This window comes from Engystomops pustulosus, chromosome 1, assembly GCF_040894005.1.
Source record: "Engystomops pustulosus chromosome 1, aEngPut4.maternal, whole genome shotgun sequence".
Taxonomy (NCBI): Eukaryota; Metazoa; Chordata; class Amphibia; order Anura; family Leptodactylidae; genus Engystomops; species Engystomops pustulosus.
The window spans coordinates 23076326-23220504 of NC_092411.1; the positions used below are offsets into that span (position 1 = coordinate 23076326).

Consider the following 144179-nt stretch of genomic DNA (forward strand, 5'->3'; position numbering starts at 1 on the left):
AACCCGTCTTGATTCCAAAGACGCTGAAACCTCTGACCAAACCCTGAGGGAACAATTAATTAATGGATTTGTTGATAGAAATCAAAGGTGTTAACTAAAGATCATCTCTTCTCAACATGCCCAGGCCTCCTTTCTTGAGTTTAAGGAAATTGCCATTGACATATTAGGGGACGACCGCCTACTGGACCGCAGAAAGAGCCTGAATCCGTGGAAATGGAGGAATCTGCTCTAGCTTGCCATTCAACGCAGTCGACATCACCTACTCCTGCAGCTACGGAAGTTTCTGGCTTAGCAGGACAGGTCTCTAATCTGGCGGACACCCTGCATAAAATTCTCGATCGGTTGACCCAGTTGGAAGTGACTGTCTCCGCTATGAGGAAGAAACCTTCAGAGAACTCTTTACGGTCAACTACCCCTCGTGACTCCCCGGCCAAACAGCGCCCAAGAGAAGCGAAGTCGTTAAGCACCTGGAGTCAGAAGAAAACCCGCCAGCGGTGCAGCTACTGCCATAAATATGGGCATGAAGAGGATGGATGTCGTCAGTAAAACGACAAACCCTTGGAGCTAAGGGACGACCTCCAAGGGAAGAACCTGTAAGTCCCCGAGATACCAACTGGATGCCCAGGTTCGTGGGGACTCGCCCCATGGTTCATGTAACCATCAACGGAGTTACCATACCGGCCTTAATTGATACCGGCTCTCAAGTGACCACCCTCCGGAGTGCTGCCTTCGAGAAATGCCGAGGAGGAGCATCCTTAGTCCAGCCTCCCAAGGCTTACTTGAACATTATTGCTACAAACGGAGAACCCGTACCCATCCGCGGCTACAGGGAGCCCACGCTAACCATTGGAGACACTGAGTTAACCAGACAGGGCGTAGTGGTGACACGAGTGCCCGAAAACGGTAACTTCTCCATGATACTGGGTACCAATGTCCTCCGCAACTGCTACCCTGAAGTGCTGAAGGCTCTCCACGACTCCCTGCCAACAGTGCCCAACGGTTCCCGGAAGGTAATTCAGGAGACTATGCAGGTTCTAGCGGCGCAACAGAAGTTTGCTGGCCCTAATGGTTAAATCTGCAGATCAAGGATCCCCAACCTGTCCGCCTTCAACCTGGGACTGAGACATTAGTATGGTGTCGAGCCTGCATGGGCGTCCAAGGTCAAGACTACCAGGCGATAGTAGACCTGCCCATTCTAGCCGCCAGGAGCCTAGTCACTGTATCCCAAGGACAAGTACCCATTCGACTACTAAATGTGGGAGACTCCCCAGTGGATCTGAGAAAGTACCAAGCCGTAGCCACTCTCTTTAGCGTCCATCCTGAAGACTTGGTGGAAACCTCTCTGTCTGCCTCCCAACAGTTGGAACTGAAGCAAAGTGCTGAAGGTGAGCCTGCCGAGCAATCCTGGTGGCTTGAGCTCAATATTGGAGACGACGATTTTACTCCTGCAGACCAAGTACAAGGTGTCCTGGATGTCGTTATGAAGCACCACCAGGCCTTCAGCAAACACCCACTGGATTTTGGGCAGACTACCCTGATCCAACATACCATCCCATCCCATTCCATCTCTCATCCCCCTATCAAGGAGCGATATCGGCCCATACCTCCAGCCCGCTACCAAGAGGTGAAGAAGCTGGTACAAGAGATGAAGACAGCCAACGTTATCCGGGAGAGTCACAGCCCATGGGCTGCCCCACTGGTACTTGTGAAAAAGAAGGATGGAACCCTTCGATTCTGTGTTGACTATAGGAAGATCAACAATATCACCCACAAGGATGCCTATCCTCTGCCTCGAATCGAGGAATCCCTCGCAGCCCTAGGGTCAGCTGCCTACTTCTCTACCCTGGACCTGACCAGTGGCTACTGGCAAGTGGCCATGGCACCAGAAGACAGAGAGAAGACGGCTTTCACCACCCCAATGGGCCTGTTTGAGTTCAACAACATGCCGTTCGGGCTATGCAACGCCCCAGGCACATTTCAACGGCTGATGGAGAGATGTTTGGGTCATCGAAACTTCGAGACCGTCCTGCTATACTTGGACGACATCATCATCTACTCCAAGACTTATGAAGACCACCTCCACCATCTGGCTGAAGTCTTCCAAATCCTGACCCAACATGGGTTGAAGGTCAAGCCATCCAAGTGCCACCTGCTACAACCTAGCGTCAAGTACCTGGGACATGTGGTGAGCGCTCATGGAATTGAACCAGATCCAGAGAAGATTGCAGCTGTCCACGACTGGCCTACCCCATCAACCATACGGGACATCAAAAGCTTCCTGGGATTTGCCAGTTATTACAGGCGTTTCATCCCGAAGTTTGCCCAGCTGGCGGCTCCCCTGCAAGAACTTCTAAGGGGCCTGCCAAAAGAGAGTCAATGTTCCCAAGTATCCATTGAGTGGACAGCCGAACGAGAAGCTGCCTTCCAGATGCTCAAGCAACGGTTGACTGAGCCTCCGGTGTTGGGATATCCAGACTACAGTCTGCCTTTCACCCTATACACTGATGCCAGCAAGCAAGGCCTATGGGCTGTACTATCCCAGCTCCAAAACGGAACTGAAAGGGTCATAGCCTACGCCAGCCGTTCCCTCCGAGAACCGGAACAAAACGACCAGAACTACAGTTCCTTCAAGTTGGAGTTTCTGGTGTTAGTCTGGGCTGTGACCGAAAATTTCAAAGACTACCTGGCTGCATCCTTCTTCACTGTCTTCACAGACAATAATCCATTGGCGCATCTGAACACCGCTCGTCTTGAAGCACTGGAACAACGATGGGCCTCCAGACTTGCCAACTTCAACTTTACCATCAAGTACCGGGCTGGTAAGACCAATGACAACGCCGACGCTCTGTCCCGTCTCCCTGACCAGTGGGAGGGACCCTCCACGGATGCTCAGTGGGAAGATGTGGAGATGCCAGCGTTCTATGCCCGGTTTGTGCGTCAAGATGCCCAGAGAGTTTACTCCTTAACGTCAGAGGCAGCGCCAGCTACTCCTTAAGAAGAGTCAGAGCCCCCTGTGGAAAATGACCTCTGGATAAGTCTTCAGGCTGATAGCCGCGCCATAGGAGAAGTAATGGACTATCTCTCTAGTGGGCGAGTGCCTGAGAGAATCCGCCGCAGAAGGGCTGATGGAGAACTGTCTCAATTGTGGCGCCAGAGAAAGACTCTGAACATGCACCAGGGTCTGCTAAAGAGAAGAACTCTGGACCCTATCACCTATGACCGGCTGTACCAGATTGTGATTCCCAGGAGGGACGCCAAGATAGTACTGGATATGTACCATGACCAGTCCGGACACTTTGGCGCTCAGAAGACTGAAGCCACCCTCCGAAGGCGCTTCTACTGGGTCAACATGAAGCCCGACATCGAAGTCTGGTGTCGGGAATGCCCAGCCTGCGCCATCGCTCGAGGAGAGCGACACAATCAAAGGGCCCCTCTACATCCCATTGTGAGCCAACGGCCCTTAGAGATCCTGGCTTTGGATCATGTGAAGTTGGAGCCCAGCAGATCCGGTCACAGTTATGCTCTCACGATCATCGACCACTATACCAAATTTGTGGTTGCAGTACCTGTCAGAGATCTATCTGCAAGGACCACCGCAGCGGCCCTGTGGAAGAGCTTCATCCTCCCCTATGGCTGTCCGGACCAGATCCTTACGGACAAAGGAACAGCATTTGAGTCCCAGGTCTTCCAGGAGCTGTGCACTCTATATGGCTGCAAAAAGCTGAGAACCACAGCCTATCATCCCCAAGGCAACAGGCTTTGTGAAAAGATGAATCAGACTCTAATCAACATGCTAAAGACTCTGACCCCTGCAAAAAGGGCTGACTGGCCAAAACTGTTGCCCGAATTAGTGTACCTGTACAACAATACCACTCATTGCTCCACAGGATACACCCCGTATTATCTGATGTTCGGGAGACACGGCCATCTCCCTGCTGATATGACCTGGGACATGGAGTCCCCTGATTCCCAGTCTTTACTCCCCCAGACTGACTGGGTTCACGAACACCAGAGGCGCCTGGCGGATGCCAGACAAGTTGTGGATCTGCGGTTGGAAGAGGCCCGAGAGAAACAAAAAAGGGACTTCGATCGTAACGCCTGTGCTGAGCCTCTTGCCCCAGGAGATCGAGTGTGGCTGCACAACAACCATCCCACCAGTAAGCTAGATGGGCGTTGGGAGCGTGAGCCATACCTAGTTAGGGACAGTCTCTCCCCTGAAGTCTACGAGATTTCAAGAGGAGACCGTCCACTACTCCGGGTACATAGGAACCGGCTGAAGAGATGTCTTCATCCTTTTGCCCCTATGTCCACACCTCTCACCTCGACCCCCAACTTACAGACCTCCTTGTGTTCACCTACCCCCAGTTTCTTAGAACTTGTGACTGTGCCTCAACTCTGTTTTGTTGTTTCCACTCCAGTAAGAGGTACCCCGGAGAGACCATCATCCCCACCGCAGTCTCCAATACTGCTACCTGTGGAGGATGATCCGGCTCCAGAGTCTGCAGCCCCTGAGCCATCAGAGGCAGCTGAAACTCCGACTCCAGCGACTGACTCAGAGGAGGACGATGAGGAGGTTGTTATCTTCTCCCAGCCGGAACTTCGGAGGTCTCAAAGGGAGACAAAAGGTAAAGCTCCTGCGTACCTGCAGGAGTATCAACTAGTGTCACACAGAAGGAGGAGGCAGGTACGCTTTTCTGACACCAAAGTACTTACCACTGAAAAAGATACTGAGTAACCCCTGATGGGCTGAAAGCCTTACCAGGTACTGTGCTTATTGTACATATGTATATTATTACTGCTATCCCATTTGGGCTGAGCGCCCGCTATTCCACAAGAGCCAGAGACTTTCCTGGGACTCTCACCCTTATTTATCTCAGTCAAGAGACTCTCCTTGAACTGCCCACTGTCATGTGCTATGATAGCACCCCCTCCTCTCCCACAGCAGAGATTCCTACATAGGACTCTGTCCCTCTACACATAGAGGAGACCCTTTGCTTCTTTCATGACACTTTTCCCCACATCAAGGGCTGTACCCAGAAGATGGACTTTGCTATTAAAGACCTTCTGTGAGACTTTTGCCAGATACTCCAAGGAAAAGTTGCTACTTTATTGACTTATTTTTATATTGCACTTAATGCCTTCCTTTTAGGTATGGACATTCTGCATGCACTTTTATGCCTTTTCTTTTCCAGGTAAAGAGACATTTTATCCTGCTACCCTGAGTAGCCTACCTATGTAACGTTTGTAACGTTTAAGATGTGTACCCATTGGGCTCCTAAACCAATGTGAGTTTACCAAATGTTTGCACACTGTCAATTTATGCCAGTAGTTTGCAATAACCTTTTATAGGCTTTTCAGATTGTAGTGTGGCTGTGTCGGACCATCCAATATGTAAACCCTGACCGCTATCTTATGCCTCAAACCGAAGTTTGTAAGTGGGGGGTAGTCCGTAAACTGCGGTTCCTTAGGGGACCGGGGGTTTTACAGAGATAGCACCTGGATGCCACTCATACAAGGGTAAGAATGTCAGTCGGCAGGTACTTATACATTTGTATAATGTTTCATTGTGTCACATATGCCAATGTAATGCATATATACACTGTATATTTGTCGCTAGGGAAGAAGTGTTTATATAACAAATATACAGGCCCTGGTGCAAGGAGTGCGACCAACTGTCATACTTCGCATTTACATGTCCTTGTCTTAGTCCGACACCAACCCAGGTGCCTGTCTCCAGGACCATGGGCGGTTTGTCCCTACAGATCATGTAGCCTGCACTTCACAGAAGTGCCCTTATCTACCTCTGCGCCCCAATCAGTCTGTAGTCGAGCCGAGGGCGGCTCTTTCAATTGCCCCGGGGGTATGCAACACCCTCGCCGATACAAGGCAGAGGAGTGGTTGAGAATACGTTCCATCATGTAGCTTGCAGCCTGTGTAGGGTCTGATTAGCCTCACAGCATGTCACTACATAACACTAGATAACACAGATGAGCACTGCAGTGGGAGATCCTGCCTGGCAAGGCAGGAGTTAACTGTTTTATGTGATGTCATATGTGTCAGCCAATCACAGGTGTTATACTTTGTCTCCGTGAGCTGAGATGTAAGCTGAGATGTAATTGGAGTAGCCACCACCTGACCAGGGGGAGTAACAAAACCCTGGTCAGGAAACTTCCAGAAAAAGTGAAGTTCTCTCTGAGAAGAGAGTGCATTGTGAGGAGAGAGTTCACTCTCTCAGATTAGAGACTCTGAAGAGTCTGTGCAGCTAGCACACCAGACCAAGAGCAGGTGAGCCCAGCCCCTGCCTGAAGAGTGGAACTAATAGCTAGTATAGTGAGTAAAGGGGTATCATCCTACCTTTGAGGGTGATACCTGAAGCAATCCAGGATAAACCTGAAGCATCCTTCCAGGACACAGCTACCTCCCAGCCTGCCCTCTGCATCCAGGCTGGTGATCTACATCCTGTGGCTCCCTCCAACTGCATCTCAGCAATCTACCATTCTGTTAAGGCACGTTGCTGCGGTTTCTGTCGGTCCCTGCTACTACGGCTGTCACCATCACGGGCACCCTGTCCACCACACAGAGACCCATACTCTAGACACCAAAGGGTTGCCCCAGGGAGATCCGCTATAGCAGCCTCTCCCTCATCATTTCTTGCCAACACCACCCTGCTGGAGACCTGCCAGGCTGTAGGACAGCCCTCCGGTCCCCATACCAAGCACCGTGACACTAGCGTGCCTAGGCCACAACCGCCAGCCACTCAGGTACTGTGGGCCCCAGCTGACTCCAGGCCCCAAGAAAAGGCTAGGCCCCGGTGGAGGATGTTGCAAATGTATACATATTTTTTTTTGACCAAAACATTTTTAATCTATGACAAGCTAGACTCAGTATATAGGTAGCCCCTGCATGTGCCCACTCAGTATATATATATATATATATATATATATACACTCACCGGCCACTTTATTAGGTACGCCATGCTAGTAACGGGTTGGACCCCCTTTTGCCTTCAGAACTGCCTCAATTCTTCATGGCATAGATTCAACAAGGTGCTGGAAGCATTCCTCAGAGATTTTGACATGATGGCATCACACAGTTGCCGCAGATTTGTCGGCTGCACATCCATGATGCGAATCTCCCATTCCACCACATCCCAAAGATGCTCTATTGGATTGAGATCTGGTGACAGAGGAGGCCATTTGAGTACAGTGACCTCATTGTCATGTTCAAGAAACCAGTCTGAGATGATTCCAGCTTTTTGACATGGCACATTACCCTGCTGAAAGTAGCCATCACATGTTACAGGGTACATTGTGGTCATAATGGGATGGACATGGTCAGCAACAATACTCAGGTAGGCTGTGGCGTTGCAACGATGCTCAATTGGTGCCAAGGGGCCCAAAGAGTGCCAAGAAAATATTCCCCACACCATGACACCACCACCACCAGCCTGAACTGTTGATACAAGGCAGGATGGATCCATGCTTTCATGTTGTTGACGCCAAATTCTGACCCTACCATCCAAATGTCGCAGCAGAAAACAAGACTCATCAGACCAGGCAACGTTTTTCCAATCTTCTACTGTCCAATTTCGATGAGCTTGTGCAAATTGCAGCCTCAGTTTCCTGTTCTTAGCTGAAAGGAGTGGCACCCGGTGTGGTCTTCTGCTGCTGTAGCAAATCTGCCTCAAAGTTCGACGTACTGTGCGTTCAGAGATGCTCTTCTGCCTACCTTGGTTGTAACGGGTGGCGATTTGAGTCACTGTTGCCTTTCTATCAGCTCGAACCAGTCTGCCCATTCTCCTCTGACCTCTGGCATCAACAAGGCATTTCCGCCCACAGAACTGCCGCTCACTGGATGTTTTTTCTTTTTCGGACCATTCTCTGTAAACCCTAGAGATGGTTGTGCGTGAAAATCCCAGTAGATCAGCAGTTTCTGAAATACTCAGACCAGCCCTTCTGGCACCAACAACCATGCCACGTTCAAAGGCATCAAATCACATTTCTTCCCCATACTGATGCTCGGTTTGAACTGCAGGAGATTGTCTTGACCATGTCTACATGCCTAAATGCACTGAGTTGCCGCCATGTGATTGGCTGATTAGAAATTAAGTGTTAACGAGCAGTTGGACAGGCGTACCTAATAAAGTGGCCGGTGAGTGTATATATTATATATATCACTGTCGCCTCATAGTGATGCCCCGGGCCAGAAGAGGAGTAAACAGATCCATGGGGCCAGGGAGAAGAAGCCGAATGGTGAGTATATATTTTTTTCAGACCGATAAGGTCTGAGTATGGGGGGGGGGGTAAGGTGGTTTTGATTGGAAAACGGGGAGGCAGTCCAACTAGATCCCCCATGATGGCGACCCTACTGATCACTGTAGTTTTGTTTTTTGTACTTGCATTTGTTTTTTTGTCTTAATGTAATGTATGTGAACCCCTTACTGATTGTACAGCAACATGGAATTGATGATGCTCTATAAATAAATACTAATAATATAACATACGGTGAGATAATATTTTTGGTATATGATAAACTGTGAGGTAATATATTGGTATATAATATACTGTGAGATAAAATTTTGCTATATGATATCCTGTGAGGTAAAGTTTTGGTATATAAAATACAGTGAGGTAATATTTTGGTATATGCTATACCAGTGGTGGCGAACCTATGGCACTGGTGCCAGAGATGGCACTCGGAGACCTCTCTGTGGGCACATGGGTTGTCTCCCAGGCACAGAGTTAGTCTGACATGGCACCTTCCTGCAGTCTCAGGCAGTCCAATAATAGTGCCCTGCGGTTTTAAAGTGACCCATCCTGTGCTGCATGGTCCTGTCCAAAGAGTAAGAAGGTGTGGACATGGCAGAAATGGAGCTCAAACATTCTGGTAGCAATAAGTTTGTTACTGCCTAAATTGCCGTGTTGGCACTTTGGAAAAAGCTAGTGTGTCTTGGGTCTCATTTTGGGCACTCGATCTCTAAAAGGTTCACCATCACTGTGCTATACTATGAGGTAATATTTGAGTATATGCGAAACTATAAGGTAATATTTTAGTATATACCGTAATATACTGTCAGGTAATATATTGGTATATATTATACTCATACAGTGAGGTAATATTTTGGTTTATGCTAAACTATGAGGTAATATATTGGTATCTAATATACTATGAGGTAATATTTTGGTATATGATATACAGTGAGGTAATATTTTGGTTTATGCTAAACTATGAGGTAATATATTGGTATATAATATACAGTGAGGCAATATTTTGGCAAATGATATACTATGAGGTAATATTTTGGTATAGGATATACTATGAGGTAATATGTTGGTATATGATATACTGTGAGGTGATAAATCGGTATCTAATATTCTGTGCGGTAATATTTTTGTAGGTAATATACTTTGAGGTGATATATCGGTGTATACACATGATATTTGGGTGTATCACGCATCTCCCCAGGCCGCCCGCTTTATGACAACATGATGTAGTCTAGGAGCGGGCTATGGCCGTGTCACTCCTCCCCCACCTGGTCCACAGCCCCAGGCCCCGCCCTCTGCTCTGAGCCGCCGGACACCTCTGGCTGGGCGCTCTATGATTGGCTCTCACTCTTCATCCGGGTACTTTGCGCAGTTGCAGCTCGTTCGCCTAGAGGTACCAATATGGCGGAGGTAAGGAGGAAAACCGGGCCGGAGCGGGGGGAGGGACGATTCAGACGGAAATCCCGGGCTCTACGGCCTTGGAAACCGGACTAATAACCCCGTAATCGCTTCCTCACAACTCCATCCGCCGCTGGAGGCAGGCAGGGGCCGGGAGCGCCGCTCTGAGCCGAGAAAATCGTCTCTAGGCCGTGGGTGGGAGCGGACTGTCCGGGGTGGGGGGAGGGACCCGGGACGGAGAGGCGGCGGCCGGAGCCAGTGGCTTCCGGTGCGAATTGGCCGATGACGGAGATCGGTGTAACGGAGTGTAATGGTTGCCTGATAGGGGCCCATAATCCCCCGGGGACCCCCCTATGTGCCCCTGCCCCCCGGGGACCCCCCTATGTGCCCCTGCCCCCCGGGGACCCCCCTATGTGCCCCTGCCCCCCGGGGACCCCCCTATGTGCCCCTGCCCCCCGGGGACCCCCCTATGTGCCCCTGCCCCCCGGGGACCCACCTATGTGCCCCTGAATTTTTTGCAGCTTAGACCCCAAAACTCTTGATATTTATACGGTATAATTGTATGTAGGAAAGTTATTCTAGTTATGTTACAGCTCCGAGTACAGAGCCACATCTGCTATACAGGTGCATAACAGGCTGCTTGATATTGGATCACTTTGGTAATAATACAGCAGGATCACACACACTTTTATATACACATAGTTATACTGTGGGAAGCGGAGGTCTAAATAGCGGCATCGCAAACCTGTATTCTGTCGTGTTCTCCTGAATAAGATAAAAATGTAATCCTTTTGAAGGAGCAGCATTACACCTGTTTAGAGGTTGTGTTTGGTATTATAGCTCAAGTTCATTACATGAAATGGGACTTAGTTGTAATACCAGGCATAACCTGTAAGCAGGTGTAGCGTTTTAAAGGAGCTCTGAAAATTAAAATAACTTAAAGGGGCTTTTCCCACAAATGGGATAGGTCCTAACTTGCTGATTAGTGGGGGTCTCAGTGGTGAGACCCCCACAGATCGCAAAAACGAGGGGTATGCGGAACCCCTCGTCGCTCCATCAGACTAATGGAGCAGACGGCAACTCGTGACCGTTCGGATCCAATAATCTCTATGGAGCTGATCTCCATCGGCTTCATAGAGATTAATGGAGCAGAACGATCATGCACATCCGTCTGCTCCTTTAGTCTGACGTAGCAACGTGGGGTCAGACTGAGGTATGTGGGACCCCTCGTTTTCACGATCTGTGGAGGTCTCAGCACTGAGACCCAAATTGGTCAGCAAGTTAGGTCCTATCCACAGGATCGGGCCTAACTTTAGTTTGTGGGAAAACCTCTTTAAAGGAAACCTACCACTTGTAGTGGCAGGTTTCCGATGGCAATACCGGGCACCAGCTCAGGGTGAGCTGGTGCCGGAGCTTATTTTAGTTAGTGTTTTAAACCGCGGTATCGCGGTTTAAAACACTCTTTAAGCTTTATAGCCGGCGCAGGCAGGTACGCGCTCGGCGCTTACCGTGCACGCGGCTACATAGGAAGTGAATGTGAGCCGCGCGCACGGTAAGCGCGAGCGCGTACCTGCCTGCGCCGGCTATAACGTTTAAAAAGTGTTTTAAACCGCGATACAGCGGTTTAAAACACTAACTAAAATAAGCTCCGGCACCAGCTCACCCTGAGCTGGTGCCCTTTATTTCCATCGGAAACCTGCCACTACAAGTGGTAGGTTTCCTTTAAATGATTGTAGCTGACATCCAGTTCACATCTCCATTAGGTCTCCAGCTATTGTGAGCCAAAACCAGGAGTGATTGAGTCCACTGAACAGGTGCAAGCAAGTCTTTCCACTATACCTCAACTTCATGTATCCGATGGAAAGACTTGCACCTGTTGTATGTGTGTTCCATCACTCCTGGTTTTGGCTCTAAGTAACTGAAGAACAAATGGAGATGTAAACTGGCGCATAGCTGTTATGTTGTGGAATGGTCATACCACCCACAACCAGTACACAGGTGCGATGCTGTGTTCTTGGAATAAAATTTGCCATGTTCTTCTAATATTGGCCAACTCCTCTAAGGAGCTTTGATTTTAATAATATAAACTAATAAACTATGACTAAAATATTGATATTCTATCCTTTTCATGGACAATCTGTATCAGATCAATGGGAGTTCTAAGCCCGGAACCACCAGTTGTTGGCTTTATAAAGCAGCAGTTGAGCTCCAGTGAGCGCTGTTTTTACTCCCCTGTGACAACTTTTCTATCGGTCACGTGACCATGTTGCAGCTCAGTCCCATTGAACGGAGCTGTATTGTAATATCAAGTATAGCAACTGCGTAAGTAAAAAGGCTGCAGCGTTGTCTTAAAGTGATTTTCCCACAAAGCAAGTTAGGCAATATACACTGGAAAGGGCCTTGCTTGCTCAGTGATGGGAACCTCAAAGATCACGAGAAAGGGGGCAGAGCAGCTCACGGAGCCTGCAAAGTACGGCTGCTCTGCTCATCTCCCCTTTCACACTGCATTCTATTCAAAAGCTACTTGATGGCAGTACCAGTGTTGATACCTAGCAATCTCCAATTGATGCCGTACCTTTTAAGACTCATTCCTGGTTAGAAAGAGGTTTGCTTTTCCTCCTAATTGGCGATTCCTCCCTGCAGATCTACATTTGTTGATTATTTCTAGACCTGCCTCTGAGGAACCAAGAAATGTGGAAGTTAATCTCAATAGAAGCTCTTCTTTGCCCTTTTGTTTATGTGTGTTATGTACGTAGACTGCAGAATTCTTCTGACTTGTCTCTTTTCTGTTTTTTTTTCTTTTAGGCTTCGTTTGGCAGTTCGAGCCCAGGTTGGTTGCGTTTTATTACCTACTGAGCATCACTTCTCCCTGGCTGGCTGAGGAGTTAGTAGCAGCCAGGACAGATGACGTGTTAGGGCCCACTGCTGTCACCGACTTTTATAATAGAAGTAATGATGTGCATGAGGAAGTGGAGGTTTTACTGATAAGTCATCAGTTTGCGTTAATTGTTCCTGTAATGGAGCACAGTATAATATGTATATGTATCTACACAGTTTTAAACTCCAACCTTGGGTATGATACATTCTCCATGGCTGCATAATATGTATTTGTCATTAGATAGAGAACACTTTTCTTTCTAGCAAAATGCCTAGTCAATCTACCATTTCACAGAACATTTACAAGCAGCACGACATAGTATGTTAGCCTTTTGCATTGTGCAGCTCCTAAAAATTTTGCTACCACAATATTAGTGAATTATATGTAATTTAAGGGGCTCTTTCTCTCCGTCTCTAGGTGACCAACGTACACATCTTTTCACTAGTTAGTTGTTATCTGGAACTGGAGGCTAGATGTCTGTTTGGTTTTGCGGCACTGCCAGCTGCCTCTGGGTCCACATGGGGATTAACTTCTGTAACATGAATAATTATTTGTAAAGGCCTGTTAATATGCAGCTAGGATAACATAATGATGACAACAAGACTTTCTCTATGTGAGAATGAAAAAAGGACTTGCAGGCTTTCTCTCCTCATAGTAGTTAAAAAGATGACTCCCCAGTTACTATTCTTCTATTTTTTGATACCTTCTGAAAGGAGACCTGGCTAAGCTGCTTTAAAGGAAACCTACCACTTGTAGTGGCAGGTTTCCGATGGCAATACCGGGCACCAGCTCAGGGTGAGCTGGTGCCGGAGCTTATTTTTGTTAGTGTTTTAAACCGCGGTATCTCGGTTTAAAACACTTTTTAAACTTTATAGCCGGCGCAGGGAGGTACGCGCTCGGCGCTTACCATGCGCGCGGCTCTCATTCACTTCCTATGTAGCCGCGCGCATGGTAAGCGCCGAGCGCGTACTTGCCTGCGCCGGCTATAAAGTTTAAAAAGTGTTTTAAACCGCGATACCGCGGTTTAAAACACTAACAAAAATAAGCTCCGGCACCAGCTCACCCTGAGCTGGTGCTCGGTATTGCCATCTGAAACCTGCCACTTCAAGTGGTAGGTTTCCTTTAATCATTTTTTAGGGAGTTGCTGATTTCCCAAAATGAAGGCACATTAAAACAGCAGACGTGTTATAAAATGAGTTATCTGATCTAATATAGGTTTTCATGTGTTCCTGCTTAATTTAATACTATGGAAGGAAATGTCTTCTTGTTACAGACTCCTAAATCTGCATAAACCTCTTCATAATCTAAACCAAAAGGAAACCTAAAGTTAAATCTTAAAAAAGTTATGAGGTTCTCAGAACTGGAGCTATGCGATATCTGGGATTTCTGCTTTGCACTGTCTAAAATACAAGAATAAGAATTCAATATGCCAATGAATGTATCTTTAAATAGTTCATGTCCCCAAAACACCAAAATATTGCAAATATAATGCAAAGTATTTTGTATCTGCTTTTTTTTTCTGTCCTTTTACCTTTCTTTTTTGCATGCGGTTTGTCCAGGCGTATTTCCCCTCTCAGGTCACTTGTGAAGAGACTAAACTGCATACATGGTGTAGATCCTAAAGCAACTATATGGAAACCTGCCAATAGAATGCAAGGGTCTAATTAATGGAACTGGTGTGCACCTGTTTCTCTCCACAATATGTCCAAGAAGGAGGATATGCCTCCTGATCTTCAATACCTCTAAATAGTTAGAAATATTACTTGTGTATTTAATGTAAGACTGGGTAAAAAATAGGTTTCTTAGTGCTGGACTAGGGGTTTTCCAGCTAAGACTATTGATGACCTATCCTAAAGATACATCTTCAATATAATATTGTTGGTGGTCCAGCACCCCCACAAGCTGTTCTTAGAAGCTGTAACACAGAGCTGGCACCATTCACTGTGTAATGGCTAAACTGAGTGGTCTGACCACTGCTCAGAAAATGGTGCATGTCTGTTTCCTGCTCAGTGCTTATGGTTCAGCTTCTGAGAACGGCTGATCTGGCAGGGAGCCTAGTGTTGGACCCCCTCATATATATGGACAATCTATAAAGCGGGTATGTAACCTACCTTTTTATCCAGTGAATCTGCTTCTCTAATCTTTACCTGGAGTGTTCCTATAATTCTCCTGACAGGAGTTGTTATCTTTGAGTTTTTATGTATTAGTGAAGGTAGATCGGAAAAGCAAAATGCATCAGCGGTTTGAGTATTGCATTAACAGCATGGTGAATACAGCACATGACCAAAACTGGTGGAACAGATGCCACTTACTCCCCTATGAACACCAAGATCCTAGAAGTAACCTGCCGCTGTCTGCTTTTCACAGTGTGGTGGTGGGGAACAAATGAGCCCCAAGGAACTTGCAGTATATGGAACATTTCAATCTAGATGTTATTTTTATTTACCTTTCAACATAATTTAGGAAATGGCACCAGTCCCACTTGGCACAGAAGTATTGCTCTTAGTATAGTCTCTTGAGCATCTTTCACACAGTTATATTTGTAAGCCAAATCCTGGCAGAAGGACAGATCTCTACAAGGTCTTTTACTTATGGTTTTGGCTCACAAATCCTGATCACTATGTGGTGAAGCCTCGAGGTATAACCCTTTTTTTATAATTTAAATTATAAGCTGCCATCCATAAAAAGTTGTCTAAACCAAACTTAACATCGAGAAAAAGGCTTCCATCCCGCAGTAATGACCAGCATGTCAGGCAGGGTGTCCCCTCCTTAGATGCTACAGTCAGGTCTTGCATGTGGGAGTCAGCAGAACTTAGAAACATATTGTGAGTCTCGAAAATACTGTTTTTATTTCAATTTTTCTCTGAAATAGATAACTGAAGCATATCACAATGAAATATTCAATCAGAATGACACAGAGAAAGTAAAGGTAATTTGTCAAACATTTTTTTTTTTTTCCTTTTTTTAAATGCTTAAGTGAGACTGGTGCAACAAGAAATGGGGATGGCCAGTGCCAAAAAAAAAAAAAAAAAAAGGGGGTGAACCGCAATATCTACATCATGCGTGAAGGGATAGCTGTGTGGTTATATTTTGACTTGCAGGCTTATTTTATTTTGTTGGTGCATCTGGTGTTTCATAAAGAAAAAAAAAAGTAATGGTGGAGCCTTACTTCAGCACATAAGACGGGTATGTATGTGGCAACAAAACCCTGACGTGAAAAAAAGCCCATTACTTTTGGGGGGAAAAACCTTTTTGGACTTGCGCGTTTGCAGACTACTGTATGGGGCTCCCGAGCACAGGCACAAACTTCTCCATTGGCTATTATGACTGCAGTCTAATATCTGTACCGGCTTCTCTTGATCAGGATGGACCTTGCAAAGGTCGGCAGAACCTGATGTCTACGGTTACACTTGTGTATATTATGGGATCCTTAGTCTCCTCATAGACATCATGGTCCTGGACTTTATTATCATGAATCTTCCTCTGATCCTTTGTGCCTCTTGGGCTTGGAAGTATCATGGATGACCCCCTCATCCTGACAACCCAGAGCACATGCTGCATGGTCAGGCAGGTGGCTAGCATACTCCTTACATACTTGTATGATAATATCTGTGTGTTGGACAACAGCTCAATTGCAGCAGCATCCCTTTGCATCTGCGACCCTTTTTAAGAAACAACTTTTTAAGCATTTTATCTTTTTTTTGTTTTTATGATAAATATATCCAATTTTGAGAACTAGATCTTGGACGCTTGGTATACTGTGCAATGATTTTATGGTGTTATGTACATTTTGGTCTTTAGCAGGTCTGCTATATTTCTGTTAGACGTTTTAATTTTCAGGCTGTTTTTCACATTTTTGTTTATTGTTGAAAGGATTTGCTTATTCCTCTTTGTTAAATGCAATATTTCCCTTCTATCTTTCAGTCGGCTCTCTGTCATCTGAAGATCATGACTTTGACCCTACGGCTGAAATGTTGGTGTATGACTATGATGATGAGAGAACACTTGAAGAGGAAGAAATGAAGGAGGACGGAAAAAATTTCAACTCCGAAATTGAAGATTTGGAAAAGGTGGGAAATTACGGTCAGAGTCGATGATGACCTCCTGTGCAGATCTTAAGAAACCAGGCTAAACAATTTGTGTGCATCATTCTGTTGTTCAACTTATATGTTGCGGGCCACAAGTGTTTTCACCGGCACACGGGTGGGCTAGTCCGACCCTGTGTACAGACAATATTTTTAATCTCATTGATTGTTAGCGATACTGCTTACTCAAACGGATAGAAAAGTTGCTGTAAAAACTTATGTAAAGCTCCCATGTGTGACTTAAAGTGTTTAATATAAAGAGCTTACTTTGTGAGGTTTAATAAATGTTACTTAATCCGATACTATTTCAACAGGAAGGAAACATGCCTTTGGAGGACTTGCTAGCAATTTACGTATATGAGCCCGCAGATCCTGTATTGGCCGCATCCAGTGCGGGGAGCTCCCCAAGTGAGCTGGCTGATGAGCTGCCAGACATGACGCTGGATAAAGTGAGTGGATTACTTTCATAAAAATTTTCAGCCATCCCAGGTTTCCTAGAAAATAAGTGTCTTATATTAATTCTTGCTCTTAAAGAGGCGCTAGGTCTTATTTTCGGGGGATGTCTTATTTTTCCATGAACAAGAATTCATATTTTTCCCCCATGTCGCAACCTCTTGCAGCATCTAAAAGATGCCAATGCTTATGTATGGTGCAGGGAAGGGGGAGCTACTGAAATAACTGCTGCTAGGTTATTTTAAGGGGAGGCCTTATATTTCTACGCTTGAACAAAATTGCACCAGGTCTTGTTTTCCCTAAAATAGGACATCCCCCGAAAATAAGGTAGTTAAATGCCATCAGGTCAATGAAGACCTACATCAGTATTTTTTACACTTAACATGTTAAATATGTCTATGAATAGTCTGACACTTTGTTTTTTTGTTTTTTCCCTTATTTTAGGAGGAAATTGCAAAGGATCTTCTTTCCGGTGATGATGAAGAAACGCAATCATCTGCTGATGACTTGACACCATCTGTGACCTCACACGAAGCAACAGACTTCTTTCCTCGCCCCTTAAGATGTAAGTGAAAACCAGTTTAAATTGTGTTCTCCAAAGAACTTTGTCATTAAAATCTGATGCACTCAGAATAGGAGGCTGCTTAATAGTTGTTAAGACTTCTTCAGATCAACCGATTTGGTCTCTAAAATAGTATGTCCAGGGCATATTTCTCAGATTAATTTCCACCTCAGGGTCATGCAGGACTTCAAACATTTATAGTTCCCCATGATACAAGAGGTCCATGCCAGATTACTGTACAGTTCTAGGTACATGGGATGGTTAACCTGCAGGGAGGCAGTGGCTTTTTGCATCATAGATAACTCCTGAGGCAGCATCAGAAATATATGACCAGACCACATACAATTCTAAATAACCCAAATATATCAGAGTACAAAGGGGTAATCCCATAAAGGCTAACAGGATAACAAAATAACACATTCTATAATTCCCTGTTGTAAACAAAAATGCAGCATTTCACAGATGGAGACAGATTGGAATTATATCAGTTGCCCTGGCATCGGACCGTGAATCTTCTATGGTCGGTTAAGGCAGATTCTTCTCATGAATAGCTTCTCCTGTCTGCACAATGCAGTGTAATCTCTGCCCTTCCCACCTCCATTAAGACACACTCATACACAGACACTTGCTGCCTGCAAGCAGTTGCTTGCACAGACTTGCTCTACAAGCTACAGGCAAGAGAAGGTCTTTATAGCAGGGCAAGGAGTTATAGCAGAGCTGACAGTGTGTGTTATAGGTGAGTTAGCAGGATGTCATTGTGTTTTCTATGTCAGATACTAGTGAATGTTCAGAAGTTAAATGAGATAAATCATGTACTCTGATATACTCACTAGGGGGTTAAAATTTGAGAACTTTTGTGGGCAAATCCTTTTAAGGTATTCCAGACATTGACATGTAAGATGAATGCCTTTTTACTATGTGCAGCAAACACTGCGTGTGATGGCGATAGGGAGTCGGAAAGCGAATATTTGGAAACGGACTTCGGGAATTCTTCAGAGGACTTAAGAAAGGTAAAATTCGAGACTTGAAAGCTTAATCGTTACTTTTGTTGTGGTTATGTGATGAATGCTGATTTCTTTACATTATAATGTAGGAAATAATGATCGGTCCACATCATCAGGCAGACATCCCACCTTATCAGGGACACTACATAGCAGATTTATCAGGTAAGTGCCACCATCGAAAGCTGCCAGCACTGTGCCATCATGTCGGGTGTGTAGTTTTTGTACTTATTGTATATTGCCTCCAATATTTGCAGCTTATGAGTATGAAGATCAGTTAGTTTGGAGTCCAGATGGCCTTCCAGAAAGGGAAGTGGAAGAATATCTTTTGGAAACCAGAGTTGCGAACAAGAGGTTCTTGGACAGGGTCTCTGATGGGATGCTCATTAAGGATGATGAACAGGTAAGTGTGTGTGATGCTACTGACAATGTAACACATCGTGTGTGTGTGTGTGTGTGTGTGTGTGTGGCGAAAGGTCTTAATAATATAATGATATTCCTTGTGGACTTGTCAAACCTGGGTCCTGATGCACACACTGACTATTCAGACTGTGCTGTGGCGCTCCATTTCTGCAAATAATATTGCTGTATTGTAATGATTATTTCTGTATTGTCCCTGGTAGATGGCAGGACTGCCTGTAGCATATATAAATGATTAACTCCCAGAAGAGTGTTCAGTAGGCGGTTTACTGACCAAATACCGTGATACGGCTAAGACCTTAGGGGATACAAAATAACGAAATTTGTAAATGGGTTTTTGACTATTGTTCTCAGTAATGCCCCAGTCTTTTTTGATGTTAACACGCTTTTTTGTTTTTTTTCCAGGCTTTGCACGAACTCTTTAAATGTCGATATAATACTCGCGAGGCAATGGGGAGGTTCTGCAGTAGAAGAATGTTAAATGGTAATATTTCCATTCTGTTTGGTTGCATGTAGAATATGAGATGACTGCTCTGAGCAGCTTTAGTTTAGTTATCTCCTAGGGTGAAATGAACATGGAAGAAATCACCTGTTCATCTGCCGTTATACTAGTAAGCGCACGTGTCCTTGTGTCCTAATGTGAGGAGGAGGATAGAAACAAGTAGAAGAAGTAGAGCCCAGCATCCTCAGCCAGGCTACTCCTTCCCGGAAGGGATAAGGTGCACGGATGGCATGTTTGCCTTTGTGAAAATGTGATTGTGAAATTGAAGCCTCTTTCCTGAGCAGTCTAAGCTGAATTTTGCAATGTGTATGTAACAGAAAGTAAAATGTGTTTTTGCTTTCATGCAGGAAGAGTCTTTAATCCTTATTTATCTGCAGGGCTTAGTGATATCTGCCATCCAGAAGACACAGAGAAAGAGATATTCATTACAAGTTCTATTAAGACATTGGAACGCCTTTTCTTGGTGTTCAGTCCATCAGTAATGATTTGGCAGTACTACCACAATGCTCTGCCGCCTATATAGACACAAATATAACAAGCATAGAAGGTAAAAGCAATACCACAAAGATCAAGTTGCTAAAATAGATTAGCAGCAAAACAATAAACAAATTGTTATAATAATGTGATCGCTCAGAAGTTCTCCCACCCGATGCTGACTTTCTGTTTGTGACCTTCAGATGATTCCAGGCCTTGGACAGAGGACGAATGTAGAAACTTTGAACACGCACTTGTAATACATGGGAAGGATTTTCATCTAATACAGAAAAACAAGGTAACCACAGATCATGGGGAACAGCAACCTTTTTATTCTATTAATTTGGCTCCCCTTCACAATGACTAAAATATGAATGCTGGGAAACTTGAAATGAAATTTTATCCCTTGGGTTAAGAGGGTTTCATTTACCCTTTGCATCACTTTCCAGGTTGCTTGCATTTTTCATAGTGTTTTTTTTTTTTTTCCATATACAATAATAGTTGCATTACAGCATTAATGTTGCAGAATGTTTTATAGCTGAATCACCTAATTTCAGGTGAGGACCCGGACAGTTGCGGAATGTGTTGCGTTCTACTACATCTGGAAGAAGTCTGAGCGATATGATACTTTTGCCCAGCAAACAAGGTTTGGAAAGAAGAGATATCACCATCACCCCGGAGTAACGTGAGTTCTGTTCACTTGAGTGCTACTTTGGGAACCTTTTCTAAATGAACTAATCTTAGGTTTTCATTCCCAGAAAGTGGAGTAGATTCTAACTAGTGAATGGGGTTATGAGAATGGCCATGTGGTCGTGTGGTAAAACTTGTCACAATATTACAGCAGCCTGTCACAGCTTTATACTGTTTAAAAATCAATCTGCTAAGGGTTGACAAGCAATTTTTCTTGCAGTACCTAACCCCAGAGGGTCCAAATTAAAGAGGAAAGGGAGGGGGGAGAGGAAAGGGGCAAAAGAAAGAAGGGAAACTTTTGCTTTGTTCCACCCCCACCCTCTTTCGTCTGGCTTTCCTGACTGGTGGGTACTTAACCCCAAGCATTAGATTGTGAGCCTCATTGGGGACCAGGACCAATTTGGAAGCTCTGTGCAGTGCTGCTTAATATGTGTGCGCTATATAAATAAAGGAGTTATTATTATTCCGTTTTTGCAATACTTCCCAGTTCTTCCCATGTACTGCAACTAGTCATAACGGGCAGGTTTGGGGAAAAAAACTTTGTGTAAACCTTTAGACACTATAGTTGGTAATGGGTTTTTTTTTCTCATCTCATGGGTGCAGCCACCTAAATACAGAAAACTTGTTGAGGTTTCAAGGACTTTAGGATTAACCCTTTGTACTTTTTTTCTTGTCCAGGGATTATATGGATCGATTAGTAGATGAAGCGGAGGTTATGGGAGGACCGGTGAATCAATCAGCCTTAACCTGCCAAAACAGATCAGATTCCATTGCTGACCCCCAACTCAACTTGCTGAACTCCATCACTGGAAATGATCTGACAGGTGAGGCCATCCTAGGAATTCATGACCCCGTCCAGCTGACCCATCCGCAGGTGGTTTACCACACTTTCCGGCCTTCTCTTTCAGCACTGACCCACAGTGTAACCTGCAATAACCCAGATGTAAACTGTTTGAATGATGGCTTCTCAGCATTGGACACGTTATCCCGGGGCCCAGTAAACCATGTGCCTGTTGGAAACGAAGACTTGCTGTCATTGCCCACAAATGGGGAGAGCGATTGTTTCAACTTATTTGAGACTGTATTTTATCCTTCCGATCTTAACACCGTGAGCTTATGCAATGAGGAAGTGGAGAGGCCAGCCAAGAGGATAAAAATGGGGATCTCTGTCCCGGAGTCCTTCATCAATGACGTTTCTGTAAATAACCTTGGTGTGGACTTTGAGAACCATACACACCATATCACCAGTGCCAAAATGGCTGTATCTGTGGCGGACTTTAGCAGTTTATCTGCGAACGAGACAAACAGTTTTATAAGTTCACACACACTACACCATACAGCCCTACAATCGGAGTGACTCCATCTGATGGACCTCCTAGCAGGGTCACTAAGTTCTGATCATAAACTTCGGGTTTGCTTAGTCTTTCACTGGAAGTTTGAACTTTTTTTTGCTATGACATCAGTGATGTCTTTGTATGTAAAGAACTATATCTTGATTTTGTCAAGAATTAACTTCATTTTGGTCCATTAATGTGGAAACGGACAATGTACGGCACAGTCGGGAACTCAGATTATGTTCTGGGGGAGCGGCTTCAGGCTTAACTTTTTTTCTTTTGTAAAAAAGTTTTGTTAAAATCTGTAGATAACTGAGTCTCCATCTCCAGGACCAGCACAGGTTCCAAGTCACAGATGATAGTGTGCAGCGGGAAGTCGATGTTTACAGGTACCGGCCCGATCCCTGCTTCATGTAGCATTGGTATTATTTTTGCAGGAGGTGGCGTAGTCTAATATGAACTGCACACAACACCGTGATGATGAGATCTGCACAGTTTATGCTTTGTCTACAGGAATCATGTTTTAAGATTATCCTAGAATATATACTGCCGGAGTGCATCTGTGTACTTTCCTATCATGGTGTGTTTTTTTTTTTTTTTTTTTTTTTTTACCTCCTGCTTTGTTTTTTGTTCCCTTTTGTGGTATTGCATTATTCATAAGGGGTTAACACTTTTTTTGGAAGATTGTAAAATAAATTACACATTAATCTGTGTATGTTAACGTTTCCTGATGAAGAGGATCTCTTCTGAGCTTGGCTTCTAATTCTAGAACATGCACCTGGATGCTCTCTCCAGTATACATGAGTCCAGTGGCTCGGCCTGTGCTGTCAGAGCAGTTAGGTGTTGCAGTACCACCACCCCTCCCCCATACACCAACTTCTCAAGGCATAGGATCTGTGACCCTCCAGTGCGTGTATACTGGCCGAGATGTCCATCCACCTAGTGGCTCTGATGTATGTGCCCGTTTTTACACTGCACATTTTCCATGTGCTTCCTCTGCCAAAGAGTCCTTCATGTCGCTGTCCAGTCCACTGACCCCCGAGAGCTTCACTTTCCATTGCTGCTCCAAGTAAACTGAGCGATCTTCACTATAAGCGCTGTGTCCATGGATTATTATCAGAGATTGGGGGTCAGGTATTTATTTTTCACTTACTGTGAACTGCATTTCAGATCTTATGTATTGAAGGATGTTATGTTTACACTGCGGGCTGTATGGGATCTTCCTATGGGGTCTGTAGTTCTGGTAGTCATAATGTGTTTTATATATCTGCATAGCAGCCATTTCTATGATTTGCTGGTCGTAGCCCCTCATCCCGCATGACTGAATGCTTCAAGCTGTTGCACTTTTTGGATTGACACAAGGCTTTCCCATAGCAGATGCAGTAATACTCAGTCTATCTATGCATTACTGGACTCTCACTAGAGATGAAGAGACAGTCTCTCCACTTTCTTGCCAGTAGTTTTGGTTGAACCGACACTTTACTCACTGAATAGATTTTTTTTTTTTTTTTTTAAATATATATTTCGTTTTTTGTTTCTGACCAAATTTTCTTTTTGACTTTGAAGAACATGTATTAGGCTATGGGGTTCTGATTTCTGTCCAGCTTTCCAGGCCTAGTGACAGTAGATGGTCCCCTGTTGTTGCTCTTTTTGTATGTGCGCTATATATATATATTTTTTTTCCTTTCCCTGATGTTGCTGATCGTGTGGGCCAGCGAGTGTTGAAAACTGTGAGCGAGCATTAAAACTTTACCTCTGATTATCATTGCGAGGCAATAACTGCAGCCTTTTTTTTTTTTTTCCTTTGTAAATACTTGTACATTTTCTTATCTTGGATATCTATTTCTGTAAAAATTTTGTTTTCAGATTTCCTGCGGTGTAAAGTAACATTTTTGTGCATGCAAAATGTGACAGAATGTGTACCACTATAATGTTACCCATGTAAAATAGCTATTTATTATTTTTGTAACTCTTTAAAGCTGGGCTTTCTGTTTTAAGATGTCAGACTAGCTGTTAACCCCCCTTGGCTGCTGCATTGTTATAAAGCGGGTGGTCTGCAACCTATAACTCTTAAGCTATCAGACCGGCCGCTGGTTGCAGACCCCTCTTGCACAGGGGGATGAGGTGCATTATGGACTGGCGGGTCTCCGCAGCAAGCTCTGGGGTTCCTAGAACTTCTCTGGATAATAGTACCTGTGGTGTATTCATGGAGGACACTGCTCTGTATCCTCTGCTGATATTCACTTTTCTCTCTCCCTGCTACACACAGCGGGGGTCCTCCTCCGACCACACTTGCAGCTTAAAGGAACACTCCAGTCACAGCTGATTCCTAGAATTATACCCTGTGCAGGGCCTGGAGGGAGGAGCAGGACTCTGAGGGATTCTGAATTCCCTTTGACAGAAGTGTTCCTTTAAAATTCTTCACATCAATGTTCTCTTTGCCTTTCTGAACTGAAATGTTAAAGCACAATTTTTTCTCTTGGAAACCGATGAATTCTTTGTTTTTTCTTTTTGCAGCAGTTTGTTTCATGCAGACAAACCAAATACTGTCCATATATATTTTTATAACAGAGCATCGGCCCTTTGTTTCACGGAGCAGAGGAACCTGGTCTGACTCTAGCAATACTGCAAACTGGTAGCGCGTTTATGTATGGGGCAGTCCAATTCGGTATCTCCCTCATATAACAGTAGTCATGGACATGTCTGATGGGTACGGTGCAATCCCTGAACTACGTGACTGGGGCTCATGGTCTTAAGTTTTTTTATTTTTATTTTAGGATGAGGGAGTGCACAAAAGTCGCTCTGGGGCTTAGACTTAAAAGGACATTCCATTAAATAATGCATGATGCAGGGCCTGAGGGGAGGAGCAGGACTCTTTCATTATATTCCTAGAACCTGGAGTCCTGCTCCTCCCTTCAGACGCTGCACAAGGTATAATTCAATGAATAAGCAGTGACTGGAGGTTCCTTTAAGAAAGCCTCATTAACAGTAACTGCATTGTTGTATTCTTGAACCATACACGTCTGTGCGTCTAGTGACTTGTCCGCTGATATAGGGGCTTCTTAGTGAATATCCTCAAGTCGGTAATGTAAAAAAAAAGCGATATCTGCCACTTAATCGATTTCCAGCCAGTTTGTTGTTACACGGTGTCCGTATTCCCTCCAGATCTCCCATTGCTGACCACAGACGCTAAGCGGCCGTGTGCTGGGGCGAGCGTTCATTGCCTTAAGGACTGCACCTTTAAGTTTAGTCACTTGTCATCCATAGCTGCTAAGCCTTTTACATTATTAGTCTTTTTTTTTTTTTTTTTTCTGAATTTACTTGAAGGGGTGTACAAAACGTCCTGTGTCCTCTTCTTCTGTCTGCAGTGATGAAATGTCTGTGTTGATTTTCCTTTATTCCATAGCTAATTGGCAAATGTCAGTCAATTCCCCAAAAGGGAGACTTAATTTTCGTACCCCATCCTGGCAGAAGGTTGGCGAGCCGCACCCCGGCCGCTCACAGCCTGCACCTCCTAAAAGCAATTAGAATATATTTTTTTCTAAAAAAAAAAAAAATAAATAATAATAAAAATTAATAAAAAATAAAATCCTAAAATCTTACACAATTAAATGGATTATTTACTGAATGGTGACTCTTCTTCTGGCCATGTATATTTTACTCTGTGGATATTCATGTTGTAGCACCAGGGTCTTGTCTGTTTTTATTTAGGTTTTTTTTTTTTTTTTTTCTTCCCCACTTTAAAACAAAAATAAAAACCTTATTGAAAAAAAAAAAATCCAGGAGGAACCATTAGGTGACAATCAGAACAACCTTTAGTCTCGAGGAGGTCACTGTTCATTGGTTTTAATATTTGTACATAAACACTGACTTTTTTTTTTAACATTATTTTGTAAATTTTTTTTTTCTTTTTGGTTGTATTTTAATATCTGGTGTACAGTTCCAGAAATAAAGGTCTGGAAATCTTATCCTGATCCTGTGTGTCCTGCATTTCTCTCTGATATGGAGATTATGGGAGGGGGAGGAGAAGCGAGGCATGGAGCCGAGACCCTACTGTACCCCTGTAATGTACGGTATTGGAGCTGCACCCTCTGAGTATATGACGGGTATACAGCAGCCAGGATCAGTGCCCTCTATCCCTATAAGGTTGTGCTGCCATGGCATCCTGTAAACTAGTATATAGACAGATAATAAGACCAGGTATGGCAGTGCTAGCGGACCTATGGCATGGGTTCTCTCATTTTAAGCGGCATATCCTTGGCTTCTTGGGACTTAAGGACGAGTGAAAACATTCGGGAAGGACTGGATTATCTTTGAAGGTCTTCTTGCTGGTCCCACGTTTCTAACTGCAGGGTCCAAATGTACCCTCATTCTCTCTACTGTATTGGTGTCCTCCAGGAGCTGATACAATTTGAAAGCTGTGGCAGAAGTTGACACTGCAATAAATAAGTGGGTTATGGTTGCAGTTTGGGCACTTGGTGGCTTAAGGGTTTGCCATCACAGACCTAGGGTTTTTACTAAAATATATACACACAAAAGTATTCAGTTATATCCATCCCATTAGATAGAAAGTAGATTCCTGATGGTAGATTCCAAATCCCTGCAGGGTCCCTAAACTTAATTTTTTTTTTTTAATCTAATTCTTTTAGGTTAATTATATCTATATGCAAATTAATTACAGGGGCTACTGGGCGTGGGGAGTAGAACATCTGAGATCCAAGTGAAAGGCAACTCCCTGCCCCCAGTAACCGCTGCAGATCCGCCTGCTTATTGTCTTCTGTTTGTTGGGCCTGGCAGAGGAATGGAATCTACTGCACAGAGCTCCCCTGCTGCCAGTGATGGTCGCGAAGAAGACAACAAGTGGCTAGGTGGATCTGCTGGGGCTACTTGGGGGCGGGGAGTAGCCTTTGCCCTGAAAGCTCACAGGGTCTACTCCCCACCCCCAGTAGACCATACAGTTAATTTGCAAATCTATATAATTACACTTATTTTAGTGAAAGCTAAATAAAAGATTTTTAAAAAATTACTGATCTACTAGTGTGTAAGCTGAGTTTTTCAGCACAAAAAAAATCTGCTGAAAAAAATATAACATGGAAGAGGAGACACATGGATCATCGGAGCAGGCATGGCCTTGCCTGTGGTGCACACTATAACGCCGACAGGTTGAAGGCAGCAGGGAGCATTGGACGGTGACTAAGTATACACATTTTTTTTTTTTTTTTTTTTTATACCACAAGGCACTATAGGCTGATCGTGAGAATCTCCGTTATGGGTCCTCAGAGATCACTAGAACGAGGGGTCAGATGTGACCCAGTTGGACCCCTTCTGCAGGACGTGCAGGTCTGAGTTGCCCCATTCATCTCTGGAGATTGCAGAGCTCAACTATCTCCAGCAGCTCGGCCATACATGGTCGTCCGCTAGTCTCGGGGAGCGATAAGGGGTCCATCATCACTGAGACCTCCCGTTCTTGTGATCTGTGGGGGTCTTATTAATGGAAAACCCCTTTAAGTGTATATACAGCACCATGTAAACAATATAACAATTTATGAATCCTTAACCCTTTGAATGGACAAAAGAAAGGTGCTGAGAGTGAGTAAAGGGGTCTGCACTTCTCCTTTATTACACATGAACAGAACAAGATATTATATGGCTAACAGCACTTAGGAGTCCAGTGTATTCAGGAGCACACTCCCTCACTCTTCTCTGTCATGGCCGCCCGGTGTGGAGATCTTAATGACACAATAGGTTTGGAGGACTCGGCATAAGGGCCTTTCCTTGCCGCTGTGTAAATCCATCATCTCTATTAAGAAGAAAATTCTAGAAGATTTCAGCAGTGAAGGAGGCAACATGACTATAGAGCGGTCCTTAAATTCATCTCTACAACAAGATGATCAGCACCGATAACAGAAAGTCCATGACCCTTCACAGCGTTACAGAGATGTGTATCACAGATCTGGACACCATCTTCAGAATATTTCCTGTCATTGAACGATGGTGAAGTAGTTTGAGAATAATTCTTCCCCGCAGTGAATGTCTCTGAGAGCCACGAGGACCACACAGCGCAGCGGCCTGGAGGGAAACACATGGAGGGGGGGGGGGGGGGGTTAGAATATCTAAAAACATTCAGAAAAAGCTGAGAATGTAATCATAATCTGATGTCTCTACAGAGAACTTACTGCCTCCATACTCACCCCTCCACATCATGGGAGTAGCGGATATTGGGGATGTACTGCCTCAGCTCCACCGGGAAGGAGTCCGGGACGTCAAACTCCTGGTAACAGACATTAGCAGCGCAGTCTGAGGAAGGAAAAGTTGCAGTAGTAGTAGACAAGGACCAATTTGTCATGCTCTGTGCAGCGCTGCGTAATCTGTAAGCGCTATATAAATAAAGAATTATTATTATTATTAGTGGCGGAGACACAGTAGTAGTAGTAGTGATAGTGATGCAGTTTTAATTGTGAAAATGCAGCAGCAATAGTAATACAGGTGCAGTAGTAATAGTGATGCAGTTGTACTAGTAGAGATAAAGTAGTAATAGTGTTACAGTTATAGTAGTGGAAATTAAGTAGTAATAGTAATACAGGGTTAGTAGTAGAGATAAAGTAGTAATAGTGTTACAGTTATAGTAGTGGAAATTAAGTAGTAATAGTAATACAGGTGCAGTAGTAATAGTAATACAGGTGCAGTAGTAAAGATGAAGTAGTAATAGTGATGCAGTTGTACTAGTAGAGATAAAGTAGTAATAGTGTTACAGTTATAGTAGTGGAGATGAAGTAGTAATAGTAATACAGGGTTAGTAGTAGAGACAAAGTAGTAATAGTGTTGCAGTGGTAGTAGTAGAGATGAAGTAGTAATAGTGATGCAGCTGTAGTAGTGGAGATGCAGTAGTAATACAGTAGTAAAGATGAAGTAGTAATAGTGATGCAGTTGTACTAGTAGAGATAAAGTAGTAATAGTGTTACAGTTATAGTAGTGGAGATGAAGTAGTAATAGTAATACAGGGTTAGTAGTAGAGACAAAGTAGTAATAGTGTTGCAGTGGTAGTAGTAGAGATGAAGTAGTAATAGTGATGCAGCTGTAGTAGTGGAGATGCAGTAGTAATACAGTAGTAAAGATGAAGTAGTAATAGTGATGCAGTTGTATTAGAAATCAAGTAGTAATAGTGTTACAGTTATAGTAGTGGAAATTAAGTAGTAATAGTAATACAGGGGTAGTAGTAGAGAAGAAATAGTAATAGTGTTGCAGTTGTAGTAGTGGAGATCCAGTAGTAATAGTAATGCAGTTGTAGTGACAGTATTAGTAGAGACACTGTAATAGTGATGCACATGTAGCGGTAGAGATGTGATAGTGACAGAGAAGTAATAGTAGTGATACAGTAGTAGTAGTTATAGTGATGGAGAAGTAGTAATAGAGATACAGTGATAGTAGGGGTGGTAATGGGGGGGAGGGGGTTATTTAGAAGCATCTTATCCTCCAGATCTATAATCTCCACCAGGGATATCACTAGCCCCAAATCACCTAGAGAAGGGGTGGAGTACTTTGGGAGGGTTGTATTTCAATTTTAAAAAAGGCTGAAGGCAGCGATTGGCCCCTTTCTTAAAGGTGTGTGTGTGTGTGTGTGTGTGTGGTTAGGTGGGACTACAGGGGCAGGTTCTTTATAAGTTATGGGGGCACGTGGAGGGGCCTCTTTCCTTCTGCCCTCGGGACCGAGCAGCGAGAAGTCTCCCATCCACCCCGTGAAAGCGTTTGCCACAGCTTTGGTGGTCTTTGCACATATCTGAAGGCAAAATAAAGCTGCCCTCGTGATGTCTGCCGGCCAGCAGCCGCCATTCAGGCGAAGGTTTTTTGTCCCAGAAGAAACGTACGGCCCGCACCGGAATGTTTTTGTTCAACTTCCGTTTTTGCACTTTTTTCATGTTATTTAATTAATTAAGAAGTTTTTCTCTTTAAATACAAGCTGTGCCCCACCCACATACCCACAACAAGTGATGGTGTAGTCTCCCTTAATGACTGGTTACGGTGGGGATTTTTTACCAAGCCCGGGGCCAAGAGCTTATTTCTGGGATATTCCCTACAGTCCAGATGTGTCAGTGCTGTAGATATACGTTCCCCATCAGATGATATCCTGGGCACCTGTAGGTTACGGTGGGATTGACATCCCATGCTAAGTTTTGTGGGAGATCCTTGGGGAGGGGGGGGAAATATATATAAGGATATGGACACTTAAGCGCAGATACCAAGTGTAAGCCCCTACCATGTGTGTCACTTACTGTGTCTTTGGGGGACAAAGACCATGGGATTTCTTAAAATTGTCCGGTAGGGAACAAAAACGTAGCACTATTGGCTGCTCAATGCCCCGGGAAAACCAAATCATTATACATGTGTGTATTCATAGGGGAATGAATGAAATGTGAATGTTATCTTCTGTACACAAGGTAGGTGCACATCAATTTACACATTGGGGTCTGACTGCTAGGACACCCCCCAATCACCAGACTAGGTCCCGTAAAGGCTAATTGACGAAGTTGCAGGTTGAGGATGCCTCCTGTCAATCCATTCAACTGTATGGGAATGTTAAATATTGCTGAGCACAGCGCTCTGGTATTACAGTGATGAAGATAACTGAGCGCTGGGCTTCCGATGCTCATATAATACTGAATGGGGAAGCAGGTCAGAGGCTCATCCTACCTCTTCATTCAATTAGTAAGAATGGAACCCCCCGTTCTCTCGAACATCTCAACACCACCAATCAGATTTCATGTGGATAGGGGATTACAATCAAACTGGGTACAACCCCTTTAAGAGAAGCTGAGGTCTCATCTGCAGGTAAATACTGAGAGCTGAATAACATGAATGAGGTGGTCACAGCACATGCGGGGGTTACCATTAGAGCAGTTATTGACGTATTGCCCCACAGCCATGGGATTGAGGGGGGCGCTGGTCAGCCAGGAGCAGTCACACATCTTCAGGGGTCCGAGCTGGTCCCTCCTGCTGCACGACCTGAAACACAAGCAGCACAACAACAGCGAGGAATCAACTAAGAAGTGAAGAGTAACAGCAAGCAGTGAGCTAACACTACTTCAGAGCTGAAATATCCCAGCATGCTCTGCTCCTCAAGTGTCTGCACACAGCCTGCTCTGCCACTACAACAATAAATGTACAATTACTGATGACTGTACAAATACTGTTTCCATAGGAATGGTGGCTGTGCATTGTGCTGTGGGAGGACACCTAGCTGCTGTGACTCACTGCCCCCTCTCCTTAGACACATACACACTTGCACAATCGCACTAGCGCCTCTACCAGGGCCATGTGTGACACTGCAGCTCATTCCCCTTACTGACCTGTACACAGACTTCGAGATCCCTTTGTCGTTTCCATCAATGAGAATTCCATCCAGACACCGAAAAATAAATGGATTTCCAATGGACTGAAAAAAGATGGGCTCATGATTCTGGTAGACGACCCCTGTGAAATATATGGAAATTAACCCATAGAGGTCAAAGCTAAAGAGATCAATACTGGAAATAACAGTCTCTCTTTTCCCCACTCATCTCATAAACTTGGGACTGGCATTTTTCTGTCTTCATGACGCCTGTCCCACGGGAGAACTTTGTTCCTCTCTAGACCCGTCTGCAGGGGCGTAACTTGAGGGGGTGCAGAGGGTGCGGTTGCAACCGGGCCCAAGAGGCTTAGGGGGCCCATAAGGCCTCACTTTCCCATATGAGAAGACTATTACTATAAACCATACATTATAGTCGGGGGCCTGACTGCACTGGGGCCTATCAGCTTCAAGTTATGCCACAGCCCTTCTGTCCTCTCTCCGGACTCCTCTGTCCCTCCTCCAGACCCTTCTGTTCTCTTCTCCTCTGTTCCCCACCAGACTCCTCTGTCCCCCGCCAGTCTCCTCTGTTCCCCGCCAGTCTCCTCTGTTCCCCGCCAGTCTCCTCTGTTCCCCGCCAGACTCCTCTGTTCCCCGCCAGACTCCTCTGTTCCCCCCAAGACTCCTCTGTTCCCCCCAAGACTCCTCTGTTCCCCGCCAGACTCCTCTGTCCCCCACCAGACTCCTCTGTCCCCCGCCAGTCTCCTCTGTCCCCCGCCAGTCTCCTCTGTTCCCCGCCAGACTCCTCTGTTCCCCGCCAGACTCCTCTGTTCCCCGCCAGACTCCTCTGTCCCCCGCCAGTCTCCTCTGTTCCCCCGCCAGTCTCCTCTGTTCCCCCGCCAGTCTCCTCTGTTCCCCCGCCAGTCTCCTCTGTTCCCCGCCAGACTCCTCTGTCCCCCGCCAGACTCCTCTGTCCCCCGCTAGACTCCTCTGTCCCCCGCTAGACTCCTCTGTCCCCCGCCAGACTCCTCTGTCCCCCGCCAGACTCCTCTGTCCCCCGCCAGAATCCTCTGTCCCCCGCCAGAATCCTCTGTCCCTCACCAGAATCCTCTGTCCCTCACCAGAATCCTCTGTCCCTCACCAGAATCCTCTGTCCCCCACCAGTCTCCTCCCATCCATTCTATTCTCTGTTTTCCTTCAGGCTCCTCTGTCCCTCTCCTGGTTCCGTTGTTCTCCTCTCATCCAACCTGTGGATGAGAACCAATATGGGGGCGACCTCAGTGCTCATTAGTGTTGTCCCGTCCCCTGGCCTCCCATTGCCTGATCATACGTTGATGTCCCCCGGCTCAGGGTTTGGGGTCGTAGACTCATGAGGGCGACATGTACCGGGATACATTGACACAACTGCTCCTCTAGGCACCGATCCTCTGCAGACAAACACTCCAGTCCCTGCCGCATCCAGAGAGCTCGGGCGCCGATCAATAGTGAATCCAAGACACCCGTACATTATGTCATCCGCAGGAGGCGTGGCCTGGTCCCCGGGGGTCGTGTACATGGAGCGGGTGCTGGCGGGGAGCAGGGACAGGAGCTCCTGCTGCTGCGTTATGTCACATGTGAACAGCGCCCGGAAGAAAGTGACGAGAGAATAGCAGACATCAGCGTCAGCTGCCATCTTATCAGTGCCACCGGAGGGGACATGGCGCAGCGTCCTGCGGGGACACAAGAGAGAGCGACTGATCACATGACAACACAGCGCAGGATCCATAAAAAGAGAGTAATAGACAGCTCTTATGAGACCAGTCACATGACAACACAGCAGAGGAATGGTCACATGACACCACAAAGGACCAATCACATGACAACACAACAGAGGAATGGTCACAAGACCCCACAAAGAACCAATCACATAACAACACAACAGAGGAATGGTCACATGACACCACAAAGGACCAATCACATGACAACACAACAGAGGAATGGTCACATGACACCACAAAGGACCAATCACATGACAACACAACAGGGGAATGGTCACATGACACCACAAAGGACCAATCACATGACAACACAACAGAGGAATGGTCACATGACACCACAAAGGACCAATCACATGACAACACAACAGAGGAATGGTCACATGACCCCACAAAGGACCAATCACATAACAACACAACAGAGGAATGGTCACATGACACCACAAAGGACCAATCACATGACAACACAACAGAGGAATGGTCACATGACACCACAAAGGACCAATCACATGACAACACAACAGAGGAATGGTCACATGACACCACAAAGGACCAATCACATGACAACACAACAGAGGAATGGTCACATGACACCACAAAGGACCAATCACATGACAACACAACAGAGGAATGGTCACATGACAACACAAAGGACCAATCACATGACAACACAACAGAGGAATGGTCACATGACACCACAAAGGACCAATCACATGACAACACAACAGAGGAATGGTCACATGACAACACAAAGGACCAATCACAAGACAACACAACATAGGAATGGTCACATCATTAACCAGCAGGGAAAGGTCAGTATAGGTGATTACTTTACTGTAGGGGCACAACTATAGGGGCAGTTGCTGGGGGGGGGGGGGCAAAATATGGAAAAGTAAAACTGTAATAATTTGGCAAAACTGTGTAAAAAAATATTTGTAGCTAAACATTAAAAATAAGGGCGACGGTAACGGGCCACAAGTAGAAGCTCTGCTGTCCACCACAGGGGGCGCCAGAGCTTTTGTATATAGTTCGGATCCAATCCCGGGGAAAGCAGCGTGACCCGATGGTGACTCGTACACACAGCGCGGCAAATCACACCTGCGGTTACGGTCCAAGTTCAGCGCCACCCAGGGGACAAAACGATATCTGTACGATTTCCAGCGGGTTAGAAGTGCCCGAAATACGGAGCCCGAGGAGGGCATGACACCCGCCGCTGGGAGGGGCAACTGAGATGACGGAAGCGGAGAGGGCGGGTGTGCGTGACATCACTCACCATATAGGGAAAAAAGAGGAGGGTCACGTGGAAGGGGCGGTGTCTAAGAGTCGGGATGTGTTTTTATAACTAGAGCACGAGCACCACCTGGTGGGCACTTTATAAAATTACATGTCACGTGATGTGCGCCTCTGTACGGAGCACGGGTGACATCTAGTGGTACAATTATGTATGACAACTGTATGACAAAAAAGTAGTGTACGCGCGCCATCTAGTGTTAATTCTAACCACCTACACACGACTTAAAACGGCTGCCATCTAGCGACAGGTTTGCCTATATGCTCTCATCTAGACAGTACAGCGCCCCCTGGTGAATGATCCAATTACATTACCCAGTTACATGTGAGCAATATTATAAAGCTAACGCTAGGTGTCGCCAGCGTACATGAGTAAATGATTTTGTAAACTGTGACGGCTGCCATCTAGTGGCGAGTTTATCTAATTACATGTGACAGCCCTAGACGCTTCATACAACCGCACCAGGGACATGATATATAGTCATACACCATCTAGTGGTCGCTTTCTCGCACTACCTGCCCTGGTCATTTTATATAACTGCATGACAAGTCTCGAATAGATGCCACCTAGTGGTAGTTTTCTCCAATAACACAAAACATGAACAGTGCCGCCATCTAGTGGTAGCATTGAATTATTACATCACATAAATAGGTAATGTATTTTAATTCAGCATTTCCAGGTTATTTAGAGGAAAATTTCTCCTTTTCCTCTGTTACATTAACCCCTTAAGGACGCAGCCATTTTACAGCTTAAGGCTCAGTCCCATTTTTTGGATTCTGACCTGCGTCGCTTTATATGGTTATAACTTTTGAACACTGTTACTTATCAGAGCGATTCTGAGATTGTTTTTTCCCCACATGTTGTACTTCATTTAGTGGTAAATTTTGGCTGATAAGTTTTGCGTTTATTTACAAAAAAAAAAGAAAATATGATGAATTTTCTGAAAAATTTGCCATTTTTGAAATTTGAAATCATTGCGTTTTCAGGCAGATCGATTTACCACCTAAATAAATTGCTGAATAACATTTCCCATTTGTCTACTTTACATTTTCATAATTTCTGAAATGTCTGGATAATTTATTTTGACGTCACGCGGCTTACAAATCGAATAGCGCTTTTCCGGATTTTCAGAATTGACTATTTTGGGGATAAATACAGTTTTGAATGAAAATTTACATATTTAGCATCAAAACCCCCTATATAATCTACCCAATTTCAAATCTGCACCCCTCAAGCTATCAGAAACAGATTTTACGAAGATTGTTAACCCCTTGAGATCTTCATAGTAATTACATCAAAATGGAGGCGAAATTTAGAATAGTCAAATTGTGCCGGTTATATGTTCATTTAGCCCTAAAATTTACACATTTCCAAAAGATAAAAATACAAAACCCACCATACAATTTGTTCTACAATTTCTCCCGAGTACAGAGACCCCCCACATGTGGCCGTTACTTGTTTTATGGGCACACAGCAAGGCGCAGAAGGGAAGGAGCACCCTGCAGCTGCCAGGATTTTACTTTCCTCATTGGCCTCTTTTGAAGGCTGTAAAATTTTCGCTTTTGCGTTATTGGGGCCATGTGACGGCATTTTTTTTGCGGGATGAGATGCTTTTTCCAATGTTACCATTTTGGGGTTGGTATCACCTATTGTTGAAAATTTAGGAACTTTTTTTGAGGGCAGGAGTAGAAAAGCATCAATTCTCTACTGGTTTTTTTACTTTTTTTTTTTTGTGGTGTTCACCGTATAGCCTAATAATCCTGTTATCTTCATTCTATGGGTCGATACGATAACGGGGATACCAGACATGAATATATTTTCTTGCGTTTTACTAAATTTGTAAAATAAAACCCTATTGTGGGGAAAAATCTATCATTTTTGTATTGCCGTCTTCCAAGTGGCATAACATTGTTACGTTTTTGGCTATGGAGCTGGTTGATGGCTTGTTTTTTGCGGGACACGTTGTACTTTGCACCAGTATCATTCTAGAGTACATATGTTTTTTTGATCACTTTTTATAGCATTTTTTGTGGGATTGAATAGGTAAAAATCATAATTTTTGGAGGGTTTATAACAGTTTTCTTTTACGGCGTTCATCGTGCGGGTTCAATAATTATTTACTTTTATTCTACGGGTTGTTACGGACGCGGTGATACTATATATGTGGGGTTTGTGTTATGATTTAGACTTTTTTTTTAGTTATATGTCTCTTTATATGTTTTGGGGCTTTTGGGCATTTTTGGTGATTTATTACTTTATTTTTTTATTGAATAATTTTTTTTTTTTACTTTTTCACTTTTTCCACCATTGGAAATGAACAAGCAATCATCTGATTGCTTGTTCATAATAATGCCCTGCAATACTGATGTATTGCAGAGTATTATCAGTGTCAGCCTATACACTTGCATAGGCTGGCACTGTGCCAGTAAGATGACGTCACAGACGCCATCTTACCGGCAGTTCCTGCAGGTAACACTGGGGTCCAGATCGGACCCCAGTGATACCGTAGCAATGATCGGTGCCCCCCGAAAATTATTCGGGGGGGCCGATCGTGGGGGAAAGACACCCGAGATGCATGTTAGATGCCGCGATGACCGCGGCATTTAACGGGTTAATCACCCGCGATCTGAGACAACTCCGATCGCGGGTGTTACACTGGGGTGCCGGCTATCAGTCACAGCCGGCACCCCGTGTTTCCCGATGCCGGTTCGGCTCAAATCTTGAGCTGAACCGGCATCGGCTCAGCGTCCGATATATCGGATGCTGAGCGCCAAGTCACTGAGCTCAGCGTCCGATATATCGGACGCTGAGCGGGAAGAGGTTAATCTATCAGGGGAAGCAACAATTTATAGTTTGGAAATTGGGGTTTTATGTCCGTAGATAACAAAATAATTATTTTTAATGGAAGATTCAGAAACTCAGATTCTTAGATGATTCAATTGGCCTTAAAGGGGTTCTCAGGAGGTGGAAAAACATGGCTGCAGTCTTCCAAAAACAGCACCACACCTGACCATGGTTACTGCCAGTACTGCAGCTCAGCTGTATAGAAATGAATGGAGCTTAGTTGCAATACCACACACTTACCCATGGTCAGGTGAGGCGCTGTTTTTGGAAGAGTTCAGCCATGTTTTTCCACCTCCAGAGATTTTTCATGGATTGGTCATCGATATCAGATCAGTTGGAGGTTCAGGTCTGGCACAAGTATGTTGCAGTATAGTGTGTATTTTTTCAGATAGTTATTATCTTGGACATCCTGGTGGTTGATTCTCACGAACCATTTGACCTCTTGGTTTTGGAGACGGCGACTGAAGCTTAAAGGGCATCTACTACCAAGATGAAGGACTGCATGCAAAGGAGCCTCAGGGGCTCTATAGGTGTTAATGGAGCCCATCAAGCTCATTTGCATACAGTCCTTCATCCTGGTGGTACATCTCCTTTAAGTGTTGGCATCAGGACTGAGGGAGGGAGAAATGAGGAAGCTGAGAGAGGTTTGTGTGTGCGCTGAAGAGGAATCATCTCTCTTTTTGCCCCCCTCCTACAGAAATTCACTTCAGCAGGTCCCAGACAGCCGTGTCCTCCAAATCCTTCATTCCAGATGAGGAAGAGGCATAATACCTGCTCCTTGTTACACGGCGAGTCTCCTAGAAAGGTGCCAGATACATATTTTTAAAAAGTGATGTTAGATCTGTGATATGGAATTTTATACAAAAAAAGTAAAAGCACGAGGGACAGTAAGAAGACTTCTATGGGAACCTGTCATTAGGTTTAATGGTGAAAACCTAATGACAAGTTCCCTTTAAGGGGTTCATGGCCAGACTATTGTGGACCGCAGAACATTCAGACCTGGTTTTGGGGTGATGTGCTGGGCTCAGGGGTTTGTGGTCGGACTTTAAACCCCCAATTTATTCCTAAAATAAAATTGACACTGAAGTATGAAGTCGCATGAAGACGCCAAGAACGAAGCTCTGGGATTCTACATTCCTAGAATATATGTATTGTTTCCATCAAGTTTTATCTGTGGATCCCTGGTCCAGACCCCCCCCCCCCCCCCCCACACACACACACACAGAAAACAATCAGCAATTTCTTCAAATCTTTTATTTACTATAAAGACAAAACCACCAGAAATCTGTGGAAATGATGCTATAAAAATCTCTTCACGGGTTAAAAACCTTTAATAATTAAAATATTCCAATATATTTCATATAACAAAAAGGAGACATCGAAGCCAAAAAAATTTATTGATTTAACCCCGAGATTTCCGCAACATTTTTCTTGCACAGTTAAGGTGCCGATAGAAGTTTTAGCCCTTGAGCCCTGGAAGTCTTAGGAATCAGTCATACAGCAAATATCGTCTCATCGTGGAAAAGGAAAAAAAAAAAAAAAAAAGTCAAAAAAACTTTGGTAGAAGAAAAAAAAAAAAAAAAATCTATAGGAACCTGAGGTAGTAAGAGACTGAAATCACGAGGAGCGGGAGCGTCTGTACAGAGGAGTACCACGTAACATCATCAGTCCAGCTTTGATCCAAAGGAAATAAGATTACACCAAAATCTGCAGCAAGCGGGGGAGGGGCGCGATCTACAGGGTAATACTGATTGTGCTGGGGAGGGGGAGGGGCAGCGCCACACAACCATCAAGCTTCCAGTACAGAGTGCAAGACCATAATATATATATATAGGAGTCAAGTACGAGACAGTCAGAGCTACAAGACTTCACATTAAGAAACAGTCATTTTAACTCTTTGGAATCTGCTTTGTCTGTCGCACGAGGAGGAGGAGGAGGAATGTCCGGTGTTATTAGATTCACATTGACGTCGCTCCGGCCGCAGCAGAACAGTAGCTTATAGAGAGCCGATCCTGAGTCTGTATCATTGTGCCACCACCGGCTTCCAAGGGGTTAAAATCATTGGATTAATGGGAAGGACGAGGCCACCGCTCCCCTCCTGTAACGTGCAGGGTCCTGGGGGTGGGTGGGGGCTAATGATCTATTGGCTGTGATCACCCGTTAACCAACGCTCCGCCATCGTCCTCGCACATTACAGGAGGAGACGGGCGGCAAATAAAATTATACGTAATAAAACTGGTTTTTCGTCGGGTCACAGATTTCCTGATTTGGTTCGAGAAGGATCCGAGCTCCACAATTCTAGAAGGAGAAGAATCGCAGGAAAGTTCCAGACAGAACAAGGAGGCGACAGGTGAAGTTAACCCCATCCTAATCAAAGGCAGATGGGAGACCTGCACTAAAATCCCCTCTCAGAGGAGCGACCTGGAAACGGAAATTAAGAGCCAATCCTGTGCCGGCCAGGACTACTACCCCCAGCTGATTCAACGGACAGGTCTGTGCAGCAGCGGCGGCAGTGTAATGTGCAGCACATGGATGTCTTTACATGTGATGCCACGTACATGAGGAGGTCCACAGGCATACAATGTGAGGATGATGAGCAGCAGGGTAAAGCATGGGGGACAGTATTATCACACCAGTACATAGAAGCCTCCACATGAAAGGATGTATGGATAGATGTGAATTGCCGCCATGTAATACTAGATTGTGCCTCTAGGGGACAGCCCTCCGCTGTAAATTTAACATCATTTCCAGGTCACTCGTCACAGGGTAAAAAAACTTGCAACATAAAAGATAATTAAAAATGTAAAAAATAAAAGATAACCCTCCCCCCACCCCCTGACAACGACACATGAAATGATATATAAAACTGCATGAGCAGAGGGAGGAGCGGGTTGTTGGGGTTGTACAGTGTAGACAATATGTACACATTGCAATCCTGTTTTGGGCAGGGGGGCCTCACATGTCAGGGCTGGGGTCTCGGATTACGCCGCCCTGGCAAGAGCTCCAGTGAAGTTTTGCAATTTTCTTATAAAAATAAATAGATAAAAAGGGAAACTGAACCTCCCAACAGGCAAAGCCTGGAACATTGGCCCGAAGCTCCCGCTGTGGCGAGACACGGGACGGCTACATAACACACAGGTATTGTTTGTGCGGGGGTGGGGCGCTGGATATCTGGAGTCCCTCCCCTGCGGTTTCAGTAGCATCAGTAGACATCAGTCTCCGCCTTCTCTACCACTTTGTTCTGAAGACCGGGTGTTTCAGGAGCTCTCGCGATGGCGGACGGTCCTGAGGCTGAAGCTCCAGACAACGGAGGGTGACGTCCCGCAGACCGGGCGACAGGTGAGCGGGGATGGTCGGCGCCGTGGTCGCACTGGCAATCTAAAACAGACAAAGCACAGAGAACTGCGACATTAGGTTACACAATGTAAGTAGTCATTGAGGTAAGTTTTCTCTCATCAGCCAGACACTGGCAGATGGAGGGTCATGTGATCGCTCTCCATCATCCTGCCAGGACCCTATGATAGAAGATCAGGGCCATTGTCTCATGACCCTCCAACAGCGGCCAATATATTGTCAGGAATGTCTGGCTGCTGATATGTACCTCAACAAAGCAATACAGAACTTCTCATAGATGTATTTTGGTAAACTACCCAATATTCTGCAACCCACAATTACAGAAAAAACATGTGTGGCCAACCCCCTTTAATAAATTTTCGCAAAAGCCTATGGCTCTACGTCACAGTGTCTCACCGGACCATTACAGATTTGGGTCACAGACGCTGGTCTGCCTATGAGGGGGGAGCACAGGCCTCCTTCTGGCCCGGTGCTCACCGGGATCCAGTCCAGGAGAGCACACGGACCATTGAGAGAGCCCTAATTCAGCAGGAACGTTCTAAAAGAAGGGCTCAATCACACGTGATGAGCACGGGTGAGCACAGGTGCAGGAGGAAGTGGGAGGGGTGAGCGCTCATCACCCTCCTCTTTCCATAGGCAGAAGAGCACCAATCACGATCACCATGTGCTCGCCACGCCGTTAACGGGAACTATTGAAATTATGGGGGCCCTGATCTGGTTGCAAATCATGCGACCAGATCACGGCCCTATTGCGGCTGTGTGAATGAGCCTAAAACTGAGGACGGCTGCACATAATCAGTGATCAGAAATATTGGAGTGCACCGGGTTTATTTTACACCTTCCAGATTGTTCTGTATGGGGAGCAGGAGTGGAGCGATGATCTTTGCCCCAGACGTGATGGAGCCAATGCAGACGTAATTCAATGTGCCGCAGGTTACGCGCATATCGGCAGGAGGTTACTGACCCAATTAATAAAGTGGATTCTGGGTGTGTGTCTGATCGTGCCATACTAGAGGCAATCATTGATTGCTCTTCATTGGATGGATTCTACACCTCCAGCATCGCCAGAATTTATATCTTGGACAAGATTGAGGGAATTTGTATTTTGATACAAAAACTATTTGAAGAAATGTTATACAAATAAAAGAAGAAATTAGGCCGAATTCACAAGACCGTATGCGGGACGCATTTATGGCCGTAAGCTTGTGGTGGTACATACGTCCCCCATAGAAGGCAATGGCTGCACGGAGCGATATGTACCACTCCGTACACAAACATCTTTCCCCGCATGCACAACCTTGCGCCATGCATCTCTATGGAGAGGAAAAGGGTCACACCTCCTCCGCTGCATCACGCCAGACATATACCACCCAGCAGGCATACGATCGTGTTCATTCATCCTTACAAAGTTATATGTACCCCATGACCTGTATAGCAGAATATGATGGCTCCATCTATATATCCATATATATACTGCATAAAGCCTTACTATTATCTAGGGGCCATGGCTAGATGGCTCCGCTGACCTTGGTAGGAGGAGTTTTCGGAGACTTGTTGCTGTAGTCTGTTGCCTGGGCTTATTGCTATAACATTATTACTGGATTGTGTTTGATTTGTTGTGCTGATCTTTTTCAAGCACTTTACCAACTCTACTCATGTGTCCTGGGGACTCTAATTGAATCCTAGAACAGTGTCCGTCACGTGCGGACTATGTGACTCGGGGTAGATTTTGGACCCCCATCAGTTACAATGTTATCCCCATTGTGTAGATAAGGGATAACATTAAAACTTGTGACTCCATCTCCACTGCATGGTGTATTGGAGTCAGTATGGAGATTATTATTACCTTGAAGATGAGTGCCAGGTGGTTGGAGTGCTTCTCTGCATTCCAGGGTGGTTTGGCGCAGGACATCTCTATGATGCTGCAGCCGACGCTCCAGACGTCGCAGCTCCTCCCATACTGCTGTCCCCGCAGCACCTGGAAGATAGAGATATGACATCCTGATGTGTCACAGAGCAGGCATTGACATCGCCATACACTGGCACTACCACTTACCTCTGGTGCCATGAACGCAATGGTCCCCAGCAGTTGACCCTGGAATTCTCCGGCACCCGTGCCCTTCGAGGCCAATCTTGCGGCTGCTCCAAAGTCAGCGATGCGCAGCCGCTGTCCAGTGCTGTCGATCAGTAGATTGGCACCTGTCAAACAGAAAAGCAAAAGTCACATCATAGCGAAGACTCATCACCCAGTGACTACTGCCCTCATCATCCATCTGCACCTCACCTTTAATGTCCCTGTGTATGATCTGGTTCTCATGCAGGTAGGCCAGTCCCCGCAGCAGCTGCTCTGTGTAGTTTATGATGACCGATTCCTTAAAGGCGCCATATTTGCTCAGGAGGTGAGCGACGGAACCGCCTGCAAAATGGACAGAATCAAGACCCGGCACCAGGACGATTCCTGGACGCTCAGTGGGGTCGGGGGGCACTACCAGTATTACCTGCCATCCACTCCACAAACAGGTTGTAGTTGTTCTTCTCACAGGTGGCCCCCAGCATCCGGATGATATTGGGGTGACTGAGGTGGCCCATCATGCGGATCTCCTCCCGCAGCGCCTCCACCACCTCCTCCTGCTCGCTGGACGTATTCCTGACATATGTGACCTGCAATAAATGGGAGAGGATTATAGTACAAGGGCAGCCGAGAACTTGTGCAAACATTGGGAGGCCCAGCCGGGTATCCCTCATATACCGCACACACCGACACACTGTACCCCAGGACGTGACCCCCTTAGCCAGTGTCTCACCTGTTTTACAGCCATTAAGGTGCCTGTTCCCACATCCTGAGCCTGGTAGCAGGAGGAGAAGGCCCCGAGCCCGATCTGCTGGCCCTTCAGCCACTCGCCTTCTTCCCGATAGTGATTCTTGGCTTTGGTGTGCCCGGGTAGGGTCTCTGGGGTCTGGAAGAAGGAGAGCACAGTGTAAGAGACTGTGCACACAGCGCAGTCACATCCGATGGAAGCGGCGATGTAAGTGATGCTGCTGCCTCCAACCAGCATTATACCCCAGGGCAGGTCAGTGGTGGCAAGGCTGGCAGCAATCACAGACAACAACTAGAATGAAGAGCCTGCGGGTGTATAAAGCAGGATACATAGCTTCATGTATGTAGACTCTGAGCTTTCCCAGAGACCCGAATATCTCCCTGGTTCTACCCTTATCCAAATCTAAATCCCAGGGAACCAGGAAAACGTGGGAGATATAGAGGTGGTCATATTAATGGTCACAGGTTTACTGTCAAGGCAAAGAGAAAACCATGATACTGCATGCAATGGACCTTGAGAGATGTATTGTCATAACCTATGTGTATATGGCCAGTAACAGCAGGACTGTGAAATAAGTGCACTGGGGTTGTGCTTCACCGCCCAAACAGAGGGGTAGTAAAGAAGCGCAGTTCACAGTGCACAATGGTGTAAAGAATGCGTCCTCAGTGCACTTTGAGAAGCTACAATTCTGGAATAAAAATATCACAGTCCTGCTGCTACTAACATCATACACAAAGGTATGATTACACCTGACACTGGCTGCATTAGGGTTGGATAATTTCATTCTGTACTTGTGAAATTTGGTTCAGTACCATGAATTCTGTTTTGCTGATCACAGGCCTCCTTGCACAGCATATACATTCACCCGACCCCAACCCTACAGACTATGGAAGCAGGTAGTAGCTTACTCCATTCTGTTCTAAGTTAAACGCAAGCATCCTCAGCCCAGTCAAGTATGCATGTGTATAACAGGAGTTAAGAGGAAAAGCTAGCTATTTGCAGGTGCATGTATGACTTACGTCCTGCTGGATGATGATAATGTCCTCCCCATTCTCCACCTGTAATTGGGGTATGATGGGCAGTGCGTCTTGAGACGCAGACATGGCCAGAGCAATGGCCAGCGCCTCCTCCTCTTCGGCCTCCATCTTCTCCTTGCACTTCTGGTTATGGCTGACATCCTCCTTGTAGGTGTTGTCGACCTCAGCGCGCTCAGGTGACAGGACTGCGACCTCTGACTTGAAGGTGACTGTGCTGTCAGCGGCAGGCAGGGACGCCTCCAATAGATCCTCCATGCTGGAGTTGAGTTCTGTGTTGGCGTCTAGGCGGCTCTTCTCTTCCACTGGCGTGAACACAGTGTCGTCACTAGGTATAACGGCATGGGTACTACTACCCCCAGCATCACAGGAGTTCAGCTCCAGAGTCAGATTGGCTTTAGGAGATTCCGCAGCTTTGCCCATGCCACCAGGCGTGGGCCGGGAGGGTTTTGGCCTGTGGATCTGTGGGGATGGCAGTGGTCTAGCTTGGGTAAAGACTGGCGAGAGTTTTTCAGGTTCCTTCCCCCCTGAATGCTGCTTCTGGATCTGAAGAGAAAATTTCCTCTGAGTCTGGGGGGAAGCGGAGGAAAGTTTAGCGGGAATAAATCCTTGAGGTTTGGGTTTGGCGACTTCGGGGGCAGGGCCAGCTGTCCCGGATGGAGCGGAGGAAGGGGAAGGCAAAGTCTGGAATAAGGATTGGGGCTGGGAGGAGGAGGGAGAGTTCAAACATTGGCTAAGGGGTCTGCGTCTAGTCTGGGGGGCCGGCTTTGGTTGTTCGGTTGGTCCCAAGGACGTGGCTTCTAGCGCCTCTGTCAGGTCCACGGGGCTGGAAGCCACTCTGGAGACGGCGAGGTCCTTCCCAACCTTCCCTGATAGCTGCATAGTATGATCGGGGGAGTTACTTTGTGAGTCTACGGGAGAGTTGGCAGGGGCAGACGGGTGCACAAAGCCCTCCCTGCGCTGCTCATAGGCAGCCGAGTCCTCCAGGCCTTGCTGGATCACCTCCACAATGTCCATCTCCTCAGCGATAGCCATCAATCGTCTCCGCATGCGGCTATAATGTGTGGAGCTGGTGGCGCTCAGCATATCCAGTAACTTGACATACACATGGGGGACACGGGCCACCATCCGCGCCGCGCTCAGGAATACTCTGCGGGACAATTTACCAACCATCGAATGGGAATTGTCAATGGACTGCAATGCAAAATTCAGCAGAGAGAGCAGGCTTCTGTACCTGGAAGAGAGGAGAAGCAGTCACTAACAGAGGTGACAAGGCACAGGGTGGGTTAAGAGGGTCTGCTCTGAATAACAGCAGTAAGAGGATCCTGGCTGAATACTACAGCAAAAGGGAGAAGCTATGGAAGAGTTTAAAGCAGAAAGCTAGAAGCGCAGCAGTGTGAGGAAATGTCACTAGTACAATCCTGGAATAGAAAGCCATATTTCACAGTCCTGCTGCTACTAATATACACAAAAGGTATGGTTACACATCTGACCAGGGACAATGCCTAACACTGGCTGCAGAAAGCACTAGTGTGAGGACAAATCCCCCAGTGCACTTGGGGAAGCTACAATCCTGGAACATAAATACACACTAACTGCAGTCTGCATGGTCACTCCTGACAACAAGTTTACTGAAAAGATATAGGTAGGTAGAGCTGTGGGTCCAATCATGTGAAAATGATACAATACTGGTTGTCCTCCCCTCTGCCCTTGTAGGGGTTCTACCACTTCTCCCCCGATAGTTATATTCCAATATGACCCTGCCACTCGCGTACCTCTCCACTGCGGCATCGGCCTGGATGATGTCTCCACTGATGATGTGGGGATAAAATTCAGCAGGAAATTCCAGCAGCAGCCGGTCGATGAGACACAGGCGGCCCAGTAGCTCTTGCCAGTTGTTAGACTCTGACTGGGTGGCCAGGATACAGTTCAGGACATATTCCACACCACCGATACCGATGGAACCTGGATCCGGATAAAAAGCGGCAGATTAGGTCGTAAATTATTGCAACCAAAATGACGTTAGCCGTCACTTTGCCCTTGTGACAGAACAAAAATCTGCTATTGGGGCAGAGGATAGGAGGCATGTAATCAAGGTAGATGGGGGTGCAGATACTGACCAGACTTGAGGATCTCCCTTCCCACCGCCAGTTCCCCGGCCTGTCCTTTGCATAGCTCCAGCAGTGTAGACACAGACAGCTGACTCGTGCGGCTGCAGAAAAAGGAACATACTGTAAATTCACGCAACCCATAACCAGTGTCTCCATCAACCACATAACCCCCCCCAGACATCACCTGTTGGCGTCCGCACACTTAATCAGGATGGTTTCCACCACGGGGTTGAGGAGTCGTTGCAGCTTCTTGCGCTCAGCCGTGGTGTGGCAGGGGGTGTACACCAACATGGCTCGTAAGGTTTTCTACAGAGAGGAAGTTCCCGGTTAGGATTTGAAGAACAAGCAGTGGGGGACACACAGGAACAATTACATCAAAAGGGGACGCACCAAAGCAGCGACGTAGACTTTGTAGACGGGGTCCCCGCACACCATGGAGAGGACGCTGCAGCACGCCTCCACCACCACGTCCCCTGAGATAGTGGACTGAGATGAGCTGCCGCCAGCATGGGGCGCCGTGCTGCCAGGGGCGCTGCCAGTGCCAGACGTTCCAGTGCTTTCACCATTAGCCAATAGCAGCGCCCCGCTGACATCATGTGACAGGCGACGCAGAGCCATTTCTCGGATATTCCAGTTCCGGGAGAACAAGCAGCCGACCAGCTCCAGTCCAAAAACCTACAAATTAAAAAGTGTTTTTAAATCAACTTTATTATATTCCCATTTTATGTTCACGTCAATGCATTTCGATGCCATCTTAGAAAAGGAGCAGCATGAATTCCTTTACATTGAGACTAATTTGTTAAAGGGTTGTCTGAGCTTTATAAAAATTATATAGCAGGTCTGAGGGGGCTATAAAAAAAAAAATAAAAAATCTTATCTTCACCTCCCCCGATGCTCCAGTAGTCCTTCGGTACTGTCCAGTACTGTTGTGCCCCAATATAGCATCACTTTCAGCATGTCAGACATGCGGAAGTTGTCAGGCCGGTTATACATTTTTGTAAAACGTGGACAACCCCTTCATAATGTTTCATGTTTACATTCCGGCTCCATCTTGTATGTGTGTATGTCCCAGCCAGTGGTACCTGAATCCATGGCTCAGCCATGTTTTTGTACGAGGGAGGAATTTGCTGGACCCCATAGTGAGTCAGGTTCAGATTGGGATCCTGGGTCCGTCTTTGGGATCCGGCTGTTGGTGACTGCAGGAGGGGTGGTTGCTGAGCAGCGCGGAGGATTGGAGGAGAATCAACAGGTGTCGGCAAGTCATGACTGCAGACAGAGGGAATAGATATTATCCAGATTTTTAAAAAAAACAAAAACAATAACACAGCCCACTCATGCGGTGGCCACTTACCTGTAGAAGTCCTGAGATCTCCATTTAGAGCGACAGAGGGGGCAAATGAGGGGCTCCCGATTCCTCCGGCATTCCTCTGCCCCTAAAAGTACACACAAGGACAGAATGTATGGGATTAGCAATGAGCGGCTGTTATCAGTGGGTCCTATCCATTTACAGCCATAAAGTGCCCCACACTGACCGCTAATGGAACTACTGATTACTCAAAATAATCAAGGAGGCAGAGTCCAATTTATTACATCTACGCTATAACTGATGATCAGGTTTCTATGGATTTGTGCATTAAACATTCCCCCTAATCATCGCCCTGTTCTCCATTTATTTCTATAGGGCTTCTGATCTACTGGTGAACTAGGTGTCCCAGGAGTGAGACCTCCTGTGATAAGATAAAACACCCCTGTCCTAAGTATAGGTAATTAAAGTATTTTTAAATTTAATGCTTAAAAGGGAAGAATCTCTAAACGTTGGTCATGCCGCACCACCTCTGGCAATTCATCAATAAAATGAATCTGGCTTTAGAAAAACATTCATGACCTACAGAATGTCAAAAAAATCTTGAAATTAATCTATGACTAAAAGACTAAATACAGAATTATGTGGATCTACACATGTCCACTAGATGGCGCCACCTGCACACACTACTTTACATAGAGGTCCTGGGGCAGGAGAGGGATTTCGGCTTGTGAGTTGTGCGGGTGAGATGCAGAAATAAATATAGCACCGGCCTATTCTGCAGCGCCGCATACAGAAGATCATGGTGCTGCAGAATAAGTAGGTAATAGATGTCAAGTAGTTGTTGGAATTTAGGGATGGGCTTTGTTCTACTGATATTGATACAGGACATGGCCCGGAGTCTGAAGCTGTGGCTTGTTAGGGTCTAGAACATACACAGGCCACAACTTGCCCATCTTCTCATGCTTCAGTTAAAGGGTGTTACCGGCACTGTGCTAGTGATCCCCTATTCTTAGTCTACGTCCTCCAAATCAGATAGGAATCAGGAAACGGTCTGACCCCCTCAGAGGTCCCCTAAAGTCATATGCAGAGAATTGCTTTAGTGTCACTATAGCGCTCACCAAGCACAGTGCTGTACAGTGGATAGTGGCTGCAGATGTTATTGCAGCTCAGCCTCATACACTTAAATAGGACTGAGCTGTCACCAGGCCATGAGACTGATGGATGTTGGTAGAGGGAGAGGTGGAGTTTCCCTTAAGTGTGTGATCGAATGACCAAGCAGGTGCTCAATCCATTAAAAAAAAACACTGTGCATCCGCAGACCCCTCCTCTTGGTGCACAGTGCAGCTGCAGGTCCTGCCTCGAGGATATAGCGGGGAGCACAGTGCAGCTGTGGGTCCTGCCTCGAGGATATGGGGTGATTGGGGGGTTTAGGTGTTCGTGGTGCAGCCTGCCTCTAGGATACGAGTGTGTACACACGGTGCAGCTGTGAGTCCTGCCTCGAAGATGTGGTGAGGAGCACAGAGTGCAGCTGCAGGCCCTGCCTCGAGGATATGGGGTGATTGGGGGGGTTTAGGTGTTTGTGGTGCAGCCTGCCTCTAGGATACGAGGGTGTACACACGGTGCAGCTGTGAGTCCTGCCTCGAAGATGTGGTGAGGAGCACACAGTGCAGCTGCGGGCCCTGCCACGAGGATCTGCCTTTAGGATATAGGGGGGTGCGCACACAGTGTCATGCACAGGATCGGGTGACGTACAGATGGACATGCAGTGGTGGTGGAGCTTGTTTCTGCAGCCTTCTTCACATACAGTCAGGCTCTCTTCATCCAGCATCCCCAGTAAGCAGATCGGACACATCTGTTCATCTTCATCTTTTATACTGCAAGGAGACAGACAAGGGATGATGAGTAAAAATAGCAGTATATGAGGAAAAACATACATTAAGTGCGCAGGTGTAAGGAAAACAGGAATATCAGGTAGGTCTTTTCAGGTAGAAAAGCTGCTGGAGGAAGGGTGTACATTATTTCACTATTTCTTGCTAAGACCGAATTTGAATTTAAGTTGACAACATGTGGGATATCTTACACTTAAGGGAGTATCTTAATAAGAGCCGCACACCCTAAAGGAACATTTAAAGGAAACCTTTTGCAGCTTTTTGGAGATGAAATGACAACAATGGCAAAATAAAGTTTCAAAACAAAAATTACATTCCTTCTAAAGAACGTTCCAAGATAAGAGGATGGTGGGGGGAGGGGCACAGTTTTGGTACAAACCTGGTGTCTGCGCTAGAGGTGGATGTGGTGGATGAGGATGATGTATGAGAGTTGGACATGCGTGATACAAACTTCTGGATGGTGTTACGAGATGGAGCTTTGATCCTTGAGCTACGTCTACTGTGATATTTCTGGAACAAACTTTCAACCTAACAAAAAAAAAAAAAAATGAAAATAAATAATAATAAAAATAAATCACCATGAAGGAATCGTGACGAGCAGTGAGGAAACCAGCGCGGAAGAGATGGGAGAAGAACGGCAGAAGCCGAGCATGGGCATGACACTGGAAGATAGACCAGAGCGAGTGCAGACATGGCTATAGAAATGTAGAAAGCAGGAAGGATCATCAATGTGGAAGTAACTGATCAGCAGAGTGCTAGTCATGTGTCCTCACACTGCTGTGCTCTCAGCTGCTTCACAGTCCCTCCTATCTGCCTGCAATAAAAGGCTCCCGATTCATACTAGAGAAATTACTGAGAGGGGATCACCTGTACAGCATCCACCAGAACAATCCTGGAATATAAATGCATATTTCACAGTTCTGCTGCTACTTACATACATATTAGTATGATTACACAGCACACCAGGCTGCAATCTACAGGGTTTATTGTGGATCTGGTGCCTTTTAAAAGGTGTTTGCACTGTAGGAAGTTGTCACTGGCATCAGCTGAGGGATCAACACTGTATCACACCGAATCTAGGACTAGACAGCCCCATATGGCGGCACAGTTGTCTTACATCATCCTCATGTTCCTGTAATCCTATGAGCTCTTGGTTAAAGTGAAGCTCATTTTACACATTTCGTGTTCCTAGCGCCTGGAAGTAATTATACACCAAGTTGTCTTTCTCCTTCCTATGCTGTGTGGGGGGAAGAGGTCGTCTACTTTACAATCATTGCCCTGAAACAATGAGCTGGGGATTTTCATACTTCAAAGTTCTTCAAGGTTTTCCTCCACAGCATCGTATCGGAGGGCTCCAGCTGAAAGACACGCAGCATGACGAAGAGGAGATGGATGCAGAATGTGCCCCGACCGCAGCTGCAGGTCTGCAAGAGAGCAAAGGGTTAATTATAGCAGATCTGAAATGACAAGAAGCAGCACCGCAAACGTCACAGCTAGAGAATTAGGATGCTACATAGTAACACGGCCCTGCCATTCTGCTCCGGATACTAGTATAATGATGCTATAGAGAAACACAGCTCTACTATTCTGCTCCAGATACTAGTATAAGGATGCTACTGAGTAACATGGCTCTGCTATTCTGCTCCAGATACTAGTATAATGATGCTATAGAGAAACACAGCTCTGCTATTCTGCTCCAGATACTAGTATAAGGATGCTACTGAGTAACATGGCTCTGCTATTCTGCTCCAGATACTAGTATGAGGATGCTATAGAGAAACACAGCTATGCTATTCTTCTCCAGATACTAGTATAAGGATGCTATAGAGCAGTGGTGGTGAACCTATGGTATGGGTGCCAGAGGTGGCACTCGGAGCCCTCTATATGGGCATCCTTGCCATCACTCCAGGGCAGGGTTTGCCAGACAGGACTCAAGGCCTCTTGCCGTCGCAGGCAGCTCAGGACCCTAGAAGGAAGCTACAAGCATAATCCAAACTTCTTCTTTCTACTGTATTGGTGTCCTCAGGTGCCTATACAATTTAAACCTGTGAAAGAGCAGGGAGTAATAAGTTACTGCTTAAACTATCGCATCGGCACGTTGCGAAAAATATGTGAGTTTTGGTTCTTGTTTGGGCACTTGGTGTCTAAAAGGTTTGCCATCACTGCTATAGAGAAACATGTCTCTGCTATTCTGCTCTAGATACTAGTATGAGGATGCTATAGAGAAACACGGCTCTCCTATTCTGCTCCAGATACCAGTATGAGGTTGCTATAGAGAAACACAGCTCTGCTATTCTGCTCCTGATACTAGTATAATGATGCTATAGAGAAACACAGCTCTGCTACTCTGCTCCAGATACTAGTATGAGGATGCTATAGAGAAACACAGCTCTGCTATTCTGCTCCAGATACTAGTATGAGGATGCTATAGAGAAACACAGAGCTCTGCTATTCTGCTCCAGATACTAGTATGAGGATGCTATAGAGAAACACAGCTCTGCTATTCTGCTCCAGATACTAGTATGAGGTTGCTATAGAGAAACACAGAGCTCTGTTACTCTGCTCCAGATACTAGTATGAGGATGCTATAGAGAAACACAGAGCTCTGCTATTCTGCTCCAGATACTAGTATGAGAATACTAGAGAAACACGGCTCTGCTATTCTGCTCTGGGACATCATACACCCCATGACGGCGCCAGAACAGAAGATCCTGGCTGTGAACACGACCTCACTTGTCCCTGGAAGATTATGGTGTGAAGAAGTTGGCAGCAGGTGAGTGATGTAGAAGGCGCCGGCACCTGTAGCCGCCCCGCGGGGACATTGCTTTCTCGCTCTTTGTTTACACACAGTTCTTTTCCCACGACTTGATGAAGCAAATAATTGTATCAGAAGATGAAGTGTGAGACACACAACATTCCCAGGGGAGAAGGAGACAGGAACCTGCACAGCGCCTTGGAGCACCCACTGTCAGGTCATCACATTGTGTATCAAAGTTCACTCCACATATTGTCAGGACATTAGCAAGACCGGGTTCACTGGACTTCAAGATGGGAGAGTTGTCCTGCAACGAGGCGGGGGCTCCTTGCACCCTTGTGCTTTGCAATCAAGGTTTGCTTAGGCCCATACATGCATAATTTGCCTTTGTGCAATCGCTCAGGTTGCTTGCACTATTTAAGCATCCAGATCACAAGTGCAGTGCCTTAGGTGACACCACCAGAGATGCCCACTGCGCCATCTATGCGGTCTACATTGGCCATTCCTATAACCAGCATCAATCTAATCATCTTTTACGTGAGGATCCTTTTACACACCTGAGGTCCAATAAACACTCGGTACTTGTTATCCGGACTGTCGCCTCCAATCAGGAAAGAGTTGGGGCCAATCTGCTGCAGCAGGTACAGCCGTGCTCTCATCACTTTGTTGACGCGACGACTGGTCTCCTCAGGACTGTAGGGCGAGAAGCCGTCAGGAGAAGGAGCCCTCCGGGGCGGCGTAACACGGCCACTCTGAAACTGGGAAAAGCACAAAAGGTTTCCACATTAATAAACTATGCTACTCCTCATGGAAATGCATCATTACCAACAGAAATTAGAGGTTCTGCAGCAGCTGAAGAATAACTTACAGGAACTGGAGAGAAGCCTCTCCTCCGTGATCCCGGAGACTCCGGCTTGGACTTTGAAGAGCTGGAAGAGCTGCTGGGCGAAGGACTGTGCCGCCCCTTTAAAGAGTGTGCAGACCCATTCACTGTCCCCTCCACAGACGAGTCCGACCTGGAAGCTTCAGAACCATCCGCCTTCACTGGAATAGGTTTAACAACCTGCAGCATAAAGAAAATAGGCTTAAAAAATGTAAATAATTTGAACAAATCAAAGGACGGATTCAGATGTGGAGGATTGGACTGATAATTCCACTCCACAACCAAATGGTTGAGAGTATCCCCTGCACACCTAGATGAAATTTTCCAAAATCTAGGGTCTTACACATGCTCACACCTGATCTGCAAGTAACTGTATTCAGTAGTGAGATCCCTGGAGATTTACAACAGAAACACCTTAAAGGGGTTGTACCAAATTTTAGCATTATCCTATTTCTACAAGATTTGTTCCCACGATTGTGAGGGGCCAGGTCGACCCCACACTGATCATCTTTAACAATAAAAACTCCACACAACCCCTTTAAGGGTAAGGCAGGGGAACTATCCGTGGATTTTGTCATTCTGCATACTCATGGGGTAAGATCTGAAGCCTCGAACAGAAGAATCCAGCAGAACTGAACATTTCTAGCCTGGACAAATTTACTTGTCCTGGATTTTTCAGCACTTTCAAAATCTACCATTATTCAGCTATAAAAAACAAAAATATAACACCTTCGCTACTCGGTAGAAGAAAGTGAAAAAGAAGCCGGATCACCCAACCTTCGGATCATCTGGGCTGTACACTGGGCTGGCCGGTCTACCACTTTTCCATTATTCAGCTATAGTTTTGGTCCTGGCCCAGCAGTGGACATAAACTAGAAGAAGTGAAGATCCTGATGGCCATGTTTGGATTTTATATGATGTGTGAAGCTCCAGCCTCTCTACAGTCCTGTACTCAGACCTCACAGCATTATAGGCCAGTAGGATAAATGGAGTTCAATGAAACACTATGCTGCCACAAGGTATGTATCACCCAATCACACATGGCGTCTGAATGAGTTCGTCCCAGGCTGCACATCTATAGTTGGGCTCATTGCACATCTACGTTGAAGGGGATGCAGAGACCTGGAGCCGATCATATGAACATTGTAAGAGGTGCACTTACCACTGGACCTCGCCTGCTCCTCCTCTCCAGCCATTCGTGCTTCCAGGCTGGCATACATGTTGCCTTGAGTTTCTCCCTGATCATGCGCTCCTCGGGGCGGTCGTCCATCTTCTGCAGCCCCCGGAGTGTTTCTTTATTCTCCATGTCACGGCTGCAGGAGAGATAATAGAGGAACCTTTAGAGAAGAGCCGATGCCCAGGACGTCCTGTGCCACACACAGCCCATCACATCACAATTACTGGCAGATTATTTCTGGGCGGCTGGAGCGCAGCACGTAGTATGCAGCATTGGGAAGATTTGCTTGTTTGCTTTTTAGAGCAGAAGTGCTGCGGGGCACGGGAGATGCTGGGAAGCAGTGGAGACTATGCTCCAACTAAATCAATAATAAACAGACACGGCTGCTGCAGCACATCCTGCGGGGAAAGTTGATGCTGGGCAAAACCTTCCTGAAATCCATTACAGAGCACTTACAACACGGCACCTAAACTCTACATCCATCCAGGCCTGTAGCCAGAGACAAGACTTTTCATACCGCGCCGACACATTGTAACGCCACAGACTATATCCAGTATTGTTACATCACTGCAGTCACACAATGTTTCAACAATTTCATTATATATCCCATAGGCACCCAGCTTTTAGGGACTACTGAACGGCAAAACTTCCCTGGCTGCAAAGATGTAGGAGACAGTTGTAGCTTATTTTAGTGTGACAAGTCCTGTTCTGTGCATTCAACTCTTACACAGACCATCCCCCTAAAACACAGCTACCTTCTCTAAACAAAATAAACTAACAGCGCCACACCTCCGCACAAGTTGTGTTTGGTTCGGATGTGAATGGGGCTCAACTGCAATACAAGACTGGACATGACGAAATGAGTGGCGCCACTATTGAAAGATGTGACCCACAAGGCCTGAACCCACCACTCAGCTTTCCCAGGTTCAGATAACACAATAATATGACAATGTATAGTGAACTGAGCAGAAACATTGCAACATAACTGCTCCGGTGTGGGACGCCCACGCTGCTATGTATTGTAGGGTGTGATATCTGCGCTGACAAACACTAAATCTATTGAGCAAACTGAGTGCGAGACCGAGACGTCCTTGAAGGATGAGGGGGGAGCATGCAAAAGAAAAAAAAAAAAAAAAAAAAAAAAGAGCATTGCACACTGTAACAGCACAGCAGAAGATTAAGCACAAGGAAAGCGCTGATAAGACCCGGCATATGGCAGCCGCCCCCTGAACACAATCCTTCCTGGAGAGAGAAAATCCCTTTCAATGGAGGAGGACGGGAAACTGGATAAGAGCGCGGCTTTGTGCGGACGCTAAATGTTGTACGTGATCTCTGCTGACTAACTGGAGACACTGGTCTGTGCACTGGGGGAAGGGGGCGCCGCGGCCTTAAAGGAACCACCTGAAAGGGGATTAACATTGCTCAGATCAGGAGTGATACAATGTAACATTCTACCTCCACCTGAAAGACAACTGATACATTGTATCAACTAAAGGAAAGGAAAGATAAATATTTTAAATAAATCTCAACAAGAGGCGGAGCTCACAGGTGCCGTTCAGTATGAGGGTCCCCGGACGTCATCTCTGAAGCAGCAGGGTCTCATTCACATCTCGTTTTCTAAGCTCATGTATAATCCAAGTCTGTATGGCACATCATATTTACACAATGGCCGCAACGTTGTATATACCCCACAAAGAGAAAACAGTGCCTCCAAGGTGGTTGCAGGGTCCCCTTCACATAAGAATAGGGATATATATTTAGACATACACTTACACTAGTCATACTGCCTCCTATTGGCTTGAAACTGCAAACTATATGTTCTGTCTGGGGGAAAAGCTGGAGCCAAGTAACAAGCGAGTCCTGAACAGGTCCAGCAGCAGATTACGGAGACTTACTGTATAATCTTTAGCGTTGGTGGATTTCTATCAATATGTAGGTGACAACTAATGTGGACTCCATTAATACACTTGTAGAGGTTGTCACCCAGTTGTATTATCCATTACTTCCATGGGGGTTCACACACATTACATAAAAACCAAGAACAAAGAATGAACAAGCTCGAACTAGACTGAACGGAGGCGGCTTCATCCTGGGACCAGTCATAACTCTTATTACATACAAATAAATCTGGGCGGCAGGTAAATTAATAAAATCTTCAACATCAGAAATCCTTGAAAGGTAATGTAGGTGCAGCCAGTGTTATGTATTGTCCCCGGGGAGACCTTTGTGTATGCTGTTAGTAGCAGCAGGACTGTGAAATTTGGATTTATTTTCCAGGATAGTACTTTGGACAAGTCCTGTTTTCTCAGCAGACAATATGAAATAGTGGCCCTAAAAGAGATGCAGAATATATTTTAGCAGCTACAACATACACAAAGGTGTGATCTCTCCAGGGACAATACCTAATACTGGATGCAAAGGGCACAGAGCACAGCAGTGTAATTATACCCCCCCCCCCCCCAGTGTACTTGCAGAAGTTACAATCCTGGAATATAAATACATGCATCACAGTCCTGCTGCTACCAACAACATAAGTCTGATTACACATCTCTCCAGGGACAATACATAACACTGGCTGCTGTCTGTATGACACACCTGCTGACAGGTTCTCCTTAGCCCTGTAGTAGCTCTGCTGCACAGAATGAATATAATGTAGATAGCATAAGGTCAGCCATTGTATCGCCCTGTATTAGTCACATCCCCGGGGAGGAGCCCCTAGTTGTGTGACATGTCAGGAGCAGCAGCACAAGGGTTAATGTTGCTAAAAGTGAAATAGAAGAGCTGCTTCCTTTTTCTTTTTTAAGGAGACTTTGTTTTCTTTCTTGTTCAGATTTCCTGCACGAGAAAACACACAGCGACAACAGCTGCGCAGTTCCTGTCAGCGAGAAACACAACCAGAGGAAGTGCTCCAGAGCTGCGCTCCTAGGGGTGGGGGCAGGGGGGACAGCAGGGGCGGCTAACGTGTGGACACGAAAGTGAAGCCTGGGGCCGCACCGTGCTGATACACTGATACAATGTGACACATAACAGCCAGGCTCAACAAAGTCACCCACAGGGAAAGCCGCAACATCAAACCCCTGTGTCTGGGGCCGAGCAAAACATGCACCCAAAACGGTGGCGATCAGGGGACACACAAAACACAGGGCTCAAACCTGCAACAAATAAGGCCCCAAACATAGGATTAAAGAAAATTCACTAGATATAATTCCTTTATAGAGCGCACACAGATTACACAGCGCTGCACAGAGCTCGTCACATCAGTCCCTGTCCCCATGGGGCTCACGATCCAATGCAACAAACAGAATATCTGATAGAGGTGCACGGGGCTCCAGCACAAGTTATACATGCGTGGTACATGCCGTGTCTATACACCTATGATAAGCAGCATTATATTTTATTATACTGTCCAAGAAGAGACAGCCTGACCTCTACTACCCCTATTATAAACCCTAAATAGCATCCCCTCCCCTCACCATGAGACTTGTGCACCAAAATAAGGGACTAGCAAAATTATTACGTACAATGAAGACTAATGATCACCTATTCATGCAAAAAGATGAAGCACAAGCTAACGTGGGGGCACCCAACAGCACATGGGGCAACAAGTGACTTTTGAGGCCAGCAGCACAGGGGTTAACATCACCCCTCAAGCTTAAATTGCCTTAAAAAAAAACCCTTAGTTTTGTTTGAAGTCTTCCTGAACCCTGACAAAGGATCCTAATTGCAGGTGGTCGGCCACAACGTTTGATCCTTTCTCCGGCGCTTTACTCATGCTCCGCTTTTTAATCACCCAGATCCACCAGGTCCTGTGCCCGAGCCCGTTCCCCACCCCCTGACCTGCCCTTAGTCTTTCATGTGTACGGCGCGGGGCTAATCTCCAGTTTCCTCTTATGCCACAGTCTTTTCAGAGATTTTCATTTGTGACCTTCGCAGCAGAAGACCCTCACAATGGAGTCGTCCCCCCCCCCTCCCGAGCAAATAAATAAAAAAAAAACGAAATTAAAACATTGTCTGGGAACGTCCAAGTGCCTCGTATCTGAGCCTGTGCCACCACCAGGTGAAGAGGGAGGGAAGGAAAGAAAACCCTCAAGGTCACGGCAGGGACAGACTAATAAAACGAGGGAAGAAAATCCAACCGAGCAGAAGACATTCAAGTGATGGCAGCGCAGCAAAATAAGAGGGGAGTCCGGAGAATGCCAAATTGTTCATGGCAGGACACGATATGTGATGTTACCTGAGCAGTGCATGCTGGGACATTCAGGGATCCCACAATGTTACATGGAAGACCTAGGCCCATACACAGGATCAATCATATACTGTAAGATCCTATACATTACCCACACATTCTTACTCCCAGGATGGCAGAGCTCCAGGCTTCTGTGTGATTAGCTAGAGCTCATATGAGGGGAATAAGATGCGGCCTCCACTACAAGCCAACCAGATAACCCATAGAACCAACATCATGGCAATATCAGGAATATAGAGGCCAGGACTGTGAAACCAACACAGAAGGGGAATATAATTCTATGCTGATGTCATGACATGGGCACAATGTCCAAATCTGAGTGGCCACAGCTACGGGCACCATTATGGTCGCTTCTGTTGTCCTGCAAAGAGGCCATATAGGAGGGCACAGAAGGAAACCCAGACGAGACACAGTTCTACTCTACCTCATGGAGAGATGTCCTTGGATCCAAGATGCCGCAAACATCTTCAGCGACTTGCTCCCACACTGCTGATCACTAAAGGGGTTCCTCTTTTAAGTGGCTACAAATGGACAGAATGTGGGCCACGTGACCTAGGACAGTATTCACATGACTAAAGAAGAGGTCAGCGCCAGGATTTCCCAAGTGCATCACTTACAGTTGTGTACACTATATGGCATGATACACTACTATTCCCACTATTACACTACTTCTCCTATGCTACACGATACACTACTACTCCCACTATTACACTACTTCTCCTATGCTACACGATACACTACTACTCCTGACACATCTTATGACTTGCAGGCATGCCCTGGGAGAAGGGAGGAAAAAAAAAAAAAAAAAAAATCTCACCTCCCTCCCTGTCGGGGGGAGAGGGGACCACAAAATCCCACAGTGCACCTCACATTCTAAAAGATAAATGGGACCGACCATTCCTAATATAGCATTTTTAGGTCGCATTCACGCGACCGTATGGAAGACGCGCGTACATCCCATAGACAGCAATGGCCACATGGAGAGATAGAGTACCACTCCATATACAGGGAAAAGATAGGACATGTCTTATCTTCCCATGTGTTATGGCACCATGCAGAATGGATCACTACGGAGAGGGTCACCCCTCCTCCTCTGCATGGTGCCAGATGTACGCCCGCCAGTATATGGCCCAGCGGACATACGTTCGTGTGAATGTAACCTTATAGTATGGAGGTACTCCACATACAGAAAATGATCGTAAATGCTACAATCTGGAATGTTAATCCATATTTCACAGTCCTGCTTCTACCAACCTCTCTCTACAAGGACAATACACAGCACTGGTTGCATGGTGTCAGCACTGCGGCGTTGTCCTCCCTGCTCTCCCCCCGTGTGCACATGTAATGTGTCTGAAAACATTCTCTAATATCACGGCTGCACGATTTCCAGGAAGAAAGGACGCTTTACAAGCTTTGGTGAAATTCCACATTGTGGATGAAGGAGGCTCAAGGGGCAACAAAGAACTTTGAGGAAATATTTGAGACAAAACTCGTCACCTAGTAAACACTATTTATGGCATTCCCTCCTGGTATACAGTGTACAGACAAGCATGACTTCACCCCAGGAACGTGGTTAATATGTAGATGGTCGCTGCCACCAGTATCTAACACAAGGTCACAACGTCCACCAATACAGATCTACCCAGGTATGACATTCCAAGCAGGAGATCATTCCACAACACACCTGGGAATAGTACAACGTAACAAATATACTCAGTATTGCAAAAAGTACAGCATAACAATGTGTCCTATAGTTTGTTACATTGTACTATTCCCAGGTGTGCAGCACATACACATTTCACCTTTATGTTCTGAGGACCTCCCAGTTTAAAGGCCCCTTTGAAACAGGAAAAGGAAACATTTGTTTACAAAACTGGAGACTCGAGAAGTCACATGCTCTGAGCTGAAGAGAAAAAAAAACAAAACTTTAAACTGATCACATGTCCCAACGTCACCAGAGTCATCCAGCTTAACCGTCGCTAAACCCTCATGGAAAGTCAATCTGTTACTTCACGTATCGTTGAGACTCAATCATGTCCTTATCCGACCGGAAAGAAAAAACACTTAGCATCTTAAGGCATGATCTGGTCTATATACGGGCCACAGGAGGGGCTGGCAGAGCGCTCCCAGTAAATCCAGAAGTAGAAGGCACTAATAATGTTACCTCCACATCAAGAATAGATACCAGGGACACATTTCACTCCAAGATTCTATCCCGATATTTATATTTCCTACACCGTGCAGCCAACAATGCCAAACAAGGTGAGGACCCTACACCACACAGATCTGCTTACACAACCATATATCAATAATGAAATTGGGGGAGAGGAGGAAATCACTCCAAGACCACTGTATAGGACAATGAAAAATCAGCCTATAAGGGGGAATTCACATGTGGTCGATATTGGGAATCAGTCTGTGTGTCCTGAACTGGACCTTAATTTTTGGAAATTGTAATATTTTTGCTCTCAGGTTTTGAATCCGGTCTACAAAATGCTCTGCAAGCAAAATAAACAGGATCTCTGACTGACAGATCTCTGAACCAAGTACATCAGTCAAATTCTCTACTGAGCAGGACCAGCCATGTACTGAGCGGTTCTCATTCACTGATGGCAAGCAGAGAGCTTGAAAAAGGGAGTCCCAGAGTTTCTTTCAAACACACTGGAGTTATAGTCTATAATTATAAAAATCTTGTAAATATTATTAATTTAGAAAAAAAAATTATTCAGGATATTCCTCCTCTCCTATGGTTAGTAGGTATCCCTTAATTTTGTGGGTGCAGAGCTTTCCCACGCCCTTATCAGGATGATAGAGCAGTTTCAGGAATTGATCGGCCTCTGGTTCTATATTTGGATGCTCCACTCTTTGCCCCCAGGCCGCCCGCGCTCACATTTTTTCCCAGCACCTGATTAGGTGCACTGCACTGACCGACTATTCAACTTTACATAACCCTGAGGTCAGTTTCGGGTCCCGGTGCCGAAACTGGGACACAAACCAAACATTCCAGGCATGTAACAATACTCCCTGCTCCACATAGAGCACTGCGGCCATGGAGCAAGCAGAAGGACCAGTAGCACAGTGGGGAAAGAGGTTCTGTGCCACAGAGTGACGGCCCCAGCAGTGCAGTGCTGAGCGTGGAGAGAGGCGAGTGACCCAGCAGTGCAGTGCTGAGCGTGGAGAGGGGCGAGTGACCCAGCAGCGCAGTGCTGAGCGTGGAGAGGGGCGAGTGACCCAGCAGCGCAGTGCTGAGCGTGGAGAGGGGCGAGTGACCCAGCAGCGCAGTGCTGAGCGTGGAGAGGGGCGAGTGACCCAGCAGCGCAGTGCTGAGCGTGGAGAGGGGCGAGTGACCCAGCAGCGCAGTGCTGAGCGTGGAGAGGGGCGAGTGACCCAGCAGCGCAGTGCTGAGCGTGGAGAGGGGCGAGTGACCCAGCAGCGCAGTGCTGAGCGTGGAGAGGGGCGAGTGACCCAGCAGCGCAGTGCTGAGCGTGGAGAGGGGCGAGTGACCCAGCAGCGCAGTGCTGAGCGTGGAGAGGGGCGAGTGACCCAGCAGCGCAGTGCTGAGCGTGGAGAGGGGCGAGTGACCCAGCAGCGCAGTGCTGAGCGTGGAGAGGGGCGAGTGACCCAGCAGCGCAGTGCTGAGCGTGGAGAGGGGCGAGTGACCCAGCAGCGCAGTGCTGAGCGTGGAGAGGGGCGAGTGACCCAGCAGCGCAGTGCTGAGCGTGGAGAGGGGCGAGTGACCCAGCAGCGCAGTGCTGAGCGTGGAGAGGGGCGAGTGACCCAGCAGCGCAGTGCTGAGCGTGGAGAGGGGCGAGTGACCCAGCAGCGCAGTGCTGAGCGTGGAGAGGGGCGAGTGACCCAGCAGCGCAGTGCTGAGCGTGGAGAGGGGCGAGTGACCCAGCAGCGCAGTGCTGAGCGTGGAGAGGGGCGAGTGACCCAGCAGCGCAGTGCTGAGCGTGGAGAGGGGCGAGTGACCCAGCAGCGCAGTGCTGAGCGTGGAGAGGGGCGAGTGACCCAGCAGCGCAGTGCTGAGCGTGGAGAGGGGCGAGTGACCCAGCAGCGCAGTGCTGAGCGTGGAGAGGGGCGAGTGACCCAGCAGCGCAGTGCTGAGCGTGGAGAGGGGCGAGTGACCCAGCAGCGCAGTGCTGAGCGTGGAGAGGGGCGAGTGACCCAGCAGCGCAGTGCTGAGCGTGGAGAGGGGCGAGTGACCCAGCAGCGCAGTGCTGAGCGTGGAGAGGGGCGAGTGACCCAGCAGCGCAGTGCTGAGCGTGGAGAGGGGCGAGTGACCCAGCAGCGCAGTGCTGAGCGTGGAGAGGGGCGAGTGACCCAGCAGCGCAGTGCTGAGCGTGGAGAGGGGCGAGTGACCCAGCAGCGCAGTGCTGAGCGTGGAGAGGGGCGAGTGACCCAGCAGCGCAGTGCTGAGCGTGGAGAGGGGCGAGTGACCCAGCAGCGCAGTGCTGAGCGTGGAGAGGGGCGAGTGACCCAGCAGCGCAGTGCTGAGCGTAGAGAGGGGCGAGTGACCCAGCAGCGCAGTGCTGAGCGTAGAGAGGGGCGAGTGACCCAGCAGCGCAGTGCTGAGCGTAGAGAGGGGCGAGTGACCCAGCAGCGCAGTGCTGAGCGTAGAGAGGGGCGAGTGACCCAGCAGCGCAGTGCTGAGCGTAGAGAGGGGCGAGTGACCCAGCAGCGCAGTGCTGAGCGTAGAGAGGGGCGAGTGACCCAGCAGCGCAGTGCTGAGCGTAGAGAGGGGCGAGTGACCCAGCAGCGCAGTGCTGAGCGTAGAGAGGGGCGAGTGACCCAGCAGCGCAGTGCTGAGCGTAGAGAGGGGCGAGTGACCCAGCAGCGCAGTGCTGAGCGTAGAGAGGGGCGAGTGACCCAGCAGCGCAGTGCTGAGCGTAGAGAGGGGCGAGTGACCCAGCAGCGCAGTGCTGAGCGTAGAGAGGGGCGAGTGACCCAGCAGCGCAGTGCTGAGCGTAGAGAGGGGCGAGTGACCCAGCAGCGCAGTGCTGAGCGTAGAGAGGGGCGAGTGACCCAGCAGCGCAGTGCTGAGCGTAGAGAGGGGCGAGTGACCCAGCAGCGCAGTGCTGAGCGTAGAGAGGGGCGAGTGACCCAGCAGCGCAGTGCTGAGCGTAGAGAGGGGCGAGTGACCCAGCAGCGCAGTGCTGAGCGTAGAGAGGGGCGAGTGACCCAGCAGCGCAGTGCTGAGCGTAGAGAGGGGCGAGTGACCCAGCAGCGCAGTGCTGAGCGTAGAGAGGGGCGAGTGACCCAGCAGCGCAGTGCTGAGCGTAGAGAGGGGCGAGTGACCCAGCAGCGCAGTGCTGAGCGTAGAGAGGGGCGAGTGACCCAGCAGCGCAGTGCTGAGCGTAGAGAGGGGCGAGTGACCCAGCAGCGCAGTGCTGAGCGTAGAGAGGGGCGAGTGACCCAGCAGCGCAGTGCTGAGCGTAGAGAGGGGCGAGTGACCCAGCAGCGCAGTGCTGAGCGTAGAGAGGGGCGAGTGACCCAGCAGCGCAGTGCTGAGCGTAGAGAGGGGCGAGTGACCCAGCAGCGCAGTGCTGAGCGTAGAGAGGGGCGAGTGACCCAGCAGCGCAGTGCTGAGCGTAGAGAGGGGCGAGTGACCCAGCAGCGCAGTGCTGAGCGTAGAGAGGGGCGAGTGACCCAGCAGCGCAGTGCTGAGCGTAGAGAGGGGCGAGTGACCCAGCAGCGCAGTGCTGAGCGTAGAGAGGGGCGAGTGACCCAGCAGCGCAGTGCTGAGCGTAGAGAGGGGCGAGTGACCCAGCAGCGCAGTGCTGAGCGTAGAGAGGGGCGAGTGACCCAGCAGCGCAGTGCTGAGCGTAGAGAGGGGCGAGTGACCCAGCAGCGCAGTGCTGAGCGTAGAGAGGGGCGAGTGACCCAGCAGCGCAGTGCTGAGCGTAGAGAGGGGCGAGTGACCCAGCAGCGCAGTGCTGAGCGTAGAGAGGGGCGAGTGACCCAGCAGCGCAGTGCTGAGCGTAGAGAGGGGCGAGTGACCCAGCAGCGCAGTGCTGAGCGTAGAGAGGGGCGAGTGACCCAGCAGCGCAGTGCTGAGCGTAGAGAGGGGCGAGTGACCCAGCAGCGCAGTGCTGAGCGTAGAGAGGGGCGAGTGACCCAGCAGCGCAGTGCTGAGCGTAGAGAGGGGCGAGTGACCCAGCAGCGCAGTGCTGAGCGTAGAGAGGGGCGAGTGACCCAGCAGCGCAGTGCTGAGCGTAGAGAGGGGCGAGTGACCCAGCAGCGCAGTGCTGAGCGTAGAGAGGGGCGAGTGACCCAGCAGCGCAGTGCTGAGCGTAGAGAGGGGCGAGTGACCCAGCAGCGCAGTGCTGAGCGTAGAGAGGGGCGAGTGACCCAGCAGCGCAGTGCTGAGCGTAGAGAGGGGCGAGTGACCCAGCAGCGCAGTGCTGAGCGTAGAGAGGGGCGAGTGACCCAGCAGCGCAGTGCTGAGCGTAGAGAGGGGCGAGTGACCCAGCAGCGCAGTGCTGAGCGTAGAGAGGGGCGAGTGACCCAGCAGCGCAGTGCTGAGCGTAGAGAGGGGCGAGTGACCCAGCAGCGCAGTGCTGAGCGTAGAGAGGGGCGAGTGACCCAGCAGCGCAGTGCTGAGCGTAGAGAGGGGCGAGTGACCCAGCAGCGCAGTGCTGAGCGTAGAGAGGGGCGAGTGACCCAGCAGCGCAGTGCTGAGCGTAGAGAGGGGCGAGTGACCCAGCAGCGCAGTGCTGAGCGTAGAGAGGGGCGAGTGACCCAGCAGCGCAGTGCTGAGCGTAGAGAGGGGCGAGTGACCCAGCAGCGCAGTGCTGAGCGTAGAGAGGGGCGAGTGACCCAGCAGCGCAGTGCTGAGCGTAGAGAGGGGCGAGGGCCCCAGCAGCGCAGTGCTGAGCGTAGAGAGGGGCGAGGGCCCCAGCAGCGCAGTGCTGAGCGTAGAGAGGGGCGAGGGCCCCAGCAGCGCAGTGCTGAGCGTAGAGAGGGGCGAGGGACCCAGCAGCGCAGTGCTGAGCGTAGAGAGGGGCGAGGGACCCAGCAGCGCAGTGCTGAGCGTAGAGAGGGGCGAGGGCCCCAGTAGCACAGTGCTGAGCGGGGAGAGAGGCGAGAGACCCAGTACTGCAGTGATGTGCAGGTAGAGTTAAGGGACTCAATAGTGCTGTCCTGTGCCGGGAGAGAAATGAAGAAAACAATAGTGCAGTGGAGCAAGGACTGGGACCATTAATGCATTGCAGGGTATATGATCCAGTGGTGGAGGATCTGGGGCCCACCATGCCTCAGTGACATTAGTAACGCTGCTCGCATAGCTCTGATCAGGGACATCTTATGACTAAAACCACACAGGAAACACAGGCAGGCACTGGAGAGAGACTACTCAAAACCCCAGAGTGACCCTGCACAACACACAGGAAATCACATGGTGGCCGAGCATGCACCTCTATCCCAGAAGAGGCCATACTAGCCAATACATCGACTTTCCTAGATTCCTGCACAGGAGCTGGTCTGGTCAGTCACCTAGCTTTCCAAGAGAGTAATAAGCAGCTTGTATAATGGGAGGGCTGCAGGCGAGGCTGGACCGCTGCCAGTCATGTATGGATTGTGCACAGAGCCCGGTTCTGCTGCGCTGCCTCCTGACAATGAGAAACATTATTTATATCAGGCAGGGAGGGGCGCAGCACAGCAGCTCCCAAATAATTGTAACCCCTTCACTGCTGCACAAGCCACAGGATGGCACCAGAGAATCACTGCTACATATCATATGTATAATCCAACACATCAGGGAAGGAGGGGGATGCCGCAGATTTGTTACAATTGTATTTCACATTCTATAAAGTCTACATTCTGCCGTTTCCTGTTACCTGGGAGCAAAGCATTGTGGGAGCCTGGTCACATGACAGTGTGGACATCACCACAAACCCAACATCACCTCTGCTTGTGAGCAGAGAAGAAATATTCACATAGGACTGGAAAGTTAGAATGTGGAATTATACAAGTTGCAGCTCTGGGGGTGAGTGCAGGAGTTTGGATCTTTTTGCTGCAGCTCTGCTTGGCGGTTTGGGTTGCAGGAGCTCATACACTCACAGTCAATCTTAATAAATGATTTGATAATGCACAATACAACAGTTGGTATTCGTAGACATAGGTCAAAGGAGGAGCCCAGAATGACCTCTGCAGCTCTGGGGGCGAGGGGCGGATCAATCCGTCATGTGGCTGCAGCTCTGGGGGCGAGGGGCGGATCAATCCGTCATGTGGCTGCAGCTCTGGGGGCGAGGGGCGGATCAATCCGTCATGTGGCTGCAGCTCTGGGGGCGAGGGGCGGATCAATCCGTCATGTGGCTGCAGCTCTGGGGGCGAGGGGCGGATCAATCCGTCATGTGGCTGCAGCTCTGGGGGCGAGGGGCGGATCAATCCGTCCTGTGGCTGCAGCTCTGGGGGCGAGGGGCGGATCAATCCGTCCTGTGGCTGCAGCTCTGGGGGCGAGGGGCGGATCAATCCGTCCTGTGGCTGCAGCTCTGGGGGCGAGGGGCGGATCAATCCGTCATGTGGCTGCAGCTCTGGGGGCGAGGGCCGGATCAATCCGTCATGTGGCTGCAGCTCTGGAGGCGAGGGCCGGACTAGTCTGTCATCTTGCTGCAGCTCTGGGGGTGAGGGACGGATCATTCGGTCATCTTGCTGCAGCTCTGGGGGTGAGGGACGGATCATTCGGTCATCTTGCTGCAGCTCTGGGGGTGAGGGACGGATCATTCGGTCATCTTGCTGCAGTTTTGGGGGTGAGGGACGGATCATTCGGTCATGTCGCTGCAGCTCCGGGGGTGAGGACTGGATGACACGTCATGTGGCTGCAGCTTTGGGGTTGAGGGCGTGATCAATCCGTCATGTCTCTGCAGCTCTTGGGGTGAGTGCAGGCTCACTCATCTCGGGCAGCGCCTGCAGGTCACCAAATCCTTTAGATCAACAAAGACGGAGGGCAAAAACAAGTCAAACCTTTAAACAGACTCCCAGGTGGAATTTTAGTTCGGAAAGTTTTTTCATGCATTTAAACTTTGTACTGATGTGGGATATGGGAGAGGCGCAGCCACTGGTCAAGGCACATAGATGCCCAGTGGACGGCCAAGGAATGGAGCACGGAACTACAATGTTATATACATGCACCTACTAGGCACCACATATCCATTATGGGCTCCTACCATTTATATATTATGGTCACTTTCAAACACTGGAGTCGCACCATTAGCTCCCTCTAGTGGAGACTGCAGGCAGCGAGAGTTAAGTCATTTATGGCTGTGTCCTCAGGTTACTGCATATACAGAAGTCTGACGGTCTCTGACACATGATGGCAAAACCCAAAGGAGCTACTGGAAAAATTTTTCAAGAAAAACACAACAACCTCCAACCGGAAACCAGTAAGCAGCTGTAGGGTCACATCTTATAGGTTGTGTACCTGCAAATACCCAGTGACCCGGCCATGTACTGTCCCATAGACACTGCATGTGTGTATTATGCATAAGTTATAGGTGACCCCACTTCATATACAATGTGCATAAGCTAAAGCCCTCCAGATAGAAGCCACGGCACCGCCATATATAGGTCCCCATCATATACTGCCTGTACATAAGGTATGCATAACCCCTACAGCTACAGACCCCAGCTATACATAGTCCCCCCATCATATACTGCCTGTATATAAGGCATGTATAACCCTACATAAGAGACCCCAGGCCGCTATATATGGTCCTCATCATATACTGTCTGTATATAATGTATACATAACCCCTAGAGCTAGAGACCCCAGCCACCCAAGTCACTTCCAGCGGGGGATGACACAAGGCTCTCTGATTTTCTTGTAAGACACAATCCAGAGCGCTATATCGGTCTTATCCTATTAATGGCTCAAATGTTATTTCTGTCGGGGTTTATTTCAGAGGATTAGGGAGAACTCCGATGTTACAGAGAGTACACATGGCACCGGGGGCTTCCTGCATCTGTATCAGTGTCTGAGACCCCCGGACGTGTGACATATGGTTAAAGGATTAACAACCCCATTGCAGGGGCTCTGCTATGCCAGGAGCACTTAAAGGCACAGGCTACCAGGTACTAGTATGGGTCCACAGCAAAACCACATTTACCAGATCCTCATAGACTGTAAGCTCTTGTGTCACCCCGTCATCCTCATAGACTGTAAGCTCTTGTGTCACCCCGTCATCCTCATAGACTGTAAGCTCTTGTGTCACCCCGTCATCCTCATAGACTGTAAGCTCTTGTGTCACCCCGTCATCCTCATAGACTGTAAGCTCTTGTGTCAGCCCCTCATCCTCAGACTGTAAGCTCTTGTGTCACCCCGTCATCCTCATAGACTGTAAGCTCTTGTGTCACCCCGTCATCCTCATAGACTGTAAGCTCTTGTGTCACCCCCTCATCCTCATAGACTGTAAGCTCTTGTGTCACCCCCTCATCCTCATAGACTGTAAGCTCTTGTGTCACCCCCCTCATCCTCATAGACTGTAAAGCTCTTGTGTCACCCCCCTCATCCTCATCGACTGTAAAGCTCTTGTGTCACCTCCTCATCCTCATAGACTGTAAGCTCTTGTGTCACCTCCTCATCCTCATAGACTGTAAGCTCTTGTGTCACCCCCCTCATCCTCATAGACTGTAAGCTCTTGTGTCACCTCCTCATCCTCATAGTCTGTAAGCTCGTGTCACCCCGACATCCTCATAGACTGTAAGCTCTTGTGTCACCCCGACATCCTCATAGACTGTAAGCTCTTGTGTCACCTCCTCATAGACTGTAAGCTCGTGTCACCTCCTCATAGACTGTAAGCTCGTGTCACCTCCTCATCGACTGTAAGCTCGGGTCACCTCCTCATCGACTGTAAGCTCGGGTCACCTCCTCATCGACTGTAAGCTCGGGTCACCTCCTCATCGACTGTAAGCTCGGGTCACCTCCTCATCGACTGTAAGCTCTTGTGTCACCCCCTCATCCTCATAGACTGTAAGCTCTTGTGTCACCCCCTCATCCTCATAGACTGTAAGCTCTTGTGTCACCTCCTCATCCTCAGACTGTAAGCTCTTGTGTCACCTCCTCATCGACTGTAAGCTCTTGTGTCCCCCCTCATCCTCATAGACTGTAAGCTCTTGTGTCACCTCCTCATCCTCATAGACTGTAAGCTCTTGTGTCACCCCCTCATCCTCATAGACTGTAAGCTCTTGTGTCACCCCCCTCATCCTCAGACTGTAAGCTCTTGTGTCACCTCCTCATCCTCATAGACTGTAAGCTCTTGTGTCACCCCCTCATCCTCATAGACTGTAAAGCTCTTGTGTCACCCCCTCATCCTCATAGACTGTAAGCTCTTGTGTCACCTCCTCATCGACTGTAAGCTCTTGTGTCCCCCCTCATCCTCATAGACTGTAAGCTCTTGTGTCACCTCCTCATCCTCATAGACTGTAAGCTCTTGTGTCACCCCCTCATCCTCATAGACTGTAAGCTCTTGTGTCACCCCCCTCATCCTCAGACTGTAAGCTCTTGTGTCACCTCCTCATCCTCATAGACTGTAAGCTCTTGTGTCACCCCCTCATCCTCATAGACTGTAAAGCTCTTGTGTCACCCCCTCATCCTCATAGACTGTAAGCTCTTGTGTCACCTCCGCATCCTCATAGACTGTAAGCTCTTGTGTCACCTCCTCATCCTCATAGACTGTAAGCTCGTGTCACCTCCTCATCCTCATAGACTGTAAGCTCTTGTGTCACCTCCTCATCCTCATAGACTGTAAGCTCTTGTGTCACCTCCTCATCGACTGTAAGCTCTTGTGTCACCTCCTCATCCTCATAGACTGTAAAGCTCTTGTGTCACCCCCTCATCCTCATAGACTGTAAGCTCTTGTGTCACCTCCGCATCCTCATAGACTGTAAGCTCTTGTGTCACCTCCTCATCCTCATAGACTGTAAGCTCGTGTCACCTCCTCATCCTCATAGACTGTAAGCTCTTGTGTCACCTCCTCATCCTCATAGACTGTAAGCTCTTGTGTCACCTCCTCATCGACTGTAAGCTCTTGTGTCACCTCCTCATCCTCATAGACTGTAAGCTCTTGTGTCACCCCTTCATCCTCAGACTGTAAGCTCTTGTGATCAGGGCCCTCACTCCTACGGTTTGTTCTGTGTAATGTAATATTATATTTGTATATGTTCCCTATGATATGTAAAGCTACGGAATATGATGGCGCTATATAAATAAAGATTATATATAAATGATGACACTGATGTTGCTAAGAAAAGACAAGAAAGAAGTGTGTATAATGGCCAAAAAACTATGTACAAAATTTTATTATTATGTTACATGATATAGTACCAAACAAAACAAGGTTAAAAACATCTAAAAAGTACAAGAGTACATATGAGAAAGACCTCTGTATCCAGCCCTGATAAGTGGATACAATACATTGCAAAACTTAATATCCAGCAAATAAATAAATATTGCCACAAGCCCCAATAGTAAACAGCAGTTTGTGCACAAGGAGTTAGTTAGATTAAGTAAAAAAGTATAGCACCATGAGGTAGATAAACAATAGATGGCACAACCTATAAGGATCCAGCACTTTGCTGTAGTATAGTTACCACATGAAGGAACCAGGTCAATGGAGGCAAAGGGCTAAAAAGATATAATGCAATGTATAGAGATGCCCCACGCGTTCCGTCGCAAGCTGCGACTTCCCCCCTGAGGAAGCCGCAGCTTGCGACGGAACGCGTGGGGCATCTCTATACATTATCAGGGCTGGATACAGAGGTCTTTCTCATATGTACTCTTGTACTTTTTAGATGTTTTTAACCTTGTTTTGTTTGGTACTATATCATGTAACATAATAATAAAATTTTGTACATAGTTTTTTGGCCATTATACACACTTCTTTCTTGTCTTTTCTTTGATTCATATTCAGTGTGTGGGCCATGTTACATTATGAACCAAATTAGCACATATTGAGCTGTGCCGGGTTTTTTCTAGCATTTGAGACACTGATGTTGCTCTGACATAGGGCAGAATGTATACACCAATCCTGACCACCTAATGTCCCCCTCCAGCAGGACTCTTAGCATGCAGGCCAGTTAATGTAACGTGAACACAGTCCAAGGCTGAGCATCATATACCAGTGAGATGGCGGTATTATGTAGATAAGTAAATCCCCCCCCCCCCTCACAAATTCCTCAAGCGGTACCGGACCCTCCTGGCAGATTCTATAGATACATGACAGTATATTCCCAGGTCTAGGTCCGGCCTTCGCCTGTCACCCACGGCTCAGCCCATGTCTCCACCTGACCAGTTTATTTTACACCAGGAATAGGAGGCACTGGTGTGGGGGAGGGGGTGGTGTTTACATCCTGTACCATATATACCCTGGGGCTCTGCAGCTGCTGCAGCACTACAACCCCCAGTGTGGCCTGACCCCTCAGCTCCTTGGGTGGTATGCTGGGGGTTGTAGTATGACACATAAGTATATACCGTATATGACAATGGAGACAGAAAACACAAAAACCAGGAGTTGTCATTAGTATATAAATGTAAGGAAAAGCGGCCGGGGGGGGGGGTGGGGGGGGGGGTGGTATGATCCGAAACAGGTCAAAGACATATATAATATGTAGGAGCCACAGTAACACAACAAATCCTGACAGCACACAGCAGCAGAGCCGTATTATACCAAGGGGCAAGACTGATCTCACATCCTGCTGTATATACAACACACTACACATTTAAACAAGAACGTATGGCACTATGTGGCGGTATTATATCAGCTGCTTATACTCTATGACTCTTCCCGCCAGGTAGAGTTCCTCTGCAGACAGAGGAGCACATCTCTACACCTCGCGTGTATACAGCACATCTCTATATGGCGGTATTATCTCACCTGCCTATACTCTACGTCTCGCCTCCAGGTAGAGTCTCCGAGCAGACAGATGAGCATTGTGTGCCGCACATCTACAGCACTATATGGCGGTATTATCTCGCCTGCCTATACTCTACGCCTCGCCTCCAAGTAGAGTCTCCGACCAGACAGAGCAGCATTGTGTGCGGCACCTCTCCTACAGCACTATATGGCGGTATTATCTCACCTGCCTATATTCTATGCCTCGCCTCCAGGTAGAGTCTCCAACCAGACAGAGCAGCATTGTGTGCGGCACATCTACAGCACTATATGACGGTATTATCTCACCTGCCTATACTCTACGCCTCGCCTCCAGGTAGAGTCTCCGACCAGACAGAGCAGCATTGTGTGCGGCACATCTACAGCACTATATGGCGGTATTATCTCACCTGCCTATACTCTACATCTCGCCTCCAGGTAGAGTCTCCATGCAGACAGAGCAGCATTGTGTGCGGCACCTCTCCTACAGCACTATATGGCGGTATTATCTCACCTGCCTATACTCTACGCCTCGCCTCCAGGTAGAGTCTCCGACCAGACAGAGCAGCATTGTGTGCCGCACATCTACAGCACTATATGGCGGTATTATCTCACCTGCCTATACTCTACGTCTTGCCTCCAGGTAGAGTCTCCATGCAGACAGAGCAGCATTGTGTGCGGCACATCTACAGCACTATATGGCGGTATTATCTCACCTGCCTATACTCTACGTCTTGCCTCCAGGTAGAGTCTCCATGCAGACAGAGCAGCATTGTGTGCGGCACATCTACAGCACTATGTGGCGGTATTATCTCACCTGCCTATACTCTACGCCTCGCCTCCAGGTAGAGTCTCCATGCAGACAGAGCAGCATTGTGTGCGGCAGAGGGCAGGCAGCTGACAGGAAGAGAAGTTCTCTGACCCAGTGTTTGCACAGTTGCAGAGTTTTATCTCCATTAACTCCTTCCCTGCCAGGACCTGGTGCACTGGCATCCCTCGCCGCTCCCCCCCCAATCGTGGGAGTTGAAACAAAGGAATTAATTCAAAGCCACAAACAGTCGGCATCTATTGAGCAGCGGCGGGTGAGATGCCAGCGTACATCTGTGCCCAGGCTGCCAGCGATGGCATCTGTCCTCATCCCCAGGACCAACAAGCATTTCAATTATCAATGAGTGCACAATACAGGAGGGCACCGGGGACAGGGTGAGGGTCCGCACAACAGGGGCACTCACCTGTACCCTCCATTCATATGCAAAAACAGAATGAAAAAACATCCCATCCCTGCGCACACACACAGCAGAGGGTTTGTTACAGTTGCACCTAAATTCAATGGGCCAGGTGCCACATAACCACCATTGTGCCAGGTGTACCCTCAAGCTCTGCAAAATCTGCCAATCCCATATTATCCTTGTCTTACCAACACAGCGGAGGGTTTGTTACAATTCCCTTTACAGCCGCAAAGAACAGGCACAACAAAAGTGCAATCTACCAGCCACAACTTACTGCGTTCAGTGCCCGGGTGTGCGCCCCCTGTGACTGAGGGCTGGAAATCTCATCCAAAGCCGAGGATCTATAGCAATCAGATCACACCGCTGTGTCGTCACAATGTAAAGGGCGCAAAGGAACCACATACAATCATATACCATGTATCATCCTCCGTCTCCAGACTGATACACTGTAACAAACAGGAACAATGAATGCTTCTGACAACAGAATGGCCTCATTCACTGACAGCAAGCTGAGATCTAAGTGGCTTCTGTAAACCCAATCTCAGCTCTGCTACATCCTACAGAATAACACGAACACCAGCAGAAGTGGCCTCTCCACATGTGGCCATCAGAAGCGAATGAAGAGCAGACACAACCATCCCTGTATAGACTTCGTACTTGACTTCCCATTCACTAACTGCAAGCAGAGATCTTGGAAACTGCTAAATAAAAAGTTACAAGCCGCACGAGAAGCGCACGTAACGTGCAGATTGCTGCGTTTAGTGCCATGCGGTGCGGTGCACATTCCAATGCTGGGACTTGTAGTTCCCCACGTACCCTGCGCTGTGGCCCCCGAGCAGCAGCTCGTCCTCGGCCTCGAGCTCCGGCTCTGCCCCGGGCTCCGGCTTCTCCACACTCCGCACTCTGCGCAGCTGCTTCCGCCTCCAGTCCCCGGCCCGGGGCTCCGCCTCTTCACCGTGCAGCCTCCCCGTGTCCGGACTGCCGGGGGCCGCTCCACCGCCCGGGGCTGTGCTCAATCCGGACACCGAGCTCCTACTCCCCGCCGCCGCCGCCATCTTCCTGGGGCCAGGTTTACATTCGTGTGGGCAAGCCCCGACACAGGGGGCGGGGCTACAGGCTAAGAGGGCGGGCTTTGAGAGTTACGAAGTCTACGTAACCTGGGCACGGCCAGGTACGCAAATGGCGTAATTGTGTCCCCGGTAAGGTTCGGCTACTTCACAACACCGGACATCTCCGGGAAGAGAGGCGGGACACCCGGCTGTCAGTTCAAGATAAATGCGAAAACTGAGCAGGTCCGGGGCGCTGTATCGGGACAGCTACGCATTCAGCACAAGAGGTGGAAGTTTCTTACGCCGACGACGTAGTCCACAGGTGGAGAGTTACGTAGAAAGCGTAAGCTCTGAGTAGGCGTAACCGTGTTTACTACGGCGCCCACATGAGGCGGATAGTGGGCGGAGCCTAGTTCAAACTGTTACCTGATCTCTCCGGATCAGCTCCAACTGCTACATGTGGTGATAGTCCTCCTCCTGATCACTGAGCCAGGTCACTCAGCTCTGCTACATGTGGAGATAGTCCTCCTCCTGATCACTGAGCCAGGTCACTCAGCTCTGCTACATGTGGAGATAGTCCTCCTCCTGATCACTGAGCCAGGTCGCTCAGCTCTGCTACATGTGGGGATAGTCCTCCTCCTCCTGATCACTGAGCCAGGTCACTCAGCTCTGCTACATGTGGGGATAGTCCTCCTCCTGATCACTGAGCCAGGTCACTCAGCTCTGCTACATGTGGAGATAGTCCTCCTCCTGATCACTGAGCCAGGTCACTCAGCCCTGCTACGTGTGGGGATAGTCCTCCTCCTGATCACTGAGCCAGGTCACTCAGCTCTGCTACATGTGGTGATAGTCCTCCTCCTGATCACTGAGCCAGGTCACTCAGCTCTGCTACATGTGGAGATAGTCCTCCTCCTGATCACTGAGCCAGGTCACTCAGCTCTGCTACATGTGGAGATAGTCCTCCTCCTGATCACTGAGCCAGGTCGCTCAGCTCTGCTACATGTGGGGATAGTCCTCCTCCTCCTGATCACTGAGCCAGGTCACTCAGCTCTGCTACATGTGGGGATAGTCCTCCTCCTGATCACTGAGCCAGGTCACTCAGCTCTGCTACATGTGGAGATAGTCCTCCTCCTGATCACTGAGCCAGGTCACTCAGCCCTGCTACGTGTGGGGATAGTCCTCCTCCTGATCACTGAGCCAGGTCACTCAGCTCTGCTACATGTGGAGATAGTCCTCCTCCTGATCACTGAGCCAGGTCACTCATCCCTGCTACGTGTGGGGATAGTCCTCCTCCTGATCACTGAGCCAGGTCACTCAGCTCTGCTACATGTGGGGATAGTCCTCCTCCTGATCACTGAGCCAGGTCACTCAGCCCTGCTACATGTGGGGATAGTCCTCCTGATCACTGAGCCAGGTCACTCAGCTCTGCTACATGTGGTGATAGTCCTCCTCCTCCTGATCACTGAGCCAGGTCACTCACCTCTGCTGCATGTGGGGATAGTCCTCCTGATCACTGAGCCAGGTCACTCAGCTCTGCTACATGTGGGGATAGTCCTCCTCCTGATCACTGTGCCAGGTCACTCACCTCTGCTACATGTGGGGATAGTCCTCCTCCTGATCACTGAGCCAGGTCACTCAGCCCTGCTACATGTGGGGATAGTCCTCCTCCTCCTGATCACTGAGCCAGGTCACTCAGCCCTACTACATGTGGGGATAGTCCTCCTCGTGATCACTGAGCCAGGTCACTCAGCTGTGCCACATGTGGAGATAGTCCTCCTCCTGATCACTGAGCCAGGTCACTCAGCTCTGCTACATGTGGTGATAGTCCTCCTCCTGATCACTGAGCCAGGTCACTCAGCTCTGCTACATGTGGGGATAGTCCTCCTGATCACTGAGCCAGGTCACTCAGCTCTGCCACATGTGGGGATAGTCCTCCTCGTGATCATTGAGCCAGGTCACTCAGCTCTGCTACATGTGGGGATAGTCCTCCTCCTGATCACTGTGCCAGGTCACTCAGCTCTGCTACATGTGGGCATAGTCCTCCTCGTGATCACTGAGCCAGGTCACTCAGCTCTGCTACATGTGGAGATAGTCCTCCTCCTGATCACTGAGCCAGGTCACTCAGCTCTGCTACATATGGGGATAGTCCTCCTCCTGATCACTGTGCCAGGTCACTCAGCTCTGCTACATGTGGGGATAGTCCTCCTTGTGATCACTGAGCCAGGTCACTCAGCTGTGCCACATGTGGAGATAGTCCTCCTCCTAATCGCTGTGCCAGGTCACTCAGCTCTGCTACATGTGGGGATAGTCCTCCTCGTGATCATTGAGCCAGGTCAGCTCTAACTGCTACATGTGGTAATAGTCCTCCTCCTGATCACTGAGCCAGGTCACTCAGCTCTGCTACATGTGGGGATAGTCCTCCTCCTGATCACTGAGCCAGGTCACTCAGCTCTGCTACATGTGGGGATAGTCCTCCTGATCACTGAGCCAGGTCACTCAGCTCTGCTACATGTGGGGATAGTCCTCCTGATCACTGAGCCAGGTCACTCAGCTCTGCTACATGTGATGATAGTCCTCCTCCTCCTGATCACTGAGCCAGGTCACTCAGCCCTGCTACATGTGGGGAAAGTCTCCTCCTGATCACTGAGCCAGGTCACTCAGCCCTGCTACATGTGGGGATAGTCCCCCTGATCACTGAGCCAGGTCACTCAGCTCTGCTACATATGATGATAGTCCTCCTCCTCCTGATCACTGAGCCAGGTCACTCACCTCTGCTACATGTGGGGATAGTCCTCCTCCTCCTGATCACTGAGCCAGGTCACTCAGCTCTGCTCCATGCAGGGATGGTCCTCCTCCTGATCACTGAGCCAGGTCACTTAGCCCTGCTACGTGTGGGGATAGTCCTCCTCCTCCTGATCACTGAGCCAGGTCACTCAGGCTGCTACATGTGGGGATAGTCGTCCTCCTCCTGATCACTGAGCCAGGTCACTCAGCTCTGCTACATATGATGATAGTCCTCCTCCTCCTGATCACTGAGCCAGGTCACTCACCTCTGCTACATGTGGGGATAGTCCTCCTCCTCCTGATTACTGAGCCAGGTCACTCAGCTCTGCTACATGTGGGGATGGTCCTCCTCCTGATCACTGAGCCAGGTCACTCAGCTCTGCTACATGTGGGGATAGTCCTCCTCCTCCTGATCACTGAGCCAGGTCACTCAGGCTGCTACATGTGGGGATAGTCGTCCTCCTCCTGATCACTGAGCCAGGTCACTCAGCTCTGCTACATGTGGGGATAGTCCTCCTGATCACTGAGCCAGGTCACTCAGCTCTGCTACATGTGGGGATAGTCCTCCTCCTGATCACTGAGCCAGGTCACTCATCTCTGTTACATGTCGGGATAGTCCTCCTCCTCCTGATCACTGAGCCAGGTCACTCAGCTCTGCTACATGTGGATGCGTATTTTTGACGGACTGCATAAAATTGGGCCAAAAACGAGTTCAAAACGCCACATGTGCCATCACCCTAAGTGGTTATAACTTTGGAACACTTCAACACATCAAAGTGATTTTGAAATTGTTTTCTCGGGACATTTTGTACTTCATATTAGTTGAAAAATTTTGGTGGTATGTTTTGCGTTTATTTATGAAAAAAAACAGATATTTGATCAGAATTTTGAAAATTCTTGATTTTTCGAAATGCAGAACTTTTTCGACAAAGAGTCATAACAGCAAAAAACTTGATAACTAACATTTACCGAATGTCTGCGTTATGTCTCCATGGTTCTGTACGCATTCTCTCATTTTTGTAGGGGCTTTGTACTTTAGGTGCGATTTTTCACATTTTCATAAAAACTGCAAAACCATGGTTTTGAGGGACCTGCTCAGATTTCAAGTCACTTTGAGAGGCTTAAATAATAGTAAAATCCCATAAATTACATAATTACCCCATTATTGAAACTACAAGCCTTAGTTAGGCCCCGTCCACACTAGCGTTTTTCACGCGCGAGTTCTGCGCATGCTTTTGACGCGCAGAACTTGCATTGCACTCTGTCCCATTGTTTGCAATGGGCCTTTCCTCATTTGATTTTTTTTTTTCACGCGCGTGCTTGTGTTTGTCTTGACGCGCGTCAAAATCGCAGCATGCTCTACTTTTGCGTTTCGTAAAAACAGTGAACACAGGATCATTTAAGTGAAAAACACAGTAAAGAACACAGTGAAGAATAGATTACAGATGTTCGGCACATCTGCTTAATTGTCGGGAGATACGCGCGGAACGGTGCGAACAAAATAGTATGTGAAGAACACTATATATGTGTGTGTGAAGAACACATTGCAGATGTATGGAAACAATGGTCGAGTCTCCCACTGACTTAAAAAACGCGCGTGAAAAACGCACCGAAAACGCAAGAAAAACGTTGACAACACGCGCGTGAAAAACGCAAAAACGCTAATGACTCCAAAGAAAAATGGAACAAAAACGCAGCCAAAAACGTCAGTTTTTCACGCATTGCACCCTGACGTGAAATGCAACGCTAGTGTGGAAGGGGCCTTAACTTATGTAAAACAACTTTCATGAAGTCTGTTAACCCTTTAATTGTTTTACAGGGGATAAAACAATATCCTGTGCAATTTTGAAATTTACATTTTTTTGGCTAAATACATTTTTCAAAAAAATGTACAAATTCTCAGTGGATAAAATACCAAAAAGCTCCACAAAATGTGATACCCAATCTCTCTCGTGTATAACAATACCCCATATGTGGTGGTAACCTGCTGTATGGGCACACGCCTGGGCATCGAAGGGGAGCTGCGCCATTCAGAGCAGATTATGCATTGTCACTTTTTATTGGCTATACAATCTTTATTTTTTCGGCAATTTGGACATATAAGGGCTTATTTTTTGCGACATTAGATTCACTTTACAAATACTTCATTTAAGTGGGTCTGTAGCTTATTGATGAGAATACTCTTGAATGTATGAAGGAAAAGAAAATTGTTTTTTTTTTCAAGATGGGGACAGACTTTTTTGGTCTTGCCAATTGGCCGCAAGGAGACAAATAATAAAAATAATTATTTTATTTATATAGCACACACAGATTATGCAGCGCTGAACAAAGCTTGCCAAATCAGTCCCTGTCCCCAATGGGACTCACAATCTAATCAACCGTATGTTTTGGAGTGTGGGAGGAAACCAAAGGACTCGGAGGAAACCCCCACGCAAACACAGAGAGAACATACAAACTCAGGTTCCCAGCACTGCAAGGCTGTAATGCTAACAACTAAGCCACTGTGCATTAAGCGAAAAATTTAAAGGGTTCTAAATACTTTCTGTATCCGCTGTATATATCCAAGACATGATCTCTACCACCATGTGTATATGCTGCCCACCTGGAGTATGCCAACAAGAGGTCCAGCATTAGGACTGAGGGGCCTTTGTGGTCATGGAGGGTACAGAGAGCATCACTGGCATAATGGACTGGACACCCGGAACATCCAACCTGCCCTGACTATGGCCTGTTTTCTTGCCACCTTTCTTATCATTGTCTGTCCTTCAGGTGTCATGCCCTGGTGCCTGGTACTAGAATGATTCTGAGGTGGTGACCAGGTGATGCCCTGCAACATGCCCTTCTGTGTAGCTCAAGGTCAGATGTGTTCAGTGTTCACTGCATTATATCTGGACACTATATGACTGTCACTTTGTGGCACTAAATGATGGTATTATTTGGCCACTACTTGACATTACAAATGGGGTGTCTGAGGGCATGGAGGGCAAACTAAAGGTATCGCTGGTGGAAAGATTGGGGAATTCCCACACTGATAAGATTGAAAGGAATGGAGGAGCGGGAAGCCATAGACTCTTTTCTCCACCATTCAGAGAGAAGCTATACAGAACATCACCTTACTTACAATATATGCAATACCATAAAACTATATTTATCCCTGAGAAAATTGTTTGGTATATTACAGCTCTGAGCATAGGTCACATAAATGTAGACATAAAAGTCATAACAAATAAAGAAGGACAAAGACATACGATTGTGCAATGTGAATGTGATCAATCACTTTCCCATGGGGATTACTTTGAGTTGTGCTACTGGTTTTGCTATTAGTTCAACAGTTTTTAGTGTACAGTTGCTGATTGTATAGTTCAATCGTTTTGGGGAAGAATGGGTTATGGAACCTCTCAGTCCGGCAGCACAGCTGGTGGCAGCGATCACAGATGACTCTCTGTTATTGGAGAATAATGGAATCCAAGGGGTTACAGTTATCAAGATAGACTCCAACTTAAAGGAAACCTACCACTTGAAGTGGCAGGTTTCATAAGAAAACACCAAGCACCAGCTCAGGCTGAGCTGGTGCCGGTGCCGGTGCTTATTTTTGTTAGTGTTTTAAACCGCTGTATCGCGGTTTAAAACACTTTTTAAACTGTATAGCCGGCGCAGGGAGGTACGCGCTCGGCGCTTACCATGCGCGTGGCTCTCCTTCACTTCCTATGTAGCCGCGCGCGTGGTAAGCGCCGAGCGCGTACCTCCCTGCGCCGGCTATACAGTTTAAAAAGTGTTTTAAACCGCGATACAGCGGTTTAAAACACTAACAAAAATAAGCACCGGCACCAGCTCACCCTGAGCTGGTGCTCGGTATTGCCATCGGAAACCTGCCACTTCAATCGGTAGGTTTCCTTAAGGAATCATCTATCACACCAAATTGTTGTTTCAAACAAACTTAAAGGGGTTTGACACTTTAATTCTTGTTTTTTTGTAATATTTGTAAGTGTGGGGGGGATATTAGGTAATTTACCAATATACAATTGCCAGCATTATTTTTTTCAATGTGGTTTGCTGGGGAAGTGTCATTAAGGGAAAGAACGAGTTGAACAAAATTATTCCAAGAGCGCAGAGCACAATCGGATATTCATTAAAGGGGTAGGCCACTTTACCTCATGTTTTTTGTGGGGGGCAGGATATTAGGTAATTTACCAATATATATCTATAAGGCTGGCAGCCGTTTTTAAGTAGTCCGTTAAAAATGCATGGGTTTTTAAAAACGCATATGTGTTTTTTGAAAACGCCTCCGTTTTTGACTGGTTTAACCAATTATCTTAATTAAAACGGGTCAAAAAGGATGCGTTTTTTAACACATGCGTTTTTAAACTGACTGCTTAAAAAAGGCCCAAAAACAGGTTCAAAACGCCAACGTGTACCTCATCAGCCGGACATTATGGTTCATAAAATGGCCGCAGATGGAGGCTCATGTGATCTCTATCCGTCCATCAGCAATCGCCATTTAAAGATCACATGACCCTCCATCTGCGGCCATTTTATGGTCGGGAATGTCTGGCTGATAAGGTAAAAGACAGGAGGCTTCATTTTACATATAAAGAAAGCAAAGCAGAACTTCCACTAGATTTATATTGGTAATTTACCTAATATCCTGCCCCCCTCACACACTATAAAAAAACATGAGGTAAAGTGGCCAACCCTTTAATGAATATCTGATTGTGCTCTGCGCTTTTGGAATAATTTTGTTCAACTTGTTCTTTCCCTTTATGACACTTCCCCAGCAAACCACATAGAAGAATAAAATGGCTATTGTAGTGTCATATAACATTTTGAGAATTTTATTACAGATGATGTATGATTTTATTTACCTGAGGAAGTACAGTTTTGACATTGCCTTTTTGCAGACAATGTTCGCCGTATACTCCAATCTATCATCTATGTAGAACCCCAGGTATTTATAGATGTTGACCTGCTCTTTGGCCCGACCTTTGATCTTTACCAGTGACTCTCTGACTGCCTTTGTTCTCCATATGTCGAGGACCATTTCCTTAGTGTTCTCAACATTAAAAACCAGGTTGTTACTCTCACTCCATACTACAAAGTCGTTGATATCCTCCCTGTAGTGGTTCTTGTTACCATCACAAATACATCGTGAAATTGTGGTCTGTTAGATAGTTAAATACCCAGTGTAACACAGTGGTGTCTGCCTTTAGGTGTCATTTGTTCCCTAGTTTAGTTTCTAACTTTTTCCCATATGATTTCTTGTACTCAGAGATTTTAGTTCGGAATGTAGATTTCATAATTTTCTTAGCTGCTCTGTCCTTTTTTCCTAAGGCTGTCTTTTTCCTGTTTAGTAAAATCTTAAGCCTTTAGCTACCTATGGCTTGTAATTCGGATAGCACCAGACTATCCCTTTCTGGGATCACTTCAAAGCAGAGGTTATGGTACCTGGTTACGCTGTCTACCCACTCATCTATGTTCTCGGCTCCAATCAGTTAGGTCAAAGCATGCCCTCAGTTCTTAAAATTGAGGCCACAAAATACCAAATCCGCCTCTGTCTAGTTGTCAGTGGTAAAAAAAAGGCATAGGGATGGCAGTGATGGATAAATTATAAGTAGAAACAGATCATTACCCCGACCTTCCTATTAGCTGGGAGCAGCCGTGTTTCTTATAATAGAACTATACCCAGTACATTTCCCAATCCCACAATGTTCCCGATGTGCAGTGACTACCTGTGTTACAGACGTTAATACATGACCAGGCAAGCAATCCTGAGTCCTTCATTCTGCATGCCTGGATATAAGCTCAGCAGGAAATACAAGGCACAGGAAAGTAGGCCACATGTCTGCGGGGCAGCAAATCTGGGGAAATGAGATCTCGCTCTGTGACTCTGGTTACTGCGCTGCTTATATAAAGTTCAGTTCTTATGCTAAGTAATGCCCCCTAGCCAGGGTCGGATCCGCTCCCTCGCAAGTGACGTATCCCTGCAGGAGCCAACGTGATTGGATCATGGTCATGAGGAGACAAAAATAGCAACGCTTGGCCGTTTCCAAGGAAGATTTCGGCACAGAGGAGGATCATCGCAGTTCTATGGTTTATTATACAGTGTTTCTATTTATAATGAGAAGTATTATTACTGTTAATGGGGTTCTGCTCAACAAACAACTTGATCCAAAATGCTCATGAGTGTAGAACAGTGTCACTTCCCTGCAGCTACCAGATCCTTCTGTCTCACAGCCAATACTTTGACCCTTTGGACAACTTGAGGCACATTCCACCACTTGAAGGTGCCTGAGCAAAAGGTTCTTGGCTCCCTGCAAATCTGTATATCTGGCAATGAGTGTCAGGATTACATGTGCTCTGTCTTCGGCCTGTTTCTCTGACTGTACCCTTTCTGACTGACCTGAGCCATTGCCTGTATGCTGGCTCTCTGTGTCTCTCAAACTCCCTGTGTCCCTGTCACTAAAGCAGGAGGTGGCAACCTGGTGGCCTCCCCTTGTATTGTCCATTGTCCTTGTCTTTGTCTGTCAATGTCTTTTGACCCACCCCGGTCATCTGTCACTAAACAATTCCAAGAGGACTCACTGAAGCAATGCCCAGACCACCAGGAGTTAAAGTTCTTCCAGTGGACCCCCTTACACTACCTTTAGGAGTACAGTATACCGGAGTTGATTTGTTCAGAGAATATAAAATTGTATCCTGCTGCTGGAACTCTCAGCAGTAATCTTTGTTGGAACCTAGCAGCAAGAGTTCAATTTCCCCGGAGCGCCACCACAGGGGATTTAAGGTATTACACTGAAATCAGTACAATTCTCAATACAATCAATGGACACGCCAGCTCCTCCAGTGTAACGGGCGCTCTTTGTAGCCACTATCTGCTCACATGATTAATGGAACATCCTGAGTATTTACTTGTTCTATCGGGAAATCTGGATCTAGTATTTCCATGTGTGTTAAACAAGCCACATTATTGTCTTTCCTCTGTGGCCGGGGGCACATACCAGTATCATGTGCACCAGCTCAGGAAACAGATGAAGGGAAACAGTGAAAATAAAATCATTTGGGAAATTGATGAAGGAATTGGAGCATTTTAGAAAAAGCGGAAACACAGAGCAGAATACATTGTTCTAGTAGTAACCCCGTCTGTAGAAAGTCGGAGCAGCACCTGGGATGGAAAGTCCAGAATGATGCGTCTCCATAAACACAGACCTGGTAACCTGTTTATTAGTATTTTGTAGCGTGCCTAGATGTTTCTGTGTAGATAAATTATAATTTGATTTAGCATTTTTATGGACATTAGTATTGGTGTGTTATTATCTGCCCCCCCCCTGCCCCCACTGATTAGAATAAAGAATAAAGAACCCCTTTGGAAAATATGTAACTGACCCCCAACTACAAGAATAATTAATTAATTGAATTCGAACAATAAACTGTGTTCCAGTTTGTTGCATTAAAGGGAATTTCAATTGAGTTGCTATTGATTGACTTATCCATACAATGGCCCAGATTAATTATTCTCTTGTACTTTGCACAGAAAATAATGGGGCTTATTTACTAAGGGTCCTGCGGCCGCATTTCCCGTCAGGTTTTCTGACGTTTTCGGGTTTTGTGTCGCTGGGACAGGGATTTAGAGGGGGATTGTGTTGCACATGACCGGATTTTGGTGCAATGGCGCTGGCTTTCATGCAACAAAAATTGGAGGATGGACCGTCAGATGATCCGACTGATTCGGACTGAGCACGGGATTTAACTTTAAAATTATGTTGCAAGCCAAGCACTTACATGCACCGGGAAGAAGATGGTGAACTCCGGCAGACCTGAGCGGGGAAGGGAGATATGCAGGATATCAGGCGCACGATGTAAGTGAATCGCGGCAGAGTTCATTCTCGTCAGACACTCCGGATTGGGGAACACACAGGACTGGGTAAGTAAATGTGCCCCAATGTCTTTGGAGCTCGCACTTATATTTAACAAGTGTTTGCGCCAGTTTTGTGTATTAGCTACGCTGTGTCATACAAGACAGAAAAAATTTGCACCTAAAAGGGCAGGTTAGTGCTTAGTCAAAGTTTGCGACACATTAAATACAGCGACTCAACACAATCGTCACGCGCTCTATGTTAAATGTGCACCAAAAAAATGCACACTTCCAGAGCAGTTCTGGGTGCGCCAGATAATTGGAGACTGTGCACCACTATTCAGTAATCTGTTCCCCCTGCACATTCGGGAGACAAGATGCACTTAGTGCAGATTGCACTTCTTTTGATAAATCTGGCCCATCATGTCATTAATAGCAGATCACTGGAGGCTCCAAACTCAACTCCTTCACCAAACACCTGCTCTCATCTGCAGAAGACTAAACCCACTGTTTTGCGGCCATATCAAGTTACAGCAGATCAAGGGAGACCTGAAACTGAACACAGCAGCTCTTCCCTCTACAGCACAGCAGGAAGTCACAGCACAATTTGAACCAGTAGATATAGGACCAGATTTGCTATCCATAATTCTGGTATAGACTGCACATAAATACATGTGCAAACTGATTGCACTTGTATTTATGAAGGGTTTGCACTATGCACGCTGCGACACAATACTTTTCACAGACAGGGACGTTCCAGTGCGTATTTGCACCAGCCGCCACATTTATGTCGGCAAGTCCAACAGAAATATGGCGCACGCCCTTGAACTCCCATCTTCATGATACGTACAGTTTGACTCACTAATAGTAAATCTGGGACATAGAGTGCATTTGTGCAAAATTAATTGTGCTCACTTTCAACTCCAGCAGTAATATACTTAGAATTAAAACTCTGCCATAATTTATAATTAATTTAATTATATTATTATAATTAATTTAATAATAATGGGTGTATTAACTATATACCAACCTCATCCATTAGCCTTGCACTCTCCAAACCTGTAGCTCTTCAGCTGTAACATATGAGCTGACAACCTACACCTATCAGGGCATGCTGGGAGTTGTGGTTTCAGAACTACAGCTAAAGAACATCATGTACCGGGGGTCGATTTTACCACAGAGTTATTGGCATTGTCTGGACGCTACTTTTAAACAGTGGGATCAATACTGTAATGAAGTATGCATTAGACCTAATTACTGATGGAGAATGTCGGTAATGTGTGCCGCACACAGAGGTCACCCTGCTGTAATGGCCCCTATTAATTCCACCACCTCCCACACCAGAAGCATTCGCTGCCTGGGGGCTCTGGGCCCTGCACATCCAGCTGCCATAGTAAATACATCTCACTGAGACCTCGGCGAGCAATGAATGTGCCTGCGCCTCGTATGACCCCATTTTATTTTTCAGCATTGCAGCCATTCCAGGGATAAAAATATATGCGGTGGTCACATGGGACGGATCTGATATAGAAATGAAGAGTCTTAGATATAAAAGGACTATTCAGTAATATGGTCAGAGATGAATGTAAATGTACATCTGCTGAGACGTGTACAGACGCGGTTTGACTGGACCCCTGGGAACCAGGCCCTGACCTTATATTGGGTCTCATCATACCCTCAGGTCTCGTGCATCTCTGTGTGTATGAGGTCTTAGTTCACAGTTTACCGTATATACTTTAGATTTCAGATGCTTTTTACTGTATGAGACTAACATTTGGACTTGTGTTTGAATGTGACTTCTGCACCCCATATTTTCCCCAGAGGATGTAGAAGATAAGAATAGGGGATCAAGGCCTTTAATAAAGACAGGTATGTAAATGTCGGACCACAATTTTATTTTTTCTACTATTACTACAAAGTGACCCCAATTTTTTTTGGACTTTAAAATACCTTAAAAAGGACCCCGGACCAGACCCCCAAAATAATAAGACCCCAGTGTAAACCCCTTAATCAATCATACCACAGAGCAGACTTTAAATTTTTCACACTCCAGACAATGACTAAAAATCATTCAGACCCCAGTCTAAATGCCAAAATATATAAGACCTTTATACATACCAGCAGCCATTATTATATCACCCACCCCCCTTATTACATACCAGCAGCCATTATTATATCCCTCCCCCTTATTACATACCACTAGACATTATTATATCCCTCCCCCTTATTACATACCAGCAGCCATCATTATATCCCTCCCCCTTATTACATACCACTAGACATTATTATATCCCTCCCCCTTATTACATACCACTAGACATTATTATATCCCTCCCCCTTATTACATACCAGTAGCCATTATTATATCCCTCCCCCTTATTACATACCAGTAGCCATTATTATATCCCTCCCCCTTATTACATACCAGCAGCCATTATTATATCCCCCACCCCCCTTATTACATACCAGTAGCCATTATTACATCCCCTACCCCCTTATTACATACCAGTGGCCATTATTATATCCCCCACCCCCCTTATTACATACCACTAGACATTATTATATCCCCCACCCCTTATTACATACCAGTAGCCATTATTATATCCCCCACCCCCCTTATTACATACCAATAGCCATTATTATATCCCTCCCCCTTATTACATACCAGTAGCCATTATTATATCCCCCACCCCCCTTATTACATACCAGTAGCCATTATTATATCCCCTACCCCCTTATTACATACCAGTAGCCATTATTATATCCCTCCCCCTTATTACATACCAGTAGCCATTATTATATCCCCTACCCCCTTATTACATACCAGTAGCCATTATTATATCCCCCACCCCCCCTTATTACATACCAGTGGCCATTATTATATCCCCTACCCCCTTATTACATACCAGTGGGCATTATTATATCCCCCACCCCCTTATTACATACCAGTAGTCAAAATTATAATACCCTTATCCCCATATAACAAACCAGTAGGCATTATAATTTCCCCCACCCCCTTTTACTATATACAGTGAGCAGAATGAAAATTATATATATATACATCGAAGGATAGTTCTGATACAGCTGAAAGCTACAATGAGATACCCGGAGGCAAATTACAGGAGGGCCCGGGACGCAGCTGTCACGTGAGAATATACTGCCAAATGCTAAGCAGATATGACAGCCGCAGCTCGGGCCCTTCTCTTTCAGGGGCCTGGTCGCAGTCACAGCCCCTGCAACCGCGATCGTTACGCCCTGGACAATCACTAGTGTTGTGGAGTAAGGCAGGGGTGATGTTACATGCAGAAGTATATAGCTGGGTGTCATCAGCATAGAGATGATACTGGAAACCAAATGTGATGATAGTTTGTCCGATGGGGCAAAAAGAAAAGAGAAGAGAAGAGGACCTAGGAGTGCGGTTAGAGAAATAGGAAGGAAACCAAGATAGTACAGTGTCTTTTTGGCCAATAGAGCGAAGCTGGTTCTCCACAGTGTCAAATGCCGATAGATTCAGAAGAATGAAGAGAGAATAGTCACATTTGGATTGTGCAGTGAGGAGATGAGTGGAGACTTTAGAAAGAGCAGTTTCAGTGGAGAACATAGAGCGGAAACCAGATTGTGGATGATCGAAGAGGCCGTTGGCTGAGAGATAGCGGGGAAGTCGGGAATAGACCAGGCGTTCCAGGAGTTTGGAGATGAAAGGGAGATAAGAGACTGGTCGGTAGTTAGTAGAATTGGATGGGTCCAGGGAATGTTTCTTTAGTAATGGGGTAACAACACCCACATGCTTGAAAGAAAAGGGGACGACACCAGAAGAGAGGGAAAGGTTGAAGATTTTAGTTAGGTGAGAAGTGACTCCTGGGGAGAGAGACTTTACGAGATGTGAGAAGATGGTGTCACTGATACGGGTAGTGGGGCGAGCAGAGGAAAGGAGCCTGGACAACTCTTCATCTGTGACTGGATCAAAGGAAGAGACCGAACAGGGTAAAGTGTCGGACGGAAAGGTATGAATGGAGTGAGGGGACTGAGAAATGATTTGCTGGCAAATAGAATCAATTTCATCTTTAAAGTAGGTGGCCAAATCTTGAGCCCCAAGGTGGCTGGTGGCTGCACCTTTGGTGTTAGTAAGGAGTGAAGAGTGTCGAAGAGCCTCCTGGGATTGTTAGAGGGAGAGGACATTAGATTAGTGAAAAAGACCTGTTCAGCAAATTTGTCCGTGTGCCAAGGTTGCCTGCGTCTGTGTTTAAAATTTCGGATAGAGAGAGGTGCCATGCCATCTCGGGCGCTTCTGACAGTATGATTATAATGATTAGTAGATGGATTTATGTTGATTTACATATTAACTAATTTCTTGTCGCTTTCCAAGATGTTTCACAGACTTGTGACATAGCAGGGCTGAGCGGTCGGGTGTCACGCATCAATACCGGGAAGAAGAGTTTACTGTTATTATTTCTAATCCAGATCAAATGACAATGGAAAAGGTGCGACAGGAAACTGAGCCGATGGGGAAACGGGATAAGATCCCCCAGGGGGCTGAAAAAACAGGAAAATGAAGGATTAAAAGATCACACATGGCAGAACAGGGATTATTCCTATCTAAATGGTGCACAAATAATACTCCAATACAGTGTCCACATAACAGAGCAATAAAGTTACAATATTATAGAGGCCACACAATGCCACAAAACAGAACAAGCATAATACTCACTTATTGTTCCACATGTTTAGTGCCAATGTGTAGTGCACAATAAGATAATACCACCCTACATCAGCCATATAACTGCACAAGGCAATAGTACAATAAACTTTGCAAATAATAGCACCGTGCACTGTCCACATATATTTATATATCACACCGTAATACAAGAACTTATATAATTCCAATATAGTACAGAGACCATACAACACTATTGTACACTGTCCACATATTGCCACAAAACCGTGTTTAGAGATAATGGGGCACATTTACATACCCTGTCCTGCGTGATAACCGCTGTGCTTTGTCCGACAAGAATGAACTTTGCCACAATTCACAAAGATTGTGCACCCGATATCCTGCATCTGTCGCTTCCCCGCTCAGGTCCGCAGGAGTTCACCTTCTTGTTCCCGGTATATGTAAGTGCATGTCTTGCGACACAATTTTAAGTTAAATCCCATCTGAAATCCCGTCTGAAAGCCGGAGCCAAAATCTGATTGCTTGCAACACAATCCCCTTCTAAATATCGGCGCAAATCCCGAAAATTTCTAAAAGCCGAAGAAAGTGCGCTCCGTGGACTATTAGTAAATAAGCCTCAATATCTCCATACTTGAGTTATATGAAATAATACCTCCATACATGTGTCATACAAAATAATACCGCCATACATTGAAAATAAATAAAGATTATTATTATACATTAACGATACAATATCACTGCATACAGCACAAGCACTCTACAGTACCACAACACATAGATTAAATAACACTTCCATATACTGTAGCTCCCAAATAATGCCACCATACTGTGTACAAATCAGAGTGCACAGACTTGTGCCATCTTTTCTGTTTTGGTCGCTGTTTACAATACATACAATTACAATACTTTCGACACCTGAAAGATGTGGTAACCGCAGGATGACACATAAGTGTGCAGTATCAGCCCAGTAGTGGTATATTCTGAGGAATTGTACTTCCTCCTGTCTAATCACCTTGTGAAATATCCCACATCCTTGTCCCACGCACATCCTCCCCCACGTTGTGTACCCGGTGATAAGTGAAATACATGTACACTATCTATATGTAGAAGTGTAATGATGCAGAAATTGAGATGTCATTGGAGGACTGTCACTGCCTGACTGATGTCACTGGATGACTGTCACTGCCTGAATGATGTCACTGGAGTACATTGCTGATGACATCATTGAAGTGGGTGCAGGGCCTGCGTCAGCAATAGGCATACCCAGGCAAGTGCCGGGGCCCTGACCTGCTGGGGCGGCCCACATAAGGCTGTACATAAGGAAACTATGAGGTTGAGGGGGGCTGTATCAAATAAATCCACAGGGTGCGAGGGGGGGGCTTTGTATAAAGTAACCATGAGGGGGCTGTTTGGAATGATAAACTAGGGAATATTTTAGGGAACAGGAGACTATTTTAACTTCTGAATTTTTATTGCCGCCCTGTGAATTCACTGCAAAGGGGCCCACTGAGGCTCTGTTACTCAGGGGCCTACTGAAACCTGGAAACGGCCCTGGCTGTGAAGTACAGTGTAGGCCACCAGTGTGCTGGTTGTGTTGTCCCTTCACATCATACTTGGTACTGTCAGTGTCCCCCGTGAAATTCTAAATTAGATGGTGATGTCACAAGTTGGGGATGACAAAAGATATCACCACATTAAGCACAAGCATCTAGAAGTGTGGTCTGTACACTTATTTGCACTCCAAACTTCCATGAAGGGGTCTTGTTCAATGAGTTTTGACAGCGTCTGTTCCCTTTAAGAATTCCAAATGTTGTAACAACGACTGATGTCACTGCAAAGGACATGCAACACCCCTGCAGATGCATAGGCGGAGGAGTAGATGCGAATAAGCCCCTTTGTCTGTGTGTCCCCTTCAAGGTCATATAGTTAGATAGAGGTAATTAGCAGCGGTAGATTCTTCCTGGACAGGCAAGGGTTAAATCTGTATTTGATATTGTTATCATCCAATGATGTTCCACCTTTGTAACTGGAGTGTGATTGGAGAGTGAAACCACCTGACCAGGGATTAACAAAACCCTTAGTCAGGGAGGGGATTAGAGGTCTTGAGTTCCAGAAACTTCTCAGAGCACAAGCTCTTCGAACCCAGCTCTCCTAGAGAGCACATCCATTAGATCACTGAGTGACCAGAGACAGCGTGTGCCTCACACCTCTAGTGCACACACACAGGACACCCAGGATTAAAGCTGCAGCTTCCAGTATTGGACACAGCTACCTCCAAGCCTGCACCTACAACCAGGCTGGTGAGGAAACTCCTGAGGTTCACTCTCCAAGATCACTCCAGTAATCCGGACTATCCAATAATCCGGCCTCTGTACAGAATCGTTTGGCGCGTTGCCTACTGTTGGTTTGAATAAAGAACTGTAAGTTATTTTTGCACCACATTGCCTCCGTCTGTTCCCTAATATGGCTGTAACATCAAGGGTGCCCCCATCCATCTACCAGGGACTCATACTACAGGCACTGGGCTGCCCCGGGGAGAACCAGTACATCAGATTCTCCCTCACCTAATTTCTTGCACATACCACCCGTTGGAGACCTGCCAGGCTGTAGGACTGCCCTCCGGTCCCCATACCAAGCACCGTGACCACAGCATGCCTAGGCCGCAACCGCCAGCCACTCCGGTATTCTGGGCCCCGGCTGCCTCCAGGCCCCAAGAAAAGGCTAGGCCCCAGTGCGGGATGTTTCAGACACATCACAGCTGATGATGACATTGTTGGTTGTTTCACAGTGGTGATGATGACATTGCCAGGGTAAATGGTGACATCACATCGTGGCGGCTCTACGACCTGAGAAACATAACTGTGCGTTGGACTTTTAAAGAGGACGTGGGAAGGGGTGAGAGGAAGTCGGACAGATCAGAGATGTGGAGATGAGGCGTCCACTGCCACGTCCTCTGATACTCCCGCTGATAACAATCTGTATTTACTCTGTGATATAGGTTGCGGCTGAATGAAAGGCTTTATATCCATATCAATGCGAGACTTTCAGGAGTCTCCAAAATCCCAGCTGCTTATAATGTGACCTTAACCCCTGCAGGTCTGGACAGTTTGGGGCCTTCTGGAACCAGAAATCTTTAGTAAAACAACCACAAATCCACAATTTACCATATAACCAAATATCTATTTTCCTTGCATTTAATCCTATTTTTGACTTTTTTGTCCTATTAGGGAAATTAAAGCTGTGATGTGACAGACAATTATTGGAACAGAGGTGGCCTCTAGCAGACATGAAAACTGCTTTGTGAAAAAAAGGGAACAAAAGAATGGAGTGAGGGGAAAAAGATACCGCAGCCGGAACTGTACAATTAGTTGCGTCCTTAAAGTGAACCTTTAAAGATGCAGAGCAATCCACAGGCAGCATGTTATAGACCAGGAGGAGCAGAGCAAATTGTACATAGTATCCTATCCGCAGGCAGCATGTGATACAGCAGGGAGAGCAAAGTAGATTGGACATACTGGTGCACATTTACTTACCCGTCCTGCGCGATCCCCAAAAGTGCATTGTCTGACCGGAATGCACATCTGCCGCGATTCTCGAAGATCGTGCGCACGATATCCTGCATCTGTCGCTTCCCTGCTCAGGTCCGCCGGAGTGCACCTTCTTCTTCCCGGTGTATGTAAATGCATTATCTTGCGACACAAATTGAAGGTTAAATCCCATGCTCAGTCTGAATCAGTCGGCCGCTCCCCATTTCTGTTGCATGAAAGCCGGCGCCGCTGTGCCAAAATCTGATCGCGTGCGAAACAATCCCCTGCTAAATACCTGTCCCAGTGGCGCAAATCCCGAAAATGTCTGGAAGCCTGACGGAAATGCAATCTGTGGACCCTTATTAAATAAGCCCCAGTGTCCTATCTGCAGGCAGCAGGTTATATTGTTTATTGCAGGCATATGTAAATTTTTTTATGCGGCTATTGGGGCGTGGAGTAGCCGGACATGAGGCTACAAGTCGCGGCTACTCCACGCCCCAGTAGCCACGTTCCTCCGCCTACCATTTAATCTTAAGCTCCTCGTAGCTGCGCGCCCTCGTCCTAGACCCCTGCGTTCTGCACATGAGCCGGGGGACTCGGACGAGGGCGCGCAGCTCCTCGTAGCCGAAGATTAAATGGTAGGCGGAGGAACGTGGCTTGGAGTAGCCGCGACTTGTAGCCTCATGTCCGGCTACTCCACGCCGCAGTAGCCGCATAAAAAAATTTACATATGCCTGCAATAAAGTTTTCTAAAAGATAGCCGGGACGTGAGGATTAGCCCAAAAAAGGGCTATCCTCACATCCCATTCATCCACCTAACACCCCTTCTACCTTTATAGGTAGAATCGGGGTGATAGGTGCCCTTTAAGTTAAATTTGTATGCAAGTCGGAACAGGTATATTTTATAATTGTAGCTCCAGACAAAATTATTTTTTGGTCTAGTGACAATTGGATTTTCAACATTGTTTGTTGTAATGGGACCAAGGATTATCCATAAAGCTTCATTACAGACACATTACAGCTGATCATTACAGCCTGGGACTAAAGTAAAGCATTCAGAGAGCTTAACCAGGGGTCACAGGGGGCATATTGGTCCCTCTGTAACTAGGGGTTGTCTGTATGTCGGGTGTCCTAAAGTAAGGGACCGCCTGTAGTGATCTAGCTGTAGGCACCATTTTTATTATTACAGCTTTGCCTGTAAGGGTGATACCACACATGGAGTTTTGAACCCATTTTTGGTCCGTTTTTAAGCAGTCCGTTAAAAAACCCATGCGTTTTTTGAAAACGCATCCGTTTTTGACAGGTTTTACCAATTATCTTAATTAAAACTGGTCAAAAACAGGTTCAAAACGCCATGTGTGGCATCACCCTAAGGGTTAATAATACAATAGAAATTGCTGGTGCCTGTAATTTTGTGATATTTTTTAACTGGAAATTCCTCATTGCTACATGTGCGTGCATTACACTTCTTCCTCTTTTTATATTTGGGGACATCTGTAGTTTGCAGAGTTGTCACTTTATAATGCAATAACTTTTCAACTTTTCAAGCCTTGTAGTCTTGCTTAGTAATTTCACTAGCGGTTGTTTGATCCTGAGTGGTCGAGGATTGTGAAAGAGTTTATTGTTTTATACCTGGTAATCAAGGCTAATGAGGAGGGGGGGGGGGGGTCAATTGTTTTATTCCTGGTGGTCTAGGGCAATGGGGGGTTCAATTGTTTAATACTAAAACTTGTTGCGATCCAGCAAACAGGACACTCTGAACCGATTTTTCAAAGATAAAATTTCATGCTTTTATTTCAGGACCATAGTCACAAATTTCCAGTTCCCACATATAACAGCTTAAAAAAAACGTGAATCAGGTTTCAAACGCACTATAAGTCCTTCCTCATGGATACTTGTTAAATACCTGTCAAAGCTGCGCATATCCTGAAAACGGCGAACAGACTGATGAAAGTGCGATCCGTAAATAAGCCCCAATGTCTGTACGCTTGGCAGTCTAGGGTAGTGATGGAGATTTTAGGGAGCTGTATCCCTGGTGGTCTAGCTTAATAAAAGGGTTAATGGTTGTATGTCTGATGGTCTCAGGGAGTAAAATGGCTTATAGTTGTATCGTTGGTGGTCTTCTCACTGTCGGGGTCTTTTATAATACATAAAAAAAAAATATTACTGAAGGTTTCCCCCCTCCTCCCCATATTGAGGTTTGTGACTTCCTGGATGAGCAACAAGATATCTGTAAATATAATCTAAGAATCTTGTCTTTGTAAAGAATAATAGAAAATAGAAGAATAAGAATTGTAACATTCAGAACTCTTCTTTATAGAGAGATTAAAGCCCCTTCTACACTCGCGAGTGTGATGCGATGAACGCGCATCACACTCGCAACGCGTTCTGCCCGGATCACACGGCCCGAATGCTGCAAACCAGAACTGAACTGACATGCTGAGGTTAGTTGCGGTCTGCAGCGTTCGGGCCGTGCCATCCGACAAGCACACATTGCGAGTGTAAAGGGGGCCTAAGTTTTGGTTAAATAAGATGAGAAAAGTTCTGGAGTGAAGTGAAGTGAATGGAGCGGTGGTTTCATTCATTTGTTACATCGAGTACTGTATCGAGTGACTATATTGTAGCAGTTTATATGAGGTGAGTGTATTACAGAGTGTCACACTGTAATCGGGGGCCTGTGGCTGTATCAATGCTATACACACTATAGGTGTCTTTGTTATGGGTACTCTGTTACTGTTTGTGAGTAGATTTACATCAGTAGTATATCAGTATTATGTTGCTTTGTGATACATTGGGGCTCATTTATTAAGGGTCCGCGGACTGCATTTTCATTGGGTTTCCCAACGATTTCCGATTATCGCCACATTTAACAGGGGTTTTTGGTGCACGCAATCGGATTTTGCCTCATTGGCACCGGCTTTCACGCAACACAAATCGGTGGGAGGGCCATCAGACGATCTGACGGATTCGGACAATGCGCGGGATTACAAGCACCGGGAAGAAGGTGAACCGACAGATGCAGGATCTCAGGCGTACGATGTTGGGACCAGGTAAATAAATGTGCCCCATTATGTCACTTTTAGCCATTTCTTGTGCGATAATGTCACTGTTAGCAGCAGTATAAATAGCTGCCAGAGTATTGTTTCCTCCTGTTGTTGATAAAAGAGAGCGATGACCCAGATCATTGAAGGAAAGTAGAGTGATCTCGGGGCAGGACGGTCATCTTGAGTCACACTTCACCTCCTTATATGGACATTCCCCTGACCAGTCACTGATTCAGGAAGTCTTAGGCGTCACAGCAGCCCTATATACTGCGGGCACTGGACAAAAATATCTACTCATCCTGACTATTTCTTTCTAATTTCTAATTTAAGTGTTGATACTTTTGTCCAATGATATAATTAAAATTGTGAAATATATGAAGAAATCTTTTTTCTGTGTCCCAGCAGATTTAACATGCCCCCTTCCCCTTCACCCGCAGTTCTACAACAGTTGCATCCCCCCCTGTGTACTGTCTGCAGTACAATACAGAGCTGGTTAAGCACCAACCGTAATGAAATTGTGAAATCAAGCTTTAGATTTTCTTATTCGATCTTAATAATTATAATAATTAATAATTCCTTTATTTATATAGTGCTCACAGGGCTTGCCAAATTGGTCCCTGTCCCCATGGGGCTCACAATATAACCTACCAGTATGTTTTGGAGTATGGGAGGAAACCAGAGGAAACCCATGCAAACACAGAGAGAAAATAAATACTCTTTGCAGATGTTGACCCTGGGACTTGAACCCAGGTCCCCAGCACTGCAAGGCTGTAATGTTAACCACTAAGCCACCGTGCTGTCCATTAAACAGAGACTGCCAAATATTAAAAAAAACTTTCATCACAGAGCGGTCAGAGCGCCCATGCTGACCCCTGACCACTGCTGGCTATGATAGAAAGGTGTCAGGACATACAGGACATGGCAGCTCGCTGTGTATGGGGGTCTCAGAGCGGTCAGAGCACCCATGCTGACCACTGCTGGCTATGATAGAAAGGTGTCAGGACACACAGGACATGGCAGCTCGCTGTGTATGGGGAGTGTAGTCGCAGAGGGGTCAGAGTGCCCATGCTGACCCCTGATCACTGCTGGCTATGATAGAAAGGTGTCAGGACACACAGGACATGGCAGCTCGCTGTGTATGGGGGGTGTAGTCACAGAGGGGTCAGAGCACCCATGCTGACCCCTGACCACTGCTGGCTATGATAGAAAGGTGTCAGGACACACAGGACATGGCAGCTCGCTGTGTATGGGGGGTGTAGTCACAGAGGGGTCAGAGCACCCATGCTGACCCCTGACCACTGCTGGCTATGATAGAAAGGTGTCAGGACACACAGGACATGGCAGCTCGCTGTGTATGGGGGGTGTAGTCACAGAGGGGTCAGAGCACCCATGCTGACCCCTGACCACTGCTGGCTATGATAGAAAGGTGTCAGGACACACAGGACATGGCAGCTCGCTGTGTATGGGGGGTGTAGTCACAGAGGGGTCAGAGCCTCCATGCTGACCCCTGATCACTGCTGGCTATGATAGAAAGGTGTCAGGACACACAGGACATGGCAGCTCGCTGTGTATGGAGGGTGTAGTCACACAGGGGTCAGAGCACCCATGCTGACCCCTGACCACTGCTGGCTATGATAGAAAGGTGTCAGGACACACAGGACATGGCAGCTCGCTGTGTATGGAGGGTGTAGTCACAGAGGGGTCAGAGCGCCCATGCTGACCCCTGACCACTGCTGGCTATGATAGAAAGGTGTCAGGACACACAGGACATGGCAGCTCCCTGTGTATGGGGGGTTTAGTAACAGAGGGGTCAGAGCGCCCATGCTGACCCCTGACCACTGCTGGCTATGATAGAAAGGTGTCAGGACACACAGGACATGGCTTACAATATTGTGGATTGGAGGTGTGTGGGGGGGGGGGGTAGAAGGGGGGCTATACAATAATAAGGTTAATGTAATATGTGATAATATCTGTATGATTTGGGTCGTTCTGATTTCTTTCCTCCAATAAAAGGACATTCTTCCTACAGAAGTGACGATAATGCCCCATAAAGCCCTCCCCAGCAACAAACACAGAATAGTGTGGGAATGGTGGGCGCCATGTGACAGGTGACGCTTTATTGACCATAGCTGGTGGGATAAGGCAGCAGCCGTTCCCCTGACACTTCCCCCTGTTACTAGGTCCCAGCCGCCGCGCCACCATCGCCGCCTTATATGGGATTTTGCATCTTATGTGAGAAACCCGATGAGAGGTGGTAAACCCTACATAAAATACCATATAAAAGTGCTGCGCTCTCTCCCCCAGTAAAGTTACCTGGCAACTAAACCCCCAGACAGAGGAATGTGAAAGACGGGATTCCTGTGTGTCACGGGCAAACATGAGTGATTCAGTAATATGTGCAGTAAAGTCACAAACCACCCAACAGCCTGCACCCAGGACCCTGCAAGAGACATTAGGGACTATGAATGGAAGTTATCAGCATTAAAGCTACAGTGGGTACGGAAAGTATTCAGACCCCTTTACACTTTTCACTTTTTGTTTTAATGCAGCCGAATGGTAAGATTCAAAAAGTAGTTTTTTTTGTTCATTATTGTACAAGCTGCCCCCATCTTGACAGAAAAAAACTGAAATGTAGATATTTTTTCTAATTTATTAAACAAGAAAAACTGAAATACCAACCCTTTTGCTCAGTGTTGAGTAGAAGAAGCTTTGGAGCTGGTGCAGCCAGGAGTCTTCTTGGGAAGATGGAACAAGTTTTTCACATCTGGATTTGGGGATCATCTGTCTCTTCCTTGCAGATCCTCTCCAGTTCCCTCAGTTTGGACGGTGAACTTTGGTGGAAGCCATCTTTTAGTCTTTCCAGTGATGCTCCATTGGGTTTAGGTCCGGGCTCTGGCTGGTCACGGAGATGTTCTGAAGCCTCTGTTTTTTTTATATTAGCTGTCAGCACATGCATTCCTTTCTTCCTCCTCACTGTCCTGTGTCTGGCTGTAATACAACTGGCTGCAGCCTCCTCCTCACTGTCCTGTGTCTGGCTGTAAGACAACTGGCTGCAGCCTCCTCCTCACTGTCCTGTGTCTGGCTGTAAGACAACTGGCTGCAGCCTCCTCCTCACTGTCCTGTGTTTGGCTGTAAGACAACTGGCTGCAGCCTCCTCCTCACTGTCCTGTGTCTGGCTGTAAGACAACTGGCTGCAGCCTCCTCCTCACTGTCCTGTGTCTGGCTGTAAGACAACTGGCTGCAGCCTCCTCCTCACTGTCCTGTGTCTGGCTGTAAGGCAACTGGCTGCAGCACATGCGTTCCTTTCTTCCTCCTCACTGTCCTGTATCTGGCTGTAAGACAACTGGCTGCAGCCTCCTCCTCACTGTCCTGTGTAAAGGGTCATTTGTTGAAAGGTGGACCTTTGGCCCAGTCTGAGGTGCAGAGCCCTCTGGAAAATGTTTTCATCCAGGATAGCTCTGTACTTGGCCACATTCATCTTCCCTTCAGTTGCATTTAGTGGTCCTGTCCCTACAGCTGAAAAACATTCCCGTACATGATGCTGCCCAATCATTGTTCCACACGCACCACTTAGAATTAACATCAAAAAGTTAAAATTTCATCTTATTTCTCATAGTCTGGCAGTCTTTCATGTGTTTCGCACACTGTATGTGGCTTTTATATATCTTGCACTGAGAAGATTCTTCAATCGGCAGACTCATTTCATTTCAGAAATTTGTGTTGCATGATGCCTAATGCAGCCGCACCACAAAACGGGTGCGGACACATCTTAAGTACATGTGCGGGTAGTTCGCATCTAAATGAATGTGCAAAGTCTGACTTAGTAAATGTGTGTCATGTTGGGCAGCTCCCTGCACTATACCTGTGGCTCTGCTTCTGCTGTGTGAGGAGAGGAGCTGCTGTGGGGAATGGGGAAAGGTGAATAAAAATAAAAGGGGGAACTGCTAGCAGGGGGCAAAACAAGATAAAAGGGGAGCACAATATAAGGTGGATCTGCTGAGGCCACAGTAAGAGGGAGGTACAGTGAAGGGGGAGATGCTGGAGCTTTAATATGGAGGGGAGCTGGGGGCACAATATCGAGGGGGCTTCAATATGACATGGAACTGGGGGACACAATATGAGGGGGAGATGAAGGGAAACTAAGAGGGGAAATTATACTGTGGGTGTGGAGTAAGTGGCAGGGCCTGGCTTAGGGCAAAAAAATGTTCACGTCCCTCTTTCTCAGCTCCGAAAGTTGGAGGGTATGCAGATGTCTCCCAGTGGATGAAAATTAGGGTGGAGTTATGAGGTGAAAATTGTCTAAAGTTTGGGAGGTCCATGTAATTACCGCTGAGATCCGTATCTTCTGCCAGTTCTTATATAACCCATGAGTTTGGCAGAGACGTCTCCGAAGATTACCATCACTTCAATAACTATCATCTGCGAGGGGAGACCAAGCTGTTCTGATGTCCAAGGAGCAGATGTTCTCTAGGACAGAAACACAGAGGGAACGTGGTAGAGAATGATCATAATGTAACAGAACAGAAGTCACAGTTCAGATGTTGTCCTCATGTGAAATGTTTTCTGCAATGTCAGGAAGATTCTGCTAGATCTGATGGTCAGAGACCACCTCGCTAATCATTGGAGAGCCCCCAGCTATCAGCCTCCAAGCCTATGGCACATCTAATATTTAAAGCTGAGTGTATGGCCGCGGTCACACGTACCGCTAGGCGTCCGTTCATAAGGGGCCGCTAGCGCACAGAGGGCGGTCCTAGGCTTATGATTGACAAGCCGATTGCATGGAACCGCCCCCTGTGCACTAGCGTCGCGTTATGAACGGACGTCTAGCGGTACGTGTGACCGCGACCTATGTGTGTGTGTACATGTGTCTACTATGGGAATCTGCACTGTCACATTTACAATCACCAAACTATAGGCAATGAGCATAGGACAACTTATGTTTGAGGTCATACAGATAGGTATACAGAGATGGGGGGAGATTTATCAGAAATTTCTGAGGTACAACTGTTCGAGTTGCCCATGGAAACCAAACAAAGATCAGTAATTTTATAAACAGCTGTGGGAAAATGAAACTTGAGCTTTGATTGGTTGCCATGGGCATTTAGAGCAATTCTGCTCTCAGACACCTCCTCTAAATCTCTCCATAGACAAAGTGATAGTAGGCAGGGGCGTAACTTAAGGGGGTGCAGAGGTTGCGGTTGCACCAGGGCCCAAGAGGTTTAGGGGGCCCTTATGGTGTCACTTTCCCATATGAGAAGACAATTACTATAAACCATACATTATAGTCGGGGCCCTGGCACAGACTTTGCACTGGGGCCCATCAGCTTCTAGTTACGCCACTGACAGTTGGAAACAGAGACAGTCAGAAACAGATACAGAGACGGTCAGACACAGTAAGAGACAGACACTGAAAGTTTAGAGACAACTACTGGGAGAGATTGTCAGAGATAGTCACTGAAAGAGATGGTAAGTGACAGTCACTCAAAGAGATTGTCAGAGACTGTCACTCAAAGAGATGGTCAGATACAGTCACTCAAAGAGAAGGTTACAGGCAGAGAAAATCAGTAACAGAGATGGTCAGTGACAGACACAACCAGAGACAGTCGGAGACAGTCAGTCAGAGACACAGAGAGTCATAGAGAGAGAGACACAGTGAGAGATAGAGATAGATACAAATAAAATATTTTTTGTTAACCCATTGTAGTTTGTTATAGTTGAGTGCAGTTATCGACTATTCCGGGTAACGCCGGGATCTACAACAAATATCTTCTATATTCCCCTATGGACTTAATACACAGGAACGTTGACATTTGCTGAATGTCTATGCTGAACTTAGTAAGTGTTGCAATCATTCACGATCATTTGCTGTATTGTCATAAATAACGTCTTATATGACTTGTATATTATTTCTAGTCCTCCATCGTCAGCACCTCCCGCCCTGTACTCTACAACGTAATACAGCCGCCAAATCATTCATCCCCTTCCTGTCTTCTCACATATAAACATTGGGATCATGGATTACACTTTTTACGTACATTGGAGACGACCATCAATCATCGCTGCTGCGGCTGGCACTAACCAAAACCCTCCTAATGTGTTTACCCTCCAGGTGATGTGAAAGCGCCCAGTATTATTAATGAGGTTTCCAGCTAATGACCATCAGATATGTGCACGGCAGAGCTGATAAGGTGTGAAAGAGTGGAAAGTGAGGACAAATAGAAGATAACCTGTAAAATCATGTTATGGGAAATCAACAGAAGCTAATGGATCCAAGCTGAGCAACATGACTGCCGGTGTCGCACTGCCTTACAAAAAGTCTGGCGCCCTACCTGGTGCCAGCTAAAGGCCGAGCAAAGCCCAATTTTTAGAACCAGCCTGACCCGGTCTCACTATAGAAGCTGTACTGTTTCAGTTTTAAAGTTCCTGCCAGTCACCCAGGGTGTCCCGCAGCTTCCCAATCCAGACAGCCCTCAGTACATTCTGACAAGACGCCGCTATAAGGTGTGCAGACGGTATGGTGGTCGCACCTGGTGTCTCGGAGTGAGTCAGCACAGCTCGCACCTTACCTGAACCATATCTATAAAGAAAGCAGCTGCTGCCTCCACAGCGAGATAATGGAGAGCTCCTGACATGTGCAGGGGCCCCGGGGCTCAGGTTGTCAAGACTTAAGATGTTTCTCAGGCCAGAAGAAAGGGAGGAGAGCGCTAAAGACTTTGTAGATAATAGCAGGAAATGCCAGCGGTGGGATCTGTGCAGGAGAAGAAAGAAAGATCAATGGAGACATGCTACCGGCAAGGCACGAAGCAAAGAGAGAGATTTACACTGAGATAGTGAGAGAGCGCAGAGAGAGATAGAGATAGAGAGTGCAGAGATTACTACAGTGATAGAGAGCACAGAGATTACTACAGTGATAGAGAGCGCAGAGATTACTACACCGAAAGAGAGTGCAGAGATTATTACAGTGATACAGAGCGTAGAGATTACTACAGTGATAGAGAGCACAGAGATTACTACAGTGGTAGAGAGCGAAGAGATTACTACGGTGATAGAGAGAGCAGAGATTACTACAGTGATAGAGAGCGCACAAACTACTACAGTGATAGAGAGCGAAGAGATTACTACGGTGATAAAGAGCGCAGAGATTACTACAGTGATAGAGAGTGCAGAGGTTATTACAGTGATAGAGAGTGCAGAGATTATTACAGTGATAGAGAGCGTAAAGATTACTACAGTGATAGAGAGCGCAGAGATTACTACAGTGATAGAGAGTGCAGAGGTTATTACAGTGATAGAGAGTGCAGAGATTACTACAGTAATTGAGAGCGCAGAGATTACTACAGTGATAGAGAGCACAGAGATTACTACAGTGATTGAGAGCGCAGAGATTACTACAGTGAAAGAGAGCACAGAGATTACTACAGTGATAGAGAGCGCAGAGATTAATACAGTGATAGAGAGCACAGAGATTACTACAGTGATAGAGAGCGCAGAGATTACTACAGTGATAGAGAGCACAGAGATTACTACAGTGATAGAGAGCGCAGAGATTACTACAGTGATAGAGAGTGCAGAGATTGTTACAGTGATAGAGAGTGCAGAGATTACTACAGTAATTGAGAGCGCAGAGATTACTACAGTGATAGAGAGCACAGAGATTACTACAGTGATAGAGAGCACAGAGATTAATACAGTGATAGAGAGCACAGAGATTTCTACAGTGATAGAGAGCGCAGAGATTACTACAGTGATAGAGAGCACAGAGATTACTACAGTGATAGAGAGCACAGAGATTACTACAGTGATAGAGAGCGCAGAGATTACTACAGTGATAGAGAGCACAGAGATTACTACAGTGATAGAGAGCGCAGAGATTACTACAGTGATAGAGAGTGCAGAGGTTATTACAGTGATAGAGAGTGCAGAGATTACTACAGTAATTGAGAGCGCAGAGATTACTACAGTGATAGAGAGCACAGAGATTACTACAGTGATTGAGAGCGCAGAGATTACTACAGTGAAAGAGAGCACAGAGATTACTACAGTGATAGAGAGCGCAGAGATTAATACAGTGATAGAGAGCACAGAGATTACTACAGTGATAGAGAGCGCAGAGATTACTACAGTGATAGAGAGCACAGAGATTACTACAGTGATAGAGAGCGCAGAGATTACTACAGTGATAGAGAGTGCAGAGATTATTACAGTGATAGAGAGTGCAGAGATTACTACAGTAATTGAGAGCGCAGAGATTACTACAGTGATAGAGAGCACAGAGATTACTACAGTGATAGAGAGCGCAGAGATTAATACAGTGATAGAGAGCACAGAGATTTCTACAGTGATAGAGAGCGCAGAGATTACTACAGTGATAGAGAGCACAGAGATTACTACAGTGATAGAGAGCACAGAGATTACTACAGTGATAGAGAGTGCAGAGATTTCTACAGTGATGGAGAGTGCAGAGATTACTACAGTGATAGAGAGCGCAGAGATTACTACAGTGATAGAGAGCGCAGCGAGTACTACACCGATAGAGAGCGCAGAGATTACTACAGTGATAGAGAGCGCAGAGATTACTACAGTGAAAGAGAGCAAAGAGATTACTACGGTGATAGAGAGAGCAGAGATTACTACGGTGATAGAGAGCGCACAGACTACTACAGTGATATAGAGCGAAGAGATTACTACGGTGATAAAGAGCGCAGAGATTACTACAGTGATAGAGAGTGCAGAGATTACTACAGTAATTGAGAGCGCAGAGATTACTACAGTGATAGAGTGCACAGAGATTACTACAGTGATTGAGAGCGCAGAGATTACTACAGTGAAAGAGAGCACAGAGATTACTACAGTGATAGAGAGCGCAGAGATTAATACAGTGATAGAGAGCACAGAGACTACTACAGTGATAGAGAGCACAGAGATTACTACAGTGATAGAGAGCACAGAGATTACTACAGTGATAGAGAGCACAGAGATTACTACAGTGATAGAGAGTGCAGAGGTTATTACAGTGATAGAGAGTGCAGAGATTACTACAGTAATTGAGAGCACAGAGATTACTACAGTGATAGAGAGCACAGAGATTACTACAGTGATAGAGAGCGCAGAGATTAATACAGTGATAGAGAGCGCAGAGATTAATACCGTGATAGAGAGCACAGAGATTACTACAGTGATAGAGAGTGCAGAGATTACTACAGTGATAGAGAGCACATAGATTACTACAGTGATAGAGAGCGCAGAGATTTCTACAGTGATAGAGAGCGCAGAGATTACTACAGTGATAGAGAGCGCAGAGATTACTACAGTGATAGAGACCGCAGAGATTACTACACCGATAGAGAGCGCAGAGATTACTACAGTGATAGAGAGCGCAGAGATTACTACAGTGATAGAGAGCACAGAGATTACTATAGTGATAGAGAGCGCAGAGATTACTACGGTGATAAAGGGCGCAGAGATTACTACAGTGATAGAGAGTGCAGAGGTTAGTGATAGAGAGTGCAGAGATTACTACAGTAATTGAGAGCGCAGAGATTACTACAGTGATAGAGAGCACAGAGATTACTACAGTGATTGAGAGCGCAGAGATTACTACAGTGAAAGAGAGCACAGAGATTACTACAGTGATAGAGAGCGCAGAGATTAATACAGTGATAGAGAGCACAGAGATTACTACAGTGATAGAGAGCGCAGAGATTACTACAGTGATAGAGAGCACAGAGATTACTACAGTGATAGAGAACGCAGAGATTACTACAGTGATAGAGAGTGCAGAGATTATTACAGTGATAGAGAACGCAGAGATTACTACAGTGATAGAGAGTGCAGAGATTATTACAGTGATAGAGAGTGCAGAGATTACTACAGTAATTGAGAGCGCAGAGATTACTACAGTGATAGAGAGCACAGAGATTACTACAGTGATAGAGAGCGCAGAGATTAATACAGTGATAGAGAGCACAGAGATTTCTACAGTGATAGAGAGCGCAGAGATTACTACAGTGATAGAGAGCACAGAGATTACTACAGTGATAGAGAGCACAGAGATTACTACAGTGATAGAGAGTGCAGAGATTTCTACAGTGATAGAGAGCGCAGAGATTACTACAGTGATAGAGAGCGCAGAGATTACTACAGTGATAGAGAGCGCAGCGATTACTACACCGATAGAGAGCGCAGAGATTACTACAGTGATAGAGAGCGCAGAGATTACTACAGTGAAAGAGAGCGAAGAGATTACTACGGTGATAGAGAGAGCAGAGATTACTACAGTGAAAGAGAGCGAAGAGATTACTACAGTGATAGAGAGCGCAGAGATTACTACAGTGAAAGAGAGCGAAGAGATTACTACAGTGATAGAGAGCGAAGAGATTACTACGGTGATAAAGAGCGCAGAGATTACTACAGTGATAGAGAGTGCAGAGGTTATTACAGTGATAGAGAGTGCAGAGATTACTACAGTAATTGAGAGCGCAGAGATTACTACAGTGATAGAGTGCACAGAGATTACTACAGTGATTGAGAGCGCAGAATTTACTACAGTGAAAGAGAGCACAGAGATTACTACAGTGATAGAGAGCGCAGAGATTAATACAGTGATAGAGAGCACAGAGATTACTACAGTGATAGAGAGCGCAGAGATTACTACAGTGATAGAGAGCACAGAGATTACTACAGTGATAGAGAGTGCAGAGATTATTACAGTGATAGAGAGTGCAGAGATTACTACAGTAATTGAGAGCACAGAGATTACTACAGTGATAGAGAGCACAGAGATTACTACAGTGATAGAGAGCGCAGAGATTAATACAGTGATAGAGAGCGCAGAGATTAATACCGTGATAGAGAGCACAGAGATTACTACAGTGATAGAGAGTGCAGAGATTACTACAGTGAGAGAGCACAGAGATTACTACAGTGATAGAGAGCGCAGAGATTTCTACAGTGATAGAGAGCGCAGAGATTACTACAGTGATAGAGAGCGCAGAGATTACTACAGTGATAGAGAGCGCAGAGATTACTACACCGATAGAGAGCGCAGAGATTACTACAGTGATAGAGAGCGCAGAGATTACTACAGTGATAGAGAGCACAGAGATTACTATAGTGATAGAGATCGCAGAGATTACTACAGTGATAGAGAGCACAGAGATTACTACAGTGATAGAGAGCGCAGAGATTACTACACCGATAGAGAGCGCAGAGATTACTACAGTGATAGAGAGCGCAGAGATTACTATAGTGATAGAGAGCGCAGAGATTACTATAGTGATAGAGAGCACAGAGATTACTACAGTGATAGAGAGCGCAGAGATTACTACAGTGATAGAGAGCGCAGAGATTACTACAGTGATAGAGAGCGCAGAGATTACTACAGTGATAGAGAGCACAGAGATTACTATAGTGATAGAGATCGCAGAGATTACTACAGTGATAGAGAGCACAGAGATTACTACAGTGATAGAGAGCGCAGAGATTACTACACCGATAGAGAGCGCAGAGATTACTACAGTGATAGAGAGCGCAGAGATTACTATAGTGATAGAGAGCGCAGAGATTACTATAGTGATAGAGAGCACAGAGATTACTACAGTGATAGAGAGCGCAGAGATTACTACAGTGATAGAGAGCGCAGAGATTACTACAGTGATAGAGAGCGCAGAGATTACTACAGTGATAGAGAGCGCAGAGATTACTACAGTGATAGAGAGCACAGAGATTACTCCAAAACTGAAATGACTAGAGGGCCTGCACTGATCTGGTCATGTGATTACAGGTCTTATAGTATCATCGTCTGCTCACGTATTAAACAATAAAATGAATGTCGGCCTAGAATGAATGGAGTTTCTAAAGTATCTGACTTTGTTTGCCACACCAAAAATCTTTATACCAGACCACAATAACACACACAAAATATCACAGATCCCCCATAATGCAACCCTAGAAAACCCAGCACTTTCATTCCTGTTGTTATTCCTAGGATAAGGTGCAGGATGACCACCAGGAGAATAGTCCCTGAGTAGGAGACAGCTGACCCTGGCAGGTCAAGAGAAGCATCAAGAGAGCAGTCAGAAGCAAGCCGAGGTCAGGGCAGGTAGAGTTCAATCATAGTCAAGAAACAGGAGGGAGGTCGAGAGGGCAGCGTGGGTTTGTAGCCAGAACTAGTCCAGGTCATCATGGAAGAACAGCAGAACAGGAACAAGATTCAGAGAAGGAGTCGTAGAACACACCAAAAAATAGAAACTGGAGAAAAGATTTCCACACCAAATGGGAGTTAAAACCGTTGTTTTTATTGGTAAACCATAGTAAAATTATAACAGCACAGATTGACCAAAAAGCAAGGAAAAAACTAAATTGGCCTACGTGTTTCAGGTGCATCACGCCCTTAGTCATGACGGGAATCAGGATACCTTCACATGGTTTTGGCCTGGGTCTTATAGCATATTACGTTGCTGATGGATCTGACTGCCCCAATGTTACAATTTACTGAATGAATTTCAGGGTTGTTGCCAGGGCATGCTGGGACTTGTAGTTCTGCAACAGCTGGTGCTGCAGAATAGAGACTTTTGAGTTATATGATAGTTTTATTACAAAATGTAAGCAGTTATGATTAGCTCTGTGCTTGTCCCAGAAGTCACCAATTTGTACGCCATTATAAATCGTGTCGCAGCTTTAGGTTTGTAGTAGGGAATGTATAGATCCATACAAACTCACCGGGTCATGCCCTTCCGTCATATTTGTACAGTTCTGCTCTATGGCCTTCCTATATTTCAGGACACCATTGACTTATATTCTTCGCTCCGGACCATACCGCAGCATGGCGCTTTGACTCTCCCGGTGATATTCGCCTTTAGCCAGTGACCTCCTCCAGATTGTGATTGTGGTCATTATAAAATCTCTGGAGACATTTCTAAATTTTGACTTTTTTTTAAATTTCTATAAATGTCTTTTAAACCCTAAGAACATCGTCATTTAGTGCATATATTGCAACGTTTTCCCCACATTGTGACGTCCTCGCTGTGCTGTGCCACCATAAAAGTGGTGGCACATGAAGCGGGTTTTGTGGGGGTGCACTTGGCACACTTTCCTGGTTGCGGCAGGTGCTGCTTTTTCTATAAATGGACAATTTATATGAGAGACGAGACAACTGGGAAAACAGGACAGAGCGGAGCGCTGGCGTCCAGACCCCGGGAGTTGATTTCCTATCAGATGTTGTGCAGCATGTGATTATTGATAGCTGCTCTTCTGAGAGGATGCCAGCTGGCGGCCAAACCCTGGGATACTGAGCCCATTCACAGAGATGCCATCTCTACAAACCCTCCACAAGAGACGCTGACAGAATGGGGAAATCATCAAGGATGGGGACACCTTAACGTTAATCTCTGGAATTGTATGCGCTGCTCACAGGTTATAAAAGTGGGGCATAAACATAACCGCAGTCATATACAGTGGGCACAAGATATAATAGGCATAAGTGCGTCAACATGTTGTGGGCACAAGATGTAATTTGGGGGCATATGTTATGAACAAAGGATATAGCAAACATATGTTGTGGGCACAGAATATATAGGGGGACAGATGTGAAGGGCACAGGATATAAAGGGTCATATGTAGTGGCCACAGAATATATATAGGAAAACACATGTGATGTGCACAGGATATAATAAACATAGAACAATTGTGATGGGCACAGAATTTAACCGGGGAACAAATGTGATGGGCACAGAATATAACTGAAGGAACAGATGGGTTGGGCACAGGATATAAAGTGGATAGGTGGTGTGCACAGAATTTAACAGGGGCATATGGGTTGGGCGCTGGATATAACAGGGGCTCATGTGATGGACAAAGGATATAACAGGGGCATATGTGATGGGCACAGGATATAGCTAGGGCATATGTGATGGGCACAGGATACAACAGGGGCATATGTGATGGGCGCTGGATATAACAGGGGCTCATGTGATGGACAAAGGATATAACAGGGGCATATGTGATGGGCACAAGATATAACAGGTAAATGTGGTGGGCACAGGATATAATGGGCATATGTGATGGGCAAAGGATATCGCTGGTGGTCCATGAGAACAAAGTTGAGATCTTTCTGATAAAAGGGATCGTTAAATCCCTTAGAGTGATAGTGACTTTATCAGATATGACTTAACTAGTGAGTGTGTGCGAAAAAGAGGAAAACTACAAATCCTGGAGGATCCATAAGTAACTTGGGGAGGGGGGAGTATAGCATTACTTCCAAGAAATTTTAGTTCGAGGAAAAACAGACTAAAAAACACTTGTCTCCCTTGATGATCATTATGGGGTCTACAGAGAACTAAACCTTACTAAACCTAATATTACAATACTCTATAATACCTTTGGGCTCCTTCCCCTTTAAATCTTCCTTTTCCACAGCGTACAGGCTGCAGTGTCACAATAGTCGCCTCCTGTTACATCTCACTGCCACAAATCACTGGCTCTGTCTTTTCTCGTCTACAATAGATGTAATTAAGATGATGAGGAGAAGATTCTATTGTTAGTAAATTGTAACTTGTCAGGAAATGAGGAGCGGCTCTGCTGCCAGGAGGAGAAGGCAATAAAAGACTCCACAAGGCTCCGGCTGAGGGGGGCTTCTGCCTTACAGATGGGCTGGTGGGACCCCCATAATATGGTAGAGGATGGTGGTATCACCTGGATCCAGCTGTTATCACCCCAAAGCACTTATTATATCCATGCAGAGGCCTCAGTTTGGGCTTATACAGAAGTCTGAATTTCAACAAAGCTGCACAAACCCAAAGCACCCTTATCAATCCCTCAGCACTGCTGTTCTGATGCTTCCCATACCCCAAAACATCACTGTGACTGTAGTAGAGACTGCACGCCGAGATCATGGTACAGAGGGAATGGTTACCTGCGACATATTTGTCAGCTCTCGAGCTGGCGCGGTGCGGCGGGAGTAAGCAGGTAACGTTTAGCGGGAGCTTTGCGAATCACCCCTCTTAGGCCTTGTCATTTCGGTTTGTTAAAATTGCCCTTTATTTCTACACGTTAATAAAGTTAATATATACTGTTTTTATATGTTTTATGTTATGTTAAATAAACAGGCTGCTTTGGCCTTAGTTAGCCATCGTCACACAGTTGTAAGTGTCAAATCTTTCTGGGTACTTGGGGAAGGGACTGGGAGATCCAGTCAGGAGGCTTCAAAGGAGGCCTATATTTATCCTATAGGTCAGGGTGTCCCCATTCAGTAATCCATGTAATAGGCAGTGTGATCCAGGTGCTCTACCTATAATTCGGCCCTGCATGTACAGTACTCACACTGCTGTGCTCTAAGATCTCTGCACTGAGCTGCTCTTCAGCCCTTCCACTCTGCTCCGAATGACTGCTGTTTTATTCAAAGGAGAAGCTACAAATCCTTGAATACAAATCTATTAATCACAGTCCTGCTTCTACTAACACCATATTTAAATTTATGATTACACCTCTCTCAGGGAACAGTACATAACACTGGATGCAGAGAGAACAGCAGTGTGAGGACATACCCCTGTGCACTAAGGAGAAGCTACTGTCCTGGAATATAAATCCATTTATCACAGTTCTGCTGCTACTGGCAAAGGTCTGAGTACACATCCCTCCGGGGATAGTAGCTAACACTGGCTGCAGTCTACTCCTGTTTATCACTTGATGGGCGGGTGGCTGTAAACTATCTGGGCAGCTATGGAGATGATGGAGGGTCTGAAGCCCCCTGTACAGCCCCACCACCTATGATCCATCTGTTTGGTTGATCCCTGACTTCCCATCTGTTATAGGTGCAGCTGTCTTCCCCATTGTGGGGTCAGCAAGGTGTGTCCCCCGGCCCCTGCCGTCAGCTGATTCTCTCTAGGGCAAGTCTTGATTTCGGACGCCAGCTGCCCCAACCTGCAGTTGTCTTGTCGTATAAAGTCTATGTTGAGCTTTCCTGGTGTCTGGGTCAATCATATTCAGGATCCGTAAAGACAACTGATCCCATCATCCGCACATAGCATTGTGACACCGAATATCTTCATTACAGGGATCAGATCCTCAAAGCAAAATCTGAACACCCACTATGTTTATGGATGTGCACAGGTGTAACGTCAGTGTCCCTGGTATAAGATGCTCCCTAGGGGGTCACAGCATTATTGAGATACCTCAGCCTATTGTCTGCCCTAGTGGCCAATGTGGAAACTGCAATATTATAAGATATTGGTTTTCATGTTTGCTATTGAGTCTCATCAATGAAGGTTATGGGGCTTAGCTTGAAAGAATAAATGGCACTTAAGGCATCCTTATTTGTGGAGAGAGGATGCATGGTGGGCTGCAAGCTACAGAGATCGCAGCAGCCTCTGTCGTTTCAGTAACTGTCTATAGTGTTAACACTCACCGCAGCAACCACCAGACCTGTGCTGGTGTATTCCAATTTTTTTTTTTAAAAGTGGACATCCCCTTTAACTCCAGTGAGCAGAGATCCCTTGTAATCCATTCCTTCAGCAGACACATTGGCAGATTTTACATATCATAAAGTCCAGTATCCATTCAATGAATTCCGCCAAATTGTATACAGTTAACAACTCCATTCAGTGCTGGATTAATGCCGCCATATTGTACACGGTCAACACATCCATTCAATGCTGAATTAATACCACCATACTATATACATTCATAGGTTGTTCAATGTCCAGAAATATTTGGATACTGAAGATGTCTCTATGTGGCTTTGAGAATGTGAAATATTCACTATATGTCCCACATACACCGCCCTGCGTTGTGGGGGACAGACCTGGGATAACGCCATTTATCTGCAGAGTGGCCGGGCTGCCGAGTGCGGGGATTGAGACTGCGAGACAGAGTCGAAAGGTCCACTTTTTCCCACCATAGCTATTTGATATGAGCTGCGGAGTGGGTGTGTGTGTGCCGGGGGGTTGTGAACTCGTATTTTTACAACTCCAGCCATGGTTTCACAATTGCGCCTGTAGCCTGCAGTGTACGGGGGGGCGGCGCGATAATCAGATGCTAGAATGTGGGACTCGGAGCAAGAAGGATTTTCATTGAAGCTTGAATGTTAAAGGGCAAAATCATCTCGCCTAACAAAACCCGTCTTGTGTAGGAATATGAAATGCTGCTCAGAAACTGCAGCCAAGTTTATAAGACGCAGCCAGAGTCATGGGAGCCGGAGGTGGCGGCTCGAGGTGCACAGCGTGACGACGTTTTACTATGAAACTTTTCAGAAAAATTGTTATTCCAGACATCTACAGTAACAGACCCCTATAAAAACCAAGCGCATGTCCCCCATAGAGGCGCATGCATTCATATAAACCCTCCAGCTCTGCAATAATATTGCAATAGGCAATGCAGACGAAGTTGATTAATTGGGGGAAATTCATGATATTGCATTCAGACTGTTTTTGGTGCATATTTTTTTAATCTCCTTTTGACTTATCACTTGTGCCGCTTTGCGATTTTACCAATTTTTTTTTTTTCTTAAAATGATGGCATGGTTTCACAGATTCAGAAATTGCACTTTTAAATGTGTCTTTTAAATTTTTTTGGGCCATTTAGGATCCCTGCTTAGACCAGGCTAAAATGCCGCCACATTAACCTGTGCAAAAATAATGAATTAAGAAAAAACTGTGGACAACAGTGCGCCAAAAATAATGAACCTGCACTATTGTGTATAGTCTGATTGTATTCATTGTGCAAATGGGTGTAATAACTGTGTACAGAATGGCAGTATTAATTCAGTATTGAGACATGTAACTGGAGGTAATCCCTTTAAATCATGTAACGTTATACGTGTAATTAGCAGATAAATACATATTAAGGCATCAGGATGACAAGGAGCTCTCCGATCTGATGGATAGTGACAGACATAAGAGGTAAATAAGAAGAGCACTGGGGGAAGTTTCCAAAATTACTGTGCAGACCAATAGAAAGAGAATATGTAACTGTCAGTTCTGTCAACCTCTCCCATGAGAATGCATTTACATACAGTACATAGAAATCTCCTTAGCTCCCCCTAGTGGTCGCTGTATACACAGTATATAGTTATCTTCTGAGCTCCTCCTAGTGGAGCTTTATATGCAATACGAAGTGATCTCCTGAGCTCCTCCTAGTGGTGGCTGTATATACAGTATGTAGTAATCTCCTGAGCTCCTCCTAGTGGTGGCTGTATATACAGTATGTAGTAATCTCCTGATCTTCTCCTAGTGGTGGCTGTATGTACAGTATGTAGTAATCTCCTGAGCTTCTCCTAGTGCTGCTGTATATACAGTATGTAGTAATCTCCTGAGCTCCACCTAGTGGTGGTGTATATACAGTATGTAGTAATCTCCTGAGCTCCTCCTAGTGGTGGCTGTATATACAGTATGTAGTAATCTCCTGAGCTCCCCCCTAGAGGTGGCTGTATATACAGTATGTAGTAATCTCCTGAGCTCCCCTAGTGGTAGCTGTATATACAGTATGTAGTATTCTCCTGAGCTTCTCCTAGTGCTGCTGTATATACAGTATGTAGTAATCTCCTGAGCTCCACCTAGTGGTGGTGTATATACAGTATGTAGTAATCTCCTGAGCTCCTCCTAGTGGTGGCTGTATATACAGTATGTAGTAATCTCCTGAGCTCCCCCCTAGTTGTGGTTGTATATACAGTATGTAGTAATATCCTGATCTCCTCCTAGTTGTGGCTGTATATACAGTATATAGTCATCTCCTGAGCTCCTCCTAGTGGTGGTGTATATACAGTATCTAGTAAGCTCCTGAGCTCCACCTAGTGGTGGTGTATATACAGTATGTAGTAATCTCCTGAGCTCCCCCTAGTGGAGGTACATATACAGTATGTAGTAATCTCCTGAGCTCCTCCTAGTGGTGGCTGTATATACAGTATGTAGTAATCTCCTGAGCTCCCCCTAGTGGCGGTGTATAGACAGTATGGAGTCATGTCCTGAGCTCCCCCTAGTGGTGGTGTATAGACAGTATGGAGTCATCTCCTGAGCTCCTCCTAGTGGTGGTGTATATACAGTATATAGTAATCACCTGAGCTCCCCCTAGTGGTGGCTGTATATACAGTATATAGTAATCTCCTCAGCTCCCCCTAGTGGTGGTGTATACACAGTATGGAGTCATCTCCTGAGCTCCTCCCAGTGGTGGTGTATATACAGTATGGAGTCATCTCCTGAGCTCCTCCTTGTGGTGGCTGTATAGACAGTATGGAATCATCTCTTGAGTCCCCCCTAGTGGTACTGTTATCTGAGCTCCCCCTAGGGATGAAGTATATAAAAATGTTATGTTTTCACTGTATTTCAAGGTAGAGGATTTTGTGCTGTGTGTTATAAAAATGGGCCAGTGAATACAAAATGTAATTAATCACACAAAATCGTTATCCTAATATTGATGTATAATTAGTATGTATATAATTAGTAACTTTCTTGAAATACTTTCTTTAGATCATGGCAATCTTTAAATTACAACTCTTGGGGCTGCAGAAATGATTAACTTTTTACTCACAGTCTGTACTATGGAGTCAATGTTGTAACTACTGTATACAGTCGGCAGGAGCCTGTGCGGACACAATGAGTTGAATATAATGCAACGATAGAGATTAGCGCATACAGTCCTGAGTGGCTCAGATGCCCCACTGCAATATAAGAATCCCCCAGTATTACATCCATATGGACATGCCATGCCCAGACACAGATTCTGCACTTAGGCCCCACAGCTTTATCTTTGTTAAAGGACATTAACCACCATGATGAAGGATTGTAAACTGAGCACACTGACATACTGGTGTGTGCCCCCTCTAGAAGGATCCACTCTTCTTTTAGCTTCTAATGTCCTGATTTTTAAGAAAAAAAAGGTTTAAAATTGTACAAATTAGCCTGAGGGGCACCAGTCTCCGTTAACACCTATGGAGCCTGGAGCCCATCAGACTAATTTGCATAATTTTAAAAAGCCTTTTTTGTAAAAACCAAGGAATAAGAAGCTAGAAGAAGAGCAGATCCTGCCAGAGGGGGCACACACCAGTATGTCAGTGTGCTCAGTTTACAATCCTTAATCCGGGTGGTAGATGTCCTTTAAGGGTTAGGAGACTAGTATCTAGTCCCGGAAAGTATCTTTGCCTGTGATAAGTATATTCTTCTCCAAATAATTACTTGGCAGATCACAATACAGGGAGTGGCCGAGCGCAGGAGCGCAACGTGTCTGGACCAGAAACTCTGCTCACATGATAAACACACACTTTGCCACCTCCAATATGCACGTTAACCCCTTGTTAAGTATTCTTCTATTTCTGATCTCTGCTTGCTGTCAGTGAAAGAGAAGTTTTCTGTCTCCATTCAATATAGACAATGCTCTGTGAGCTCAACGCAGCAGCAGCAGCTGCACGGATCTCTCTGCTGGGTTTTTACAATTTATCAGTCTGGAGTCCAGGCTGATTAACTCACTGAGCATTGTCTAGACTGGATACAATTGTTTCCAATCACAAGCACATGTTTACGGCTCAGTACTAGGTATAAGATTGCGGAGCACAATAGCCTTGGGTATTTCAGAGAGTATATTTTCTGGTGACTTCTTCCTGACACGGTATCGCAGCCGGAGGGGGAGTCACCTTATGTTTCTGCCTTCTCTTTCATGTTTTGTGGGCGCCAGTGTTTGATCTGTTTGTCCAGTCGCTTGCATTCCATTAGTATTTTGTTGAAACAATGGCAGCTTTATAATGTAACAATAAATCTTGTCACTTGTGTCTTAATCTTTCTTAGACACAGAACACAAACACAGCACCATACAGAAGAAACGTGCTGCAACACTAGTACTGACCTGCCCCGGCCTGAAGCCTGCCACCACTCTGCACTACTGCCTTATTACACATCTGTCAGCTCTGGATTATAATGGCCTACTTATCTAAGGAGGTTCCTGCCAGAAAGAAGAACTAGGTCACGATTTACAGCAGCAGCAGTTAGCGATGTGTTGTTCGCGAATGAGACGGCTCTTAGAGCCAGCTCTTGTTTGTGACGACGGGAGCCGGCTCACTTAACCGCGCCCTCAACCGGCTCACCACACCCCCTTTAACCCGATACAATCGGGTTAAAAGTAGAGTTGTGTGGGGTGACTAGCTGGTCTGCTTCCATTTAATAGGAAGCTGTTCAGGAGCCAGAAGAGCCGGCTCTTCTTAGTGAGCGGAGCCTAATGAGCCAGCTCACTAAGAAGAGCCGGAATTCCCATCACTAGCAGCAGTAGTAGTAGGCAGGAGATGTCCTGTAGCATCACTATAGGAGCCTGTATACTCCAGGACAGGACTGGATTATAGTTACTTTTGTACAGAAACTTCTATAGATGCCACTCCCTTTTAATGGGAAATATAACACCTAAGGCACCTAATGATATAATGATACAGTGCTCTAATTATAGAATTAAAAAGAAAAATAATATTGTGCCCATACAATACAATCATACAGTGCTCATACAGACATACGTTGCTCGTATAATTCGGTCATACAGCGATCAAATAATATAGTCATACAGACCTCGTATATTACTGTCATACAGTGCTCAAATAATACCATCATACCATGGTCACATAATATCACCATACCGTGCTCAAATAATAGTCATATGGTGATCAAATAATACAGTCATACAATATCATCATACCATGCTCAAATAATACCATTATAAAGTGGCCAAATAATACAGTCATACAGACCCCATGTATTACAGTCATACAGAGCTCAAATAGGACAGTCATAAAGTGCCCAAATAATACTATCATACTGTGTTTAAATGATATCATCATACCATGCTCAAATAATACCGTCATAGAGTGGCCAAATAATACAGTCATACAGAATTCAGATACAGACGGTCCCCTACTTAAGGACACCTAACTTACAGACAGCTAAATGTTTTTTAGTCCCAGGCTGCAATGATCAGTTGTTAGGTGTCTGTAATGAAGTTTTATTGATAATCCTTGTTCACATTACAGTAAAAATTCAATTGTCACTGGGACAAAAAATAATTTGTAGTTACAATTATAAAATATACAGTTCCAACTTACATACAAAATCAACTTAAGAACAAATCCAAAGAACTTATCTTGTATGTAACCCTGGAACTGTCTGTAATACAGTCATACAGTGTTCAAATAATATAGTTATACAGACCCCATATATTACATAATACAGCGCTCAAATAAGACAGCCATACAGTGCCCAAATAATCGTGTTCAAGTAATATCATCATACCATTCTCAAATAATACCAACATAAGTTGGCCAAATAATAAAGTCATACTGAATCCATATAATACCGTTATACAGTGATCAAATAAGATCATACGGACACCATATATTAAAGGAAACCTACCACCACAAATCTACCTATAAAGGTAGATCGGGTGGTAGGTGGATCAATGGGACATGAGGATAGCCCTTTTAAGGGCTAATCCTCGCGTCCCCGCACTTTTTTGGAAACTTTTATTACCCTAATATGTAAATTTTGTTATGCGGCTACTGGGGCGTGGAGTAGCCGCATCTGAGGTTACACGAGGCGGCTACTCCACGCCCTGGTAGCCTCTTTTCTCCTCCTACTCACCATCTTCGGTCCGACGCAGGCCCGCGCCTGCGCGGTCACTGCTCCGAAGCCGGGGCTGCACAGGCGCGGGCCTGCTGTTCTGAGCATGCGCAGACGGCAGGATCGTCGGACGAGGGCGCGCAGCTACGAGCAGCTGCGCGCCGAAGATGGTGAGTAGGAGGGGTAAAGTGGCTACCGGGGCGTGTAGTAGCCGCCTCGTGTAACCTCAGATGCGGCTACTCCACGCCCCAGTAGCCGCATAAGAAAATTTACATATTAGGGTAATAAAAGTTTCCAAAAAAGTGCGGGGACGCGAGGATTAGCCCTTAAAAGGGCTATCCTCACGTCCCATTGATCCACCTACCACCCGATCTACCTTTATAGGTAGATTTGTGGTGGTAGGTGCCCTTTAACGTCATACAGTGCTCAAGTAATACAGTTAGTGATCAAATAATACTATCATACAGCATCCAAATAATACAGTCATACAGTGATAAAATAAAATAACCATACTGACCCCATATATTATAATCATACTGTGGCAAATAATATCACCACACCATGCTCAAATAATACTACTATACAGTTCCCAATTAATTTTATCCCTAATAAACCTCCATAAAAGAGCGCACATATAAACTTCAATACATGAATAATTCTAATTTTTATTACAGAATTAACCTTAAATGCAGTGCCCAAATAATACAGTCATACAGAGTCCATGTAATACATTCATATAATGCCATAATAATAATAATAATAATAATAATTTATTATCTTCGAAAAAAAGGGGGAAAAGAAGTTGTCACAACCATTTTTTGACAAATACAGACAACATACAGATATAATACAATTAAAAATAACATAAAATTTAGGAACATAAAACCATGTATCACCGGAACCTATGCTACGCCCTATACTCATGTCCAATCCCGCAGTCCTATGCAACAGCATGCGACGGCCAGCAATACAGTAATACAGTGCTCAAATGCTGCAATCATACAATAGTAGTTATACAATCATCACATACTGCAATTATACAGGGTCTGAATATTACTCTCAGACCTTTCCTGGATACATATGAGCTGTAAATAATATTACATTATATTAACCTTTACTGATACATTGTCACAAATTCTAGTGCACCACAAACATCCAGGAATCTGAGACAGTATGAAAAAAGTAAGGCTTAGAATACACCCGAAACGCGTAGGATCTGTTACCTACATCTACACAGTTGTACATTTTAATGGATGCAAAATAAAGATTCATAAATTTTACCTGGATGTGCTACGACAAACTTCTTTGGATTGTTACCTGGGGTTTGTGTGCAGAGGGTCAGTAGTACAAGGGATTTTTGTGTGGGGTCTAGATGTAGGATGTGTGGTTAGTGAATATATTTGGATCCTTACATTTTTAATTTTATAGGGGAAGAAACCTCTACTGAAAATTCTGGCCCTGTACAATGTTGGGAGCTGTTTTTGGTGGACCATTTGCTAAACCAACCCCTCCCTGCAGTAAACTGTATCAGCCTTCACAGGACAACAATACAATTGAAAGCAATGGCAGTGAAAGGAGCAATAGTCTGCGTCCTCAGAAATGCCATTTTTTTTACATCATTCATATTGGAGTTTAACAGCGCCCCCACTGTCCATGGGTCATTTCTGGTATTGCAGCTTTGCTTCATTAGCGTGGATAAGGCTGCTATACCAAACATGACCTATGTGCTTTTATGAGAAGTGATTATTAGGTTCATGTCCAGTAGCGCCGCTCACCCGTCACTCATATAATCTGCACAGTGTGATTAGGGGCTTATGTTCCGACTATCTCTTCTAGTGTAAGCAAGTGGATTAGGAAACATCCTGGGAAGTTGACATAACGGCACAGATATCGCACTCACACTCACTTGATGAGATAGCTTCATCCACTTAGTGTCAAAGCAGCGTGGTCTCACGTTTCCCCTCATTTATAGTATAATGTGACACCACGTGGAAGCCATGTATAACCATAATGGGAGGGTGCAGGAGCCGGGCCCGGAGAGCTGGAGCCGGCAATTTCAGAATTTTCTTCTGTGGCGCTAATTTTCTTACAGTCTATGAGGATGAGGTGGTGACACAAGAGCTTACAGTCTATGAGGATGAGAAGGTGACACAAGAGCTTACAGTCTATGAGGATGAGGTGGTGACACAAGAGCTTACAGTCTATGAGGATGAGAAGGTGACACAAGAGCTTACCGTCTATGAGGATGAGGGGGTGACACAAGAGCTTACAGTCTATGAGGACGAGGAGGTGACACAAGAGCTTACAGTCTATGAGGATGTGGGGGTGACACAAGAGCTTACAGTCTATGAGGATGAGGGGGTGACACAAGAGATTACAGTCTATCAGGATGAGGGGGGGCACAAGAGCTTACAGTCTATGAGGACGAGGAGGTGACACAAGAGCTTACAGTCTATGAGGATGAGGGGGTGACACAAGAGCTTACAGTCTATGAGGATGAGGGGTGACACAAGAGATTACAGTCTATGAGGATAAGGGGGTGACACAAGAGCTTACAGTCTATGAGGATGAGGGGGTGACACAAGAGCTTACAGTCTATGAGGATGAGGGGGTGGCACAAGAGCTTACAGTCTATGAGGATGAGGGGGTGACACAAGAGCTTGCAGTCTATGAGGATGAGGGGGTGACACGGGAGCTTAAAGTCTATGAGGACGAGGGGGGGACAAGAGTTTACAGTCTATGAGGATGAGGGGGTGACACAAGAGATTACAGTCTATGAGGCTGAGGGGGTGACACAAGAGATTACAGTCTATGAGGATGAGGGGGGGGGACAAGAGTTTACAGTCTATGAGGATGAGGGGGTGACACAAGAGATTACAGTCTATGAGGATGAGGGGGTGACACAAGAGATTACAGTCCCTTCCTGAAAACGCATGCTTAAAAACGGACCAAAAACGCCATGTGTGGCATCACCCTTAGGCAAGACAAGGAAGGGATGCTATAATCTGATCACTGAGACCCCACCGATCAGCAAGTTAGGCCCTATCCTGTGGATAGGGCCTAACTTATGTTCGTGGGAAAACCCTTTTAAATACATGTGGGCTACTGTCTTCATGTGGTTGCTGGGAACATACCTCCTGTAATACCACTGCTGATATCACCCCCCTAGCCTCCTCCACACACATAAGGCACTGCCAGCTTCCCCCAAACTTCTGATGCTTTTGCCTTGATGTGAAATAATCTGCGATCACTCGTATGTCTCGGACGTCTCTCGGTTATCTCGGATTGTCTCTTGAAAACATCCATCTGTTGTTATTGCGGATGGTTCCCACTCCCACACCGTGTGTAATCTCAGGCCGTGTCATAGAGAGACTATTAACCTGGGATCATTACAGCCAGCTCTCACAGGCACCACGCTTAAAGGGGCAAATCAAAATAAAACCTAAAGTAACTGAAAGGTATGCTGTACCTTTCCACTGGCATAAATCACTAGTACAGTGTGTACATGCAATGAAAAACTATATCTGACTATTATATGACTTGTATTCTGCAGTGTATAGCAGTTTTCCCCTCTGCAGGCCTTATCTCTAATTTTCAGTGTTCACAAAGCTGGTGGCTGGAGACTAGCTACTATGATGTCTCCCATACACTGCACACAGAAAGAGAGGAGAATCTGCCGCATAATTCTCTTACCTACTCGGAAGCATCAGTGGAATCAAATAGGACATTATACAGTAGCACTGACCTGTACTGATGGAAATAAAGCAGTTGGGGTGAGATAGAAACCTCCCATTATCTCCAGCTGCCACTCTCTGTTCCAGGGTCTCTTCTATCACTAAGAAGCATCAGCAGCCGGAGTCATACGACCCATCTCCTTATTAGCTGTTGACGTCAAAATCTTTGCCAAGGTTTTAGCTGTGAGGTTGAACCAGATAATATCAGAAGTTAAACGGGGATCATACGGGGTTTATCCCTGAGAGGTCCACATCTATTAATTTACAGAGGCTCTTTCTGAACCTGCAACTCTCAGAAAAAGGGGTCGGTGCTAGGACAGTCCTCTTGTTCGATGCTGCCAAAGTGTTTGACAGCGTCGAGTGGAGATACTTATGGGCTGTCCTGGACGAGATGAAACACTTGAGCTAGAGAGGACATACATCAAATCTGCGTAGTCCTTTAAATACCTGGGGGTGATGATCTCTAAAAATACTAAAGATTATGCTTCCCTTATTGTTGGTCCATTGGTAGAAAAAAACAGGACTAAGGTTCACGCATGGAACAAACTCCCACTCTAACTAGTGGGGAGATGCAAATGATACTGCATTATGCCCCCGTCTGGGTACCGTTACTATTCTTTCATAAACTAGATGGGGCATTCCAAACTTTGAAAGGAAACATCCCCGCATCAGAGGGGAAAAGAGGACGGGGGTCTGGCACTCCCCAATCCATGGGTCTACTATCTGGCCTCCCAATTGCTGCATTTAAAAGGATGGCATAAGGAGGAGGGACTGGGCTCCGCCGGGAGGTTGATTAGGGAAGGTTCACCTTGGAGCATCCCCCTGCACATACTAGAATTATTAGATGGACACAGGCAATGGAAAGATGCACCGACGATCCAGTTGATATGGGATAGAGGCAAGATGTGTGGGGTTCTCAGGCTACACTAAGTACACTCCATTGTGGCACGATAGTGCTTTTCCTAAAATTAAAAAACTAGATGGGGCCAACGAGTGGATAAATGCAGGGGTGGTGACGATATCCCAGCTTTTAGAGGATGGGAAGCTCAAGCCATTTGAGAAACTACAAAGGCAATTTAACATCGCTCACCGCTCTTTCTACCAATATCTCCAGCTGGGTCATGCGTGGTCTGTACAGTTAAAAGAGGTGGACCCATCGGTTGGGACCCCCTCCTTTCTGGGGCTGCTGGAGCATTCAGGGGGCACAAGAGGCCTCATATCAGCACTTTATAATTCGCTACTGTCAAAATACCTGGAGAAATACCCCATACAGACTAGATATAAGTGGGAGGCGGATATAGGGCCGATAACCGACAACCAGTGGTGTAATATACTGGAGATGTCCCCACAGTTATCTCTCTCGGAGACACATAGATACTCGCAGCTCCTATTAATTCATAGGGCATATAACTCTCCTGTTCTCCTGCGGAAAATAGGGGTGTGGGACAATGCAAAGTGCCCCAAATGTGGGGTATATCATGCTGATTTGTTACACATGGTTTGGGGCTGCACTAAACTTGGAGCATCCTGGAATGTGTGTTAGGTTATGTGGGAAATATATGGGATGAAAAATCAGTTACGCTGGCTACTGCACGCATCTTATATCAAGCCCGAAAACTTATAGTGGCATATTGGATCCAGCCTACTATCCCATCTTCTGTGGAATTGCATAGCAGAATGAATAACTATATCCGATTGGAGCGAGCGGTGTACAAAAAAAGAGGCGCAATAAAATTTTTTTATCCTATCTGGGGAAAATGGATGGCCCCTCCTGGACTGCCGTCTGGAGCTCTGCTAAGAGATGCCTTCATATAGATTTAGAAATATCAAATAGACAGGATGCTACTATAGGGAACCTACTGATACTGGATAAGGTTTACGTTTAGGAACCCAGTCCTCATAACCGGACGGGTGACTTCTACAGCACACTGGTTTCCTGTCCATTTCAGACTGGGCTGGGAAGGGGGGGTGGAGGGTGTTTATAAAAATAAAAAAAATAATAATTCTTTATTTATATAACGCACACAGATTACGCAGCACTGCACAAAGCATGACAAATTGGTCTTGTTAGGAATGGTTATAATTTTCCTAATGTATCACAGATGTTTGTGCAATGTAATGTTTGTACTGGATCTATGTAATGAAAATGGAAAATTGGTTAAGTGGTTAATAAAAACTGATTAAAAAAAAAAAAAAGAAGCATCAGCAGGATGATATAGGACAAGATAGAAGCATATTCACCTCCACTGATGGGAATAACTCACTTAAATGAGATAGAAACGTCCTGTTGTCTCCTCTGTCCAGGGCCGGCGCTAAGGGTAGGCAAAGGGGGCAATTGCCCAGAATCTCTTCTTTCAAATGAATCTTGAATTTTGTTTCTAGTTGCTATGGATCCAAAGATATTCAGGTTTAAAGTGAGAATATCAGGTGCCATTTTTATATATAAAAATCCCTCCCAACGGCAGTTTAACAGTTAATATCTCAGTTTTCCTAACACTTAGAAACACAAATTTAGATTCATATAAAAGAGGAGACTCTTCTTTTGTAGGAAAAAGAAGTGAGGTTCTATGTGTCACAGAGCCAGAGATACAGCCCCCTGACGTGTGACCCCCTCCAGATTCTTAACCATCAGTCTACAGTACAGGGAGAATTTGCTGCACACAGGAGTTGCTGCACCTCAGAGATAATGGAAATATTCACTTTATATGTTACTACATTTTGAGAAGGGATAATATCAACTAATATTCATGTTTCACCCTTCTCTATGCAGAACTATCTAAGAACACACTTTCTCTCTTATTGCCTTTTATTTTGTGATAGTTTTTTTATTGGTACAATTGACTGATACGATGAACATTCGATCCTCTTCGCCTAATGTCGCTACACACTAACACCGCAACCCAGAACATGTCCATAAAGCTATACGTAACACCAAAACACACACATGTCCTGGAATAAAGTTTTAATTTCACACCATCCTCCATTATTTACACCTATGTTATGACGTTTTCACTCAAATTCTTATGAACCGTGAAGGGTTCTGTTATTAATAATAAATTGGCGCACATCTAAACGTGACTTTTATTATCTCATTAGCTTGGTTTATGGATATATAGTTATTTATTTGGGTTACCATTGTGTAAGGGAACATACAATGATAGATCTGTGTGAGGCTCAGTGCAATTTTCTGCAGTTCCATTTGCTGCATATTTTGGTGAATATCCACATGTGGGGTCTGTATGCTCTCCTCATAGCTTACTGTTCTAGGAAAGTATATTTTCTTTATATACCGTATATTCCGGCGTATAAGACGACTTTTGAAGACAGAAAAATCTTCTGTCTTCTCTGGGGTCGTCTTATACGCTGGTAATCACAACTGCCCGCCGTGTATTCACGGCGGCGGTCGGGTCGCGCTGCATGGAGAGGGCTCACGGGCTGAGACCTCTCCATAGCCGGTAAGTCTTTGCTGCATATTGCTAGCAACGATCGTGGGTGTTTTTTCACAGCGTTGGCTGCCGGCAAAGCTGCCGGCAGCCTCAAAAAGATAGCGGCACCCATCTTAACTGGGAACACCGCTCCCCGTGACGTCATCGGGGGCAGCGATCCGTCTCCATAGTAGCCTCGGGTCTTCCGAAGACCCGAGGCTATTTCGTTTTAACCCCTTCATTACAATGTGCTGTAGTTTGGCAGTATATGGTAGGATCGATCAGGCAACCTAGGGTTAAAGTACCGTACCGCTCCTGTAGGGCGCCGTGCGCCCATTGACATCTATGGAGGACGTATATCGGCCGTATATACGTCGGCCGTATATACGTCCTCCATACGTTAGTGTGAATGTAGCCTAAGAGTACAGAATTCTAATATTATAGGAGTAATGTATATTGAAATCATATAAGTACTGAATGGAAATATTATATGACTACTATATGATAATTGTATATGACATTAGTATAATATTTGCATACTGTAGGGTAGTATGATATGAGTACTAACTCATAATGTCACAAACCCTTTAGAATAGTTTATGTGATGTTCAGTACTTTATAATATCTTGGCGCTATATACAGTAAGCTTTGTGAATCACCACCATCACCTGTCATAGGTCCTGTAGATTCCTAGATTATTTCTTGTGGTTATCCTCTTGCAAGGGGACACATTACTATCTGTTTGCTCTTATGTTACATTGTTTTATTTTTACTGCGGCAGCACACCTATAGGGGGCGCTGTTCCATGTTTACCTCTGTTGCTAGCTCCGGTGATCCGACCCCTGTGTGGAACTAATGAGGAAGGACAGATGAGCAGGAAGCAGAGACCCTCAGCCGGACACACATTCAGCTTATATAAACTGACCGAATGGTCCGCATCCACTCCATAGACTGGCAAATCCCCTGTATGTAAACTCTTCACTCTGCCTTTTGTTTACAACAATCTTAGTTTTCTTTGGTAATATTTTCTTTTCTCTTTGACTGGGAACAGTGACTTCCGTGATATCATCTGTAGTATGAAAAGCTGCAACTGTAAAAAGCCCAGCACCAATGTCCAGCAGAATAGTGAGTGCAGCTCTGGGGTATAATACAGGATGTAACTCAGGATCAGTACAGAATAAGTAATGTCATGTATGTACCCAGAGACTACGTCAGCAGCAGAATAGTGAGTGCAGCTCTGAAGTTTAATTCAGAATGTAACTTAGGATCAGTACAGGATAAGTAATGTCATGTATATACACAGTGACTGCACCAGCAGAATAGTGAGTGCAGCTCTGGGGTATAATACAGGATGTAACTCAGGATCAGTACAGGATAAGTAATGTCATGTATGTACACAGTGACTGCAGCAGCAGAATAGTGAGTGCAGCTCTGGAGTATAATACAGGATGTAACTCAGGATCAGTAGAGGATAAGTAATGTCATGTATGTACACAGTGACTGCACCAGCAGCAGAATAGTGAGTGCAGCTCTGGGGTATAATACAGGATGTAACTCAGGATCAGTACAGGATAAGTAATGTCACGTGTGTACACAGGGACTGCATTAGCAGCAGAATAGTGAGTGCAGTTCTGGAGTATAATACAGATGTAACTCAGGATCAGTACAGGATAAGTAATGGCATGTATGTACACAGTGACTGCACCAGCAGCAGAATAGTGAGTGCAGCTCTGGAGTATAATACAGGATGTAACTCAGGATCAGTACAGGATAAGTAATGTCATGTATGTACACAGTGACTGCACCAGCAGCAGAATAGTGAGTGCAGCTCTGGAGTATAATACAGGATGTAACTCAGGATCAGTACAGGATAAGTAATGTCATGTATGTACACAGTGACTACACCAGCAGAATAGTGAGTGCAGCTCTGGGGTATAATACAGGATGTAACTCAGGATCAGTACAGGATAAGTAATGTCATGTATGTACACAGTGACTGCACCAGCTGCAGAATAGTGAGTGCAGCTCTGAAGTATAATTCAGGATGTAACTCAGGATCAGTACAGGATAAGTAATGTCATGTATGTACACAGTGACTGCACCAGCAGAATAGTGAGTGCAGCTCTGGGGTATAATACAGGATGTAACTCAGGATGAGTACACAATAATTAATGTCATATATGAAAAGAAGGGGCCAGGATAGCGAGTGGTTCAGTAAGGGTTGCTCCTGCTTGCAGTGAGGATACATGATTACCCACGTTGTTATTTCCCTCAGGTTTCATCCATTTCTCTATGATGTTATAATTTTGGCTCTTTCTTGCTGTGCAGTATTTTCCCTTTTGGCAGCAGAACAAAGAAGACTTGTTCAGCAGAAGAGAAGATAATCTTCAGGTTGAAACCTGAGCAGCTGCGGCCCCGGCGCTCACATAACGCACCCACCCAGGTAAGCCCGGAAAATAGAAACCCTGGACCTGGAACCAAGGGACGGAGCCACTGCGGTAATAAGATAACCCTGTTATCGCGTCTTTCCTGGCACTGTGTGTGATGAGGGCGCAAGGAAAACATTGTATTATTCTTCTGTATTACCACCAATGGCATGAAATATACAATGTCACAATGTTATCACCCCAGGACACTTACTAAGTACTTTGGTGTCCAGGGCGAATCTCAAACAGTTGATCCCCTCTCAGTAGTAAGAGATAATGGGGCTCATTTACTAATGGTCCGAATCGCCCATTTTTGCCGGGTTTCCTAAATATTTCCGATTTGCGCCGAATTGCCCCGGGGTTTTGGCGCACGCCATCAGATTGTGGCGCATCGGTGCCGGCTTTCACGCGACAGAAATCGGGGGTCGTTTCCGTCAGAAAACCCGATGGATTCGGAAAAAAACCACGGAATTTAAAAGAAAATTTGTGTCGCACGATCAGCACTCACATACACCGGGACGAAGAAGGTGAGCTCCGGCGGACTTCAGCACAGCAGCGACACCTGGTGGATATCGGGCGCACGGACCTTAGTGAATCCCGGCAGACCCGAATCCACGTCAGAGAACGCGCCGCTGGATCGTGACTGGACTGGGTAAGTAAATGTGCCCCAATGTATCCTGCATACACATCACATCACAACCAAGCTGGTGTGAAGCCATTATGTAAGTTGCTATCAAAAATGTATAAAATTGGTTAAAACAGCGCCACACCTGTGTAGAGGTTGTGTCTGGTATTGCACTTTTGCTTCACTGAAGTAAATAAAGAGAAGCTGCAAAACCAGCCACAACCAATAGAACCTCTGGGTCCAGGTAATTGGGGATACCGGGAGGAGCAGTACTAGCAATGTACACACAGCAGGCCTCTCCATAGACTCTCAGCAGCGAGGCCGAGGCTGCAGGAAGCGGCGTGCCCGGAGAGGGAGGGGTGGGTTCTCTTTTGTTTCTATAAACATGTTGGAAAATATTCCCCAGTGCCAAAATCCTCTATTAACCCTGTGAGATTCGGGTCGCGGGGAGGTCATGTGCAGCACTCGCTCCTCTCGTACTTTAGATTTTGGCTTTGTTCCTCTTTTGTCTGTCGAGGATTGGGTAATGTCTTTATTACAAGCAGAGCGCCAGGAATCATCTTCTATAAGCATGTCTACAGGGGGTAAGGGGTTAATGAGTAGAGGGGGATACCCCGCACTCCTTCTCCCCCTACAAAGTCATTTCAAAAGTTATTCTAGAGCCCTTCCCATCACCATTGTCCTGTAAATCCTGTCTGATCCGACCTCCAAATATTTATGGAAAGTAAATGATGTCTGGAGAGAATCTGAAGCCTCTCCCAACCCTGGGTGCAGACCACTAGTCATAGTTGGCCCTGTGCACCCCCCACTTGCATGCAGGACCTCTAGGTGCCAGTGATCAGGTGCTCCGCAGGTTACGTTGGAGTTTAACATGACATTGACTCTGTACACATTGGCTGCATTCTTCACTATTGGGAACCAACACAAAGAGACGATTCTGCAGCAGACAATAGAGGCACTTAGCGATAACAGGTTGCAAATGTGTAACTGGATTTATCGAAACAAGATATTTACTGGAGGGGGAGGGGTCCTGCCACACTAACTGCTCTGAGATCAGGGGATGGTCATGGGGTTATCAGGTTCTTCACAAATGAAGCTTATCTCTGTATAGTGAGGAGGTATAGCTTTCTCATAGATTCATGTTTTAGTTCTCCATTTCCAAGATCTCTGCTTGCTGTCAGTAAAAGAGAATGCCACTTTCTCCTTTCAGAGACATAGCTAGTCCTGCTCTAAGCTGAGAAATGGAGACAGTTGTATCCAGTCTTTACAATGCTCTGAGCGAAAACTCTTGCACTTCATACTAGTGTGTTGTAACAAACCAGCAGAGATCTGTGCAGCTGCTGATGTGTTTAGCTCACAGAGCATTGTCTAGACTGGATACAATTGTCTCCACTTCTCAGCTGAGAGCAGGACTAGCTATGTACAGGGTCACTGCCTCTGAATGGAGACAATTGTATCCGATCTAGACAATGCTCTGTGAGCTAAACCTCTTGGACTTCAAACTGATACATTATAAAAATCCTGCAGAGAGATCTGTACAGCTGCTGCTGATGTGTTTAGCTCACAGAGCATTTCCAAAACTGGTTACAATTGTCACCACTTCTCAGCTGAGATCAGGGTTAGCTATATACAGGGTCACTGTCTCTGTAAGGAGATTGTATCCAGTCGAGACAATACTCTGTTAGCTAAACACAGATCTTACTGCCGGTTGTTACATTGTATCAGTCTGAGGAGAAGGCTGTTTAGCTCACAGAGCATTGTCTAGACTGGATACACTTTTTCACAGCATGGATACCATTTGTACAAATGTCATTTGTACACCCATAAGGATATGCATCAGTTTAGGAAACTTGTATCATTCCATTACAGAAGCAAAACCTTCCTGATTTTATGTTACAGTATCTTGTCTTTAATTTCTTGCTTCTGTGTAGTGATGGAGATGGGCTCCAGGATGGGCCTGGAGTGTCATGTCCGTCTGTTAGTAACTCTTGTCCCTGTGTGACTGTGTAATTCTGCAAACACAGCGAAGTGAAGCGGAGAATTGCTTAGGGGCAACTAGAAACTGTCTGCTCAGATTATAGCGGAAGCTTCCAGAAACTGATGAGAGGACGCTCTGTCTGCTCCAAACATTGAAAAACAATCTTTATTATGTGGACCAGGTCCTTCAAAGTCAATGGAGCTGGGTTCTAGTATGAAACTCGGACCACTGGTTGCCTTGAATCTGGGAGGCACTGGTTGGCCATGTGTCTTCTAGTATCAGATGGGACAATAGTTTTTCCTGTAGTTGTGGGTCACCGGTCTGCTGGGGGTCCTTTAGTATCAAACTCGGACCACTGGTTGCCTTGAATCTGGGAGGCACTGGTGGGCATGCGTCTTCTTGTATCAGATGGGACCATAGTATTTCCAGCAGTTGTGGGTCACCGGTCTGCTGGGGGTCTCTAGTATCAAACTCGGACCACTGGTTGCCTTGAATCTGGGAGGCACTGGTGGGCATGCGTCTTCTTGTATCAGATGGGACCATAGTATTTCCAGCAGTTGTGGGTCACCGGTCTGCTGGGGGTCTCTAGTATCAAACTCGGACCACTGGTTGCCTTGAATCTGGGAGGCACTGGTTGGCCATGTGTCTTCTAGTATCAGATGGGACAATAGTTTTTCCTGTAGTTGTGGGTCACCAGTCTGCTGGGGGTCCTCTAGTATCAAACTCGGACCACTGGTTGCCTTGAATCTGGGAGTCACTGGTTGGCCATGTGTCTTCTAGTATCAGATGGGACCATAGCATTTCCAGTAGTTGTGGGTCACCAGTCTGCTGGGGGTCCTCTAGTATCAAACTGGGACAACTGGTTGCTTTGTATTTGGGAAGCACCAGTTGACCATGTGTCTTCTAGTATCAGACTGGGACCACTGTTTTTCCTGGAGCTGAGGGTCTGGTGTTTGTATTCTAGTATCATACTATTTGTCTTCTAGTGTCAGACTTTGGCCATTAATTTTCTAGAGCTGGGTCACTGGTCAACCATGGTCTTTGATATTCCAGGAGTTCTACTCTGCTTGTTGACCCCTAATACCAGACTGGGACCACTGCTATTGTGATGTGTCTGTGTGTCTTCCAGTATCATACTGGAACCATTGGTTTTCCTGGGGTGGTAATCAGTGGTTGGGTATCTTCTATTATTTTACTGGGGCCACTTGTATTCCTGGAGTTGGGGATCACTGGTAAACTGAGGATCTTCAAGAATCAGGCTATGGCCTTAGATGTTTCTGGAGCTGGGGGTCTCAAGTCTGCTGGATGTCAATTTGGGTCAGATTATGTTTCTTGCATGTGATTTCTTGGTAGAAGATTTCTTCAGTCACGGGGGTCGGGGTTCTTGCAGGAGATGGGAATCACATAGAGAGCACATGACATAATCCATAAAAAGAGCAGATTGTTTACCATGAGGATGCTTCATCTCATTTTTCATGTTATTTCTTGTTCTTTTATTCCACATGTTGTTGTACATTATTTCTTTGATGTCTCGGTTTCTGGAAATGTTGAGTGAAATCCCACTGCAGTCATTATAATTCCTGCAGGACCCTCAATGATCAGGAGAACAAGAGGCGATGGTGACCACCGGAGATACATGGAGGGAGATCCTCAGGAGGAAGGAATAGCTGATAGCCAGAAGCATAACCTTAAGCCTTAGTCAGCAGCAAGACCAATAGGATTTCTAGATATATGATTCAAAAAAATTGAGGATTTTATCATAAATCCCATATTTTTATTGATTCTTGTAGAAAGATTCTGCCTTGTTCACAGTTCCCACCAAAGCCTGAATGTGGCATTACTTTCACATAAACTGGAGAATCATATTGTTACTGCAGGGGGGGGTTGCATACATTATGCACTTACTTTAACTCCTTACTTACAATTTTACTCAGTTTTATTGCTATTTTAGCTCCTATCACTCTAGTGATGGAGTGTGGGCGAGGACTCTCTAAGCAGACACTACATGATACTTCCTCTGTGCTATCAGATGCTGTGAGATTACAATGGGCTTATATTATCAGGGTACTGGTTTATCTACACTTTCATTTAGCCTTTGAATTTTCTAGTACCCTCTGACACTGAAAAAGAGATGAGACAGATCAGAGATGAGAGATGATGAGATCCATAAGATGAATATAAAACACAATAACACACTCTGCTACATCTCTGCTATATCTTAGCTATAACACCCACCGTCCGCTCTGCTATAACTCCTATCCCTGCTCTAAAGATCTTATCTGTAGCTTGTAGATTTAGTCTCCTTACACTGTTGCTTGCTGGCAAGAAGTGTCTTTGAGTGCCTGTGTCTGAGCTGGTCTTATAATGCAGGGGTGAGGGGCAGGAGGCAGAGAGCACTGCAGCGTGCAGACAGGAGAAGCTATTCATGAGAAGAATCTGCCATCCCCGACCTTAGTCAGAAGATGATTTACAGTCAGATCCCAGGATAACCAAAATTGTAAACACCAGGACTGATAGAGACAGGTTGGAATTATATCTGTGAAATGCTGTATTTTTGTTAATAACAGTGAGTTAGAGAATGTGTTATTTTGTTATCTTGAGTATATTTAAGAATCTTGTCTTTGTGGGAATACCCCTTTAAGGAAATTTGATTAATTAAAACAATTTTTACCCCAGCTACAGGGGGCAACAACAATTTGGAGTGAAATATGATCTGTAGGAGCTATATAAATAATTATTATTGTTAAATATCTTCCCACCATAATCTTGAACTAATGACCCTGGAATGTCTATAATTCCATGGGGATCCCTATTTTTATGCAGTGTTACAGGTGGAACACTACTTAAGGACACCCGACTTACAGACGACCCCTACTTAAAGACGGACCACTTTGCCAACTGTGACCTCAGGTGACGCGTTCTGGATGTTACTTTTGTTCCTGGCTGCAATGATCAGCTGTAAAGTGTCTGAATGAAGCTTTATTGATAATCCTTGGTCCCAGGATAGCACAAAATTGTCGATTTGTCACAGGGACAAAAAAAAACATTTTGAGTTACAATTATAAAATATGCCTGTTCTGACTTACATATAAAGTAAAAACCTAAATAACCTATCTTGTACATAACCCAGGGACTGCCGGTATATGCCTGTACCTAAAAATAGTATCCCCGAAACAAATGCATCATGAGCCTTAAAGTGCTGCAATGTTCTTTATTTGTTGCAAATTCTACACTGAAAAGTCATAGATTGGATCCTCTGAGCTCATCCCTGTGCAGATCTACTTGTGAACAGTATTAGCTCCAGATTTCTGCAGCAGATTACCTGAGACGTCCTGTGGAGTCAGTCCATTGTCTAAGGCCCCTTCCACACTTGCGTTGCAGATCACGTCAGAGTTTGATCAGGGTGCGATCAGGGTTTGGTCAGTGAAAAACGCACATTTTGCATCAGAGTGCAATCAGTTTTTTGTCAGAGTTTGTTCAGTGTCTCAGTTTTTCATGCGCGTTTTCAATGCAATTTCAATGCGTTTTTCACGCGCAGAAAATGCGCGTGAAAGGTCTATCTTTTCTAAGGCAATTGATGCGTGAAAAACGCATTGCACTTGCAAGTGTCTCATAGTGCAATGCGTTTTTGATGCATCTCCATAGACTTGTATGGTGCGTTTTTCACACGCACGACTTGCAAATGTAGAGCATGCCGAGATTTAAACGTGCGTTAAAAAAACCGCACGTGTGTGCGTGAAAAATGAAAGTCTGAAAAGACCCATTGGTTACAATGGGTCAGAGTGCAATGCAAGTTCTGCGCGTCAACAGCACGTGCAGAAAACGTGCCTGAAAAACGCTAGTGTGAAAGGGGCTTAAGTGGGCTTTTGTTTTTAGAAATACCTGGACATTAGGACTTTCAAACCACTGGAAACAAAACTAATGCGCAACCTGCAGGATTTTATGGCGCATCACACTGGCGCATCATCTGAGATTTCAGGTTCTGCTAGGTCACAGTTCCTGAAATCCAGATGGCACAATAATATCTGTGGTAATTATTACCTGTTATGGATATGAATATGCAGTGGAGAAAAAAATTTTCTAGTCAGCCACATATCCCACTTAAAAAGATGAGAGAGGCCTGTCATTGACATCATAGGTAGAACCTCAACTATAAGAGAAATGTAAAAAAAAAAAAAATACAGAAAATCACATTGTCTGATTTATTAAGAACCTATTTGCAAATGATGGTGGAAAATAATTGTTTGGTAACCTACAAACAAGCAAGATTTCTGGCTCTCACAGACCAGTAACCCCTTCTCTCCTTGTGCCATAATAGTATGGTGCAGCGGGAAGTGACTTAAAGACGCACGCCGTACTATTATGTGGCGCGGTAGGTGCCGGCTCACTTTCAGAGCCGGCACCATACAGAACAGGTGTTAGTTGCATATCGCAGCTGACACCCGTCTGTAACACCTGCGGCCAGAAGTTCCTCTGATCTGTGGGTGTTAACCCCTTACATCATGTTTGACGTGTATTGAGCTTTTGACCTGGGTCGGACCCCCGTGGCACTTACTGTGGCGGTGGTCTTGATTTAGTGACCTTTTTCTAGCAATTTACTATGCAACGCCCGGGTGGGTAAAATGACTAGGGCCTAACTTGCTGATCAGTGGGGGTCTCAGTGATGAAAGATCATGAAAACGAAGGGTCCGATGGGCTCCCACGTACCCCAGCGCGGCAGCTCCATATAGATAAATGGGGCAGAACACCGTCTGCTCCATTACTCTGACAGATCAACGAGGGGTCCGACGGAGGTATGTGGGACCCCATTGGACCCCTCATTTTTGTGACCAATGGGGGTTTCATCACTAAAACCCCCACTGATCAGCAAGTTAGGCCCTATCAACGGGAAAACTTTTGTTAATGGGAAAACCCCTTTAATAAATATCTACCACCAGAATCAGTAAACCAAGCACACTGACATACTGGTGGGTGCCCCCCTTTGGGAGGATCTGTTCTACTTTTAGCTTTTTTTTACCTGTTTTTTTTTTTAATGGCTTTTAAAATTATGCAAATGAGTATGTGAGGCTTCGGGCTCAGGTGTTAATGAAGCCTGGAGTCCCTGGAGTCATTTACAAAATTTTTTAAGCCTTATTTCTTAAAAAAAAATTCTTTAAAGAAGCTTAAAAGAAGCTTAAAGAAGAGCAGATCCTGCCAGAGGGGGCACACACCAGGATATCAGTGTGCTTGGTTTACTATCCATGATCCTGGCGATAATGTCCTTCAAATTTACCAGAGTAAGGTTTAGGCAGGAAAATATTTTCCCTCCTAAAACGCGTTGCCACTATGGTTAGGGGTCTGTCAGGGTGGTGACATGTTGATTGATTATACTCTGGGACCAATTGACACCTGTCACCAGGGAAGATCGTCCTATGCCCCTTGGTGAGTCATTGACCACTAAGTTTTTTTCTTATTGAAAGTTTTTTTTTACAAAGCTTTGTTTATGCTAAGGTAAGAAATAAAGGCTGTGGCCAAATGTTTATCCATGCGTTAAGTGTTTTATTATTACATTTAATTTATTGTAATTAACTATGACTTATAATCCCATGTGTCAGCCATGATTTCCTTGCAGTCTAATACAGAAACAATGTATCACGCACACAAGAAGAACTCGGCTTCATCATATGTCTTGCTGTTGTTGTTTTGGTTTCACTTAAACTACATATTGCATAATAATACAGGATAACAACTGCATTAGTAATAACACCTCAATGGAGAGGTCATTGCTTATATCTGTGCTAGAATAAAGTCACATCCATTATGTGACAAACTAGAGATTACTATGTAGATCAGAGGACTGGATGGTGCTGATTCCCCAAAGCTTCTACGATTACAAAATACTGCCAGTACAAATGTTATCTGGATGATTATGACCAACAATGCTACAGGTCACCGAGCCGCAAACACGGACCCTGTGCCAAACTTGATAAATGTGTCTATGTGCCATATATATCCAGCCCTCCTATGATACTGCATATCTGAGGGGTCAAGTAACACCATTTACATGGATGTTCTGTCACATTAATGGACATGCCTAGGGTGCATAGGGTTCAATTTTAATGGATGGGACAATATCTGGAATTAGGTCAACAACAAAGATTTCCTTGTAGTCTAATATAGAAACAATGTATCACACACCTACATGAAGAACTTGGCATTGTGTCCTGTTGTGTTGGTATCACTTCTACATCCTTCATTCCTGTATCTATGAACAGCGGTTTATTATGTAAGATGGAAGTATGATTAGTAATAAAACCACAATGGAGAGGTCTTCGCTTATATCTGTGCCACAGGAAGGTCTCCAAATATACATAACCAATAAAAACAGAAAGAACAATATGCATTGTATGTTTAAACAATATAAATCTTTATTAACATATACATGATTACAGTGTACAATTTTAATAAAACAGCAGAAATATAAAAAGTGTGTCCAGAAATTAAAGGCAAACATGACCTAAAAGTTTAGAATACTTCAATATTCTTTCATCATGCTGAGAGTAAGTATATATAATGGTGGAGTGAGATTGTCACCCAAACCCAAAAACATAGTGAGGGGATATATAATCAGAATGTGAAAAAGGAACATAGAATACATCAATACCATACCAAGAAATGGATCGCACACTGAATATAGGAAGTCCCTGGGTTATGTACAAGATAGGTTCTGCAACTTTGTTCTTAAGTTGAATTTGTATGTAAGTCAGAACTGTATACTTTATAATTGTAGCTCCAGGCAAAAATTTTTGGGTCTCTATGACTATTGAATTGTAAAAATGTTAAGTTGTCAATTACAGACACCTTTGATAACTGTTACAGCTGTTTATTGGAGCCCATGGCTAAATTATAGTAAATTACCAAAATCCAGAGGGCCTTTTGTAACTAGAGGTTGTCTGTAAGTTGGGTGTTTTTAAGTAGGGGACCGCCTGTATCCCAGCATGTGTTTCTCCTGCTGGCGCTTACTCTGGTGGAGTGTCTGGTGTTAACAAATTCCCTTAAATACATCAGTCTGACCAATTATAAAACCACAGCACCTGATCCTATGATGATACATAGCACGCTGGAGACGTCACAAACAACATGGCCATGAATTGAGCCACCGCGCATGCGCAAGATTTTGATTTCGCGATATGCCGCTAAAGCCGAGCCCGGGATTCAATTGTAATGGGGCATTAATATAAGCATCAGAAATTATTATACCCTGAACCTTATAATAAAATATACTATTGCACATAACCATGTAAATTAGTCCGCTATGTAAATATTATGACCATATATATTACACATAAGCCCTAAAGTGCTAATCATGTAAAAGTTATTACTATAACAATAAAGTGTAATTAATAATGAAACCCAATAAATATCATTGCACTAATGTGCTAGAGATAAAATACATTTTATATATATATATATATATATATATATATATATATATATATATATGGAATATGTTTCATTACATGAATAACTGAATAAGATAACAAGTGACATAAAGTGAAACAGTGTCCAACACCAGTGAATTGCGAACAAACGTGTAAACATAAATGTAAACATATGTATATAACTATAGCCTTATTCATTATGTGACAATCAAGGTGCAGAAGAGCAGGAATTGACAAGGTCCCATGAAGCCCTGTGCAGAGGCACCTATGCTTCATCACCGGGGTCAGACTGGCTCACAGATAGTTGGCTACTTCGTAGATGATGTTGTCAGGACATGGGATGTAACAAAGATTACACAATGGGACCCATTTACTAAACTCTGTGCGCCAGTTTTCTGTCAGACTTTGCCCATTCTTTCTAGTATAAACTGCTTGCACATGTATTTAAGTGGGGTCCACACCACATTTCGTGTTGCACGTGACCCGTTTGTGGCGCTGCTGCACTATTCTTCATGTGACACAAATTTCTGCACTGAATTGGACGTTCTGGTGCTCAGTCAGAACATGCACCAGATTTATCATGCAAACTCTGACAGAATTGTGTCGCACTCCCCTGTTGAAGGTGCACAAAAAAAAAAAAAGTTGTGCACTCTGTCAGAGCAGTGCAGGGGGTGCCAGATTCATGAAATCCTGAATATGGCGCCCCCTGCACATTACATAGGCAACTGCACCTAGTACAGACTGCACTGTTCTTAGTAAATGTGCCCAAATGACTACTATCAGGGGAGCTGGATTTTCCAGTTTAGATCCAGTCCTCCTCCTAGATGTGGTTAATAAAAAAGAAGTCATTAGATTGCGGAGTTAGATAAAGTTCAGTAAATGTGACATTCACGTGACTTCACAACCAACCAATAAGAATGTGTTCCGTACATTTTGTTCATGGATGTATGGAAAAAGGGGTAAAAACCTCTAATAAAAACTACCTGATTTAAAAAAAAAATAAGAATGTGTTCCCTATGGCAAATATGTATCCCCTATGCACAGGATAGAAGATACAAACCTAATTTATAGATGTCTAACGTCTATAACGTTTAGAGCAGTGATTTTCAACCAGTGTGCCGTGGTACACTAGTGTGCCGCGACACATGGTCGGGTGTGCCGCGGGGAAAGTTCCCAAAACTATGGTACCCCCTGTGTTTTGTTTCCCGGCAATGCGCAGCGATGCCCAGTCACGGCTTCTTACAATGTAGGAGACGTGTACAATAACACATGTGCAAGCTTTGAACCTCGTGCGACAAAATGACGTCTCCGAGGCCGGCGCATCATCCTGAGAGCGGAGAGACTCTCGCATTTGCCCACCGCCAAGGTAATGCCCACCAATAATGCTGACTATATGAGCTTTTACCTGAGTATATGAACTGTTGGCAGAATACTCAGCATATGAGCTGGTACTTTTAGTACTCCAGCAGTATGAGGCTGGAGTACTACAAGTACCAGCTCATATGCTGAGTATATAAGCTGGCACTTGTACTCTGGCCTCATGGCCATAATACTTCTCATTGTACCCCTTTATATTGCAGTATATGAGCCACATAATAATCAGCACCATATACTAAAAACAGGGAGAAACTGAGAACTGCTTCGTGTGTGTCTTTCCACCATTCCTGCCAGGATATCCCTTTTGTGTTTATCCAAACAGGCCCAGGTTTCCCACTGAGTGAGTAAAATAAATTTATATTATTAACTATATGTATAATATGACTGTTTTAGTGTCATTTTGTGCTATTTTGGTTGGTGGTGTGCCCCAAGTATAAAAACTGTACCGCGGCTCAAAAAAGGTTGAAAATCACTGGTTTAGAGGATGGAAGAATGGGGGGACCTAAAGTCTCCTGAAATCCCCTATATCAGTGATGGCGAACCTTTTAGAGCATGAGTGCCTAAACTTCAACCAAAAGCCACTTATTTATTGCAAAGCAATTTAAGCAGTAATTTATTCTTCCCTGTTCTTTTATAACCTTCAATCGTATCAGCCTCCTGAGGACAACAAAGCAGTTAAAAGAGGGAGAGCAAATGTGTCTATTGTTGTAAGAAGATTCTGCATAAAGATTCTTTGAGTCCTGTCTGGTGAACTTCATTCTGGGGTGAAGGCCTGGGTGCCCACAGAAAGGGCTCCGAGTGCCGCCTCTGGCACCCGTGCCATAGGTTTGCCACCACTGCCCTATATGAATGGCAGGTGCATGCATGTCTTGTGCTCCACTGATGGGCTTCTGGGACATAAGTAAATTGAGCCACATCCAGCAAAAACAGCTGCACATTCAGATGCAGTTACCTTGCACAATGCTCTGTGAGCTAAACAGCCTTGGCTTCAGACTGAAACATTGAAACAAACCAGCAGAGAGATCTGTGCAGCTCCTATTTATGTGCTGATCTCACAGAGCATTGTCTAAACTGGATGCAATTGTCTCCACATCTCAGCTGAGAGCAGGACTAGCTATGTACATGTGGGTTCTCACTCATTAACAGCAAGCGGAAATTCAAGAATTGAAACTTAAAGTGTATTAGAAAGTTGTAGAACAATTACTTTATACAGAGATGAAGCTTCTATTTCTATAGGACCTCCATATGATCTTCTGGATGTGCAGCAGATTGGATCTGAAAATTCATGCAGAAATAAATCAGTTCCTGAGGTCAGATCTGCATTTCGGAGAACATCCTGCACCTCCTGTCATCAAAATTGTGAATAATATGACAGAGGTAAGGTCTGCATTAAGCACTTTCCTGGATCTGGAGTCCATTATCTAAGCCACATCCAGACCCAGTGTCTCCTGCCTCTTATTTATATCCAAGCTAAAATGACAAAGTGTTGTCACACTGTCATCTTGTATGTTGTTGTGTTTGCTGGTGATGGAGCCAAGACCTGGGATCTGATTATGATATCGATTAAATAGAAAAATTCATATGACTCTCATCATGTGTGGTACTACAACTCTTGTGTCCTGGAGGAATGGCATAGCAGATCTGTCTGATACCAGCGCTCACTAGCCCCAAATCACATAGAGAAGGGGCGGGGGACTGTAGGGGGATTTTATTTAATTTTCAAAGGATGCAGAAGGAGGCGATTGGCCCCTCTTTTTTGGGCGGTAACTAAAGGAGGTGGGGGCCGGCTTGCAGAGCCCGTGCCGTGGTATTAAAAGTGTTGGGGGCACGTGGGGGGGGGGGGTCCTCTTTCCTTCTGCCTGGACCAAGGTTTTTCTCTTCATTCCGGTTTCTGTCTGTTTTCTATGTCTTTTCAGATGTCACAGCATTGGCGGATTTCACATGCCCGTAGGCCGTCCAGCAGCCGCCATTTTGCACTTTTAAATGTTTTGTTATTTAATTAACTAAGGTTTTTCCAAAAAATAAATGCTGCGGCCTACCCACATACCCACAACAATTTAAAGGTCCTTGTCGTTCAATAGCAGTTTATTTTGGGGGCATGGCAAAACCCCCGGGTCAAGAGCCTCGGGTTTTATGGTACTGGTCTACAAGTCTCTACAGTCTCTACTGCTTATAATAGAGGGCTCAGGTATAACATCCCAAGTGATCTCATGTTAATGGTCCAGATCTAGTCTGAATAGTCCAGCCCTTTCCTCCTGTGCCCACTTGCCCTGCATTTCTGTTTCCCCCGGTACCCCATTTACATCAATGACCGGCAGCCTGAAAAGCAGATCATATAATTTTCTCGTGCCCTGTTGCCTGATGTAATTCATTATGTCGTGCACAGGGCAGGGCTGGCATCTCTCTTGTCCAATTGCCCCAATTAGTTGCCATTTAACTAATATGGAGCCAGCAGTAGAGATGAACGGACCGAATGTTCAAGTTTAGGTTTGACAGTCTGACCCAAACATTTTTCTGGACTGGCGGACGAAAAACCAATTTGGCAATATGCCCGAATCAGGTGGCCAAACCTGAACTTGAACGTCAGGGCCGCTCATCTCTACCCAGCACCTAAACAGTAAGTTAGGACCACAATGGATGTCAGATCCTCACCAATCTGATACTTTTTACCTATTCTGCTGATAGATCACCAGTATCAAATACAGATACGGTGGAAGAACTTTTCTTTAAGGTTTGTCCACATGGAAAAGATAAGTCTCATCCAAGTTCCGAATAAAAAGTTGAAGTAATATCTGACTTTATTGCATCCCTTTGTGGGGTACATATGCAGCCCCCATGCACAGCAGTCAATAATAATAATTATAATAATTCTTTATTTATATAGCACCTACAGATTTTGCAGCGCTGCACAAAGCATGGCAAATTGGTCCCTGTCCCCAAGGGCCTTACAATCTAAAGAACCTACCAGTATGTTTTTCTTTTGGAGTGTGGGAGGAAACCAGAGGACCCAGAGGAAACCCAGGCAAAAACGGAGAGAACATACAGACTCTTTGCAGATGTTGACCTGGGTGGGACTCGAACCTTGGACTCCAGCGCTGCAAGGCAGAAGTGCTACCCACTGAGCAGTTCTAAAAGGATGATCCTAAAGGTGACACATCCTGTATTGTGCCAAAAACCTCTGTGGTGAATGGAGTCCCCTCTCAGGGTGATTACTGGATGATGGATGCTTCATGTCGGGATGCGCACCAGACACAAATACTGAGAAGACAATCAACGTATGGACCTCAATGCATGTGAATGTCCACCAGCGTCATGTTGCTTATCTCTCGTGCGAGTTACACTAAGCAGCTGGCGGTGCACACAAGGGTCGCAGTATTCCTGTTGGTTTTTATTTTTTAAGCAAAATCTAAAATAAAAAACCCACAAATCTTATCTTCTCTGCTTCCATTCAAGATCAACCCACATCCTTCCTCCAGCAGGAAGAGCAGGTGAACAGGACACAGGCGCCCGGCCGCTGAGCATGAAGGGTCCAGCCAGGATGTAGAAACCACAGAATTAACCTGATTGCTTCTCAGATCTGTCGTATCCTAACTTGTAGCAGATTATATACGAAGCAAATGTGTGGCCCACTCCCTATTTACCCCTCAAGATGGACTTTTTGCTTAAATCCAGTTATGGAACCAAGGGTTGGTTGTGCCTCCAGGAAATGCAGGTGGGTGGGGGCTGTTCATGTTAAATAAATAAG

General features: G+C 45.9%; 3 protein-coding genes and 1 long non-coding RNA gene across 10 annotated transcripts in view; 2 read left to right on the top strand and 2 right to left on the bottom strand.

Annotated features, from left to right (window-relative positions):
• The first annotated feature begins 9547 nt into the window (after positions 1–9547).
• On the top strand, positions 9548–25684 carry MIER3 (MIER family member 3). Of its 4 annotated transcripts, none has more exons than XM_072135635.1 (13): positions 9548–9674; positions 12468–12492; positions 16465–16610; positions 16940–17074; positions 17523–17643; positions 18565–18650; positions 18734–18806; positions 18899–19044; positions 19467–19545; positions 20241–20335; positions 20595–20722; positions 21406–21551; positions 21636–25684. In XM_072135635.1, the coding sequence occupies exons 1-13, from the start codon at positions 9666–9668 to the stop codon at positions 22082–22084; spliced, it is 1638 nt and encodes a 545-aa protein (XP_071991736.1). In that variant the 5' UTR covers positions 9548–9665; the 3' UTR covers positions 22085–25684. The 4 variants fall into 4 exon arrangements, with proteins under 4 accessions (XP_071991736.1, XP_071991708.1, XP_071991716.1 ...); XM_072135615.1 differs by adding an exon at positions 15413–15469 and having other exon boundaries at positions 9566–9674; positions 21406–25684; XM_072135625.1 differs by lacking the exon at positions 9548–9674 and adding exons at positions 9830–9853; positions 15413–15469 and having other exon boundaries at positions 21406–25684.
• A 1966-nt stretch (positions 25685–27650) lies between these two features.
• SETD9 (SET domain containing 9) lies at positions 27651–34399 on the bottom strand. The gene is made up of 6 exons (XM_072135648.1): positions 34236–34399; positions 32770–33092; positions 31406–31529; positions 30946–31061; positions 28253–28358; positions 27651–28130 (listed from the first exon to the last, which is right to left on the bottom strand). Exons 1-6 carry the CDS (start codon positions 34337–34339, stop codon positions 28043–28045), a joined length of 861 nt encoding a protein of 286 aa, XP_071991749.1. The 5' UTR covers positions 34340–34399; the 3' UTR covers positions 27651–28042.
• Positions 34400–38511: 4112 nt separating this feature from the next.
• Positions 38512–75120, bottom strand: MAP3K1 (mitogen-activated protein kinase kinase kinase 1). 4 transcript variants are annotated; one of them, XM_072135662.1, is made up of 20 exons: positions 74760–75120; positions 54586–54736; positions 53409–53603; positions 53098–53298; positions 51093–51209; positions 50165–50313; positions 49649–49770; positions 47942–48023; positions 47673–47856; positions 46981–47265; positions 46775–46896; positions 46600–46691; positions 46255–46444; positions 44465–45713; positions 43431–43583; positions 43125–43287; positions 42911–43042; positions 42683–42825; positions 42473–42604; positions 38512–40650 (listed from the first exon to the last, which is right to left on the bottom strand). In XM_072135662.1, the coding sequence occupies exons 1-20, from the start codon at positions 74996–74998 to the stop codon at positions 40501–40503; spliced, it is 4251 nt and encodes a 1416-aa protein (XP_071991763.1). In that variant the 5' UTR covers positions 74999–75120; the 3' UTR covers positions 38512–40500. The 4 variants fall into 4 exon arrangements, with proteins under 4 accessions (XP_071991763.1, XP_071991781.1, XP_071991790.1 ...); XM_072135680.1 differs by lacking the exon at positions 74760–75120 and adding an exon at positions 73532–73628; XM_072135689.1 differs by lacking the exon at positions 74760–75120 and adding an exon at positions 73125–73211.
• Positions 75121–140654: 65534 nt separating this feature from the next.
• LOC140066081 (uncharacterized) overlaps positions 140655–144179 on the top strand; it is a 4676-nt gene continuing 1151 nt past the window's right edge. The window contains exons 1-3 of the long non-coding RNA XR_011848121.1: positions 140655–140774; positions 141671–141811; positions 143319–144179. The exon at positions 143319–144179 is cut by the window's right edge and continues 1151 nt beyond it. This is a non-coding gene — a long non-coding RNA (uncharacterized lncRNA). The remainder of the gene's footprint in view (positions 140775–141670; positions 141812–143318) is intronic.

Excerpts from the sequence above, each read along its gene's own strand:
- MAP3K1 (XM_072135662.1), bottom strand. The coding sequence starts at position 74,998 with ATGGCGGCGGCGGCGGGGAGTAGGAGCTCGGTGTCCGGATTGAGCACA. Across the intron at positions 43,584-44,464 it reads TTATCATCATCCAGCAGGAC|ACCCCAGAGACCCTACCCGG; the intron begins GTAAGTCATACA and ends TCCTTCTTCCAG. Across the intron at positions 43,043-43,124 it reads GTTTGTGGAGTGGATGGCAG|GCGGTTCCGTCGCTCACCTC; the intron begins GTAATACTGGTA and ends TCCATTTTGCAG.
- MIER3 (XM_072135607.1), top strand. Across the intron at positions 19,546-20,240 it reads CAGTAGAAGAATGTTAAATG|ATGATTCCAGGCCTTGGACA; the intron begins GTAATATTTCCA and ends TGTGACCTTCAG. Across the intron at positions 20,723-21,405 it reads CACCATCACCCCGGAGTAAC|GGATTATATGGATCGATTAG; the intron begins GTGAGTTCTGTT and ends TTTCTTGTCCAG.
- SETD9 (XM_072135648.1), bottom strand. The coding sequence starts at position 34,339 with ATGCCCTCCTCGGGCTCCGTATTTCGGGCACTTCTAACCCGCTGGAAA. Across the intron at positions 28,359-30,945 it reads CGTCAATAACTGCTCTAATG|ACTGCGCTGCTAATGTCTGT; the intron begins GTAACCCCCGCA and ends TTCCTTCCTCAG. Across the intron at positions 28,131-28,252 it reads TACTCCCATGATGTGGAGGG|GCCGCTGCGCTGTGTGGTCC; the intron begins GTGAGTATGGAG and ends GTTTCCCTCCAG.